Here is a 144,179-nt window from a genome sequence, read left to right as displayed (position 1 = left end):
ATCTCTTGAAGAGTCATTACTTCAGTATCAACAACAGTCTGTTCTGTGGTAGTAGGGGAACAGGTCATACATTTTCTTCCTCTCAATTTTAATTATTGTACCTTTTTTTAAACATCGCTGGAGAGATGCAGGGACTCTCATTACAACATATAAAAATCCAACAGGCATGGAAGTGTGGAAGAGTAATCAGAATCTCAATTACTCAATTATGTTACTATCAGATTTGGCACACTTTGAACTTTAGATAAGCCCAAGATGAATCTTAGAAAATTCTGAAGTTACAGTTTTAATTTAGCAGTATTTGTACACATTTTTGAAAGTACTGTTATCACTTTGAAATCTCCTTCTCCATCCTGTATTATAACCTTCTCTTGAAAGATACCTGCTTGACTATCCTGTAGAAGCGTTTCATCTTCAGCAATATTTTCTGCAGACTGACAAGTATTATCTTCATCTTTTGATTTTGCTCTCTGTTCTAACAGGTGTTGCTGTTTCCGTTGTTCTCTTTCTTTCAGAATAATCTAAAAAGGAAATATATATAAAAATCCCAAATCAATTCAATGTTATATAGATAACAGCAGTTTCTCTTACCAAGTGTTTACATACAGACCATTCATAAAGAAGTTCGGCACTATCATTCAAAGTTTTCCTAATTTGGGTTTTTTTAATTTGCGTATAAAAAGAAGGAAATATATTCCCTAAATCTACACAGAAAAGGACATTCTCCTTGATTAGTAGTGTATGGGTGGAGAAAATAATTACTAGCAATCAACCACAAGACCAGAACTAAAGTTAAAGCAATAAATTGCTTCAGTGCAGAGAAACAGGTGAAACACTGTCCCACTTTACCTTTCTTGTTCAGACTGTCAATTCGCAGCAATTCAGCTAAACACTAAGGTACACATAAATAAGTAAATAAATATCTGCACAGTCACTCTTCCCCCTTATTCCCCTGCTAAAAATCTTGAGTCAGTCTAATAGATCGCTGTCTCTGATTTTGCTGGTTGAAGAAAAAGAGAAGAAATTACCGTGGACAGCTAAGCCATACGGTACGCTGAGGGAAGCAAAGTAGGACACATACTGGATGCAAACATGCTACCGTAGATGAAAGCAATAATCATTTTCCTGAAACTCATCTTTCTCCTCTACTTTCACAGCTGCTAAGAAGCAGTTATTGTATATGACCACTAGTTTGTCTAATCTACCCCAAATTCGTAATTAATTACACCACAAAGTAAATTTATCTATTTGCATTTGTCAAAGATGAACAAAGAACAAAAATAAGCTCCCTACCATACTCAGAACACAGATAGTAGACAGACAAAGCAATCTTTGTCTTCTCAAACCTGCTTTGGAAAAATTGATAGCACCAAGACAGAACAGCCAGAAGACACCATAATTAGTATCACCCCACAAACTCTGTTATATATGTTGTTTACATTGTACAGTTCTCAAGTTCAATTAAGCAGCACAGAATGACCACTCAACTGCCTTCACTAGCCCTCTAAGAATTTTCCTAAACTAAAAAGTGACGTAGTGATGGAGTGGTAGCTCAAAATTCTCTGTATACAAGACATGACAGAAAGCAATGTGAATGGGCAAAAAGGAAAGATACAAGAGAAACTGCCAGGTGGATCTAATGCTAGTTGCTGCAGAATCAGCTGAAGTTCTGGCTTGGAAGAGCACAGAAACATTAAATACTACTTTGTTTGACCCATTCTCCCCAGTCCTACAAATAAGCATATCTTGTCCAAACCAAATAAGATTATTTCTTTGGATGTTCCCCTGCACCAATGATATGTGGACACTTTTGTAATGGCACTTCTTCAGCTATCAAGTGATTTAAGTGAGAAAATATATTTTGGGGGAATTTATATATGCTATTTAGCAAGACTCCCCCTCTTCTTCCCCACCCCTCCTTCTATTTTTTTAAAGCAAGGAAAGCTAAAAGTGAATTTAGAGAAGTGGATGGTGAGATGCCGATCTCCATACCAGAAGGTTTAACAGACTCATAGAGTAATACTGAAGTTATATTAACCTATATTGTACTATTTAAGGTAAAAATATGAGCACCTTTTTAAGAGGTGTTGGTCTCTTTGCTCTAGGGACTTCTCTCTGTTTCCCTTTCTTTACCAAAGGAGCGCTGGAATCCAAAGGGTTATGAGGCATCTTCCCTTGGCTTAATCGGTGACTTTTTGTGGCTGTAGCAGGTTCTTTAGAAAGCAATGGTATGGCACCACCAACTGAGATAAAAAAGAAGTCTGCATCAGACAACTATAACAAATACCTAAACTGAAATCCAATGCAAGCCTAGTGACTGGATTAGGACTAGCGTACACTTATTCAATTTGTGTTGTGTTGCTATTAAGAATATTTATAGGCAATCCTGTGTCATTAAACAATGCTATTTAATAAAGATATTCCTCCCAAAAGACTGACATGTCCTCTATTTTTATTATACAACTAGAATCACAAGCTCTGTCCCTGAACTCTCAAAAGCAGAGTTTGGCAAAACATTGCACTCCAAGCTACCTTCAGCACCATGCCGTGCTAGCTTGGTAAACCTTGAGGAATCTCCATGTTTCATGGTAATGACATTTCCTCCTCCACAGACTCTGTACTGCATTAATAAATGCTGAGTTACATTATTACAGATTTTAGATTTAATTGCTGTAAATAATCTGGAGCACTTACTCCTACCATTTGTTACACCTTAATGAAGTTGGATGAGGTTCATGGGTAATGACTAATGCAAAACCAAGTCTCTTTTGCTTAACCAGCATAGCTCTCAGGAGATGTCTGCTTTACTTGGATTTTTCAGAGAGTTTAGAGCACAGAAGCTTTAAATGACTGGGCAAGTCACTGAACCTGGACTTTCCAAACCATGGCCTCACACCCCAAAAACTACTTCCCTTTTCAACTCACCCAAAGCTTTCTGGCAGCTTGCCTTAGGACATCTTCATTTATTGCTTCCAAAGTATTTATACACTGATCCTCCAACACCACATGCAGTACTATTAGCATGAACAGTTTACCTCATAAAACTGCTACACTACAACCTTTCTTTTTTTGGCTCTGTGATAAAAAGGCAAATTGAGAACACTGCCAAGAACACTGTGCAGTATGTGAGCGTAGGTGGCTACAAGAATTGAAGCTGGATTTGAAGCAATATGTAAGTCCTACAGACACATGATTGCTTCCTTCACTGAGTACATCACCACTTCATTTCAAATTCATAGAGTTCTCTTGATCCTGAACTTCATGGCTTTAACAGTTTTGTGTTTGCACGATTGATGCATTTTCAAAATGTAAGCTGAAGTCAAATAATTACTGCTTTACTATGCTGTTCCATCCATATGTTATTTACCAAATGAAGTAGTAAGTGGAATGAACCAACTCTATCTGCAGTCACACTCCTTGCCCTTCTTGTTCATTGTGCTTCTCTTCTGGTTACAGAGGTCAGCACAATGACACTTCACAAACTAAAGTTACATTTTGGTACACAGCATTGAATGTGTGCACTGAATGTTAAAACATGAAGCTGAGGTAACATCTGCCTTACACTTCCAGGATACGAACAAGACATCAATTTATTTTCTGCAGCAGATTCAGACACAGGCAATTTAATATTAAATACAGGTATTGTGACCCATACCTTTGTGCTCCACCATCTACTTGGCAAACCATGCACTGTATAATTTTATATAAACAAAACTGATTAGCACTTCTGCACCATTGAGTTTGACTCACTCAAATGAAGAAAAAAGATATAAACTGCAGAAAAAGAACTTTAAAAAGCATCTTACAAGTTCTCTCAGTGAAGGGAAATCTCATCAATGCTTGGTATTTTGAGTCTTTTATTTAAAAGCTCAGCTATCATATTAAACATTGTGAGATAAATTTTCTTGTGATTAGCTCTCTTTCTGGAATAATTTTAAAGTAAATTCTTCACTGAAATAAGGAGAGAAATTTTATCATAATTAAATTTTAGCAATCATCATGTTTCCTTTTGCAAAAGATACTGCACTAACATAGCCAAGACTAAATGTTGACCAATAATGAAAAAGACACTGAGCTACTTGTTTGCTTCCTCGTTATGCATCCACAAGGTCTGAAAGATTTTCTCCATCACCCAAACCTAGCATTTTGTTAACAGCAATTACTTCACAATTAACAGGCATTGCAGAACTCATCTTTTGGCTTGGACTGATTGACTCTCATATAACTCCTGTGTTTGCAAAGGAGCTTTTTCACTCAAGTTAGAGCTCTAGGGCTTCTAGCATCAGAGGAACTTAAGAAAGCCTTTTTTACTGCATAGCCCCTTCCTGCAGGTTCACAACACAACAGTAACACACATATTTAAGACAAAGCAAAAACCTCCACAAACTTGAATATTTTCAAAGCTAAATTTCAATCACTTTTCATATTTTTAAGCTATTCTTTTACAAATCATTGTTCTGAAGATTTTTCTTTCCCCAAGCCTTCCTCCAAACAATTCAGGTTGCCATGCTTTTACTTTTGTTTTTTTTTTTTTTTTTTTTAAGAACCTTCATTTTCTCTTGTATCTTGTAAGCTGTGCTCCTGCCTACATATTCAGAGATCATTACAGATCAGAAATCAGGCTACATTTGACATGTTGAATACTTAAAAACAACTTTAGTTGAAAGAAAGGAAATTTAATCGTAACCAATACCTGAAAACACCACAGGTTTAGAAGACTGTTTTGTCTTCTCTGTCTGCTGCTTCTGCTCCAAGACTGCCAGCATGCCACCCAAATCCAACTGCACAGGAATTTGACTCTTCTTACCACTGCTCCTGGATGTTTCCTGAACAAGTTCATTACCAATTAGTAATACTTTCTGTTCCACCATGTAGACTGTATTTTGTATGGTGTGCAATGCACTCAACAGCTTCATCCATGACATTTATTTTTAACTTCATTCAATGAAAGTATTTTGATCTTTAAATGCACATCAACTTTACAGTGAAAAATAAAGAATCAGAACTAGTTCAAATAACTTTTGCATAACTACTGGGATAAAGCATAAAGTCTTTAATAAAGGAGGTGCTTTATGTCAGGTCCCCACTGTGGTCAGACTGTCACCTATTTTGAAAAAGAAAAAAGGCTTACCAGAATTGAAAGTTTTGTTAAAAGTACAGAAAAACCACTCTGTGAATATTCGAGGGTATGTGATTGCAATACACATATACCATTATCTTCAGTGCTCTTGCTAAAACTTTAATAAGAGGTCACCATCTTTAAGCACCTTCTCCTCATAAGCAGCAGTCTTTCTGTCTGCTTTGAAGAGAAGGCAAAAGCAGTGTCCCACATGTGGCACCACATTTAATGATTCAGAATATAAAAAGACTACAAATGAATAGTCTAGCAAGAGCTATGAAAGGACAAACTACAACAGCAGGACGTGCTAAGGAATGACTCATACATTTTGTACTTTTCGAAGCCTTATCCTGGAGGATCAATTCATTATAGCTTCTGTTACAATAGGGTTAAGGAATGTAACCTGCTCCTTCTGGTCCTAGGATCTCATCTTGCCTCTGAGCTCTGCCAGAGCTTACTCACCAACTTGGAGCTACTTACTGACCTTGCTGTTGCTCTGTATTTCACCTCCTTGATCTCCTTGCCCACTTGTCTTAATCTAGCAGAACCACTTTTAAGAGGTTCCCAACTCCTTAAGACAATGAGTGTGGACTGGATTTATGTCACGATCAAATAAGACAGGTGAAAGAAAAATTCCTGATATCTGAAACTCACAGACATTAATGAAAACCTAGCATTTTTCCCTAAACACTGTATCACAAACTGGGGGCTAGCAATTACTACCACCAAGTGCTTCTAATCAAGAGGATCTTGCCACTTATCTCAAAGTATGAATGACAGAGTACGAATACAATCGCAGATGTCCTTGGACTTACTCTTGTATTTAAATATGCTAATTTATTTTGTCATTTTGAGTTTAAACTTATTTTCAGACATGAATTCATTTACCTGCATTTTCTTTCTTTCCAATACAGAAGATGAAGCTTGCTTCCCTGACAGTCCCTCCACCTTGGGAGTTCCATCCAGTGTGGGAGACTGACTATCCCAAGGCTCTTCAGGAAGATGGATCTTTGAAATTTAGAGACAAAAGGTGACAAGGAGGAAGAGAAAATATTTTAAAGACACATGGAAAAGGGTAAGGTGGAGATGATATTAAATTCAAATGGAACATAGTGGGATTGAGTGCACTCCTCAGCAAGTTTGTGAATGACACCAAGCTGAGTAGTACCGTTGATACGCTTCAAGGAAGGGGTGCCATCCAGAGGGACCTAACACGCTTGAGGAGTGGCCTGGGTGAACCTCACGAAGTTCAACAAGGTCAAGTGCAAGGTTCTGGACCTCAGCCAGGGCAATCCCCAGCATCAGTACAGCCTGGGAGATGAAGGGATTGAGAGCAGCCTTGCAGAGAAAGATTTGGGGGTACTGGTGGATGAAAAAGTGGACATTAGCCAACAACGTGCACTTGCAGCCCAGAAAGCCGATTCTATCCTGGGCTGCATTAAAAAAAGTGTGGCCCTCAGGTTGAGGGAGGTGATTTTCCCCCTCTACTCTGCTCTCATGAGATGCCACCTGGCGTTCTGTGTGCACTTCTGGGGTCCCCAGCACAAGACAGACACGGACCTGCTGGAGGACCTCGTCCTGCTGGACGAGGCGCACAAAAATGGGCAGAGGGCTGGAGCACCTCTCCTATGATAAAAGGCAGAGAGAGTTGGGTTTTTCAGCCAGAAGAGAAGGCTCTGGAAAGACCTTATTGTGGCCTTCTAAAAGTGGGATCAGTTATTGGCTGCCATATTAATCAGACTCATTATTTCCTCCTTTTTTTCAGATTTGGAATTCAGAAACAGCAAGGCAGTTTCATCTTCAAATATTTGTTACAGAGGAGTATGAGTGGCTTAATGATCACATCTCTAGAACTTATGTAAGCTTTGAGAGGTTATGTCCCACTTACGCCTACAAAGCTAGAAGGTTTCTTCCATTTGAGGTGCAAGCCTGTACAGCGTTTTCTTTGTAACAAATCTGGTTTCAGCAATTACTGGTGCTGCTCCTTTCCCCTGTCAATGCAATTTACTGCCTCAAAGCAAATAAGGGGTTTGTTTTTTTGTGTTCGGGTTTGTTTTGTGGGTTTTTGGTGGTTGGTTTTTTGTTGTTGTTGTTGTTGTTTTGTGATTTTTTTTTAAGGTCACCAATATCCACAGTGAAACAAAACAAAGGACAAAAATTTCCAGCAGCAAAACTAGTTTCAAAGACACAGACACCTGGAATATCACCTTTATGTTACTTGCTTTGCAAGAACAATCATATTTCCAGTCCTGATTTGTTTGGGCTTCAATCCCATGTTGAATGGATTTTCAAATTAATCTTTGGGATTCATTTCACTTATGTAAAAAAAATAAATAGCTTGCATTTATAATTGATGTTAGACTCAAATTCTCACCCTTGCACAGACTGAGAACAAAGTGTTATGCTGTTCAGACGCCCATTTGTTTGTATGAACAAACAGCAGAGGCAGAAATTGAAAGAGTCTTACTATTATTTTTATGAAATGCAAAACTAAACCTGAACACTACCTGCAGGAAAATAAACTACATGAATAGAATTCCTTTCAGCTAACTTTGAGTGCCCACAACAGATGTGTCTATATCTGAATTAGCAGCCCAGAGTTTAGGTAGCAGTTCAGAGACCAAAAAGGTATCTCCTTTGGAACGATATGAATCTACTGAATACAGCAGGTAGCTTTTACTGTTTGCAGACTACCTAAGGAGATTGCCATGGGCAGAGCCCCACATCATAAGCACCGACATTTAGTCAAAAGAATTTCACCTTTAGTCTAATTTAAAACTTGTAGTCTTTTCCTGCTCATTTTCTTAACATTCACAAAGTATTGTAAGATTGCTTACTTCAGACCGCTTTCTGGAAGCAGGAGTAAATGATGATTTCTGAGTTCCTAGTCTGTTTTTCCTATCAGAAGCAGCTGCCAGATCAGGAAACTCCTCAGCATCCTAAACAAATAAATCAGAAGATAATTTTATAAGAACTGTCAAGTCCAGAGTTTTCCTACATTCAAACTATTTTCTCCCTGCTTATCAAACATTCATCACAATTTGTGTCACTGTACAAAAATTCAGAAGCAAAGTGCCATGCCACCAACTATAATCAGAACTGCAATGGCTGAGTCATCTATGCAGCAGCTATTTCAGGGCTGAAAGAGCTTACAAGAGAAATGCTTCCTAAAGCAGCTTGTTATGCTGTCAGCTGATACAAATAATTAGAGGTAAATGGCTCCTAAAGGAGCATTTTTCAGACCGTTTAACAACCTTGCAAACAACTTTCCTCTTCTTCCAGTACAATCCCCAGCTGTGCAATTCTGCCTTGAACATGTGAGTGGTGAAGAACAAAAAGGGCAGGCAGAAGGGTGTCCTGGTTTTGGCTTGGATGGAGCTAATTTTATTCCTACTAGCAAGATAGGGCTGCCTTTTGGATTTAGTATGAGAACAATGTTGATAATACACACTGATGTTTTAGCTGTTGCTAAGTAGTACGTACATTAGTCAAGGACTTTTCCAGCCTCCTGTGCTCAGACAGGTGCACAAGAAGCCAGGAGGGGGCACAGCCAGGACAGCTGACCCCAACTGGCCAAAGGGATATTCCATATCATAGGATGCCATGCTCAGTATATGAGCTGTGGGGAGTTGGCCAGGGGGCAGCAATCATGGCTCAGGGACTGGTGGTGTGTCAGTGGGCGGGTGGTGAGCACTTGCATCACTTGCTTTTTCCCCTGGGTTTCGCTTCTTTCTCTCGCTCATTGCTTTGCTTTTCATTATTATCATTATTATTTAAAAAACCCAACCTGTTCTTATGTCAATCCACAAGTTTTTTTACTTTTGCCCTTCTGATTCTCCTCCCTATCCCACTGGGGTGGGGGAGTCAGCAGGCAGCTGTGTGGTGTTTAGCTGCCTGCCAGGTTAAATGACAACAAAGGGTAATAACTCTCTACTACAGCATGGAAATAAACACGTAAATCACTCAAGTGATTACGTAGGCCTAGACACAAGAGTAGATTTTATTAGCAGGGGGTACGTTATCCAGACTCCAGATTAACTAAGTGCAGACAGGCTGGAGCTTGCTCTACACTGGTCACCTTATATCCACCACCTCAGTCACAATGATCCTGAACCACCAGCTTAGTTTTCATTCGATAGCTTCTCCTCCCACTTTGAGAAGCTTTTTTAGTTGTGATACAATACTACTGAACACACCACCACCACTTCTGCAGCCTGAAAGACTTCATTTAAACAGCCCAAGTTAGGAAGGTCTAGCATAAGGACAGACACGTCTCAAAAATATTTTTAAAGCAGCTTGGAAACATGCCAAAAGACAACTGCAAGAACAAGAAAAACACTTTACACAAACACTCTTCCAGCTTAGTGATTTCTTGAACCAGAGGTAGCACCTTTGCATTTAAATAGCTTTCACTAGAATAAATATTTATTTCAGTCTGTTCAATCACTTCTTGAATTCAAATTTCTATCATTTGCAACATCCTGTAGCAAAATGAATTGTTAAAATCTACCACTCAGTGTGACGTTTCACCTCCTTATATTTGCTCTTAACACATCACCTATAAGAACCAGAGGACATAAAATTAGGAGGAAGACCAAACAATTTCCTTTTTATCTCCTTGTCACTTCTGATTCCCACTTAGTGATCTATTTTGCAGACTAAGAAGTCCTAGTTTATTCAGTATTGCCTCCCACAGAAATTGCTTCATCTCTTTGATTATTTTTGGACCCTGTTGTCTATCTTCTTTTGTCCAAGTATGTATATCTTTTCAAGGAGCGGCAGAAACACAAGAAAACAAAATCCACACTGTACTTAGATTAGACACGTCCTGGATTTATGTATTGTCATAATCCATTTTCTTTTCTATTTTCCTAATAATTTCCATGCACATGTTTGCATGTTTGACCAGTACTGCCAGCACTGACCTGATTATCAGTAGCAGCGTCAATTTTTTTCCCCCTCAGGGAAAATACCTAGCTCAGGGCCTATCACTGTGTATGGAAAAACAGGATTACTTTTCCCCAAGTGGATCCACTTATGCTCATTAACAAGGTCTATAAATTATAAATGAGTGACTTTTATAAAAGGAATAAGCAATTCAATATATTGCTCCAGTGAGCTGCTTGGACATAGCAGAACTTTCTTAAATCTCCTGGGTGCCCAGAAGTTCTGTGTGTATTATCCTTTCATGCTCTTCTTATTTCAAGAGCATCACACAAGCGTCCCATCCATTTTTTGAACTCATGAGCATGTAAGTTCATGAGTCCAGCAAACCAGGAGGGTCTGAAAGCTGTCCCCCACTGCCACAACAGATGCTGCATTCACATAATGGATTTCAGTGCAATGCATGTATCCTGTCCCTTTCTATGACTTTTTTTTTTGTTTTGTCTTCAACAGTCCCAGTACCTTCCTACTATTTTCCATGATTCCTGCCATTCTTTTTCTGTTCAGATGTATGGTAGCATATAGCAAAAACAGGAGTGTTTTCATGAGGGAAAGAGCCTGCAGGTCTTTGTAATACAGAATTATTTATTAGAGAATTATGGGTAGAATCAAACAGTCATTTCTTGTGCTCTACGTGTTCAAGGACAATGAATCACACAACGAAAGCAACATGTAGCCACAGTTCTGCACATTTTAACATGGAACATGTGGAACAGAAACCATGCAGGAAGGCTTCTTTATGCTGTCATTTCACAGACTGAATGTTATGTACACTAGATCACACATATACATCAACACATGTACATAGCACAGCTGTACAGTATTGGGCTTTCAATGAGGCACTGCTAAACCATGGCTTATACAACAATTCTCTAATGTAGGAGAGTCTAAAGCCCTCACAATACTGACAGAAAGAAGTATCAAAATACTAATATGCATATTACAGCTATATGAATTTGAAGAAAACCTGGAATTAACAACCAGGAATGTAAGCAGTGACAACTGTGTTCCATACAGATTGCTTCCAAATCTAAGACGGGTAGAATTGTAATACCAATATCACACTCTAAAATTGTGGCACACAACAGTACCCAGTATATTCACCATCCCTTGGGCACTTCGCTTTCTGCAATAGTTACTACAGAATATTTTTAATTTAGGAAAATTGACTTTTATTGTCATATGTTAACATCCAGACTCTCATATGCATCATTCCAAATTTGAAGCTAAGTCTCTTCTGCACTCCTCTGTGCTCACCAAATACATGGTAAGTCAAACGGCACAACTGCTCCCTACCAGTAGCTTCTGAGAAACATATCAGATGAACCAACATCCTCTACAAATGGGATCTGAACTTAAATTTGTACAAAGCTCTGTTAACATCTGGTCTTCCAATACACTCACAATTCTTAAAAGAACAACTAAAGCCTCTTCACTGTACCTCAATCTTTGGTGGTTCCTGTACAGTACTAGATTCATCTTGAGGTTTCTCTACATCAGTGGGTGCCTTTGTTTTTTTCTTCTTTTTCTTCTTTTTCTTCTTCTTTTCTGACCCTTCATCAGGCTCAGTTTCACTAGCGTCATTTTTTGTTTCTGACTGCTGAAAAAAAAGCATGAAGCATGACCACTAGAAATTGATTTCTTTCAGTGCCACCTGCCAAAATAAATGCAGGTGACCACGCTTATATAACTAAAGGGTATCTTAATCAATACCAGCTCGGACATTAAGTGGACAAGGAAAATTCAAGATCTCTTAGAAATTCAGAGCTACTGCAGAAACTCTTCATTTGAAGCACACTGCATGGTCATCAGAACTTATTGGGACTACTTAGATTTCAACAGGAAATATCCACCCAAACAAGGCAGGAGTCCCATGTTTCATGTCTCATTCTGAGGGTCAGGAATTTGAAAGAAATCCAGCCTAGAAGTAATATATTCAAATCAGTTATTTTGGAAGTTTGTATTGCTGGAGTAGCACTGCCTTTTTGACACCTGGTTATTCTTTTCCACTACAGAAGAAAAATTCTAGTAAGGTCAAGGTAACTTTAAATTACTTCTTAAAAGCTGCATTAGAAGTGGACGCTGTACAAAGCCTAGTAAAAAAATAGCAATGTCGCACATCAAGAGACACACTCAAAGTGACAAATCAGTTTAAGCAGACAATTATCAAGTACCTTTGCTTCACTATCCTGCTTCCCTTTGCCGCTGGAAAGATTTTCAGATGCTGGTGATGACACAATTTTCTTTGGGGGCTGTGAAAGTACCTTGGCCCAAGACACGTGTGGCTGAGCAGAGCCATCTGCAGGTGTTTTAGGAAACGCTGCTGGAAAAAAGGTGAAATACAAAGATGTCTCAAAAATATTTCTCATAGATTCAAAAGAAAAAGGATTGGTAATGACTTAATGAAGGACTAGCAAATGCAGCAGACAGCCATATTCCTTCTGAGGAAGGACTGAAATAAGACACTCAGACATCTCATTTATCCAGAAAGCTTTCCAGAATTGTTACTCCCTACATTGTCCTGCACATTTGGCCCAATTAAATAATTGGAAATCTACACACAAATAAATAATCCCATGCTCATTTTCAAACCTATTTTACTTTAAAATAATTATCTTCTGCTATATGTATATAAAAAATTCCTTTAATATTTATCTGACTCATACAGCTTTCACATACAAGACCATGCCAGTACTTTCTACCTTCTAAAAACTTCCCAGTTTTACAGACATACATACCAGCTGAAAGACGTCCTAAGGTGCCTCCGCCTACAAGAATTTCACCACCGAGAGGTATCCGTGTTTTGAAAGAACTCACACTTAATTTTGTAAATATTCCTAACATACAGCAAATACAGAACAAAATCTAAATTTTTAAGAATGAGAAAAGCTTTCACTGAACAATCAAATAGCATAATGGGTCTACATGGCAAGGTTTGGGAAGCAGGGAGAGGCTGCAGGGGTGGCCTCTGTGAGAAGGTGGACACTGCCAGCCCCAGCCAGCTCCGAAACAGACCTACTGCCAGACACAGCTGAGCCCATCAGCAACGCCCGTGGTGCCTATGTGATTACATACTTAAGAAAGGGTAAAAAAACCCCACTGTACAGGAGTTATGAGAGGGAGGGGTAAGAAAAAATGCAAGAGAAACCACCCTGCAGACATAAAGTCAGTGAAGAAGGAGAGGGGGAAGGTGTTAGAGGTGCTGGAGCGGAGATTCTCCTGCAGCCCCTGGAGAGGGCTGTGGTGGAGCAGGCTGTCCCCTGCAGAGGAAGGACTGGCAGAGAGGAGCTATTATGAACTGACCACAACTCCCATCCCTGTGTAGCTCAAAGGAGTGAAGATGAGCCTGGGAAGAAGAGAGGGTCAGAGGAAAGTGGTTTTAGTTTTGTCTTTGTTTCTCACTATCCTACACTATTTTTAACTGGCAACAAGTTAATCTTCAGTAAGTTGAGTCCATTTTGCCCATGACTGGCAACTGGTGAGCAATCTCTTTATCCTTATCTTGATCTACAAGCTTTTTTATATTTTCTCCTCCTGTCCTGAAGAGGAAGGAGAGTGAGAGAGCAAGTGGGTGGGAGTCTGACTGTGGTCAACCGACCACAAACTGCTACTTTATTCTGGGGGACAGGAACTGAGGATAGTGGTTTCAGGGGAATATTTGTTTGGGGAAAAATTATTAGCAGATGACTTCAGAGTTTGTGGAATAACTTTATCTTTAGAGGGCCCTTTAAGGCACTTCAGCAGATTAACCTGCACTTTCTGAATCTTACTGAAGTCAGTGGGAAGATAAGGACCAAACTCTCCGCACTGGTGCGTGTCTGTGTATAAGCAGAAATCCAGTGAGAGTCACTTAGACAATCCAATGCATAACACATGTGACACCTCCAAGGCAGAGTCCTGATGAACAGAAACTTTTTTCACACAATTCTGGATTTAATTATTAATTTTAAATACTTACTTACTTGAAACCAGCCACTTGATAGTTTGTGGCAATTAAAAAAAAAAGTTCTGCATCCCCACAGCCAGACTACAGATAAACAAAAAAAAGGGGATATTTCAGCATCACAGTTCTCCACAGCTATCCTTTAACAGATGTGACAGAAATAACGTATGCCACAAAATTTTTTAGGTACATACTAGGCTCTAGACTGCCAGCTATATAAAACAAATCTGCTTATCAAGACTAATTAAATATTTACCTCACATTTATTCTTGAAAAAATCTGAAAATTACTCAGACCTCCAATACTCAATATGTGTTACCTTCTCTTCTCTTAAAGAAGATGGGAGGCAACTACAGCAATATTTGCTGTATCAATGAAGTAGAGAAGGTTGATAAACCCAGTTTTGATCTGCTGATGAAAATCTAAGCAAGAATGACCTATAAGTGGTCACATCACTTGAAAGAAACTGGTACAGCTTGTTTTGTCTAGCTTTTTTTTTTCTTTTGCAATGAGCTTGCTATTTGATTCCTTTTTTACTTTACACATCAATAACTCCTCAGAACACTTGAGTTTTCCAAACTGATGAGATGCAAGCAGTTAAAATACAGCAAAATCATTTGTCTGGAGCACTGTTGTGGTTCAGCCCCAGTCAGTAACTAAACACCACGCAGCAGCTTGCTCACTCCCCCAACACCTGTCAGATGGAGGAGAGAATTGGAAGAGCAAAAGCAAAAAAAAAAAAAAAAAAAATCAACTTGTGGGTTGATATAAGAACAGTTTAATAATTAAAATAAAATAATAATGATAATATTATGATAATAACAATAATAATATAATAAAAAGGAAAAGGCAAAAAGGAAAACCCCAAAACACAACCGATACAGCCGCTCACCACCCGCTGACCGACACTGCCCGTCCCTGAGCCACGACTGCTGCCTCCCTCCCCCAGCCAGCTCCTCCCATTTAACATACTGGGCATGATGTTACATGATATGGAATATCCCTCTGGACAGTTTGAATCTGCTGTCTTAGCTGTGACCCCTCCCCTTCCGGCTTCTTGTGCACCTGGCAGAGCACGGGAAGCTAGAAAACTCCTTGACTAGTCTAAGCACTACCCAGCAACAACTAAAACATTGGTGTGTTATCAACATTATTTTCATACTATTTCATATATTTCATACTATTCAAAGCACAGCACTACGCCAGCTGCAGTGAAGAAAACCGACTCTATCCCAGCTAAAACCATGACAAGCACTTACCTCTACCACCAAATGGAGAGGGAATTAAGCTGACTACTGTTTCATCTAAAGTTTTTGATGAAGCTTTGCTTTCCACAGAAGTATCTTCCTGTAAAGTAGACAGTCAGGTATCATAAAAATACGAATAAAACCACTGATCTAAACAGAGCTAAACATTAAAAACACCCATGAGTTAACAAAAATCCTCAACCCATAGACAGATAAAGGTGTAGGGAACTTTGTAGCCTGACTTTTTTTGCTGCTTAGTGGAACAATCATTTCAACCCTACAGCATTACAAAACACAACCAGATGCCTCTCCACTGCTGTACAAGCAAGATGATGCCTTCTCACTCTTTACAAAAGCATCCAAACAATGATTCTAAAAACAAACAAGAAAAAATTTTAACATTCCAAGTACATTAAAAGCAAAGTCCATCGCAAACTCAAACTAGCAAGTGACAGCAGAAAGGTCTTTTTTTCTTTTCATCATATGCAGTCTTCCACTGAGAGGCCCTGGAAATATTATACTGTTTGGATCCTTCAACATATTCGTCTTTAGTCACTGTTGAAAACTCTGATTCAATACATGTGATATACTGCTGAATGTGTCAGTATTGTATTTACTAACAAAAAGGGAACCAAGGAAATCAAGAAGAAGAGTAAAGTTAAATGTTTATGCCTTAACAGTATTTTTCCCTCCTAGTGGAATTCTGTTCCTTATTTTTACCCTTTAGCACAAAGCAGGTATGTACAATATTTCAGACTTTTTTTTTTAATCTGTTAAAACTGTTGGACAAGTGACTGCTTACCTATTATTTCCAGGCAAAAGAGAACAAGAAGCTGTTAAACCTCAGGAACGTATGTGCTCTGTATAGGCTAGCTAGGAGTCTAGACCATAGCAGTATCATTCTAAATTTTAACAGTATTTGGCTTTCCCCTATCTACTGGCAGCACATACAAGGAAAGAGTAGTGAGAAAAAGTAAAAGAGGAGACAGCAAGGACTGACACCACCATCTACAAGAAGAACGGTAAAACCTCTGGCTATGAAACTCCTTGCTTGCAAGGCACTTACACAGGTCTTAAACTACCACAATAAATGCAAAATACTTGCATTCAGAAATGCTAGAACTGTAGACAAGTTTTATTTTTATGAGTTCTGCAACACGAAAGCATCAGCTAACCTCTGTGTTCAACAAAAGAGACATCTGTGGTTGACTAAGGCACGTAATGTTACGTTCTGCTGAACATATTGGTCCACTTTTATGATGCACATTCAGTATCTCGCTGCTTCCCAAACTCTGTGACTTGTGGAAATCCAGAGCGGTAGCTTCAAATACGGGCACAGGAAGAGACTCTGTTTTTGGAGTTTGAGTTGACTTCTTGTTTGTAGTTTTACTGAACCTGTCTGGATAAAGCATGTAAAGTCTAAATAGTTAAACTTGCTTGTGATCATTTCTAGGTACGCTCTATAACCCACTAGTTGACATAACTACAGTAACTGTCACAAGAACTATTGCTACATGTCGCTCATTAAAAAAAACAACCTAGCAATTATAACCAACATACATACACAACACTGACTCAGGAAGGAACTCTGAATTCAGATACTTGCTTAGGAAATTTTTCATATCAGTTTACATAAATTTCTTCAATCATCTAAAGGACGTAAGTCACCATCCCTTGTCAAAAAGTCACACAGGATAGAAATCCTGTTCCTTAATTATTCTAGATCTAGAAACATGGTCAGAAACTGGAGGCAATAGCACAGTCAACCGTTTTATGTGTATTCAATGTATTTCTACCCAAACAGCACATTTGTACCTGGCTTCACGGAATCTCTGCTGCATGCGGAAGTCTGGAATGAAGTCCTGTTCACAATTCTGACAGAAGAGTCATCTCCATCGTGCCTTTTCTTGTCTGGCTTTTTCTCACCCTCTTTTGATCTCCTCTGCTGCAAGTATTTGTGACATATTTAGTTGATTTTACTTGACCTTTGTAAAGACATCAAGTTTGCCTTAACTTGAGTTACAGTCAACTACCTCTGCACCCGGAGCTTGACCATCAAGTTACCACAACATAAACAGTTAGTATAGCATAAAAACAAATAACCAATAAAAACAGGGTCAGCTAGAGATTTGTTATTTACATTGTCAACTATGCCATTTTTAGCATACATTATAGCCTGAGCAAGAGGGATTATTCCCTATGTATCTAGAAAACTGTACTTTGAGTTCTCATTAACCAGAGCATTTCCAATAGTTTAAAACTGTTTGGTCTTAAATTGTCCAGCCTGATTCTCTCAAACCGAGTTTCTTCTAGAACAGGGCTAAAATCTTAAAAGCATTCCAATCTTCTGACCAAACTACATATTATGGACAAAACTAGGCAAGACTGATGTGACAACATCCAAAACACTTGGGGCAGACAGAAAGTAATTAGAAAAGAATCACCTGTATGATCCCAGTAAAGCAAACACATTCACCCGTTCTGTGAAGTCTGAAAGCCCTGTGATTCTTGCAAGAAACAGTTTGGCAGAGCTGGGCTCAGGAATCAGTATGGCAGGCAAGGAACAAGCACCACCTTGCATCTAAGCAAAGTATACTGTATCAACCTAGGTAAGTGGCTTAACTCTTCCTGATTACAGGATTTTGGACTAAATAAAAGGACACCTGGCAGCAACACTATTTCTTGGGTGGAAGGACAAGCATTTCCTGACCTCCAAAGCTAAATTGTTAACGCTTTAGGAAATGTGATCAAGATAATGCAAAGCTGCAAAGATCAATCATTTCTCTTCAAGCTCACAAAAAGTGACAGGGAACAATGACAAGAACACTGTCAAACAGTTTACAGCTCAGCCCAACAAACACCACAGAACTCCTCCCAGAAGTTTTTTCATATCACCTCTGCAAACACCAAGCTGTTCACCTCTCCAGAGAGCTTCAGTGCCTAATTTTTCTCTCAGCAAAAAAACTACTGATTTTAGGTTTTTAGCCTTTGTATCTCACGTCTAGTAATGCATGCTTAGAACCTAATCTTACAACTTCCTCTACACCAGCTTGACCACAGTGAAGTTACCAGGCCTCTGCCTATGGAATAAGGTCCACCAGAAGGATGTGACTGGAGAACAGATTGCTTGAACCTGTTGAAAACTGCCACCTTACAAATCCAAGAGACACAATGTCTAACCACAGAGGAAAATGGGTTAATAACATACTTCATTCACACCCCCCACCCCACCCCGGTCTTTATATTTTGAGGAGTTTGTCTATTTTTTGTTTGAAAATATTACCCAAGTTTCAGTAAATTTATCCCCTAACAGGCACACAGAAAAAATGGCAGAAGATGTTTACTGAACATCTGTTTTACTTTTGATTGAAAAATAACATTTCTAATATGAACCTTTCTTCCCTCTCCATATCAACACAAGTTTCTACCCTTTTGTGGATTGTTTTCTACCTGTAGCAGGTCTTGGAAATCCTTCAAGAACAGAAGTGGTCTCGTCACTTCTCAGCCATGTAGCTGATTACAGCCACCACGTCTCTCCTAACTCAGGTTCATGGAAGCTGCCACTGGGCTTACAAAAAGTCCTTCCTCCCTTTCCCCCCAGGCCTAGTGAACAAAGGAAAGCATAGTTCACAAATGAATGGTCTTTTCTATCTTTTCCTCCAGATGCTGCTTTCTGAGGAAAAATAATTAAATTCCCTCATGTTCCAAAAATACTGCTTGAAAAACTCTATTAAATTTTAACTGTAGAATTCCATGAACTCTTTTCTAATCAAAGCTGGGCACATTACTACCATCCTCTTTAAATGCCAAAATGCCATTCATTATCACTACAAGAGCAAAGAGTGATTATTCACTTTACAAAATGAACAAAACATTTAGAAAGATCCATTTCAAATAAGAATTTAATTTTTAAAAAACATGTATTTGCTCACCTTTGAAAGATTCCTACTTTCTTGTCTGATTGGATACGTTCGCTCAGCAGATTTACTGACTATTCCTGAACCATTATAGTGTGTTGAGCTGTTAGAATGATATTTTGAGCCAGCTACTGGATATGGATTTGAAACAACATCAGGTGAGTAAGAGCAGCTGGAGTATTCACGGAAGGCAGGATCTCCCAGAACACTATGTGATGGACATTGAGAAAGAGATGAGAAGTCATCCCGGGGCAAATCTTCAGCGTATACTTGTTGCCTAGATAAACATATAATCTCTTGGCTGAAGAATTTGTTTAACAAGAAAGCTATATTTCAAAAGAAAACTATTCCATGATACTTCAATTAATTATTTACTCACTGCTATAGACTGTTTTAAAAATAATCAATTTTGTTTTGGGAAACCATGCAGTTTAAATGCTTTAAAATATGGATGTTTTCTGTTTCCACATTTCAAAGTTAGTCTGCTTTGCAGTTATAGTCCTCGTTTCTGTTTGAAGTTATCCAGATTCTTCGTGCTTATTTTTGGTAGGCTTTTCCTTTTGAAACAAACCAAAAGCACAGTACAACTACATGACATGCATTACATTTTTGACTGCAAAAATACAAACGTTAGAGTAAAACCTGCCCTAAAATGCCACAGTAACAATGTAGGAGTATAGCATCATATAGGGTATAAGACAGATATAAAATACAACACAGAATTATAAGATAATCAATAACTGACCTGCAATTGACCACCACAGCTTATGAAAACACAGCATGTCTGGGGCATGCCTTTTTCCTTCATATATATACTCAAAGGTCCTTTCTAATTTCCTCCTACACTTTGTACGGAAACTATATGCTGACATCCAAATTTGATTAGAGAAAATTAATTTATCTCCTTAAGAAAGCTGCATTTAGTTTTTAAAGCTGGTCACCATGAAGTGGCCAAGCTCTGAATCTTGGGTAAGTAATGAAAGACAGAGAAACCTTCCCACCAAAACAAGAGAGCTCATATAACACATTTCTTACTGCCTGCTGCAATTCTTATAGACTATAGTCAAAACAACCACCATCATTTATACACAGAGAAGAATAGCAAAAACTGAGGGTCAAAAAAAATAGCTATGGCTCAGTTGAACAAGGCAAAACGTTAATCAGAATATTGCTGCTGTCTGATTGGTTTGTTTTTGTTTTTTTTTTTAATGCCCACTGATTTAATGCTAATGCTGTGTTTTCCACAATGCATAGGTCAGGCCATACTCACCTCAACATTAAATTCCTATTACAAATGAAAAGGAGTTGAAAATACTGAGATTTCCTGTAGGAGAAATCGAAGGCCCAGAAAGAACGTGTTCACTAAGGGTCTAACTGAACTTGTTAGGATGCACCAATAGCTTCACAGTAATTGCAAAATTAATCCAATGCTTAGAGTTCTGAGAAGCAACTAGAGTACAACCTAACATCACAAGATTCTTACAAGACTGGACTACATCCTGTCCTACTACACAGGCTTTTTCTTCTAGCTTGCTCTGGGGTTAACAATATTTCTGTAAGTCTACCATGAATGGATTTTTTTGTCAGGCCTTATTAGAAAAAAACCTTTTAGAAACCTGTAGCATTCTTACTAAACCTGCCCTTCTGGGGATGCACAGGTTGTGCAGAGGAGATCCAGGAGGAGCCCCGTACCTTATTTAAATGTTTTTCAGCACGAGAAACCTTCTTGGAGGTTCTTTCTCTTCCTTTTATATTACTATATTTACCCTAGCCTTGCAATAACTCAATCATTCTTTCACCGAAGGACTGGATTGAGCTCCTTCCAAAGCACCAATGAGCCAGATCCAGCATCAGAGACCCACAAATCCCCCTTAATGCTCTGTAAGAATACAGGCCCTTGGGAGCAAGAGACAAGGTACCAGATATATGCCCAACGAACATAAATGCAAAACCCTAAATCATTAAGACAACGCCCAAGCGTTTCTACAGTTAGAATATTAATGTATTAGAGCTTTGACTTCATAAGAGTATTCAATGTCCAAAACAGGAAGGTTGAAATCCCCCAAGAAATAAGATTCAGAAAATATACATACTTATCCAAAGATGGTTCCTGAACAAATGGGTAGCATGTAGTTAAGTACCTAGGAAACACACATGCTTCTGAGGGTTCTGACCATGCCACAGTTACCGCCACATGTTTTGGAACAAATGGTTTGACCTCTGCTGACAACTTGATGCCCTGAGAAACAAAAGGTTTTTTGGCTACATGCATTTGGAGATTAATGTCATCAGTGAAAAGTACTTATCCCTGTGAGCTTAACTGTCATAGGAAAATGTTAGTTTACTCTCTTCTAACAAAACATGCAAAACAATAAAGCTCACCAAAGGGAAATGGAGGAAAAGGGAGAAACAAAAGCAAGGAATTCTAAGAAAAATGTGACTGCTCTGCAAAGCTATTTGCTTTAATACCCACACTTATGAAATACTCACAAAGGTCAGCTACGGAAAAGAAAGAGGCTTGCTTAACACAAGATGCAGTAAATGCTAACATACAAATTCTTACTTCAGATTTGAGCAATATAAGCTAAAACTCAATACTCACAAAGGTCAGTTATGGGAGGGACCAAGGCTTACTTCACAAAAGATGCAGTAAACACTATTATATGAATTCTTACTTTATATGTCAACGATATAAGCTAAAGCACATAACAAATACATACTGGCACTACTGTAAGAATGAACTCTGGAAGTATGTGACAATAACGGCTCTGCATACACCTGTATTTTAAGGTAATCTGCCTGAAATGAATACTTAATCAGACAGCCTTATCGCTTCTGGCACAACACAAATCTATTGAGTTTTCCATTTGTTCTGAATTACCATCAACTTAAACTGGATACGTATATATGGAAGGACATTGAAACGCGACTCAGTATTTATTGCTGTTGCAGTGTTACACTGCTTTGCTCACTCTAATGCCTGCCACAAGTCACTCTTACAGCTGATTGTGTGTTTTGGGGTAACTGATATGCTATGTGAAAACTGGAATTTTTTTCACTTGCCAAAGGCAATTTGATTGGCTAAATAACACACATGGCTTTTAAAAATATTTGAACGGTAATTTCAACGCTTGAGCATATAAACTGGACTCTCTGCATCCTACAGTAGCTCAGCATTCACTTCTATCATAAACATTTGACAAGCTCTGACAGCCTAAAGTAAATTACAAGTAACAGCAAACTCTCCCGTTTCTGAATCTACCAGGCAGATCCAAATATACAATGAACGTCCACTGTAACAGCGGCAAATGAAAGGTGAAATTTGCAGAGTTAAGTACGCTATTTGGGAGGTAAATAAAGCACAACAGTATTGAACAATTATTGGGAGTGCAGTGCTCTCTCAGCACGTAGCGTATGCCGGGAAGCAACCACCGCTGCGGGGTGATCGCTGACGCCGAGGACCCCGCGCCTGGCCGGGAAGCGCCGCCCGCCGCCCCTGAGGTGCCCGGCCCGCCCCGCGGCGGGACCTCCGCTCCCGGGCTCCGCGCTTCGGCTGCCCGGGGGCAACGCCCGGGCCCCGCCGCGCGTCCCGGGGAGATCCCCGTCCCCCGGGGCTCCCCGCCCCAGCCGCGGCCGAGGCCGAGGCCTGGCTCCAGGCGCGGGCGGTGGGGGCGGCTCGCTGACGGCGGCTCCGCACCCCCGTTACGCAACGGGCCGGGAGGAGCCGCGGAGGGAGCGGGGAGCTGCCGCGAGGAGCCGCCGCCCTTACCTGGCTGCCTCGGCCCGAGCCCAGCCGCCTCTCCGCGGACATGGCCGGAGCGAGCCGCCGTCCACTCCCCGCCAGCCCGGCCTCGGCGCGGCGGCGCGCCCTTATGGCGTCACGGCCGAGGATGGGGGGCGGTGGCTCGCCGATCCCGCCCGGCGGCGCGAGGCGGGGCGGGGCCGAGACCCCCCGCAGCCCCCGGGGCAGCCGCGCGGGGAGGGGGTGGTTTGCAGCGCGGTGACGCCACCCGCGGCCGTGAGCTGGGATGACGTGCCAGCTGCGTCACGGAATGCGCCGAGAGCAGCTCCGGCCGAGGGAGGTTGGTCCTACGGTGAGGTGCGGCTGATCGCTGTCCCCCGGAGAACGGACAGCGGGGCGCAGCGGCGGGCACTCTCAGGCAACGCATCGGCAGAGAGTCTTTGTAAGGACTGGCAGCGGCAGGGGGACGCCAAGAAAACAACACCCGAGGCTCCGGTGCTAAAGCCCTGGGGAAAAGCGTGGCTCAGGCGCAGCTCAGCGAGATTCGTCCCGACAGTTGTTCTGGTGCGGTGCCTGCTGGCACTTGGAGAGCCCCACTCCGAAGGGTAAGGCTGTTGAGCCACACCTCGGCCCTGGTGGCCCATTACAGCCCATCTGACCCCCACCCAGATAGACATCTCCAGCAGCTTCAGAGGAAGGATCACAAGGGTGACCTTCCTCACCAAATTTGGCAGCTTACTTACTTGTCCATCATCTTGACCTCAATCACATTACACAGGGAGAGCATGTACTTCATCAGTTAAGGTACATGTTGGCCTTCCACATCGTCCACAGCTCTAACACTTGCATTTGATGTGAACCAGACACAACCGCTAGTACTACACACAGTCATTCAAACACCATGCACCCTGAAGCACCTGTTAAAAAAACCTGATTGTATGGCTGTTTGTGCAGGGTCCCAGGATGCCACAGTGACCATTTTAATGCCACTTATTACCCTGGAACCTGTCAGATCAAGTCCACGCAGCAGGTCACCTTTGCTAGCACACAGCTTCCTAATAAAGTACTGATCAGTCGCTGTATGAGCCCTGACCCTTTATATGGTGAGGAAATGAGTTCATGCTGTCGAACAGCCAGCAGCTGCTTTTGTTGGACAAAAAGCATTCACTTTGACATTTCTAGTACCCTGGTTCCAGCTGGCATAGAGTTAATTTTCTCCCCACTAGCTGCTGTAAGGCTGTGTTTTGGATTTAGGATGCAAATAATGCTGACAGCTCACTGCTGTTGCTCAGCAGTGCTTACGCTAGTTAAGGACATTTCCAGCCTCCTGTGCTCTGCCAGGGTCAGAAGCCAGGAGGGGGCACAGCCAGGACAGCTGACCCCAAGTGGCCAAAAGGATATCCCACACACTATGAACTGTGTATAAACTGGGGGGAGTGGGAAGGGGGGCCCACCCTTGTTGCTCAGGCACTGGTGGGCTATCAGTGGGCACATGATGAGCAGTTGCATCACTTGTTTTTCCTGAGTTTTGCTTCTCTTTTTATTGCTTTCCTTTTCATTACTATTTATTGTTTTATTTCAATCATTAAACTGTTCTTGTCTCAGCATGTGAACTTTCTTGCTTTTACCCTTCCACTTCTGTCCCCCTTCCCATCAGGGAAGATTGGAGGTGCACAGGCAGCTGTGTGGTACTTGGCTGGGGTGAAACCACAACACCTACACAGCATATGAGCTAGCTTCCCAGAAAAAAAAAAAACCAGATGCAAGACAGGATGTGCAGGCTAAAAACCCAGACTAAGAAGTTTGGTAGTACTGGTTTATTTTTCTGCAGCAGAGTAGATCAAACAAGCATAAAGATATCTATGAAATACAAAGTACTACTTAAAACCTTAGGAGTTCATACCAAGTCATCATTTAAAATTCCAACTTCAGAGGGACCCACAAGAATCAAGTCCAGCTCCCAGCTCTGCACAGGGCATCCTCAAAGTTAGACGTTATTGCCCACAGCAGTGTCTTCTGCAACACCAAGAGGTCTGCAGCCACAGCCACTTCCCCTGGAACCTTATTCCAGTGCCTGACCACCCGCCTCAGCAAATAACTTTTTCCTACTATCCAATCTGGACTTCGCCTGATGCAGCACTAAGCCACTCCCCCGCATACCTAACACCTCATGAGAAGTAGGATGACAAGCAGCCATTGCAGAATAACTAATCCCATTATAACCAACATCAGCTACAGGGTCCCATAATTAGAGCATTTCAGACACCAGCCTTAGTATTACTTATTGCTGCCAGCTCCTCTTTTCAGAGTGCCTGCAGTTCCCAGTTCAAATCTGGGTTAGGAACTTTGGCCTGTAGAGCAAAATAATACTTGCAGATAAAGAAAACAGGTTCACTGAGTATTTTTTCTGAAGTAGGTACTTTTAACATGTTAGACGATGAATATTTGACTGGTGAATGAGCACTCTAGACATTTAGGTGTTATGAAACATTAAAAATAGAGTTTACTTCTTTATACCTACTACTAAACAGGTGAGCCACTGGATCTGAACATGCTCCACTTCAGCAGAAAAGCTGAGTGCAAAATTGAAGGAACCCTGTGTTACAAGCAATCATCTACTGCGAACATGCAATACTTACACCTTAATAGCACTTACATTAACAGTAAAGAAGATAACTTCATCAACTCTTTGAACACTATAGCAGCCTACTTGGAATTGCATTTGACTGGGCTTTTTGCTGTGAATAATACAGCTCATGCACAGGTACAGATGTATGTTTTGTACATTTTAAAGTATTCACTGAATACTACCAACATATATACAGTTATATAGATAGTTACAGAAGATTTAGGAGTAGATTTATAGACATTCATTTCTGCTCATTCTTTGCAAGAGGTCTTCTGAAGAGAAGAATATGCGGTTCTGCGGAAATAAAATTAAACAAAGCATCAGTCTGTCACCTAAGTCTTGGTTACAGGGATTTCTTCCCTTTAAGAAGCTGTTGACAATAGCTGAAGCTTGCTGTCAAATAATAAACAGATTAAGAAGTCCAAAAATATGGCCCCACATGTAGTATTTACAGACCAACTTTACAGTAAACTTAAAACAGTCAGACAGGTGCTTTTGAGATTTTTATACCAAATGCTGGCAGTATCATAAATGTAAGATAGTTACAGCAAGGAAGCACAGGAAAAAATACAGGGTATTTTTAGTTAATATCAGTGCTAATTCTGTCTCTATAGCAGGCTGTTTCATGAGCTTTGTTACTGTAACTTGGACTAACAAACTGCTGATTCTCTCCGTGTTAGGTACAAAGCATCAACAAAAGCCACTTCAGTTAATACAACCAGTTCAAGTTACTTTTGATCCAACCTAACTGTAAACTCCTCCAGAAAAGCCCAAAGTACAAAAGTGCCCTGGTAAGGGAAACACTGGGAGGTTACGCTAATTTCTTCACCTGTTTCTTCAGAGACTTTGAACTCCACACTGCTGCAAGTTATCCATTACTTTTTACTAATAGTAAAAAGTTTTAGTTACCTTTTAGTCAGGCTTGTCAATGGCAAGTTACCTTTAATGGCTGTTTTCAGTATATCCTAGTTGGTGGAGTTGATTTCATACCCCATTAAACTGAAAGACTCATTTTAAGTGCTGCTTTTAGTAGGCTGTACAGCTAGAGTTCCAACTATACTGTAGACTCTTCAGAGCATTAATACAGGACCTTACTTATGTCAGCATCTATTAAGTTTTTGTACAAGAAGTACACCTGTCAGCTTTATGATTTAACAATATGCTGCTACATAAAGTTTGGTTCAGTCACTGAGATACTAAAGTTATTCAAGAGCTGCTTCCATAGGCACAGGTAGGAACAGCTTCCAGTCGGGCATGTTTCATCTACTGACAGACCCCACATACCTAGGACAAGGCTCACATTTTCCAGTTTCTGGGAACAAAGTGTGAAGGTTTAAGCTAAAGGCTGTTACACTACCTTCGTTGCCAAATGGCTAAAATAGCAAGGGGCTAAAGAGTAGCCTAAACATTCAGTAGTGGATTCCAGATGAAATCCACAGCAGGAGCATTATGCACTATCCATTTCAGCTGTGCACCAGGCAGTTGATACCTTAGAGTCCTTTGCCCATCTAATTCTGTTCAGATGTGCTTACCTGGCTCATGGATCATGTAGTGAACCCAGCCAAGACTTTGCTGAACACCAAGTCGTCTCCACTCCTCTTCAGACATTAGATGGGATTTTGGCACTTGTTTTGAAAGTTCTCGTGGCAGCATCACGTGCCTGCAGGGGTTCAGTTATTAAATACATGCTATGCACACTAATGCCTGTGTACGGTAGCAAGCTTGCACACATAGATGCTGAAAGACAGCAAGTTCAGTTAGGAACAGCAGCATTCCCTATAAAGGAGCCTAGGGTGCTGACTGATACCACTAGTTTGATTACGAACCATCTGCCCCAGAATTCAGTTTTAAATTTACTTTGTCTACTAAACGTATCTGTAATGCAACAGTACATTGGAATGGGCAACCTACTTCCTAGAAGAGAATCACACTGCTTGTATAGAAGTATGCATTCCTGGCAATTGGCCGTCATATCAGCTATTTGAAAAATAGGTACTTTGGACTTTTATAATGATTGCTGAAGTCACTCTTGTCCGTATTTTGCTTTTTTGTAACCAACAATGTATTTTCCACAGAGACTACAGTACTGGTTTATAAAGACAGAACACTAACACCACTTCAGAACCTGATGTGTCAGCTGAGGAGAAACATACAGCCTGCCCTCCACATCTGGAAGTTCCTTGATCACTTAATAAAAACCAAATCATTCATTTTTGTGAGATCGTAAGAGTCAGTGGCTAAGAGGGGCACTCAGGTCTCTACACAGAGAAAAAACCCCAATTTGTAGGAATGCTTTTACAGAAGCCTGGAGGACTGAACTTCAACTCTATCAGTTACAATCCAGAACTGACCGGTGGTATAGCAGAGCTTTGAAAACTAGCCCAGAGACCACTACCTCGAAGGCTTTACAAACCACACTTGTTAGTACTACGTTTTGAAGTGGCCTTACGAACTGCATTCAAAGGTGATGTGTTAATCAAAATGCATGCTTCATCCACATTCAGAGCTTGATCTGAGACAGCACAAGACGTTACTCTTCGCTGTGCAGAAGATTCTGAAACACAAGTGCTTGAGCTCCCTAGCTCAGTTTCTTACAGCACCTGGGCCGGCGAGGCAGCAGAGCCCCGCGGCCCCTAGGCGCAAGTCCGCCCCCTCCCCGCCCCATGGCGGGAGTCGCCGCCGCCCCGCTAGCGCCACCAGCCGGGCGGATGGGGTCGGACGCCCCCAAGGCCACCTCAGCCGGGGCCGAGCGCTGCCCAAGCCCGGCTCTGCCCCGGCCGCTGCTCCGGGAAGGAGCAGCAGGCTTTGTTCCCCACCTCCATCCCTTTCTTCGGCGCCCTGCACTACCCCCCACCCCTTCTCTGCCCTCCCCTCCCCTCCCCCCAGATGGTCGAAAGGTCGGCAAAAAACCCACCCTGAGGGGAGACGAAGCACGGACCTCATCTCCCCGCAGGCCCCTGGAAGGCAGGGCCACGCTCACTGTCACCGCCGACAGAACTCGCTCCCTGAAGGAGCCGCACCGGGAGAGGCGCCTGCCCCAGCCACCCCACTCTGAAAAACCCCCTTCTCAACGGCTTTACCCGATCCTCCTCCGCCCTCCCGCAGCCCCGTACCTGTACTCGTATTGCTCGTCAAAGTACTTGTCGGAGTAGTAGATCTGCTTGTGGGCCATGACGGGCGGCGGCAGCGGCGACAGGAGCAGCAATAACAAGCGGCAAAGGACAGCTCCCCTCACGGACCTCTCAGCGGACTAACGCCCGCTTCCGCGCCCCGCTCCGTTTGAATCTAACAGCTCAACTCTCATTGGCGTTGCCGGGCCGGCCAATAGCGTGCCGCACCACCTCTCGCGCCGTGCCGGCGCGTGACTGCAGCGCCGGCTTCCCACCAGCCCCCGGAAGTTGGGAGAGGGGCGGGGAGGAGGGCGGGCCTGAGGCGCTGGGGTGCGGTGATTGCTCAGCCAGCGCCGAGGCTCGGCCGGTTCCAGCAGTTTCTAGAGGGTACGGGGCGGGGCGGTTAGTGGGCGTTGCCTTCCCCCAGCGCCATCTTTGGGGGGGCGGGGGTGTGTGAGTTACCTGGCGGTGGTAATGGTCCGAGGGGCGCTAGGGGCTGTGGTTGCGCCTGTCCCAGGGCTTGCTGGTGCTAGCCAGTGGGAGGGACCCGTCTCCGGCCTCTTAATAAAGCCTCAGGTTTAAATTGAATATATGCCATGCTTTGGTGCCACTTCTTTACCGCATGCCTGGGGGTCTGGGAAGGTTTTGTGAACTCACGGGATGCTGGGCTATGCCATGTCACAAATAAGGCTCCTCCGCTGACCTGAAAGGCCATAGCGTCTGTAATACTTTGCGTGCTCCTTGCTCAGCGTGCAAACAATAAACGTGGAGGTGCAGGTGCGTTCAGAGCTGTGTGGGGTCTGTGGACAGGATTTCTTTTTAAAGGCATTCTTACCCAGCAAAATCGCACAGTAAATACTTGGTAAAAAACGTAAGTAGCAAGTGGGCAGGATTTGGTAAAAGGCACTGCAGTTCTTAAGATGCGAATGTTATTTCTGGCACCAGGTTTTTTCATTAGGTAAATACTGAATCCTGTGCTAAGCCACTAACCTCCAGTGGCAATTCTTGTGTGTAGCTGCCCTGTGAGATGAGATGGGCTTAGTGGGCATGTTGCCAGAAAGAGTGACCTCACTGTTGCTTCCTTGCAGTTCTGTGTCTGCTGCCTACAGCATGCTGCTGCCTCTTCTCCGTGTTGGGCCTCTGGAGTAAAAGACAACTTGTTCAATTCTCTGCTTTCATGGTGTTACAGCACACTGTGCAGATGCAGGTATTGTGTGTGATCATGTAATACGTCTGTCTGAAAACTCTTCTGGTGGGAAAAAAAAAAAGACATCATATGAGGCACAAGTGCTGGCACACGTGCATGGATAGGGATCATTGTTTTCAGCAGTCTGGTTTCTATTGGTACTACAGCCCGATGTCTTAAATGCTAAATTTCAAACCAATCTCATGCCTTGTAACCATTAAAAGGAGAGTTTATCATAATCCAGCAGTAATATTTTTCTCTTCACTGGACTGCATCTTAGGGCATGTTCACAGTCATTTACAGGTGAAATGAAGTCAGTGTCTTTGTGCTGGTGTAGTTAAAGGTGTGAAAGGCCTTTCATTAACAAAGATCCTCAGCAGGAATGTCAATTCAGTATAATCATATGCCATGTTGAGGACAAACCACCTGCAAGTTTTCTAAGGTGTTGGATTGTTCAAAATGGGATGTGGGTTTTTTTAGCTTAGTTTCAGGCAGCGCAACTGTTAGTTTTGAATACTTAAGGCAGAGAGTACACAGTAATTTCTGTTAGGAATGGTGGTGTTATGTAATCATGAAAAAAAAACATCAAACCACCATAACAAAGAGGTTCTACTGGGCAGAAGGGGTTTCATTTATGTGCCTTCTTTTTAAGCTCTAAGTTTATCTCATGAATACTGAACATCAGAGAAAATGAATCTTTGAGTTGACCTAGAAGTGAAAGCCTGTAGACCCTTTAAAGCAACTTTTCCTTCTATTGCAAATACTCAAAATTATACCAAATCATAATTTTGAAGAAGATTCTTAAGCAGTTACGCATCCAGTTTTCTCTGCAATCCCTCAAATTATTTTGAAAATTCTCATTCCTCAGGACTGAACAACTGCATTTTTCAGACAACTCGTAAAGCTAATAAAACTAACATACTGGTTTTAGTAATCCAGGGTTAGGACATCTTATTTAGTACCGGAGTGCTATTTTAACTTCTTCTTTCATAATTTCTTTCCCCTGGCAAGACTTAAAAACATTGGTGAATGGTAAGTAATGCAACAGTACCAGAAATTTGTTAAGTTCCACTATTAATTTGATATCTTTTTCACTAAATGGAAACCTTAATGTTAGGACTATAATTTGTAAAATTACTGAAATAAAGTAATAAGCTTCTTAAATGGTTAAGCTTGATAATAATTTCCAGGTACCTGAATGACAAGAAACACATCAGGAGTAGTCATTACAGATTCACCAAGGTGAAGTCACACTTGACCAACTCGTTAAACTTCTGTGATGACACGGCATGGCAGAGCCAGGACAAGACCACTGGTCATTGTCTGCCTAGACTTCAGTAAGGCTTTTGACACTGTATCCTGTAACATCTTCACAGAGAAGCTATGGATGTGTGGGCTGGATGGGCAGGCGGTGAGGTGAGTGGCCAGGCCCAGAGGGTGGTGATCAGTGGCACAGAGTCTAGTTGGAGGCTGGTCACTAGCGGCGCATCCCAGGGGTCAGTGCTGAGTCTGATCCTGTTCAACATCTGCGTTAATGATCTGCACAACAGGGCAGAGTGTATACCTTCAGCAAGTTTGAAGATGACACAAAATTGGGAGGACTGGCTGATACACCAGAGGGTTGTGCTGCCAGGTGAATGGGCTGCAGAAGTGGGCTGAGAGGAACTTCATGAAGTTGAACTAGGGGAAGTGCAAAGGCCTGCACCTGGGGAGGAACAACCACAGACACCAGCACATGGTGGGCACCACCCACTTGGAGATTGGTTTGTCAGAAAAGGACCTAGGAGTCCTGGTGGACACCAAGATGAATGTGAGCCAGCACTGTGCCCTTGCAGCAAAGGTTAGTGGTATCCTGGGCTGCGTTAGGAGGAGTGTTGCCAGTAGGTAGAGCGAGGTGATCCTTCCCCTCCGCTCAGCACAGGTGAGGCCACTGCTGGAGAGCTGTGCCCAGTTTTGGGCTCCCCAGCACAAGAGAAATATGGAGCTACTGGAGGGTAGTCCAGTGAAGGGCTACAAAGGTGATGAAGGGACTGGAGTATCTCTCCTGTGAGGGAACACTGAGAGAGCTGGCACTGTTCAGCCTCAAGAAGAGGAGGCTCAGGGGGGACCTGTATCAATGTATGTGAAAATCTGAAGGGAGGGTGCAAAGAAGACAGAGCCAGGCTCTTGCCAGTGTTGCCCAGTAACAGGACCAGAGGGAACTGGCAGAAACTGAAGCACGGGAGGTTCCTCCCAAACATCAGGAAACACTTTCTTGCTGTGAGGATGACAGGGCGCTGGCACAGGTTGCCCAGACAGATGCTGGAGTCTCCATCCTTGGAGATCTTCCAGAGCCATCTAGACATGGTCCTGGTCAACGGGCCCTAGGTGACCCCACCTGAGGAGGGATGCCAAACCAAATGACCTCCAGAGTTCGCTGCAACCGCAGCCACATTATGTGAAACAGGACTCTTCAGCATTTTCTTCAGCATATTGTTATACACAAAGGCTGTGACAGTCACACCATGGAGAAGGGAATAAACTGTTCAGTCTGGAGAGAATAAAAATGCTTGAACTTGGTCAAGGCAGTTTTGGGGTAGACCTTGGGAAACTTTTCATACCAGTACCTAATTTAATTATCTAGAACATTTTAGGAAAAAATACATCTGCAGAAATGTTTTAGGTCCAGCAGATCCTGTCTCTGATCAGTGGTTTCTCTAAGGCCTGCTTTCTGTGGTTGTATCAGTTACATCTTCCTTCCGTAACTTTTGCCAGTATTGAGCTGTAGAATTAAAGTTATTTTTTTTCTCCAGTGCTCTCTAATGACCTTTTAATTTGAATTGTCATACATTTTCATATTGAAATAAATTAGTTCCTGGAATTAGGATTATTAGGTTGTGGGTCCAGATCCTGACTCTGAAGCTTCTGAACCAGGCCAGAAGTGAATGAAACCACAAATACCTACATTTATTAAAGGAAAAGCTGCTGACTAGCTCTTAACCATACACTGGTGGCTCAGCATGGTGAAAGCATGTATCAAAGTGTGTATCAAAGAAGTTTGTCATAGTGCAGGCTTGAAAGGGTTCTGCGTAGCCTTGGGGGCATAGGTCTGTTGGGAGAAACACATGAGCTGCTCAGCTGGAAAGCGTGCTCATGCTCGAAGTGCTGTCCAGTTAGCTATTGCTACTGAAATGCAAGGTAAAATGGGAAAAGCATGAAGAGAATATTCTTGAGCTTCTCGGTCTTCTGTAGCTGTTATGCAGGCGTGTGTAATTTTGAGCAGCAGTAATCAGTTCTGTGTGAGAACAGCATCACTAGTCAGCATAGAGCCCCTTCAGGACTAAAGATGGACTATGAAGATGGGATTTTTGGATAATTGCCTACATCTAGGCAGGAGCAGATTTAAATCCCCTGTGTAACCTGTTGCTTCTGACCAAAGACACCCACAGAGTTGTGCAGACTATGATAAATAAAAATCTGTGATAATGAAGAGCTCACATACACCTAACTCTTGCATACACAGAATTCCGTATGTAAGCTATGGTGGATAAAAATATTTTCCTTGCTTTTTGACAGAAGGGGAAGATGCAAAGCTTCCCATCTGTGGTGTGCGTAGCAGTTTCTGATTATAATTCTCTACATCTTTTTCTGTTCAGTTCTATGAGATATTTGAAAAAATTGTTACATGTACCTCTACTGCAGTTCTGTTTTCAAACATGTCCTTATAAAACACTAATGTCAGATAATTGAATGTATTTTCCTGAATTGAGCAGCAAGATCACAGTCAAAGAACCTTTTGTACTGTGTTCATGAGTCATAATCACATACAGAGTTAATAATTTGTGAATAATTTGAGTGTGAATCACATTGATAACATATATTGATGATCCATTATCTGTGCTTTTATTTTTTTAATGTTTCCTGTGGAAGCAAGGCTTAAACAATTGTTCTCTCCCTTGTTTTGATCCTCAATTAGCTTTTGAATGTTTTGGCTGGTCAAACTTAACACAAATGTTGATAAATAAGTTATTGCAGGTTTTATGATAGCAGGTGGCCAGACAGAGCAGAAGTGCTTTCATGGGGGATGACCTTTCAGTTAAACTCATACCTCACTAGACACCAAAGAATCTACATGGGAAAAAAGACTTTCTATAATTCCTCAGCGCTAAACATCCTTCAGCCTTTGATACGCATAGCTTCTGAGACAGTAATCATGGACAACTGCGAGTCAGTAGAAAATCAGTCTCATTTAGTTCTGATATACAGTAAACTAACTTTTATGTGGCTCTGATTTTATTTCTGGTTTTGTATTTGCTTAGTATTTAACAATCCCAGTAATCCTCAAAGCAGTGATCCTACAGACTTAATCACACTACTCAGGTGTGTAATATTAACAGTATTTGTCTTTGCAGACTTGATTTTCAGAATTAGTTTACCTCAGTTTAGATACTTAAATTTGGATTTATTGCCTTACTCAATTTGAAAAATGTTTTCATAAGCATGGAGTTGTTTGTGTGCTAATTAACCTAACCTCAGTTAATGAAGAAAATGGATTATATTTATTTTGGTTTTCAGTTCACACAAAAATGTGAACCAGGACTTGCAGAGACTAAAGAATGTTTTGACTATGTTTTGAAGGTTTAGCTGTCTGTAAATAAGCTAGTGTAAATGTTGACAATAATCTGGCTGAATTACTGAGGATTTCCACCTGAGAGAGGGTAAATTGGCTTGGGAAATACAGCCAGTTATGATGCATGCTCCTTCTAGTACCTGTGCTGGCTCAAAAATTACATTTTGGAGGTGTTCTTGAGTAAGTGACTCGCAAGTCATAGAAGAGCCCAGCTTGCAGGGTAGGGGCAGAGATAGAAGATGTCTGCGATCCATTCAGATCCTTGCAGAGCTTGGAGGCTGGTGTTGATCTGTGTCATTTCATTGAGATTTAATTCTCTCTAACTCTCTATGGATTTTCCTGTGAAAGGAGTGATCAGAATCTTGTCTAAAGACTACAGCTCAGATCTGAAAAGGAGCTACAGTGAAGTATTCCCATGTTAAACAAAATCAATAATGCTGAATTTAGCAGATGATGATTTCCATAGCAACCAATGCTCATATAACAAATTCAGGATGATACCGTATAATGACTGGAGAATTGAGCACAAGAAGATGCTGTCAAATGAGGCACAATCCTCCTCATATTTTCCCTGTAGGCTGTGCAACATGGCAGTATCTCAAAGTGGACCAGTGGCAAAAAATCTGCAGTGGAATCTCAGAGGTCGTCAGTTGCAGGATATTTTTGACACAGTGGTTAAACAGTTTGAGTAAAAGTTTTATTTAAAATTTAAAATGTCAGTGTTAGACCTGAGAAAAGGTTCTTTTAGCCAAACGTATTTCTGCAGCTTTCTGAAATGGATGCCTTCCATAATGGAAGACTGTAAGAGTCAGAGAAGTACGTGCTGATATGTTCCCAGATTACCCTAGACTGTAGGGATTACTGATGAGCGTTTTTTTTTGCAATAACAGGCCTTGGTGGATTTTTGTTTCATGAATTTTCCCGTCATCTTTGGGCCAAACATCCTGTCTCCACAGTATCTTGTTGCAAAGAGTTCCATGGCTGAACAAGTTCCTTTATGAGAACAAGCATCTTTTGTTTATGCTAAATCTGCCACATCCTGGGTTTTGTATTGGAAGAGCGTGTGAATGATTCATTCATTGACCCAGGTGTTTGTAGTTTCCAGAGGTAGGATTTATATACTGGAGGATTATAGGCTAGGTTTTTGAGTTTGAGCCCAATGCATAGTTTTTTTTTCTCCCCTCCCCTTGGGTGAATATTCAGCTATGACTTCTGTGAAGTTACTCAAATGTTTAAAATGAATCACTTGTAAGTTTTGTACATACACAGGAGGGAAAGCAAATGTATGTGAGCTGAAAACACATCCGTTTGCAAGTATTCTAAAGTCTTTTAATAGGTTGCTACAAAATGTTGTTTAATTAAAGCAGTAGAAGATGGCTGAATTCAAATGAAATTGAATAGAAACTGAATAAACCACATATATGCAAATAGGTTTTTTTTATGCTTGCTATAACAATGTAAGGTTTAAAATAGCCACTGGAGGGCTCACTGATTTCACTTTAAATAACAAGCTGTTCTTTGAAAGCCAGTACTTGTAGTTTTTGGCTAAAATTATATTAATTGCTGTACTAACTGTTTGAAGAATACTGGATGGTAACAGAATTTTTGCAGATAATGGGCAGAGAGCAGTTACATTTTCATCTCAAAGAATCAACGCTCTTGTGATTAATACCTGTGTCACGGTGTGGGAACATTTACAAAGGTTTGGAAGGTAGGAGGATTTAAATGTCATAGAATAAACATAAAGGACCAGATTTCCCACCCCCTTACCATAAAAATCTAAAAAGTCATCCTGTCAGGCAGCAGGGTTTCCCTGTTTTGAGGAGCCACCCACACATCTGACAGTTTTCCCCTCCCTCCACTGTTCTGCAGGTGACACCAAGGCCTCAGCAATGAGTCAGGCCCAGGGCTGTGACCTTTCTGGACTAGTTGATAGAGCTGGGATCAAATGCAACGTATTTCATTGGTGTCAGTTTCTCCTGGCATTTTGAATCAAGTCTTTCTTTCATTGCAGTTAAACAAAACTTAGTTTTCACAAACTTTGGGAACAATGAATTCTGCTTATGTATTTTAACCTTTTTTTTTTTCACTTTGTCCTTTTTTTAGTAATCTTTCTTGGATATGTAGATTATCGTCATATCCCTGATAGAATAAATGCAGCTAAACAGCTTATATTCAGTGTTGCCATCTTGCTTGAGTTCACAGCACTATTTACCACACTTCTGTGGGATAAACATGTGCTGAACAAAATACACTACCTGGAGTGATTTTGCCAGTCATATGTGGGGTTATATTGTTCTTTCTGCTTCTGTGAGTATGTAGTATCCCAGAACTTCACTAAATCTGTTGCCTTATTTAATGGAAACTCATCTGATTTGTTGTTTTCCAGTTCTGCTTATTTCCAAATATTTCCCTTGCACTACATAGCTATTTGAATTTCTTCCCATGATTTTGAATGGTGCATTTTGCAAGCTCATTCTATCTTTTTTTGTCCCTGCTTTTATGTCTCAACCTCAGTGTTGCTGGTGACTCCTTTCTTTATTTTAGATACTAGAACAGTTGTCTGTTGGCAGGAGATACACAGAACTTTGAATTTGTCTTGGCAGGTAAACATAATTTTTTGTTCACAATTAACTATACATATTTTTAGTTTCTTAGTGCTTAACCCACATTTTCCTAACAATCAAGTTTACAGTCATTCATCTAAATTAAAATATCCACCAGTTAAACTCTCCCTACATTCTTCAAACTCATCTGTGCATTGCATTTGCCCCACTCTTGTTCACAGGGTCATGTTGTAAATCCAATAGAAAAATAACTTCTTCGGATTACTTCACATAAAACTGGTGTATGTTGGAAATCTGCTCAGTTTGAAACCTTGTTCTTTTTTCCAGTTGTATCCCTATACCTAGTGAAAGGGATTGCCTCTGCCCTGAACTAGTCCAATTGCAAGAATGTAGAAGAGCAAACCTTTTTTCAGTTACCCGTAGAATATCCTTGACTGAAGTCTTGCTTGGCCATACTTGAATCTTACATTATTACATACACGCATATACAGATTTACCTTTTAAAAAAATAAAAAGTTCAGCAAATTGTGGAAGAGAAACAGAGGCAAACTGATTCAGCTGGCTTCATGGGTATTAAAACCTAATGCCTTTTCTTGTTTTTAGCAGCACATCAGCAGTGTTGTCATGGATACTGAGCCAGGTCCTGTTTTGCCAGCTTGCAGATGTGCTAAAAATGGGATTTTCCCTTCCCACCTGTTAACCGTTCTTATGGACTTGATTGATGGTTCACAGAAATCATTGAAAAGTCTTTGGTCATCTCAGCAGACTTTGGACTAGGATGTAAGTGAACAACAGAATGCAAGCAAATGTTCTGTTTCATAATAGTTGTCAGATATTTTTGATGTCTTGTTCCACTGTTGAAAAGTAGATACATGTTACAAGCTTTTTACTGTGCTGGAACACACCAAACTTGAAACTTCTGCAGGCTTGGTATCGTAACACCGGTGCTGCATCTTGCTATTCCTCCCATGGTATCCTATCGTTGCAATAGAGGCATACAGGCTCAAACTATTAGGTCTTGGGGCTACCTTTTTGGAAAATTATTTTTTAAAACTTTTATCTTGGGGCATAACCTTTGTATCAGAGGTCCAAAATGTGGATCAGACCTGGAAATTGTTGTCTTATATTGTTGTATCTTTTGATACTTTCAGCTCAGTGTAAGTGCCCTGGAGGCATGGCCCCACTCTGGGTGGAGCTGGCTGCCGGGACCAGGGCCAGCACAAAGCCAGTACAGCCCAGAACAGCCCCTTCCCACTGCTGATGGGAAGAGGCTCCCAGGCAGTGCTGTGGGGAGGCCATGCCAGGGTTAACCCCAGCCTGCAGGATCTGCTTGCTGCCTGGTCCAGCCTGAGCTACAGTCACCACTGTGTCACCAGCATGCCTGTGCCTGGGCAGGGGCCCTGCACCCACTGGCTGTGTTATCACATGGGGCTGCCAGCGGTCCTTCCCTTAGGGAGCTGTTGATCCTTGCTTTTCCACAACACTAAGATTTTTCAGATGTCTCCTAAAACTGTCATGTCTGTAATACCTCCTTTTTTGTCTTTTGCTTTAACTTCAAACCCCGCCAATACTATGCGCCAGCTTACAGAGGGAGCTGGCAGGATTTCAGTTTCCCATCTCCCCAAAATGCTTTTCAGCTCACCTGCCTTTGCAGCACAGCACTGCTGATCCTTACTCACTGGTTCTGTTCACCCTACCTCCTGTACAACACAAATCTGGAGTCTGTGTGACTCTTCCTGTCATTAGCCTCAGGCCAGAGGTTGTATGATGCACTGTATCTCAAAATATTGCTGGTAGCTGAGATTTTATTAATTTTCTCTCTCTCTCTTTCTCTTCTTTTGTGTGTGAAATTCCCTGAACTTACTGTGGGCCATGCTAATTTGAATCTTAGATGAAACAGTAAAGGCTATGGAAGACACTAGCTTCATTCTTTGTGAAGACAGAAAAACATTGTTAATTCATCTGTTTACGTGCATTCTGGAATGGGGTGTCTGGTAACATAACCACTGCAGAGCCAGCATCTGGCAGGGGGAGGAGTAAGCTTGGTTCACGTTTTTGACTGAGTCTGCACTGTGGCACTCTACATACATCTGTGCCTGTGGGACTCACCTGCGTAGGCTTTCTGTCCCTTGTACTCACAGACCAAGGACTAGCCAAAGTGTGCCACACCGTATTTCCTGTGGGAACTATGGTGGGTGGTGGAAATGGCTGTGGCCACATCTTTACTGGAGTGTAATATGTGAGACACAGTTGTTACACTCATCCAAGCCTGGTCAGAGCTACGCCTTTCAGCCTCCTCAGCTCAGACAACTTGCCTTATGAATTTGTATATTAAGACTATTGCTGGGTCTTTGGTATGTGTAGCTTTCCAACAGAGTATAATTTTAGTATCAAATCCTACAGCTGTCTTTAGAAAGGACTGGGATAAATATTATCACTGCTTTTGGTTTGCAACTGCAGTATGATAAGGATATAAATCTGGAACAGTAGTGTTTAAAAAAAGGCAAAAAAATGCATAAAACTTTGAGAAAGTACTTGGGTTTTAGACTTACAGATCTGTTTTGGGAAGGTACCAGAATCAAAACTGGGAGTGAGGAGGGTGTGTTTCAGGATACCAGGTAAGCCAATTGTTACCTGAGAGAGAGTTGCAGATTTTGTTGTTCAGTGTTATAAAAATCATTATGCTTTGGGTAGACGGTGTTATACTTGGAGTTTGGCTGTTGGCAGATAGAAAACATCGCATGCTGGAAGAAATGGATTTCAAAGACCTTCTGTTGTCAAGTCTAGCATTTTGTACGTATAAATAATGGCAAAACAAACCTGAAATTAGTCCCAATCTTTGGAAAAAATTCGGATGACACTGGTCCATTATTACCACTATATATGATTATCATATGTGGGGCGGGTTTGCAACAGAAAGAAGATTAAATAGTAAAAGGTAAATTTAGACTCATTATCCAGCCTGAAAGCAAGTGATGGAGTTCTTTCTCCATAGGCTCCAGTTGGCAGAAAAACACAGCGTGGATCTAGATATGTATTTGTTCTTGTCAGATAAAAGGCTGCGTAAGGGATGAATGCACTAGCTTGATCGTGCTCTGTTTTCTCCTGTTTGATAATAGCTACAATCTGTGCTGCTGCAAGGGAGACCTCAGTGAAGATAGGGCTAGTTTGATTTTTAAGGGCACAAGAGCAGTCTGAACTTAATATAGCTGGTCATCTAGGTCTCTTTGGTGACAGAGGTGGACTGTTATAAAGACAAAGTTTGTGCTCTGAATCTTCCTGTAAAAGAATCTTGTACTGACTGGAAAGGAGGCATAGGCAGATGAGCCCATTGTCCCTCAAAGTTAGGGCTTACGCTTATTACTTGCCTTTTAATGGCATTGATCATTGACATCAATATTTGGATGCTGAGTAGTGAGGTTTAGACTTAAAAACTGCCAGTTCACACTTTGTGAGCACTTGAAGCATATTTTAAACAGCAAAATGTGTTGCATCTGTGAAATACCAAATTGTCTTTTATTAGAGACAGTTTTTCCACTGTCTGTGTATATATTTTTTTAATGTAAAATATATATAAATAACAAATCTATGAACTCTCCTAAAATAGTATCTCTGGAGTGTTTTTCTGACACTATTGTACACTTTTGTATGTCTTAGTTATGCCTGAGAAGTCTGAAAACTTTCTTCAGTATGTCTTCTAGCATAGCAAGCGTTACCATGGTACCTTGTAACATTTTTCCAATCAGCAGATGGAGCCACAAGGGAAAAAAAAAATTGAGTGAAGAATTTTGGAATGGAATAATGCTAAAATAAAGTTGTTATAAAAATGCTCCATATGATTGATGATAAATTAAAGCAAACAGTCCTGTAATGTATCATCTGTTAGTTAAACATGTGCTCTCATTTATCTGATCTGTACATTACCAAAGTCAATTACTGTAAATTAGTAACAGCTAGTGATAGCCTTTACTTAACTGGAAGCTGCATCCCCTTATTTAAGCCCTCACCCTAATATTTGAAAGCTGGAAAAAATGAACCTTCAGAATGTTTAATATTGTACTTTCTTAAAAGGTGAAATTAGAATAGAGCCATCAGACTGAACATGGCAACCAGGAATGTGGTGATTTAAGATTTTCATAGAGTTGGTTTGTCAGTGCACTTAGCTCCTTTCTGGAGTTGGAGGTGGGGTGCAAGAGGTAAAAGATCTTCCTGAAGGATTTTAAGTGGCAGCAAGGCTTCTCACCAATCCATTGAAGGCTGATAGAGATGCTTAAACAAATCAATAGTTTACCCAAATTTTCCAAAGCACATATTCTTCATGACTGCCAAAATACATCACTTTGCCCTGTTTCAGAGTGCCTTTCCAAGTGTGGGTTTTGTGATGTTTCCAGGAGATATGCTAGGTAGTGAGGCTTTAAATATGTTTAAATATGTTGCTTTTTTTAATATAGTCAATCATATGATTGAACTTTTATAACTACAACATGCTTGTTGGAGACATACTGCTTTGTCGGTATGGAATGCTTTGTATGCTCCAGTTTCAAATTGTCACAGGATAAGGATGTGTTTTGCACCAACTGTTGTTCAAGATGAAAATTTTTTAGATGCAAATATATGAATTGCAATATGGATCATACAATACAGTAACCAAGTGCTGAATTTACTCTGGCACTTAAAAGAACAAGAGGAGAAGTTAGTAAGAGAATCAAATTATTTTTGTCCTTTTGTTTGCTTCACTTTTATGGTGACCAAAATAAAGACAGGAGGGAAGAGTCTGAAGCTCAGTCTAAAATCAGCAGTTCTTCAAATGTATTTTGGATCCATCAGAATTCTTCTTGCTGCATGAAGCAGAAGAGGGTGGGTATTTTGCAACACTACAAATGTAACTGCTAAGTGTACCTCAGATTTTAACTTGGAAAAACAATAGCTTGACCCTTACTTTCCTTGGTGATTTGTCTGACATTAAGGTGCTGTTGCATTGGCTATTAATACTGTATCTCTTCTGTGAATGAACAGAGAATTTCAGTATTCAGGGTGACATCTTTGGAAACATTAAATGCATATACAAGCACATGCATATACAATGGCAGAACATAATTAGAGCTGAGAGTTTGACAGTAATTCGTACAAAATTACAATACTTTTCACTGTGCAGAAGGCAAAACTAAATGAAATGGATGTTGTTAGCATCTGGTAAGCATGATCAAAGGTTTTTTTGAGATGGTTTGAATTTCATATTTATGGTACGCTGTGTGAGATCTATAGCTGTGACTGATTGCGCTCTACCATTTAATTGTTGCATCTCTGTCTGCCCCATTTGTAACTGAACATTATGGAGGATGCCCCTTTCTGCAGCTCCAAAATATGAGGGGGGAGGAGGTCAAGTTCCTTTTAGTCATTCAACCAGGAGTGCTGCAGTGCAATCATACATGCAACCACATGCTCAAGACCTATTACTCCAGAAAGCAACTTTCTTATATTTTCCTAATGCAGATAATTGCCATGCACAGAATATGTTCCTTGAATTCAGTTCTCCTCCTCCATTTAAGATTAGGAAAAACATAACTTTAGTTCTGTTCCTGCAGATACTCTCGTCACCTTCTTGCTCCTGTTAAACCCCGTACTGAGTCTTAACTGCTGGCTTTCCTGCATGCATGCATGTCATATTGGCACACACATTCCCTTGTGTTTAAAGAAGATTGATGATTTGAGGCAGCATAGGTGTGGGTTACTGGCATAAATCCTTGCATTTTTCTACTTCTCCATGAATTTCTATAAGTGGTGCACTAAAGAGTGTGTACGCATCATAGGGGTGAATAAGAATATGTTAATTTCTCAGTCTATAGGCCAGAATATGTATTTACTCACTCACTGCTTTCCATGCATCACAGGTACCCTTTCAGGATGGTTTAGTTCTACGAGAAGCCCCCTGTTCTATGAGATTTTTTTGTACTGTAAAGTTTATATTGTTTTTTTTTTCTGTTTTCATGCAGCATTTTCTGTAATGGTGTTATGGTCCATGGCATATGTCACTGAAATTTGAATAGAGAAGATGGTGATAATTAGGAAGATAATGGTAGCAGGGTCCCAGTTTGGTTTTAAATTAATTTAGAGATTCTGATTTGCTGAGTTTAAAACAAGCCTTCTGAAGCAAATATCCTGGTTTCAGCTGGGATAAAGTTAATTTTCTTCATACTGGTTGGTATGGTGCTGTGTTTCGGGTTCAGTATGAGAATAATGTTGGTAACACACTGATGTTTTAGGTGTTGCTGAGCAGTGTTTACACTAGTCAAGGACTTTCCAGTCTCCCACGCTCTGCCAGGTGGACAAAAAGCCAGGAGGGGAGGGGGCACAGCCAGGACAGCTGACCCCAACTACCAAAGGGATCTTCCATACTATACATGGCATACCATGCTCAGTATATGAGCTGTATGGAGTTGGCCAGGGGGCAGCGATTATGGCTTGGGAACGGGCTGGGCATTGCTCGGCAGGAGGTGAGCAGTTGTATTGTGCATCACTTGCTTTGTATATTATTACTATTATTACTATTATTATTACTACTACTACTACTACTACTACTACTTTGCTTTATTTTATTGCAATTATTAAACTGTTCTTACCTCAACCCACGAGTTTCCTCGGTTTTACTCTTCAATTCTCTCCCTCATCCCACCAAGGCAGGGAGAGAGTGAGCGGCTGGGTGGTGCTTAGTTGCTGGCTGGGGTTAAACCATGAAAGCAAATGAGACCAATTCCTGCAATCTTGCACTATTTTGCATCATTGTTGATTAATGGTTTCCACTGGACTTAACTTGTTCTTTAAAAATGTTATGAATGAGAGAAGCCTGTATTTGCTTGCTTCTGATCTTCGTCTTTCTACAAAGAAAATTCTGTCCTGGTGAATAGTGAGTAGTGAAAGATTTAATGGGAGAACGGAAATATTCAATTTTATACTTGCATGAAATATTTTTTTCATTAATTTGTTCACCTCCAAAAGGTTTGTTGTCTTCTCACAATGCAAGTAAGAAAATACAATACCTTTTCTGAAATGTTTATAAAGTAGTATCTGTATACATCTGCAATAGATTCCAATAAATGTTGTGGGGCCTTGCACAGTTAAAAAGGTCTCCTGCAAGACTTACTGTGGAGTTGCTTCTCAGATTCTCACAGGATGTAATAAAGAAGGAGAGGTTGCATGACTTTTTTTCCAAATAAAATCTAGTATATCACATACATGGCAGGTTCTTTAATATACAAAGTAAATACCTGGTGTCTTTTACGTATGGTGTTCTTAGAAGGCAGAAACTGGTAATGAGGAAGGCTCTGTAGGTAGATTTTCTGAGCAGCTATGATGGTGTGTAGACCTGAAGCTGTATAAATATGGTTTTGGCCCAGGAGATAAGCTGGCTTTTTTTTCTGAAACCTTTTTATTTTTAATAAATGTGTTGTAACTTAGCAATCAGAGGATAATTATATCTAAAGATGTTTAAAATTCAACTAGGTTTGGATTTGTTGGTTGGGGTTTTTTTCACATTTGCCTGATTCTATTTTTGTAGTTGCACTCCATGTTTTTGCCTTTATTTAGTCAACTATATTTGGCTCAGAAAATGTGTCATTACATTATATACACTGACTAGATAGCTTCCTGTAGTCATATTTTTAAATTGTAGATGGTTGAAATGGAAAAGGCAATCAATGCCCTTATTTTTCCTATTACCATTTTCCAAGACTTGCTGTATCACCCTGTAAAATTGTCTAACTGTAACTGTCAAAAGTTCTTTGTCAGAGATCTTGCTTTTTGGGTTAAAATTGATGGATGATGATACCTTCCCAGGCTTCTTCTTGCTAAATAACACGCTGGGCAGAGCAGAGGTTTTGACTGTGAGAACAGAAGATCCTTGAACGCCATTCAAAGTGTTTGGGAGTTATGGGTATTTTTAAAGTATGCTAAGCCATTATGTGGACAAACAGCTCACCCACCTGTAGTTATCAAAAAACCCCAACTCTGTTGTGCTAGTCTCCTAGAGAATAGATTATTACTTATTTGCCACCTGAGGAAACAGGAGGAAAAAATAGGAAGAATCATCTCTCTTAAATTACACTAAATATGGAAGAAATGGTGATTATAAGGCCACTGAGTTGAAACAGGAGGAAAAAGGGGGAAGAATCATCTCTTTAAAATGATACTAAATATGGAAGAAATGGTGATTATAAGGCCACTGAGTTGTTTTTCACAGAAACAGCTAATGAGAAGATTGAATTAGGGGAGAGAAATATACAGCTCATTTAATGATTAAATGGAATTTGTTTGTTCCAAATGCTGTTCAAACATTTGAACTGCTAATATGCAGATAGTTCAGTCTGAATTACTGAGCAGGCATCCACTAAATGTAATTCAGCTGCAGTAAGATCAAATCAGCCCTCTACCACTGACTATCTCTTTCCATAGCCTAGAGAGAGAGTTTAGGATGACTAGGTTTCTAACTTAAGCCCCTTCACTAAGTGTCTAAAAGTGGGTGCGTTGAAAATCATAGAATCATAGAATCATTAAGGTTGGAAAAGACCTCTAGGATTATCAAGTCCAACAGTCAACCCAACACTACCATGTCTCCTAAACCATGCCCTGAAGTGCCACGCCTACATGTCTTTTAAATACCTCCAGAGATGGTGACTCCACCACCTCTCTGGGCAGCCTGTTCTAATGCCTGACCACTCTTTCAGTGAAGAAATTGTTCCTAATATCCAATCTAAACCTCCCCTGGTGTGGCTTGAAGCCATTTCCTCTTGTTTTGTTGCTAGTGACCTGGGAGAAGAGACTAACACTCACCTCGCTACAACCTCCTTTCAGGTAGTTGTAGAGAGCGATATGGTCTCTCTCTCTCCCTCAGCCTCCTCTTTGCCGAACTAAACAATCCCAGTTCCCTCAACCTCTCCTCATAAGACCTGCTCTCTAGATCCTTCACCAGCTTCGTTACCCTTCTCTGGACACGCTCCAGCAACTCAATGTCCTTCTTGTAGTGAGGGGCCCAAAACTGAACACAATATTCAAGGTGCGGCCTCACCAGTGCCAAGTACAGGGGCACAATCTTTTCCCTACTCCTGCTGGCCACACTATTCCTGACACAAGCCAGGATGCTGTTGGCCTTCTTGGCCACCTGAGCGCACTGCTGGCTCATGTTCAGCTGGCTGTCAACCAAGACCCCCAGTCCTTCTCCATCGGCAAGATTGCGAGTCGCTCCTCCCCAAGCCTGTAGTGTTGCATGGGTTGTTGTGACCCAAGTGTAGGACCCAGTACTTGGCATTGTTAAACCTCATACAATTGGCCTCAGCCCATCCATCCAGCCTGTCCAGGTTGTGGAGCCTTCCTACCCTTGAGCAGATCAACACTCCCACCCAATTTGGTGTCATTGCAAACTTACTGAGGGTTCACTCGATGCCCTCATCCAGATCGTAGGTAAAGATACTAAACAGGACTGGCCCCAACACCGAGCCCTGGGGAACACTGCTTGTGACCGGCTGTTGACTGGATTTAGCTCCGTTCACCACAACTCTCTGTGCTTGGCTATCCAGCCGGTTTTTTACCCAGCGAAGCGTACACCCATCCAAGCCATGAGCTGCTGTTTTCTCTAGGAGGATGCTGTGGGAGACGGCATCACAGGCTTTATTAAAGTCCACAGCGTTTCCCTCATCCACTAGGCAGGTCATGTGGTCACAGAAGGAGATCAGGTTGGTCAGGCAGGACCTGCCTTTCACGAAGCCCTGCTGGCTGGGCCTTATCCCCTGGTTGTCCTGCACTTGCCTGGTGAGCACACTCAAGATGTATTGCACCATAACTTTCCCTGGTATCAAGGTCAGACTGACAGGCCAGTGGTTCCCTGGATCCTCCCGGCCCTTTTTGTAGGTGGGCGTCACATTGGCAGTCATCGGGGACCAACCCTGTTAACCAGGACTGCTGGTAGATGAGGGAGAGTGGCTTAGTGAGGTCCTCTGCCAGCTCCCTCAGTACTCTTGGGTGGATCCCATCTGGTCCCATAGACTTGTGAGTGTCCAGGTGGAGCAGCAGGTCATAAACTGCTTCCTCCTGGATTATGTGGGGTTTATTCTGTGATCCATCCGTGCCTGCCAGCTCCAGGGCTGAATACCCTGGAATAACTAATCTGACTGTTAAAGACTGAGGCAAAGCAGGCATTTAGTACCTCAGCCTTTTCCTCATCCTCAGCTGCAATGTTCCCCTCTGCGCCCGATAGAGGATGGAGATTTTCTTTGATTCTCTTTTGTTGTTAATATATTTGTAAAAACATTTTTTGTTATCCCTTACAACAGTGGCCAGGTTGGGTTGTAGCTGAGCTTTTGCTTGCCTTATTTTCTCCCTGCAAGACCTAATGAGGTCTCTGTACTCTTCTTGTGTTACCTAAGGGACATGCCACTCAATGACAAAACTATCTTTGAACCTGGAAACTCCCACCTGCAATCTGTATATTAATGTGTCAGAAACGTGCTATATATGGGTGGGAAAAAAACAGTTGCGCTGTTTGTGGTCACGTTGCATTTCTGCTGAGATACAATAATTATACTTGAGATGGCTTTCTGTGGCTATTTTAAACACATTGAATTCTCATTGACATATCTGAACTTCCCAAGCAAATATCCATTGATCTCATTCATCACCTTTATTTGTTGCTCTGAAAAGGCTTGTTTGTGCTGGTCTATCTCTTACTATCTAGGAATTAATTTTTCACAAACATCACAAATGGCAATCATGAATTATAAAAGCTACCTGATCTTAGCCAGCTTTTTAAAATTTAAAATCTTTTTATCTTCCTTTTTTTCAGCTATGCCACTAACATTGAGAGAATATCCTCTTTTCCATAAAATATACGATCAAAAATCTGGCTCCCAACAGTGTCAGGAGTGCCCTTTTCCCAAGTCAGTAACCTCTTTTGGGCTAAGCTGTGAACGGAACCTATCACAGATATGATTAGCATTTTATGACCTGGACATAATAAATGGAGAGTTAGTCTTGTGTTGCTTTTCCATTCCAGTTAATAATTTTGCAATTTTGAAAGAGTAGAGGGAGGTTAATACTATAATCTATATTAACATTGGGAAAACTATTTTCTCCCAAGTAATGTCACACAGTTGTTAACATAACACAAATGTGACCTTGCCTAGGAGCTTGGTAATCTTGGATCCCAACATTAATAATGTTTAATTATATAATTTATCACTATGTTGATGAATTTCATTCAAAATGTAATGCAAATGTTTTACAACGCTGGTAACCATTAGTACTACATCACTGGGACGTAGGACAATTTTATGTTCTTTTGATTAATTGTATCTCATGTTGTCCTATTGCAGCAATACATTTTTGTACTAAGGATTCAGTGACGAGGATGACCAATGAAGAGCACAAAGGGCAAACTTCGCCATTTTCAGTTTGCTGTTTCAAATTCTCTGCAGTGTTCTCCTTAGCTTTCATGCAGGTGGAGGAGGAGTGACCTGTTATCCAAACTTTCATGCTGATTCCTAATTCTGTGTCTGATAGCAGTGCTTTTGAAAAGACCGTTCTCATCTATGAGAGCTTTTTCACACTCTCTGAGTATAGCTGTAGGATTTTTACTTTGTTGTGTGTTATGAATTTTCCAATAAATGTTCTAATGCTTTGTTGCAGTTTACAAGCAGGGAACTATTCCTTTTTAAGCAACAAATACTAACAAAGAATATACTGCGCTTTTTTTTGACAAACAGTCATTGAGAATATTTTCAAGTATATGTTAAGAAACCCAGTTGCCCTTTCCAGGGCAAAACCCCTGCTTTTCTTTGAGAACTTCTGTATTTTTTAGTTTACCAATTATGTGTAAATTAAACTTGTCCTATTACAGCCATTAATGTATTTTCAAATTTCTGCAGAGTCTCTTGCTAAATTATTCTTCAGTTTTTCTTCAGATACGTTTCTGGTCAGATTTTTTTTTCTTCTTCCTTCTGCTTTCATCTTCTTGACTGCCTTTCTATGATTATTCTGTTCTCCTGCTCTTAAACTGTGAGGACCTTCATTCTTTTTCGCATGTGCTTCCATTTTTTCTGCAGAAACATCATTTCATGGTCATTCCAAGGAAGGATATTTAAATAACAAGGTTTCTAGTTTTTAAATCTCCTTTGGTTCTTTTTCAGTTTCTCTTTTGGTTTGTGATAAGAAACTAATTAATTATCCTCATTCCTGTATGCTTTAACTCTGTGGACAGTGGTTTTGGATGACTTTTGTCTTTCATGTCAAAATAAAATGAGTTTTTATTCTGATAACATTTCAAACACACAAATTTGTCATTAGGGAATTCTTCAGCTTTCAAGCCTTCTACAGGATCATTATTTTTCATGATAAATGAGAGTTAAAATCTTCATCAGTTCTGCCTATGCTTGGTTATGAGATACGAAGCTGTAACATCTGCTACTAAGAATGATGTAACTGATCTGGTATTTAAAAATGCTGGAGTGAGTAGGTAGTTGTGGGAGATGATATGAAGACTTTTAGCAGGTGCCTTGCTTTCTAATAACGATGGACCTTAGTATGGGATTACAGAAACATGACTTTTTATTGTTCCTTGGTTGATTTTTTTCACTAGAGTCTTGTTTGAGTTTAATCTTTTGCATGTGGTATACAAATATTCAAGCAAGTAAACAGTTACACTTAAAAGAGTAGTTAACAGGCATATGAGGTATCAAGCCAAAGATAGAATTCGCAGTGAGTAAACATAGGACAGAAATAGGAATGTGAAGGCGAAGGAATCTATTTTGGAGCAAGGAGTTGTTCTTGTGCTTTAAAAACCCTCGGGAACACATAACAGGTTTTTTTGAGCTTGGCAGCTAAGATTGTTTTGCTGTAGATTTTACACGTTTCAATGTTCACCTTACTGAAATATTTTGTTTCAGAAGTTTTGTACCATAGATACTACAATGCATCACATTTGTTTTGCTTTGCCAATTAGTGAATACTTTTGTTTGTTGTTTTTTATGGGTTTGTTTTTTTCATCTGGAAGTGATCATTAACAATACGTGGGAGATCTAAGCTGAAGAGAAAGTGAAAATGTAATTTCACTTTAAAGCTAACATTTGCTATCTTTGTTGAACCCAAAGAAAAAATTCTACAAGACACAGTACTCTTGTGTTGTTCCAGCATTAGTCATAAGAGCTGTAGCGTCAACCAAAGGCTGCGTATACACCTACAGGGTAGCATTTTGCTCCTGTGTGCTGATACCTTTCAAGTCCTCTCCCCGTTGCCTCGAATGCAGTTCAATTCAGCACTGGGTGCTGCAGTCTTCTATTGTGGTGCAGGTCACGTAGCAGTGAATGAACAAGATTGCATGAATAATGTGCTTTTTATTCAGCGATTGGATAAAAATGAATGCCCTCAACACCTACGTACATCCAATCTCCACCACTTCCTGTGTGCTTATTCTTCCTGAGGCTTTAATTATTTATCCTTGGAGAGAATTTGACAGTTACAAGTAGTCACGACTCAGCAGGTTAACCCTACAAACACCAGAGCCGACCTCCATATCAAGTACACTCGCATGTCTCATGGAATCAAATGTTGATTTTGAAGTGATGTAACTCCCTATTAACAGAAGATTGGCATCCCTAAATACTACATGTTTTTAAAACTAACACTGTCTTTAATGAAATTAAAATTGCTCTAATATCCTTGCTAATTCCAACAGGTATTCTTTAAAGACTGAAAAGTGTGAAGTGCTCTAAAAACTGACATTGGCATTCTGCAATGAAAATGCATTTTCAGGAGAGAAAGGTCAAGTAATGGGGAAAGCAACATTAGTTAACAAGCCAAAATATGTGCATAGTTGCCCATCATACAGCTTTGCATAGTGATGAGAAAAAAACTGAATTACATAAGATGTCTGCTCATTTTGCTATTTGGTCTTCATAAAATGTGTTCAAATTATAGCAAAACTATGCCTAGCAGGAGTCAGTATATCAATACACATTAAGAGAAAAAGAGCCTTAGAAATAAACTGCTTCTTTATATAGGTTATAGAAAGAGAAAGGGAGGGAGAGTGTGTGTGTGTGTATATATGTGTATAAATATATAGACATTTTGTCTAATTGATCTGAGTGCAAGAAGATCATCGGAGAAACAGTAAAATGGTTTTTCATGTGGACATTTTGTTTATTAAAAAATCTGTTATGTGGCTGCATTTTAGAAGCCAGTGCTAGAAAGGCCAATATTAGACTTCATTGCTGCATCTCGTTTTTGCTAAGTATGTTGTCTCCCCTGCCCTCCACTCTCCCTGACAATAGTGCTCTGCAGAGGCGCAGGATTTTCTTCATTCTTCATTTAGGGAGGGCTTCCACGCTTGTATATCAAAATCAGAAGTAACTGCAGAATATTGTTACTCCTGGGGTCCATAATCAGGGTCCAGAATAGCACAGAGAAATTTGTGTATGTTTTTAGCTGTAGATTTTACCCTTGCTTTCTGAATAATGTTACTGTATTATCTGGCTGGACTGCATGAATCATTAAGCTGCATAATGTAGGAGTATGCCCAGCACTGGTAGCTACTAATGGATTGATTTAAGCCTTAAGAGTTACCTAGAAAATCTGCACCTGATACAGACCTTATTTATCTCCCCATGCTACAAGCAAACTTGAAAGTGTAATGTGAGGTGGTTTTGTTTTGTGCTTATGCTTACAAACAGTAAACAATTGGGTGACTGATTACAGTAGCAATTTACTCAGACTTGTGACAGCATCTCCAAATTTTTAGTAAACGCTAGGTATTTTCCTTGAAAGTAACACAGTGGTCCAGTGAAGAATTAATTCACAGAAGACATGTTCCCTGTATTATGCAAAAGATTAGAGTAGATATTAACAGTGGCGCCTTTTTACCTTTTGTTCTAGGAATTGTTAACTGTAAATATTAGGGTTAAGCTTATTTGAAGCCTGTTGGTAAACTGAAGATTGCATAGTGTGATCTTCAGTGCCATTGAAATCAATGTCCAACTGATCAGCTGGACTACTGTTTGAGATTTGCCAAAATACTGAGGAATCCTGAGTTTTGTTTTCTGATCAGTGATAGTAATCAAGAATGCGATGAGATGGATTTTGACAGATGAACTGAACTGGTTCTAATTGCTTTAGTTCATGGATCTTGGCAAACTCAGATTTTAAATTCTTGAGCATTAGCATGAGAGATATTAATTGAGATAACCATAATAGGAACAAGTGTATAGAAGAACAATCATGTGCTGAGGTCTGTCAAGTGATTCTTTTAAGCCTTTATGACAGGTTTATCCCAGTCTGCAGAAAGACAAGGGTGAAGGGTAGGTTGATGTATTTTGTGAGATAGATTAAGGGCATATGAACAATCTCAGGATTTTGGAGAAAGGAGAACGTAATCTGAAGCTCCAAATTTAACATCAGAAAATCATTCTTTCTCCTAAATGTATACAATGCTCTATGGCTTAATACAAAGTCTTTTCACTCCAGTACAATGACAGCAAAACAACTCCTGATAACCATGTTGATTATATTGCCAATGTCTTCAACATTCTCTGTGAAGTTTTGCAATACTGGTAGTATCTCTGATAATCATAGAGTCATAGAATGGTTTGAGTTGGAAGAGACCTTAAAGATCATCTAGTTCCAACCCCATGCCATAGGCCAGGACACCTTCCACTAGATCAGGTTGCTCAAAGCCCCATCCAGCCTGGCCTTGAACACTTCAGGGATGGGGCAGCTACAACTCTCTGGGCAACCTGTTCCAGTGCTTCACCACCCTCATTGTAAAGAATTCCTTCCTTATATCTAATCTAAATCTACCGTCTTTCAGTTTAAATCCATTACCCCTTGTCCTATCGCTACATGCCCTTGTAAAAAGTCTCTCTCTGGCTTTCTTGTAGTCCCCCTTCAGGTACTGGAAGGCCACAATAAGGTCTCCCTGCAACCCTCTTTTCTCCAGGCTGAACAACCCCAGCTTTCTCAGCCTGTGTTCTTAGGAGAGGCTCCAGCCCTGGGATCATTTTTGTGGCCCTCGTCTGGACCCTTTCCAACAGTTCCATGTGCTTCTTGTACATAGGGCTCCAGAGCTGGATGCAGGACTCCAGGTGGGGTCTCACCAGAGCACAGTAGAGGGGCAGAATCACCTCGCTCGACCTGCTGACCACACTTCTTTTGATGCAGCCCAGGATATGGTTGGCTTTCTGGGCTGGGAGTGCACATTGCCGGCTCATGTTGAGCTTCTCATCAACAAGCACCCCCATAATATGTAAGGCTTATTTATTAAAAGCATTAGATTTTAAGGAATGGGGGCTAATGCTATGGTGCCTTCCGTTATGGAGGCATGGGTAGAATTTTGCCTTTTCCCCTCCCTGCTTATTCCATGAATGTGTTGTTACTAAACATCTTTGAAACCTCCCCTTCTTCGTACTTTTCGGCTTAATTTGGTCAGTGGTTTCATTAACTGTTGATAGACCAATGGTAACACAGATAGAATTACAGAGTTACTGAGCAGTTAACAGCAGTAACCAAGGGCTGAAACCAGGCTAAGAGAGTCATGAATTTGATAGTCACTGTGTACAAGTAAAGGACGCTTTTATCCTGGTTTCCTAGCAACTAAGTTTAATTTACTTTGACCAAAGTTCTATTGAAAACAAACAAATTAATGATGGTTTAGAAAATAAATAGCTTTATCAGAGGCACTTAGCAGCCTTTAAAGAATAATTTCACATTGGTGAAGTTCACTGAACTCTCCGGTGATGCCAAATGAATATTCTGCTGGTTCAACCCACTGTTTGTTTGTTAATAAGATTCTGGGCATCTGCTGTACTGTGAAGTTTCAAATTTTATTATATTGAAGTAAAAAATAATTGATTAAAGGGAAAATTCATTATGGGGAGTGGAAAAATGCTTCTTTCTTTTGACTGTTACTATCCATGTCATGAAGAATTGACATGGTTTTTTTTAGTCATCCTTTTGATCTGTTTGCCAGTTCATAGCTACAAGATACTTTTGTGGATATAATTAAAAATTATAGAAAGATGAGCTATGTGATCCTCCCTACACTGCTCATGCTTCATGCTTCTGTTCATTGTGCATTGCCTCTCCTTGCAGAACATATCCATCCTTTTTCTGAAGTGATGGAAACATATTTCTGCTGCAAAGGACCCCCTCAAGGCTGAGGAAGGTGGTTTATCTATTGGTGACATTTTATAGACTGCTTTCTTTCAAAAGCACGAAAAGCTGAAGCGGCAATTGAGATAGGTTTGCTGGTTGGTGTAGTATGCTTCTGAACAGATGAGACAGGCAGGCAGGACATTGCTGCCCTCTTAAATAGGATTAACCTGTGGCCTTATTTTCTGATGGCCCACACTCACTTCTTGCTGCCATAACATGGCCTTGCAGAGACTTAGATACAAGCTTTTCATTCTCCTTATTCCCTCTTTTAGGTGTGATTTTCAGATCGATGATTTAGCTGGCCATAGATGCTAATGCTCTAGAGAGAGTTAATGTGCTCTGTAGAAAGGAAAAGCTCCTTCCAGCTTCTTTGCATCTTGGACAGCAGAGGGCAGGTGTTAGTTTTGTGTGACTGAAAGTTTACTGTGTGGAATGGCTTTGTGTGTACACATGATGAAAAAGTCTGCATGCTAGAAAGAGTTACAAAGATGTTAAGTATAATTTATGGGTTTTTGTGCATATAGGAGATTTTTTTCTAGCAGAATATTCCTTTGCTTTTTCTTAAAAAAACCCTTTTGTTTTGGCCAAAAATATTAAAATTAAAATGGTATTTACAAGGTAAGAAAAGGTGTCAGTCCATGAACATTACCATCTACACACACATCACTATACTGAAACCTTCTAATATTTTCCATTTCTCTCATTTGTCTGTCGTCATGGTGGTCTGTGTGAACATTCACATTGATATTTGAGTCACTGCACAGGAGACAGATGTGTATATTTATTCAGATACAAAATTTTGTGCAGTAGACTTATTTTGGCATTAACTATTGAGTTTTTAGTTTAATTGTGCTTAAAGATTTTTTAGCCACATGGCAATCCTAATGCTTGTATCTAAACAACAGATTTCTGCCAGTTTAGATATGCTGGTCAGGCATATGTTGGTGAGGTGCTGTGCAAAAGCAGGCTCTTAGTATTTGCACAATGTTATGTGCAAAACCATGTTGTCATTGGTAGTTTCTTGCACTTGGGTAGACTAGTGGCTTTAGTAGGACAAAGCACTGCCGTGACATTGTTTTGGTAGTCCTAGAGAGATAAAGTGCTGCTAGTCATATTAAAATAAAATATTAGTTTAAGGGTAATTGCGGTTCATGGTGGTCAGTAATAGCTGTTAGAGAAGACACTTAACAGGTTGCTTCAGTGGCACATAATAATTTCATAACAGTATAGGTCCTTATTCTTTCCTATCCCAGTCAGAGTGAATAATAACAGCAGACAATCGACATTTCTACAATGCTAGCATGTTGACTGTAATGATAGTGTTCAGTTAGTCTTGCAGATGTGCTGTCACTTAAACTTCTGGTACTACCTGGAGGTAACAGCACTACTGTTGGAGCAGGTAGTAAGGTTGATTGTTTTCAGTGCCACTTAGTCAGGTTTTTCCGTCTGCTTTACTTATTGTTGTTACAGGTCTTCTCAGGCCGCGTGGTGACTTCAGTGTCTGTTTCGCCTTTCTCTCTTCTGGAACTGGGAGCTGGAGTCAGTGTCTCTGCCAGTGGCATTTCTCTTCCACCTCTTTGTCCTGGCACCAGTGCTTCGCTGAAGCCCAGTTGTCAGTGGGCACCTTACAGCTCTGGAGTTGGTCTACTGATGCAGGCATTTCTCAACTGACCCTCATAGCTGACCATTTTCTGCCATTCTGGGATAGCTCCTCTGACATTGATATCCATCAAATGGCTGTGCTTGGCCAGTGGACTTCAGTTTCTGCTTGTCTATTGAAGCTCTGGCCAAGTTTTTGGCTCCAGCCTCTCTGCTGTACATCCTTGCTGTATGTTTTTGTTGTTACCAAAATCTGGTCCTAGCTCATGTGCAGCTTCCAGCCTTTCTCAGCCTTAACTGTACTGAAGCTTCTCAAGGGCTTGTCATGCTCAAGCAAATGAAACAGATTTTCTGAGGGTACCTAGAGAAAGTCACTATATGCTTTTGTTATAGCAAAGAAATACACTGTTGCTGTGGATGACAGTAGAGCACCACACACACCTCTCTCTCTCCATTCCTCTGCCGCTCTAAACATTTGTTAAACTTGGGGTCCTTTTCAGAGTGAAGAATGCTCACCTCCTTTCTGGTGTGCTTCAATGCAGTAGTCTGACTCAAGTGTAAGGAAGGCAAGCAACATAGCCAAGAAAATAATACATCCTTAATACACGCATGCATGTATGCATGCCTGCGCACATAGACATGTGCACGTGTCTGCAGATGCCTCTTCCGCGTGACTGTACCCAGAACGAAGTTAACCATCACTTCAGGTCAAATAACAGGCAGCATTAGCGTAAACAGGTACAGTGACTCACACCAGCAATTCGTACAAATAATGCAGAAGTACCCCACATTCTGAATTCACGGGGATGAGTGCTGCTGCGAATAACCCTCCATTGGCGCTGTTATCCACTGCTGCAGAATTGCCAGAATTCTTTCAGTACAAGCACTGATTGGTAATGGCTTTGCTATAAATACAGCACGGCACGTAACTCTTTGTTTGCCAAGAAAATCTGTATGGTTTGGTGGCACAAGTTAGTGGGTTGTGTTTCAGTGTGAAGTTGATGCAAGTGTGTATTAGGCATTTGTCCTGGCCTACACAATTGATATATTTCCTCTCCCTTCTCACAGTCCATGACTGCTTATTCCCACCCTTGCTCTGCCTTCTGTCGAATTTGTTTTGTGAATCAGAGTCTAGAACTGATCTGGTTGAAAAAACCAACCATTTTTTCTGTGTTTTCCTTCAGCCAGATGCCACAGCGTGCATTGTGAGGCAACACAGCAGAGGTGATGCAGTCAGTGCCAGGAGGGTGAGAGCAGGCTGAACGGCTCTGCAACTGTCACCAATCTCTACACATACTGCCAGGATTTTGGTCCGATGTGAAACGTAAGACAAAGATGGCCATTTATACTCTGTTGTTTTTTGGTTCTTATAGTTTTGATTATACCCTTTTAATTAGGGGAGGGGGAACATATGGATTTGGGGAAATCTGATATTTTTAATGGGCTGCTGTCTGCTCAGAGAAGGTACAATTAACCCTGCCTGATGCCAAAAGCTACAAAAAAGAGCATTGTGCATTTCTCCACATCATCCTTTCAATTGCTGCTCTTCTTGCCAGTATTTAGCTATCCTAATAGAGTAGGTACTGGATTATAAATCTTCTCATGGTGGTAAAACACATATTTGTATGTATACTGTATATGTAATAAATTATTATTTACATTTCTATAAAAATAAACATACTTTTTGAATGGCAACCAATGAAATATCATTCATTTTAATAACAAATACCTCACAGAGGCTTTTCAACATTTTAATCAGCTCACCTAAGAATTCTTGTAAAAAAATTCAGAAACAATTAAAATTCCCGGACTTGCATTTGGATTGGTAAACCTGAAATAAAATTCTACTTCTATTGAAATCAACAGGAAACTCCTGAAGTCAGAAATTCATATACAATTTTTTTAAAGCAACTTTGCAAACCATTTCTAGGAAAATACAGTATAAACAGAATAAAAAGAACGTGCCAAAAAAACCCCACCAGAAACCACCAGAACAGAAACAGACACCTTATTACAAAGTAGAAAAAAGAACAACTGAATTATTAAATGCATCTCATGAATAAGAACCAAAAAGACAGTGGGTTAACAAATAAGTAATTGGCTGGCACCCCATCAAAGGAAGACAGCAGAAAGAGTTCTTGCATAATTTGGCAGTGAACTACGTTGCTATTTACTTTCTCCTCCGAATCTCCAATTTTTCTGATTGTTTAAAATAAAAATACTTGGAGACCCTTGGATGTTAATGCATATATACTCAGAAGAACTGTCATTTCCATCAGTATGAGTGCATCATAGGACCAGAGAGAAGGTTATGGGCCCCTTATTACATTATTCACAACACAGTACAGTTTGTCAACCATGTGATAGTTTATGGACACAGAAGAAAACAGGACTGGGAGGTATTTCTTTGGGCAGGAGAGTCCCTGTCCAGGGTGATGCCCTAGCTAGAGTGTGGTTCCTGGTGCAGGCTTCTGGCAGTAGCTGGGGACAGAGAAAAAGACGAAGAACAGCTACAAAGGTCTTGTGGCAGGTGCAGGCAGCCACACAGACTTGGCTGAGCTTTAGGTAGTACTTGGAAAATACAGCCCTATTACACTGCTGCTACTTCTCTTTCTCACCTCAGGGGCCGGCTTAGAGAAAGGAAGAATTTAATGTAAAGATCTCGGTTTTTGTAAGAGCAGGTCCCATGTTACAAAGTTGATTTAGTGCTGGTCTGCAGATTTTAATGCACTACCCTGTCTGATCCTGCCTTGGAGAAGCTTACTGTCGTGTTCAGATTTGGGTATTAGCTCAGATCCATCTTTACTCTGAACCTTTATAGTATGTTGACTTTTAACAATAGGCCCCCAGGAACCACTAATGGAGCAGGAGGAGTTACAAGTTTAATTTTCTTCCAAATATTTCATGTCATATTTCAAAGGTTGAAAGTGTCTTAAGACAAAATTGTTTCAGTATTTTTAAGTAACAGAAAAAGCATCCTCCTTGTTTAGGGTCAGCTTCTGGCTCGAAACATAAGCATCCCCACAGAAATCTGTAGGCAGGTTTCAGACCTTAATTTTACAGTCCACTGATATAAATTAAGTCAGAAGTTAGTAATTAATTATTAATGATCACTGATTTTGAACAGTAATACTTCCAACAATGTGGTTTTCCAGAGAAATAACTTGCAAAGCCACAGATAATGCTCCCATTTACTGGCACAGCCCACCCTTAGCAATAAGGTTGCCACGGAAACAGTGAAACTCTGATCGGGTGAGAGAGAAGGGGCGAGAATGAAAGGGAGATGGGGGCAATTTACAGCAGCTTTTTGTTGAAATAAATCAACTGGAATTTGTTAAAATAGGTTTTTTGTTTGGTTGGTTGGTTGCGTTTTTTTTTGCTAGGGAAGAACCACAGCCTTTGCCTCCAGGTCTTGGGGTTTTTTTTGTTTGTGTTTGGGTTTTTTTTTTTTTTTTGCATAGGACAGAAAGCTGAGATCTGACTCAAACACCCAGTATGATAAAAATATCTAAGTGTTGTGAGCTCAGTCTACATTTTTTTCCTGCAGAATGTTTTGAAGTAGAGGTATGTAGTCATGGCTCTTTGTAATGACACTGATGGAAACTTCAGTGCCTTTGAATATTTCTGTCAGCTATGTGATGAGTCTTCCTTGAAATCGCAGGAGCACGTAACTGTGCTCTGTGTGCAGGTATATCAGATACTCAGAGAAAGACAGAATATGATGTTAAGTATGGACAAACAGAATAGATGAATCAAAATTAATTAGAAACATTTTTTTAATTAAAATAGCAGCATACCTCCTTAAGAAGGTTAGATCATAACTCTCTCTGGCTTGTCTTGATGTTATCTTGCTTGTCTGTAACTACATAATTGGAGGTTGTCTCACATAAATAGAGCTGGATTAGGCTGATTAACACATGGATAAGAGATTTCTGGTGTATATCTAGCTGGTGCAAAGTAAGCTGGTATTTCCCTTCTCAGTTAGCTAATCAAGAGAAGAAATGTCCCCACAGGATATTAGAAACCTTTGTACTATTGAAATGCTATCTTTTCATGTGAGGAATCAAGCATTTGTGATTTACTAAAGCAGGCCATTAACCCTTGTGTCCATCAGATTAGATGGAATACCACCCTACTTGCTGATGGCTTAATGCTGCATCATAGTAACATTGTTTAGGGTTTATTGGAAAGAGGAATGTCAACTACGACAGCTACATTTTGTGTGCTGCAACTAAAACTCATAGCAACATCTGTATTTAAGTTTGTCTGACATATTCACGGTTTCTTATGACTTAGGGAACCTATATTCAGTTTGGATTATTTTTTTCAGAAGTCATTGTCTTTCTCAAGCTCATTTTTTAAAATTCAGTTTAGTCCAGAAGCAATTTTACTGCCACTGGGCAGAAGCTGTTGAAATGCAAATAGTCTTTCAGCAGAATTTAACAGTTTCTAGCACTTGTTTGTATAGAGTACATATTTAACCACAGTCTGCATCTTTTCGCTGAATCTGATTATATGAGTAATATTTCTCTAAATATGGGTCACTGAAAGTCACCTTTTTTGCATTCAGGAGAGTTTCTTACTACAGGCCATGGAACATAGCAGTTGGTCTGCCTGTGCTTCCTCATTATGGTGATCACACCATCTTACCCACTTTACCTTGTGTATTGACAATGCCTCCTACCTTTGCATCTGCAGCAATTTAAATCCTTTTAAACCTCATCCTAACAATGGAAACCAAAATGTAGTTTCTCCCCTTTCCTCCCTCTAATCTTGCTCCCCAGTATCTTTTTTTTTCCTGTACCCTTTGCTGTTAATAAAATTTGCTTCTGAAATACGGGCTGCAGAAGCAGTTAAGATACAGAAAGAAAAGAGGTAGCAGCTAAGGATGAGCCCCTGACAGCCACTTGGAGGGGGAAAAGAAGAAATAGTCACACGAGACACAGACTGTGTCAGGGTGAGAGGATCCATGAGAAAACAGCACTGAAAAAACAATGGAGAAAAAAGTAAAAAAAAAAAGGAATGGTCAGATATGCCAAAAATACCAGTAGTTCATAAGAAATACTGTACTTCATCAGAAGCAGTGTACACCCCCTCACTGTGTATGTATTGCTAGGATTAGTTATTATTTTGCATTTATCAACATTGAATGTCCACCTATGATTTTATTACTGAGTCAGCAATGAACTCATTGTTCCACAGCTATTTGTTACTCATGGTGGCAGTGCCTGGCTCATATCCTGCAAAAAGAAAAGAAAAAGGCTTGTTTTCAACTTGGATCCATTTTACTAGCTGACCTAGTACAGGTGCAGATAGAGAGATTAGAGAGAAGTGGGGGTTTGAATGTCTTGCTGTCAGTAGTGCTATGATAATAGTAGTAACAAGCTCATCTAAGGCTAGCATGGTATAGTCAGGTGTGCAAGCTACTGGCATGTTGTTGGAAATGCCAAGGTTATTATAATGATCTGGCAATAGCTAGAATTAACTAGATCCTCATTTAATTGCAGTTTACACCTATAACAAGGTCTCCTAATTTCATTCATTATTTCCTGGAGTTGGATTTGAACCTGTTGCCTGTAGGGCAAAATTATCTACCTTTTCTAGTCCCAAGAATTATAAAAGGCAAGGTTTTAAAATGTTCAGTTCTCCCAGTTTAGGGCCAGATGGTAAAGGAGACCAGTTCCCAATCAGACACTGAAATGAGCACCAGAGTTCAAGCACTGGGTAATTCAGTGGCTACTACTCCTCTTCAACATCTAATGTCAGATTTCCGGGAGAGCACAACATCCATCGGATGTCTTGGTTGCGTTTCTGTGCCCAGTGAAGCTGTGTCAGAAATTAGTCCCTTTGCTGGTGCTCTGGAAAGCTTTTATCCTCTAGCTTTCCCTCTGCCTCTCTTCCAGTGAACTGATGATCATACTGCTTTTAAATGCCTACTCTGCAAATAGGGTAAATAAGTATATGCATTTTTTTCAAGCAGGTTTGGTTTTTTGGTTTTTGTTTTGTTTTGGTTTTTTTAGTCAGAGGTCTCTGAAGGCAGACCTGCAAAATCTGTGAATCTGCTGGTGCACATAGAGAGCAGTCAAACATCAGATGAAATGTGCACATTCATGTTCCTATCCTGGATGTAAATGAACCGGCTGAATGAACACGTCGGGGAGGAATCCAGACCTGACTCCCTGGTTTTCCTCACCTGCCACCCCTGTGGACACCCCATGTGTTTCTCCGGCAACACCCTCCCTTCCACAGGGGCTTTGGGACCCACCCTCGTCTGCTCAGACTCCAGCTTCATTTTCTGGTGTTGCTGCAAAAAAGGTGCCGCCTGTGCTCGAAATGGGATCTTCCACTATTTAGCAAGGCTTTGCTGAATGAGTCATCAAAGCCGGCTGGTATTGGCTGGGCTGGTGAGCACCCAAGGGATTGCCTGGCAGAGGCTGCGAGGCCTCACTTCATTCACAGAAATGTGGGGATGCTAGCCAGCCCTTTCATTCACACGCACAGAATCTCATTCACATTTTGCAGTTTCGCTAGCCGCTTCTAATGAAGAGAGCCATTTGGGAGCAATAGGGTTTTCTGGGCAGTAGAGACACGTAAAAATAGGCTTTGGTGTGTATATTTGCTGTTGCTATGCTAGGAGGATGAAGAGAGGAGTGAATGCTGTGTGGATGCTGTAGCAGGTTCGCAGTGTGGTGATGAAAGGCTATTCCGCAGATCACTAGAAACCTGCTTTTACACTGACTAGGACATTGCCGTTACTCATCACTGCTGGGATAAGAGGTGCTGACTTAATTTAATGTGTCATGAATATACTAATGAAATACCTGTATTTGAGCTGGCTGTTTCACTGTATTTGCACTTTGTATACTGCAGCCTTTAGTCATGGGAGAGGGAAGGAATTCCATAGGATTTTTCCTTTAAATTGTGCTGCAGTTAGTAATTTGTTTAAAAAATAACTCTGCACTACGCAACTTCTCTGGTCTGAATTTGTTTATAATGCAGTGTATTGTCCTACATCCAAAAGATGTTTTGCAAAGAAGGTCAATTTATAGAAAAGAGCCATATGGCTTGTGATGCACATTGTGTATTACAATGCTGTACACATTTTGTATTTTTCAAAAAAACATAGGAGAAATGAAATATCTGTTTTCTGCATGTTTTGCTACTTCTCAGATCAAGTGTTTGTGGCTGACATTTATGTCTAATAAGACCTGGTGCATTTTTTTATTTTTCACTGCAGGGTGTCAGTTTGCTGCTATGTGGACTTTTGAATATTCTTTTAGGTTTTTTTCATTTTTCAGAATTAAACCAAACATTCCAGTGAATCAGAGATCGTCTCCATGTTTTTCTTCAGAATGAATATCAGTGGTGAAAGAAAAGACATCTGTTAAGCCTGTTGTTGGATATCAGAAAAATACTTTTTCTTCACACATAGGTACTTTATGTAATTCCTGCATTAAAATAGGAGGTTGTTGTGGAGTAACAGGGGAGAAGGATTTCCTTCTCTGTCAAAAATCGGATGTAACAGTTTCTGTGAGAGGTAGCATTGACACAAAGGCACTTGTAAAGTCTGTTAGGCTGCTTTTGTGGAAGAAAATGTGTATATTCTTTAGTTCTGATGTCTGTTTTTAAAATATTTGTGTGCTTAAAGGTATTCTGAACACCTTGAAGGTGTCTGTTTTGCTGGGGGGGGTGGGAAGGAGGCTATGTATGTGCAAATATTATCCAGGTATTTGCTATCTAATTGTGACTTCTTTATAGATTCACAAATATGTGAGGTGGAAGAACATTTAAGCAGAAGAATAAAGTGTGGTGTTCCATAAAGGCTGTTAATTCAATTTTAAAGGTAATTGCCTTTGGTACCAAAACGGTGGTGATGGGGGGGGGGGGGGGGGAGGGGGGGAGGAATTAAAGGTTGGAAGGAAATATCTGTTTGAGAAGATAGGAAAAGGAAATTTGAGAATTGATTGGTGCTAGTGTGCTGTAAGTGGGTGGATGGTTTTTTTTTTTTCTTTTTTTTTTTTTTTGCTACAGGAAGTGATTTGCAGTGTTCACTGAGCCTTTTGTTGAAAAGGGTCCTTCTCATTTGTGTGAGTCATGCTTTTGCTGTGAGCGAGTTGGCAGCTCTAAGCAGGACTGGGATCTCTGTCATAGAAAACTGTTACTTCACCCAACCTTAACGGGGAACCATAAGAAATTTCTTAAAAATATATATTTTTTTGTTCTTCCTTTTACTCTTTTCTTTTTTACCCCAAAATCTAGTTATCCATCCATGTTGTTATGAATCGCCTGCTATGTTAGCACAGGCATCTCCTGTGTTGGCATCAGATTTGCCAGAACATATGCAGGAAACCAGATAGAAGGGCATGCTTCAACGTACCAAGTATAACCGCTTCAGGAATGATTCGGTGACATCAGTTGATGATCTTATTCACAATTTGTCCATGAACAGCAAGGTCTCAGCAGTTGCTACGACTTCAACAGCACCTTCGTACCTGGTCTCGCCAGAGGTTCTCCGCAAGGACCAAGAAGATGGACCCACCACCCTGTGTACCCTCATCCATAAAGTGTCCCACTTGAAACTCTCTCACACGGGCAGTCTTTTGGGTATCAAAAACCTCTCCTCTGCAGTAAAGGAGCTTGCTGTCTCCAAGTTGCAGGGAAGCTCGAGTGCTTCTAGCTCAGCAGCAGGGGCTTCAGACAACACATGTAACCTTGTCTCTGCCACTTCGTGTTCTCAGCAGGACGTGAGCAAGATGAGTATGGGGAAAAAAACACGGTCAGAGGAAATGCATCCGGGAGGTGAAGACTGGAATCAAAGTAGCAGCTTTGTCAATAAACCCTCTCGAGGATGGCTGCACTCGAGTGAGAAGATCCTGGGACCTGGTGTGACATACATTGTGAAGGTTGGTCTGATTTCTTCCATTCTATGTTTTTTATCAATGAAAAATTTGCTGCTGGTTTTGATGACAGGCTAGACATGCTGAAAGGATCTCTATTTCTCTATTCCTTTTTTTTGTGCATAATGCATGGTATGTAAATGCAGGAAGGCAGGGTTGGGAAGCTGTGTTAATTTGTTAAATTAGAGCAAACCTGCAAATAGGTTCTTTGTCAGTTAATGTTCTACAGCTGTGTAAAAATACTGTTCCTAAGCTAAAAGCTGGTTTTCTTACTTTCTGTTTTGGGTTTTTTTCCCTTCTTCTGAATTTAGGTTTTCAGTGTTATCTAGCATACTGTGTATATCTTGGATACATAGGCTTTCAGTATGTCTGGTGCAATATACATCAGGAAAGAAAGACTCCTTGATGTGTGAAGAACTGTTAATCTTGCATGATATTTCAGTTTGAAAATATCTCTAAGGACGCGTGTGTTTTTAAAGTGAAATTATGTTTGAAACCTTAGAACAGCAAGGCACAGAGCACAATTCTTATCATGTTCCACAAATAGAAATACTGTTGTGGGTTGAGCAGGAAAATGCAGCTTGTTTTACATAATGAGAATTCAGCCACCTTAAATGTTATTGCTCTTTTCAGTTCATTGATACAGCATGTCAAGAGCAGAGAATCCTAAGTTTACAGGGTAATATTTCCATCTTTGAAACTATTTGGAAATGACATGTTAAAGTAGAGCCTTTGAGAGAAGGATAAATGCAATGTTTTTGTTGTCAGGTAAGATTCTGGTTACACCTTCCAGCACTGTGTGCAGAAAGTATAAAAATAATGTTATTGTCCAGAAGTAGTTCTTCAGTCACCATGTTTTATTTGCCAAGTGGCTTTTGTATCTTGAGTGTTAAACTGTTTTGTAGCAGAGTATTAATAAGATTACAGGTCGATTTTCAATCTCATCTTATTTGGGGTATAAAAGTCACAGTGTGACTTTATATCTGGATGCTTTAAAACTGAGTGATAGCCTTGTTGCTTAACTCTCACCAGTTTTTCTCAAGTCTCATTATCAAAAGCAGAGTGCATGTTTAACAGTTGGAGCAGTAGGAAGCAATTTTCATTTCTTTCTGTTAGTGATGATGGTAGATTTTGCAAGTGATGGTAGATTGAGTAAGTTGGCCAATTCAGAGCACTATTGAAATTGTACTGTCTTTTTTATTACTCTGAAATTTACTGGAACTACAAAAGAGTCAGTGCTACCTTTCAGAACACAAACTGCTGCTCTGTTGCTGTTCGAGAAGTGTCTTGATAAAAATAACCCACTGATGCTGGATATAGTGGTGTTGAGACCCTGTCGTTCTTTTGGATGGAAATATCCTGGTTAATGGAAGGTCATTTACCATTTTCCCATTAGCTCAGGGAACTCAGCTATTTTATTTTTTATTTTGCTTGGGATATTGTAAGTAGGCAGTTAATGACTGTGAGAATTCACTGCTGCTGTTTGTTTTACCTGAAGTGATCATTACGAAGCAGAACAAATACAGTATTCGTTTTCTTAATTTTTTCAGTGGTTGACCTTCTGTATGCTAGAGGAAGCTGATATCCCTGAATTGAAAAGAGAATTAAAATTACATACAAGTGGACTTACATTTAAAGTTAATAATTAACCCATATCTAACACTGATAGTAGAACAAATACTTTAATTAGCACAGCTGGTACCAAATACATGAAAGTGTGTTTATACACATTATGTACATTAGAATTTTCAAAATAAATCATTAGCACCATACAACTTACATTTTAGGTGTTTGTTAATGTCATTAAAATGTATGAAATCTAGATTATTGTTTCTATTAAAAAATAGGGTGATGTCTCTAACTTCATGCTCTCTGGCATGTAAAGTCACAGAACAGTGCTCTAAATGTTAAAAAAAAAAAGGTTAAAAATAAATATCAAAATCAGTGGTTAATGAATGAATGAAAATAAACCAGTCCTGGTTAGTTCATAATTTGCCTGTTCATTAAGTATCTCAGAATTTTCCTCAGCAACTGCAGATAAGAATAGAAGTGCAGTTCCCACATCATTAAACATTGTTAGTTCTCAGGGCTTTTATGCATTCAGACCATCAAATCAATACATAGATAATGTACACTGAAGGGAAACATTCCTTGGATACCTCATGGCTATATTGACTATCTGGGGGACTCGTACCATGTTTAATTAGTACCATATGCCTTGCAGAAAATTCCATATGCCATTAGTTAAATGAGACAAAATTAGATTTGTTTTTAACCAGCTAAGCTTTTATGATTTTTTTTTGTGTAAATGTGCACTGGGTTACTATTTTCTCATTAATCCAGATTAAAAACTTGAAAATTGCTTATGGGACAGGGTAAATTGTAACTACTGGGCAGTTTGATAACTCACATTGGAATCATCTGAAGTAAGAGGCACAAAGTTCCTATGTGCAATGTATGACAAATCTGTAACTTTGCTGCTGTCCCCACACTTTCACGTATTACCTGTTTTTTCAAACGGGCAGTGAAACTCTGATGCTTAAAAATGGCTGTAGGATTATGGTAAACAAGAACTGTGTTCTGATCTTCATGGTCTGCTGCAATTGAATTATTTTTACCCATAAAAAACTGGCACTTTTAAAATTTTTTTTCCCTGTGGATTTCATGTTGCATTTTTAAATATCATTTGAATGTGAAAATTTTCACAAAAATGAAAAAAATATTTTTGAATTGAATTAGACAGTGACCATAATAGCCCTATTAGGAGACATAAAGTGGCGAGGTACTGATATTTTACTTAACACTACTGCTGAACAGTTTAACAAATTATGGCTTAATAAAAAACAAACAAACAAACAAAAAAACCCCACGGTTTGCTGTGATGAAAGTCATTGATGAGCTCACTGTTTTCCCCATAGAGGGACTGATTACTACAGGGAGTGATTATAAATGTTCATGTTGTCAGAAAAACAAATACATATAATAAAAAGTGTAAAATTGTGTAATGAAACAGTGGTTAAATGTTTAAATGAAATCTGTTTGTTTCCAATGATACATGTCTACTGATAAGTTTAATTGAGTAATGGCATAGATGTTTTGGGTTTTGTTACATTTAATTAAAAGCATGATCAACAGTCAAGAGGCAAATGTATGTCTGACTTTAGGTAACTCATGACTGGGTTTTGTAACAAGTGTTGATGAGCTTAAAATGCTGTTTCTCAGCAGTTGAAAACTAAATAAACCCAAAATACTGTAGCATAATTTTATAACCCTATATACAGAATATCTGGAAGAGCTGAGAAGCCGTAAAACCAAGACAGTGGTATATATAGAACAGACCTGGGTAAATCTAGTGTTAAAACACAGATACAAAGATAGTATCTGAGAGGTAGGAATGAAAAAGGACTCCATCTAAAAGAAGCACCACAAGTGAGGCAAATAATATTTCAGTGAAAAGCATATTAAATTGTTAATATTGTAGCACAGTATCTAAAGAGTATAATCCTAACTAAAGTTATTTCTTTAACATTTTAACACTTTCATGTCCTGGGAGGCGATAATGGCCATTTACATCTGATGAGGAAAATAGACATCTTTTGAGAAGCTTTTCAAACACATCACCAAGTTAAAGCTTCAGTTCTATAAACATTTCTGCATATTCTCACTGAAACAACTGAGGCTATTCCTACATACGGAAAGTTAAATATGTGCTTAAAGACAAACTGAATTGCTGTGTTGCATGCTCTTATTGCATCCTTTTCTTCTGTGCTATAGTTTCCCTCCAGTGTATATGCAGATATGCAGATTTAGATACGTATATGTGATTTTAGCCGACCTCTGCAACTAGACACAGAATTTACAAAATTACTTTTCTTTTTAGTGGCTAACCCAGACTGTGAAGCACAGCCTTAAGTGGAGCTAACATGGTGGAAACTGCAACATGTGTGGCCTTCCCATAGAAGTCTTCAGGGCTCTTTGGAAGAATGTGTCTCTTTTTTTTCTTTCTGCTCCAACCAGAATTGATTTGCTGCTGGTTTGAAGTAGGAGCAAGAATACCTATGCTTCATGGTGTTGTGGTGGTACTCTTTGCTCACCTGTTCAAAAGGTATCTAGCGTAGCCTGTAAGAAAAAACAGAAGAGGGTTTCTGCTTCCTTCTTATTCCTTAAAATAGACATAAAGTCAAAGTTACAGCCTATTTGTTAAAGAAAAAGAATATTAACATTACAGCAAGACTTTTTAGCTTCTCTTTCTGGTTGATGATAAGTTTATCTTCCTTCTTTTTAGAAAAATTTTTGCAAGGTTTTCTTGTTTCTTTTGTTTTGTGTGGGGTTTTTTTTGTGAAAAATAGATTTCAATTCTGCTTCTCTCAGTCAAGTTGCAGTAGTATTAACGGTTAATCACTGATAGTTTGCCATGGCCCGAATAAAAACATACTCAGTAGGATTTTGTGGATGTGATTCTAATAATAAGGAACACAGTCCCAAGGCATCCTGTCTGTAATGAGGTTTACATATTTAAGAAGTGGGTTGTGTGTTTCAACCATATGGTGATAATAGGACTGAATACTGATCCTCTAATTCAGAGTCTGCTATCCTCAAGCCAGCTACCCAAAGAGTGTTAGCCAGAGCTTAAAGACTTAGAAAACTAGCTTGTCATCGTGGAGTTTAAAGCTGTGTGCATGCAGGTTAGGGGAGAGAGAAGTAAGGGACAAAGACAGCATTGGTTTTACCAATTAATCCCTCCTAGTATGCCATATTCCTTTCCTATCAGTTAGCATCCTTCATGTTCTCTTTCACTGTTATTTGGGCTACGAAAGAATGACATTGATGCCTGTTGCTATGTCAAAAACCTCTTTTTTGAGCTCCATGGATCTGAAACACTGTGGGTCTGTTGTACAGCCCACTGATATGAAAAGAGAGTTTCTTACAGAAATTAAATCAGATCCTATGAGCAAAAATCATACCGCAGAGTCTTTAATTATGATATTATTCTAATTACATGAATCAAGTATTATTACTGTACATTTGTACACTGTTCTTAGAAAGCAAAGCATGTAATGATTTTGGTGCTGAAGGATTCAACTCAACGTGAATGTCTGGTCTGCAGTACATTTGGAGCGTTGCAAAACGCCTTGGAATCTTTGGTGTAATTTCCATAGGTAGGGTTATTTAATGAGTGACACAGTTTAGGCACTATTAATGTTGATTTGAAGAGTTAAACTTAGAACTGTATTTTTTTAAAGCAAAAATTACACAGTCTTGCTAGTTATTTACAGTTTCAAGATCCACAAATGAATTTAGCTGGTCTGTTTAGGAGGTAAAACTGCATTGTCAGAATTCCTTCTATGTTTTTCCTTGGAAATAAGGTTGTTGGTTTCTTTACTTGTCTTCAAATAATGGTTGCAATAAGAATACTCTGTGCCCAATGTAAATATCTGCTGCTACAAACGTAAAGAAAACACGCAGATGAACCAAAATCTTCAGAGAAAGCCCATGCCTTTCTTTCGAAAGGCTGGAGACAAGGCACTGCTTTGTCCCAGTGACAGGGCACTGCTTTGTCCCCTAGCCACATAACCCATTGAGGAACCTTGCCTCTGTTAACACACTAGATGTACTTGTGCTGGAGCCTGGCTTCATTTTATAGTAGAAAGTTGAGGTGAAAGCATAGAGTATAAATATTAAATTTTCCTGTTTTATGCAATGGGAAAAGTGCTATCTGCCCTGGGATAGTGCCAGAGACAGCCAGCCTTCCCAGCTACTGACACTCAGGGTGATTTACTCCCCTAAGCAATGAAACAAATTCCATAGTTACAGACGAAGAGGGGTTCAGTATTGCTTCTCTGCAGTTCTACATAGTCATGCAATATTCATATTTCATTTGCTTCTATACATTTATGATAAAATGCAGTGCATCTCTACCATTGGCTGCTCCAGGCAGGTCTGAGGCGGAGCCTGTCCGTTTGAGTTGTGATGGGAATAATGATGGGACTTGGGGCAAGCACATTTCCAGTCATCATTTGTTTTCAGAGGGAGACTGGGCACAATTTAATAAGGGTAATCTAGAATGTTTGTTTAATAAGTAAGTGGTAGATATTCCTCTAGATTTTTCAAATAAGTTTTTCATAGCACCAGGAAAGATTTCAGTCTCAAAAGGTTGACTCAGACAATCCAAGTCACAGCTAAAAGTTTAAAGACTGAAAAAATCCCTTTGAAATTAGACAGGAATGGCAAGCAAAAAGATAAAAGGTAAAAACAAACAGGGTATAGGGAGACACAAAGATAATAATGTGAGGTAAACAGAAAAAGCCGTCTAGGCCTTTTTTCCACAGCACCATCACATTATATTAGCTGATACAGGGATTTTTGTCTGGTTTTGTTATCTCAACAAATCCTGAATTTAGAGACGTAAGTTGACCAAATACCTTAACTAATGACAAGACTGAAAGAGAGGTATTTTATCTTAACATATTATCTTAACTCACTCAGCATCATTCCCATTCTTCTGGATATGTTGTTGTACTAACACACCTTTATTTCAATTTTGGGGTCTTATTAGCATAGGAATTATATGAGGCAGTGCATGTCTCATTGGACGCCAGCATCCTGACTGACATTTGACACTGCATACCTCTGATGAAGTAATTGTCAGAAACAGAATTGTCTCTTTCTTACAGACAAGCTGCTTTAATTAACCACAAGACATTTTAAAAGTTCCCTTAACTTACTGAGAAATTAAAATGTTTCAGGAACACCACCTTTGCCACCAAATGTAGGGACATGTTTTGTAACCACATGTTGAGTGCAGATGCTACAGGGTCATTCATTTTTACTTACTTTTTTCCTGAAGTCTGAGCAGGAATGAAAAGGCCAGGTGCATAAATTGTGCAGAGCCTGCTTCTGAAAGGAAATAATTAAGTGTGAAGCTGCACTGCAAACACCACAATAAACTGTTAAAAACATATCAGCAAAGTGTTTCAAATCTACCCAAAACCTTTTCTTGGGTCGGAGACAGAAACTATGAAAGCAGTTGCCTGTATGGTCCTGTTCCTAGGTGACTGTTATCCTTAACAACACTCAGTCATGATAAAAATCTTCAGAATTAATGAGCTTTACAAGGGCCTGATATGAAATCAAGCTGCGCTGGCAGATGCATTGAACCTGTTTCTCTTACAGCACTTCAGCAGCGTTAAGAAGGCAATGAAGTCTGGCTCACTCCACTGTAGGATTAATAATAATAATAATGATGATGATAATAATACCTAGCTCCTATGGAACACTCATTGTTAATAGATCCTCATGCTCTACAAAGTGATGTTTGTTTACAAGCTTTAACACAAAGCACTATTAAATGCAAAGTACCAAGCTTTTGATTTTACTGAAGAGAAAATAAAGATGTAGAGGATTTAAGTCAATTGCTTGAGGACGTCCAGGAAGTTATTGACAGAGGTGAGACTTACACAATACCTAATTGCAGTGCTCTTCCACCAGACCCAGCTGTTCTGTAAAGTTGCTAGAGTGAAGATCTGCTGAAAAGGTCTCTAGCTGGCTACGCAGGATAGGCAAATCAGGAAATACCTTTCAGTTTGCAAACTGAGCACATTTATGACAGAAGTTAGAGTAGAAATTTTGAAGAGACAGAAAGACAGCTTTTCCCAGGTCAGCAGATGCTACCTTTGAATCATGGTTTTCTGTGATACACTTGTAGTAGTTGTCAGAGGTGGTCACCCAGGACACAGTGCATGCCACAGCAGACAGGGAGATTCCCTATGAAACGCGTACCTAAACACGTTTTGTAAAAAACAATAAATTGTTTATAAGCTCAAAGTTCATACGATGTATGGATGTTCTGTAGGGTCAGAGTTGTGGAGAATACCCTGGACACAGTGGGATACAAGATATGTTTTGTTCATGTAGAGACTTAGTCTGGTATATGTTGTGAGCTTGAAATGAGCAATATTTATGAATGTATTTTTTAGATCAGTGTTATGAATTGCGATTCAGGTAGCTCAGTGATAGGCAGAAAGAGTAGTGAGTTATGTGAGAGGCATCTGAAGAAGTAGAATTGATGTGCAGCCTGTAGAGTTAGGTGCAGCAGACTTTTCAAGTTGAAACAAGATTGAGACTACTTAAAATACTGTTATTTATGTAGTGTAGTTTACCCTGGATTTGAGTGTCACATTACCATTCATTCGGTACAGCAACAGTCGCATTGGATAAACAGCCTGCACATAAAGCAGGCCCACTCACGAAGAGAAAACTTAAAATACTGATGGTTGAAGATGTATCCTTCTGTCATTTTGAGCCTTTTGTAAATTAATTTTGTAGTCATAAAGTAAGCAGAAAGCACTAAGTAAATAGAAACATTACGTGAACCCTCAGGGAGGTAGAAAAGCAGGGCTGCTCAGTGCTGGGGCACAAACTGGGAGCTGCAGGTGTCCATCCTGAGCTGACACTGGCCTTGGGGCTTTTGGGCAGAGTGTGTGGGGAGGTGTCCCAAGGCAGGCTGTTCAGGGCCATTAGGGCCTGATGGTGCTCCCGGCCCCACAGAGCTGCTCTGCTGGGATCCTTCCTGGCCTCTATGCTGCAAGAAGACCTTTTAGAGAATTTTTTTCATGCTTTAAATTCAACCTGGGACATCTCTTGGATTATTCCTCTGTTCTACACGTTGGAGGTCATCTTTTGGGCACCCTTATTGTGAACACAAGTAACTATAGCTTAAGCGTAAGAAAGCTGAAGGTTGATAAAGATTCAGGAAAAAAATGTGTTTTAATTGCTGGACTCTTGTGATGAAGATCAGAGGTACATGCAGCATATATATAAATATAAAAAAAGGAATCCCTCTCCCTCCCTCTATGTTTTGGATTTTCAGTTTTAACTGAAGTCACACCTCCACAAGTACAATTTTGAAAGCATAGCCATATAGCATCACAGATACTTAGCATAGGTTTATGTTCGGTATAGTAGAAAAGCACCTGTTAGGTCTTCCATCTTTTGGGTCTGTGCTTTAATAATACTCCTCATCAAGCAGTTCTACTTAATGACTGAGGTAGTATAAATACTTCGATAACTAGATATATTTACATGTCCGTATGTACAGTTTCAAACGTCTAATGATTTTCAACTATTGAAGCATAATGTTTTGGTTGCAGAAGCTTTTGCATGTTTGTGTTAAAGGAATTCTGGTGCAGAACATAAGCTGCTAGAACTAATCTGCATGGTGCTTTAAAGGGAAATATATCTTAGTGGATATTCAAGGTAGCAAGCAAAACAGTCTGGAAATTGTTCACTGAATTAAAGTATGCAACTGTGAAAATGAAACAATTCACCTGTAATACTGCAGTGCATACTCTAAATGGTTCACACTGATTAATAACACGCTGCAGTAAGTGCATTTGCCCTGTATTATATATTTTTAAAATTAAACCTGAAAACTATCGAACTAAAGTTTTTCTCAAATGTAGCCTTTTTTAAAGAAAACTTTTGACACATACAAAAAATTGAGGAATAATGTGGAATGTGTTTACATTTAAAGTAATAGAATAAATTGTTGCCCAATGTGTGCATTTCTGGTTTGAGTATTTCTGAGTTTTTGCGTGCAAAAACATATACCTGTAAAATAATAATATAAGGAATACTGTACATACAAAGCTACCAATACAGGATTTTTGTGGAATCTTGTGAAAGCCTAGCCCATTTAGCATCTGTACTGCGTGAATATTATTGAGCATGATGTTGGCAATCTTATTTCGTCCACATACGAGTAAGGAATAAGAAAAAGGTATTTTCTTTGAAGATGTGTTGTTTTCAACCCCATTTGAGTTGGAGATTAGAAGATAGTCAGAAGCAAAATTTGCTTCCCAGTGGTATCTTTCCCCTTACTAGCAAGAAATGAGACCTTAGAGTTGACTTAAGAAATTGCTTTTCAAGATAAGATAAAATATATTCTTCTTCCCCTAGCTGAATCCTTGGCCTTTGTTATTTTTTTAAGGGGTTCTGAATCATTACCGTATGATTGGATTGTGAGATGCTGCCAGAATGCTTTCACAGGGGACAAATGTAAACCCACTATTAATATCTACTGAGAATTGGAGGTGTATCTGAAATAGAATGGATTCTTCTTTGGGAGGTTTATGAGATAAACTTTTTAATTGTTTTCTTGCTGTTAAGATGTTGCATATTTTCATGTTGTGTTGAGATTTCTACAACTACTCCTGTCTGCAACTCTGGTACAAAAAAAAAGTAGAAATGAATCTGGTTTATTCTAGTAAAATCAAGTGAAAATACATTCTATCAACAGAGGGAAACTCTATTCTGAGATATGGTGAAAATATTGCACATTGTTGCACAGCTTTTCTTCAGGTATCTCCTTTCCCCAGCAACTGGTAAAAGTCACGCAGAATCTTCATCATGCTTCAGAGTTGTGTTAACAGACGTGGAAAGTATTGCTTAGTATTGTTCTACCTTCTGTCCTTCGGTCCTGATATTGGTGGCACAAAATTATTTTTTTTTATTGCAAATGCTGTGCTCTCTCTGTGCCTTGTTGTTAACAAGATTTTGAGGCATTCAGCAGATGTCCATATCTTCTCCAAGGCATCTTTGTTTATATGAGCCCCTAACAACTGAAGACGGACTTCGTAGGCTTTCTGATCTCTGTGGGGAAAAAAAAGAATAACCTAGTCCCAGTTTTTTCAGAGTTGGCAAATCATGATATCTTTTTATATAAAATCATATTTGTCAGTTTATTAATAGATATGCACAGCTGCCCACTGAAACTTTAAAGCTTATAAATATTTATATACTGCATTTCAGAAATAATAAAAAATCAGTGGTTTTTTAGACTTAAGGACTCTTGATAAGCATTCTTAATAACAGCGGCACTGTATATTTGTGCATGCTTGAAGTCAATATATAGGATTTCAAGGTCTGTGTATAAATAAAAAATACATGCATGTATATAATATATAGAAATAAGAGTAGGTTTATGTAAATAAGAACTATTTTTTGTTGTGTTAAGGTGGATTGATCCTTTTTTATCATTTAAGCAATTCAGTGCAAGATGGACATGAAATACAAGAATGTAGCTGCCTTTCTTTGAAGAAGTTTCACAGCCTTTCAGTGTTAATTAGTCAATACTAGGCACTTTGTTTTATAGTTGATCCCAGAATCCCTCTGGAAGTCAGTCTCGCTTTACTTATGACTGAAAGCCTGTATGAAAATCTTCAGGAAATTCACTGTAAAAGGCTTTACATGATTAAAGCTAGACGTCTAGCAAATGTGCAGTGACTCACAGTCATGCAGTGAAAATTTTAAAACGTGACCTTTCTTTTTATTATTTTGTACTCCGGATGCTAAACAAACACTGTTTCTGTTTAGTGCAGTGAATCAAAATATATCAAGGCACAGACATACAGAGAAAGTATTATTTCCCTGCAGCCTCTTATGAAAATGTTTTATAACTGTACTGTGATAATTAAATCAAGAGCTTATGAAGGTTACTGCTTTTACTAAAATAGTTTAATAGCGTAATTTTAGCAGCATTGCTGAAAATCCAAGAACTCGGTTCAAAGAACAAAATAGACAAGCAATACATCGTGAACATCGTAAGTTGCCAAAATAGCATTGAAGTATACTAAAAATAATGTGTTAATTAATGAACCAAAGTATATACATCATAGAAGTAACCCTGGGAGGTACTGATCTCGTGCACAAAGTATGTGTGTTTGCCTCCTAAATCCCTTCATTATCACAGTTGTACACATGTGAGCCTTGTGTTCAAACAAGATAAGGCAGTTTGTTGAAAGAGTAGGCTAGCATTCACCAGTGCAGAATTGTTAAAGTCTGAATATAAAGGGATGTTTGAAATATTTTTATACTACAGAAGGCAGTTATTGTACAACAGGAAACAGGAAAGAGCTAGGTGTTGGCCAAAATTGGAGGTATTCTTGGGAGAACTGTAATCCCTTCTCACGCATTGAGGAAGGGAACCACCTATTTCCAAGAGAAATGCAAACCTATTGACAGTCATATCCATCATCGTTTGTACCAGTTCAGAAGCTCAGTTGGTTTACTTGTCTTGTGGAGCAATTTGTGATGATAAATTCACAGCCTAAGGGTCAAGGCTTATTTGTAGTTGAACCCTGAAGATGACTTCTTTTTAGATTTTCCGTTCCATTTCCATTCAATCAATCCTGACTTAGAGTTTTCTGTCTGGATTAGAACATGCATTCTTTAATGAGAAAAAACCCTTTGGAGGAAATATTGATTCACTGTAAAGCTCTATACATGATAACTTCCTGGTATAAAAATTACCAACTGCAGAAGTATGAAAGCACAGAAGAGTGCCTTTCTGTTTTTCACAACAGCATATGTTTATGACACATTTTTTGTGTTAGATTCTGACAATGTCTAAATATAGGACCTTTTCCTCATTCAGAACGAGGCTGCCAGTGTTTCTTTCATGCAGGATTGCAGCTCCCCTGAGCAGGAGTGCCATTGTGCAAATACTGGGGAAACGCGGGGCAGAGGTACAGAGCTCTGCATTCACTGGTAGAGCACAGTTATCAGGTACACTCAGAGATCTGCCTCTTCAAGTAGTCCCCAAGATGTCCCCCAAAGGGAGGGACAGGCAGGAGACTACGGCATGGCTGGGAGAATAACACTCGTGTTAGGTAAGATCTCAGTATCGTGTTACTTGATAGCTAAGCAGAGCATTTAAAGGCAAATATTTATATCCCAAACTACCAGAGAAACTGAAATCTCTAGCAGCTGACTTAAAGCTCTGTGTCTACTGCTCATACAAATTTATTTCTCTCTGAATATCCAGTCTTGCTTCTGCCCACAGCTTTTTCTAATATTGTAACTCACCCTACATTAGAAATGTCACAGAACTAATCTTCCATTCCATCCTTCTGCTTAAAATATCTATGTATGCTGACATAAATCTGAACTGTTGTGTGCATGTGAGACCTTCCGACCACACTGCCATCTGCTCAGTCGATGGTAGCCAGTGTTTGCCAAAGGCTGCCTTGTCTGCCTGGTGAGAGGTTTGCATTATCAGCAACACCCACGGTGAAAGGGTGACCCTCAGATTTCTGTGGTGCCAGAGTTTGGCTGGGATGTTTGCCACGGTGATGGCAGGCCAGCATACAGCGGTTCTTCACCTACCAGGAAGAGGTTTGCCTGAGGTTTGGCAAGCACCATCTTAACACTGGGCAGCTGTTAAGGTAAAAAAAAAAACAAACAACAAAACAACAGCAAAAAAAAAAAGAAGAAAGTTTATTGCACATTAGAGTGCAGGTCTTCAGGAAATGCTACTTTTTTTTTGTAATAGAGGGAAGTGCCTCCCTTTACTGCTACTTTTTGTTCTGGTTTGGCTCCAGAAGTAGCTCCTGTGCTCCAGTGGGCTAGCTGACCGTTGAGTCCAGAAAGATCTTCTGAGCTCCCATCAGGATGTATGTCCCGGTCAGGTCACTAAGCCACATCCTTAGGCCAATGGCTAGCATCATATGTATGAAGTCCCTTTATATATTCACTCTTTTTCAGTATGAATGCAGTAACTCTATATGGAAAAGATTTCAAGTGTAAATTCAGCCTTAGGAGCTTCCCACAGTCTTCAGTCCTCGTAACTGTTCATGGCATTGGCTCACATCCTGCCTCTTGTCTGCTGTACTGATGGAATATGCACAATGGCTTCAGTCTTTGCTATGTAGAGATGTCTTCAGAGTACCCCTCCTTTTAAGGCAATCCTTTCATTCAATGTGAATTAAAACCATAGGGTGCCTCCATATTTAGCCTGACCAAATGAACCTTTTGCCCTTTTTGAAATGGTTTGAAAGTGTTTCTGGTAACTGGTGAGAGGATTTATGCTTTTCAAGCTGCTGTATAAACACATCAAATTTTAAATCATTACTATTAGAAACAAAATTTTATAAAAACTTATGTTAGTGCTGTAAATACTGGTCAGTGTTACCTGTTGTTAAAGACTAAGTGTTATTAGCAAATTATTGCAGTTAAAGGTAACTGTGCTTAAGAGGATAGCTCCTGAAGAAGCTTGCTAGGTTTGTGGGTAACATGCAATGCATTCCCACTGTTATTTAGCACCCTCTTCTTCTTTCCTTTTCATTTTGCTGTACTAATGGGAGAATCTAGGTGAAGAAGAACTCGGGAAGGTCAAATTCCTGTGCCTGGGACTTTTGTTGTGCTCAGGATGAGGAGCCACTGTTTCATGTTAAAAAGAGGATTCCCACACCTACCTGGATGCAGAGCCATGCTTCCAGACATTCTCTGCCCTCCTCACAAATCCGATGAGCTAGCCTGGTACAGGGGTGTGCACACTATGTCAAATTCAAAGGGTGCAGAACTACTGGGGAGGAGGCTTTATGTCCTCCTTATATAGGCTGTGTGAGTTAGGATGGAAGATTTGTCTACAAAAATGCCAAGCAGTTACCTTTCCTCCTGAAGATGTGGAAGAAAAGGTCCTTCTGCCATGTGCCAATGTCTTTACAGCCTTCAGTGGAAGTGCTTTACCACAGAGTAAGGCATTTTGCTATGGGTAACTGAAAGGATAATTATGCATTTTGAATTCTAGGTATAACTCTGTGCCCAGTTTATCTTAAAAAATAGGAAGGACTGTATTGTTCCTGTATTTCTTCAGACAGACTTTTGTCAATGACTTCTGCCTCTGTTAGTGGATGGATACTATGAAGTACCCGGCAGACTGGTAACTGCCAATCAGAGGCTGGTTTTATGGACCGGCGAGGGTTTTGTATTGCCAGGTGTGCCTGAAGTATTTAAGAAAAATTTATTTTTATAACTTTTTTTTCAACATAAAAATTTAGTGTTTTAATGAATTTATAATGCTCCTAAGATGCCACTGTCTACACAGATTAATAAACTTACTGCTTCAGGATACTATGTAATTTAATCAAATACATATAACTACACTATGATCTCCTTATGAAGTAAAGAAACAAATGTATGTTGTGATAAGCTATATTCTCTTTTTGTGATCTCTTCCTGATGATTAGCTGAATTAGTAATTTGTGATGCATGTCTCAATCAAATTAGTAAGGTATGCAAGGTAGAAAATGTTCAGTTGAAGCACAATTAGGAAAATTAAGTAGTATTGTGGCACGTATTATTTTTCTTTTTACTTAGTTTATTTTATTACAGGGAGCACCTTCTGATTACAGTTGCTTGGTTTTGTTTTGGTTTGTTTTGGTTTTTTTTATTTTCACTTCATTTGTTTAGAAAGTGGGTATTGTAAAGTCAGTTAAGCTGGGAAATTCATCTAAATGATAGCAAAAGGATTCAGGTTTACTGTTCCTTATTAATTTGCTAAAGAGAAAAAATAATTTTGCAGGCTACTTCTCATTATCAGTCCTGTACTCTCTGGCTATGACCTGTGTTGCTTTTGTGGTTTTTTTCTTCTCCTTTTTGTGCATCAATATGGATATTAAAAATCCTTACTGGGCCCCCAGTTACATGTGGAGAAACTTATCCTGAAATCTGGTTCTGGGCTGTTACTACTTTTGTATTTTGCCCTGCTTGTTAGGGTGTGTCTAGGCTTGAATCTTTGTATGATTTAGGGTAGATTGCAAACTTGAAAGTCAGAGTATTGTGGAACATGGTGGAGCTCTTATTCTCATTTTGTAAGCCCCTTTGGCTCTTAATGATGATATCTGAAATTAGAATGAACTGTCATTTTGATGCATAAATAAATGCCTGTTGCAATAGAAGCAACATAATGTGAATTTGAAATAAAAGGTCTTATTTTTAAATACGGGAGTCCTCAGCTGGAATTAACACGCACTAGTCAATTCATACTAACTACTTATTTACTTTCATGGCATACTTTAATTCTTTGACTAATAAAAATAAAATGCAACAAAAAAAGCCTGCAGAAAAACGCAACCAACCCTCCCCAAAAAAGGAATCATGAAAATGTAGACATATGATTTGAGATACACATGAGGAACAGATATGGTAAGTAAGAAGATACTCACTTTTGCATAGTTGCCAAGTAAAAGCACAGCCTAAGCCTGTGGGTGAGACACTTGCAGTGAATTGATGAGCTTATTACAGGGTACCTTATAATATGTTTCAGAGATTTTTATTTTCAAAAATTAGATCTGCGTACACCACCAAGAACCCCGGGAATCTGAATCTATTTTTTGAGTCCCCAGGCTGCAGCTATATAACTTTAGCACAGATTTCAGAAACATCAGTATTTGAAGGCACTGGCTAATTTTTGTCTAACAATGCAAGTGCTGTTTGCTGATGTAACCTTGTTATCTCTTACATAGCCTGCACGAGGCTCTGTGTGTTGCAGGTACAATCTGCAATGTTGTGAACCACTCAGATTTGATGATAGTCATCTGGTTACACAGATTAAAACCAGTCTATCTTATTTTACTAAGAATATCCATGCAGTTTTGGTGAGCTTATGATACTCCAGTAGTTCAGACTCAGAGATTAGGAGTCCTTATTTTGTTTGAGGGTGGGTGATAGGCAGATCTTCACGCTACCCATGTTCTGGGCAGACACTTAGCTGCTGTTAGACGTGCGTATCCCATTCAAGCATTTGTCACTCTTAGGTTGGCCTGCCGCAGTGCTGTATGGGGATACATCTTGTGACGTTTTTACAAAAATATTTCTTGCTGTTGTTACTACTAGCTTCTGAGTCAAACAATGAAAAATTTCTTCCAGTAACTTGGTGTTTTGAATGAGCTTGTTAGGAAACACTGAACAAGGTTGTTCATGTTCATGGAGCAAAATGAATCTCCTCATTTGCCTTTTCTCTTCACTCCAAGCTCATGAATGCACTCAGCACTCCTGTGTTGAACTGTGTGTTTCTGACAAATGTTGGGGGAACTCAATACCCTTTCTTACACAGGGTACAGTAAAAAATTATAGTTGTTAGGAATTTTCTGACTGCATCATAGAGAAGGCAGAGGTACTTTAGGGAATATGGAAGAAATCTTCACCTACGGGACAAACCAGAAACCTGGGATGTATGGCCTTCTCTTATATTTACCTGGAAAAAATGTAACCAGTAAGGATGCTGGAACCTCATGCAATGAGAGGGGTATGGTCCCAGGAGTATGTGGCACTCTGCTTTTAGATTTACATCAGCTTCTGCAAGGTGCTGTTTAGCATGCAGAGTACTAGTTATGAATATAAAACCTCTGAATGGGAAGGTATTCATTCATATGAAAGACGCTTTCCTCGGGGCATAGTGCCATTCAATGAAGGTACACAAGCTGGGAACTCATTCAGATACCAGAGAGTAAACAGAAGGCAGAATGTTATCTGAGAGAGCTTGCAACTGCTAGTCCCAAATCTTAATACTTGAAGGTGGGCTGCATCTCGGTATATTTGTTTCCTGAGCAATGAGAGGGAGGATGCTAGTGGGAGCTCATAAATATCACAGTGCTCAGTAGCTGATTGGTTAGAATATACATTAAGTGCTGGCTGAAGAGGAGTTTTTTTTTAGAAGTAGACTGTTTTATAACTATGTTTTAAATGTTTCATGGAATGCCTAAAGCAAAAGATAGCATTTCTTTTTAATCAGGTTATTTATTTGTTGAAATAAATGAATAATTTATTTACTTGCTATCTTGGTTGTATGTCTCCTTTCTGTGGATCCTTGTCAGGATGTACTTCAAATGGATATTTTTAGAGAGCAGTGTTGGTCTTGGGGAATAATTGAAGCATAGCAGTAGGTGAGTTATATGTCCCTGTAGTTGGCCTTTGGACCTTTTGAATGTCAGTTATTATAGTAATTTTGTTACTTGAAAACATGCCGTGGTGATTAAGTGTTCACATCTTTTATCCCAGAAAATCAGTTGCCATCTTTGCCTTGATCAGTCAGGAATACTGCAAGCCTTACTATGTCGTGTTCAGCTGTCTCCATGCTATACATAAAACAAGCACAGGGTAATTTTTCCATCTGACCTTCCTTCAGTCTGGTTTTGTCTCTACTTTTGTTAATGCAGATCAGGTGGTATGACTCAAAGGAGTCTAAATGCACGCCTTCGAAATATGTTTATGGGTATTTGTCTAATTATTTGTGTGTTTATTTTAATGGTGACTTGTGTGCACATGTGTTTGTGTATTTATTTGCACGCCTGCATGTACTTGTCAAACTGCCTTCTAGAGTTTGCTTCTAAAATGTTGGTTCTGAAAATTGTACAATTACTTCACTTTAAAAGACTTGTGGCAAATATAGATAAGTGAAGGAACAAGTGCAATCCAAGAGTGTGTTAGTAACAAGCGGTCCAAATGAGCAGGTTTATGAAATAATGAAAACCAAGTATCTCAGTAACAAAAAATCACGAGGATCCCTTTGAATAATTATAGCATTTATAGCATATATAATTATAAAAGTATCTCATATGAAACTAATATTTGGGAAAATTTGTCTATAAATCATCTTGAACTAAAGCAAAACGACACAAAAAGAGTACAGAAAACATAGAATCATAGAATTATTTAGGTTGCAAGGACCTTTAAGATTATTGAATCCAACCATTAACCTAACACTGCCAAGTCCACCACTAGATCATGTCCCTCAGTGCCACATCTACTTGCCTTTTAAATACCTCCAAGGATGGCAATTCAACCACTTCCCGCTGCAGCCTGTTCCAATGCTCGATAATGCTTTTAGTGAAGCAATTTTTCCTAATATCCAATCTAAACTTCCCCTGGTGCAACTTGAGGCCATTTCTTCTTGTCCTATAGCTTGTTACTTGGGAGAAGAGACCTTTCATTCTGTATATTGGCATAAGTTAACTGACTTCAGCTGATTATCTCAACTGATGTTTAATGAACTTCATCTCCAGGCAAATCAATTCACCTTCTGAGATACTTAAAAATAGAGTTAATGGCTTAACTTCCTGCATCAGAGCATGAAAATGTTGTTCTGGATGCTTTAAGTACTCAGGCAGAAGTATATGTAAGAAAGGAATCTACTTGTAATAAGATACAAGGGTTACCTAATTTGCACTGACAGAGGAGCATTCACAATCTAAACAGCTTGAGAGTATGGCCCTTAGCTTGAAAGCTCCATGTGGCAGGATCTCTGTAGACAAGACATTTTCCATGAGGATTTTACAAGCTTTTCAAAAAACGTAAGATTGCAGGAGATTTATAAAAAATTTTAGGAAATGGATCTTGAAACAACCCTTCCCAGAAACTGTGGGCTATTATAATCCAAGTTTGAGCAATTTAATGAAATGAGTCACTTCATTTTATTCAGTGTTGTAATGGATTCATAACATTTGATAGCAATAAATTAAATAATAATGGTCATGTGAAAATGAACTAGAGACTCCCTCAGCTTGTAAACAGTTTGTGACATATGTATTTCTATAAAAAATGCATTGCTGAAGTTCTAGATAGTATAGTTAATGATGTAGTAATTCTCTAATTAACGGATCATTTTTTCAGTATAAATAAAAATCCCAAACAGATACAAAATGGTGGCCTCACTTGGTATTTTTGCACCAGTTTCATACCCAAATAGATTGCATTATACTGCAAATAGATATATGAATGGATATAAAACTGATATAAAAGCTGATATAAAAACACAGTACTGGAACAACATTATCAGGCTCATTATGTAAAGACTGATCCCTGTTTCCTTGGCTTTCTAAAGTCAGGTGTGTGGTTGAGTACCTAGCCTACATGCAAAGATACTGCCATGGGATATGCCAGTCGTGAATTGATTTGTGCAAAGCTACTATACAAATATCTGAATAGAGCTGTAGCTGCATGTAGACTTCAGCACGTGCAAATTATGCCCACTTTTGCAAGCAAGTCTGGAAGATTCACCTGAGTTTTTCTCACTCCTGTGATAGATACTGTTATATTTAAACATATTTTCTGATGGTAATCCCTCTTTTTCATAGAGATGCAGTGCAGAAATCTGGCTCAATGAGTCTCGTCTTTTCCTAATATTAGCTAGCCTTTATGTCATTCCTCTCTTGAATGACCCTGCTGAAGCCATCTCCCAGCACAGGTTATTAGTATATTTTGTTAGCATTTTTTATTCTAGTGTCAGTAGTGAAAATATTAAATCCCATCTATCCTTGAGCTAGTTATTAAGGAATCCTCTTTGGATTGCTGGTGCTCTTTTCTGCTTTCCCTGCTACATTGTACCTTTTTTTTGTACTAATGAGGCTTAGTTCTTTCCCTCTTAAATAAGATTTTCCTACTAACCAGTGCTAGATTAATTTGCTTTACCACACTTCCTTTTCCATTAATATTATTTTTCCTTTGGCTAGCTTTGTATCTAAAATGAAACAATTAAGGTAGAGGAAAATTAAAAAGCACATCAACACATTATGAACTAGGTGTATTACAGTGATTAGATTAAATGTAAAAAGACATGTTGAACCGAACTTGAGACTTAAATGAAATAAAATGTTCATGGAAGAAAACTGTGACATACAAGAACATAATCATAAAAACCTACCATACACATAGGATAAATCGAATGTAAAAATAAGAATTGTACAATGCCTTTTAATGATTAGCTTAATTTTCTCGCAGAACTCAAGTATAATTATAATACATTTTCCAACTGGTTCTTTTTCCTTACAGTACTTGGGGTGTATAGAAGTCTTACGCTCAATGAGATCTCTTGACTTCAATACTAGAACACAGATTGCAAGGTAAGACTTTGTAAAAGTATGTTTTTAAAGTAACTTCTAAATTGTGTCCCCAAGGTGGAAAGGCCAGGAAGATGGCAAAACATGTAGTAAATAATTTTTAGATACTCTGAGTCAACTTTTTAGTCTTCCTTTTACAGGTAAATCTCTCACCTGGTATTAGTATAGCTCCAACAAGATTTACAGGATATTTTCTTTCTGGTCTTTTGATATGCCAAGAACTGCTGTAGAAAATTTTTGCCTGTTTCTTATGCCAAATAAAGCACTTACCTGGTTACTAATTTCATTACATTTAAGCAAGTGAGAATTAGAATATGCTTAAAATATACATTGCATTTGTCAAATTAGTCTAGGGAGCTGATTTGGAGCTCCATGTTTATAGTTTTCATAGTAATTTCTTCTGAAAAGATGTCAGATTACAAATTGGCTGTAAAAAGGATATAAATGAAAACATATCACCACAGTGATACCAGAGACAAATGAAAGAATGTTGTCTTTTCCAGACTGTATGTAAGAAACAATAAGCTTGTATCAGGTCTTATTACAATTCTTCTAAACCTGTCACAGTGTTTTTGTAAGAGCGGTACATAAGTACAGCGCTGTCTTAAGAAGTGTCCATAAATAATTTTTTTTTCTAGAAGACTATTTTCTGAGAACTATAGGAAGTAGTGTTTTGCAGGCATTTTCACTCAAAAAGCTGAGGTCATTGATTTCAGAGGACTGTAACACTGACATCTTCTAGCAACTGGAGACCCCATTTTCAAATTCTGGCATTGAAATAATGAAGTAATCCTTTCCAAATGAACACATATAAAGTGATATGACTGGATTCAGTGCTTGAATTTCACCTCTTTGAGGTGTCTTGCAGTTGCTGATAGTCTACCATAGACCATTTGTCATACCTAGGCAGCTTAATTATTTGTTCTATTAAATGAGAAAAAGTACTTATTTTTAGGCTTGGATGCTGATTGAACGCTCTATATACATTGACTTTGAGTTACACTTGCATACAGCAGCTTTGAATTGGACCCTGTGAAAATGTTGATCATTAATTTGTCAAGATACTGTGTTGATAAGGGGTGTAAAAACACAAGGACACTCAGCTGATGGAATTCTGATTTTCAGGCAATGTAGTCTGTGGAGGCATTTGAGAATTTTGCTACTCTATTTTTTTGAACTCATTGTGCACATTTCTATGATATTTGCGGCAGTGACCTTTTAAAATGATTTCATGTCTAAGCAGACTTGTAGTTCCAATGCAGGTGGCACATCTGTGTTTACCACTTGGAAGTTATATGATACTGGCTTGTGAAACAGTTGTGATAGTTATTGGTTTTGTATTCTATACCTGAATGTGAATGGAATTTGACTGTATTTTTCTGCAGAGTCTCTCTCACTCTATATCTTCACTAGCATAGTCTGCCATTAATACTTAAGCATATTTACTGATCTAAAGCAGTATGGTCTGCACAAAAAAAAGTATCTTTGTCTTATAGTTCTTTCAATGCAAAAATGATTTTGGCTTTTACTGTGAAACAGACCTGGAATTATAATTTTTTTCTGTGGAAGTTATAGCATATTTGACTACATGGTGGGCATTTTTGTGGCTCATCTTCCTCTGACCACTTCTAAAGCACAGGATATTTCTTCAAGCAGGAGACTATATCTTCCTGTTTTGCTTGTTATTTTGCATTTGCAGTTTTCTGTTTGTCATAAAACAATGAAGACTTACTAACTCATCATTCTGATCCTGTAGTTCCTGATCTAAAACTTTTTTGAAAGCAGTTTTGAAAGTTTTTTGAAAACTCCTTTTGAAAGGAATTTTTAGATGACTTTTGAATGGGGATCTAACATCTTAGTCTGCATTTCATTAATTCATCTGGCTCTAGAAATCCCCATGCCATGTCTTAAGTTTTACATACCCAGAGGAAGCAGACTGTGCCATGCTTTGTCATGTAGCATTTCACATACAAGCCTAGTCTTTATTAAGAGAATATTATTAAGGAATTATTAAAATTCACATTTGTTGGTTAACTCACTCATGTGCCCTAAGAAACATAACGTAGGCCTCAAGATATGTACTGAATTAATAAGGCGGCTGTTCTGATATTACAGGCACCAATTTCCTCTTAAGACGACACCTGGCACCAAATGGTCTGTGCAGCCCCTTGATCACAAATAAAATAAAAGTAGCTGAAAGTTACATTTATGTCTACTATGTCATATATTTATATTTAGGTATGTCGATTGCTGATTTCTCTGCAGCCTGGCACCAGTAGGAAAACTGTCCTTGTAACCTGATGGCTTGTGGTGGAGTGTGACTGAGGCTTGAGTCTGTAGATCTAGTAGTGTTAGCTGTGATTCCTCCAGCTGAGGAACCTAGATCCATACCTGCAGTAAAAGCTCTTCTGTGTGTGGGACTGTGTAAACTTCTCTGTGCTGTTTCTGATAACTGGAGAAAGAGATGTCAAGGCAGCTCTGATCCCTTTCTGACCCATAACTTCATAAATTTATCCTACTGCATACGTCACACCTGTTTAACCTGTTATTTTTTTCCAAGACCATGCAAAACCAGACAGGGAAGAAGGTGTTCCACTGTGGGCCACTATGACTTCCGATAATATGCAGTATTTACTAAATACAATTAAAAAAACGGTTAGAAAAGATGAGCCAAGTTACCTGATTCAGTGTGGAAGTCTGGATGCATCTCTTCCTAACGAGCACACATCATGCTTGACACATACAAAGCATTTACTCCCTTTCTAGCACTGCCTCACATCCCTGTCCCTGCCTGTTTTCTTACCCTTGCTTTTCCTCTATGTTGCAGAGATCAAACATAGGAAGTCAGTGATTAGGATCCTACATTTGCCTTTTTTCTGTCTTCTGGTTATTGCATATATCACTTTATGTCTCTGCTAGCCTTGAGGAGGAACAAGACCCCAAAGTAAGACGAGCAGCACCAAACCCTAGAAGAAAAAATTCTTCTGTGGCTCAGTCATGGGAGGGTGAGAAGTGTAGTCTCTGGCTCTGCTGCAAATATTGGGTGTTATTTTGGAGAAACTTTAGCCCCAGTCATATACAGTTGTGTGATTAAATGAATTAGTGCTTGTGAAGGGCACTGAAATTGTTGGGTGAACATTTAGAAATTACTTAAAAATTGGGCTAAGATTTCCAGTTATCAAGTGAATTAGACACCTGTTTTGAATAAGAAGTTAATGGGAGAAGGTTGATCTGAATGGCTTTGAAAATCCCAGCTGTTACAATTAATAATTAGGAAAGCATATACATCAGTGTATATGCATGCACCAGTCTGACAAATGAACTGTGACTTCAACTCTACGAACTGGATTGAAATCCGACTGTAAAGAGTTTGGCCAGTGGTCTTTCCTTCCTTGCCACAGTCATGTGAAAAATCAACCTGTGCCATCTAACGCTGTTGTACCTGGCCTGTGACTTGTTTTTGTTTTGCTTTTTCATAAAATGTTAAAACTTGCAGTAATACATTTATCTTTATGTGAAAGCAGTGAGCAAGCACTTTCACTTGTCATACTCTATCAGCTCTTAACAACCTTGCTGGTGCCTGACAAAAGGTATTGTTATCCTAATTTTGGATCTGATTTGAGGAAAAATGAACAGCTATGTACAACTTATAACAGATTTTTCCCATTATCATTATGCATATGAAGTCTCCAGATTCTTTCACTACGGGAGAAATAGGAGAACTAGAGTAGGTTTAATCAGTTGTATTGTATTTATTCTTTTGTGTAATGAATGTAATGTCGTGTGAATTCTTGAGCAAATAAATGGATGCGCAAGCCAAGGGTCAGCATAATGATAAATAAAAGCCAGCATCATTAATTATCCAGTGATAATTCTTGTAACACATGTAAAGTCAAGATGACTTTCTTGGCCAGCAAGATGAACAGAAGCATATAATTTTCAACATAGCAGAGGAACAGGAGGACTAGCAGGCAAGAGCTACTACTGAGCTAACTGCAGGTGGCGAGTGGTCCTAAGTTCATCTGAAACCTACCATCATCGTCACAGAAAGGGGCCACTCTTAAGCTTGTGTGGCCAGGCCCTTTGTGCCCTCAGGCTGTTTATAAAAAAAAAAAAAATCAGGTAAAATTCTTTTGCAACATGTGCAGTGTTTGCAGTTCATATAATATGTTTGTATGCTTATTGTTAAATCTGTTATAGTGTAATGAGTCCTCACTACTGTGTTGTATGCATGAGTGTGGTTATGCACTGGATTAAGTTAAAGTAATGATGCATGCACTGTCATACAGCAGTGTCTGGACTACAAGGCTGCATGTTCATTGGTATCAAATTGAATGCAATCAGTCTACTGCATGCGGCTTCAGAAAGTCACACCTCCCCATGCTCAGCAAAACGTTACACTGCATGTTGTGTTAATAGCAAGTAGATCAGAGGACGGAAATACTTTGTATCAGCAGTGGACCCGAATCCAAACTCTGATCCCAGTCCTCTCCATTAATCTGTTGGGCTAGACAATTTGAAAGCGATTCCACTCCAGATTTGGGGCCTGAACTTTATTAATCATGAAAACCAAACCTATTTATGCCGATATCCCAAGCTTCTGGAGGGGAGATGACGGAAATCCAGATTTTAGAGCTGGGTTTGAGTCCAATGCTAAACAATATGAACAATGTTCTCTTGATGTAGTGTTTCTTTCAACCATATTTGTATTCTTTGCAGAAATTCACTGGTAGCAAACATCACTGAAAAAAGGATGGAAGACATTGAAAAGGAAGAATGTTTACCCTGTGATTTTTGAAGGTGGATAGGTAACGTGTTGTCTGCAGTGAATTCTGTATTCAATCTCCTCCTTAACATGCTCTCTTTCTCGGAAGGTGAGTGTGGTTCACCCCTGCTTTCTGCTACAGGGACTTTGGATGTGGGGTAGTCCTTAGGGGATGGTGCTTAGGGAACGGCAGAACAGGCATACCCTCACTGCAGTCTGGATACACAGCTGTATGCAGGAAGGATTGTGACGGAGAATCCTCTTTCCTTGTGCACGGTTACTTCAGGGGAAAGCTCTGGGAAGCGCAGGGTGCTGACTACTGCTCACCTGCCTCACCAGGAAGCAGGATTCCCAAAAGTGGATGGGGACATCCTTATAATTCATACAGCACACCTCTAAGTGGGGCAATGACAGTGAGAGTGCCTGATAGTGTCAGAGAATAATTTATATTTTGCTAGTTCAGCTGTCATTAGCACAGAAATTAGTTAGAATAAATAAGGTTTTGTATGCTTAACATTGAAATCTTTTGGTTTTGATGTAGTATTAGTGGGGAAAATGTTAGCTAGTATTCGGATTAATTTTTCTAATGTATGGTAATGCAAAGCCTGAGTGAGAGTAATTAATTGCGCCTCGCCCATTCCACTTGCCTTTGTGAGAAAGCAAAGAGCCTCTCAGGGGATGGCAAAGGTGGAGAATTGAATGCTAAATGGTCAGGGAAGCAGTTATGGGTATAGCTGTACCCTCAGTTTTCAGACGGCTGATGACTCTACCTCATTCTGCAGAAGCAGAAGGACTGAGGCAGAGTGGTCTTAACAAGTTTTAAATGCAAATTGCAATGCAAAGTTAACAAATGCCTAGCACCTTGGAAACAGAGGCACTCTCAAGTTCTGCTAATAGCAGCTAGCAGCTTGATTACACAGAGAAACAAAGGCATAAGGAATTTTGGGTGTCTTTCATATGACATGTCCAGTTGCACCAGACAGTTCATCACCACTGGAAGGTCCTTTTTGGCAAATACAGCTTGTATATTTATAAAATGTCGTATATCTTATGTGGTTATTCAAGAGGGCAGTGTTAGAACTTTAACCCTCTAATAAAACTGAGGTTTTGGAATATATCTATCTCCAAAGTCCTGCTTTGGACATGAAGTCAATTAGGGGTTAGAGAGAAATATTCATTAGACTAAATTTTTTCATTTTATTTTTGTAAGGTTTCCTATGCCTTTCTTTGAAATACTTGCTATGGGCTACTTTTTGAGAGAGAAGATACTATAGTAAATGACCTGAGGCTGGGTCCAGTTTGGAGGTTACTATGATCCTGATTTAGCAACAGAAGACCATTTTAGTTTCACTTTCTCCATCACCCTGACCACTACTAGAATAAAGAGCTAGAGACCAGGCTGAGTAGAAAAAAGCCTGAAAGTCACAAAAGAAATTAAAGGATTGGAGCTATGTAACAGATCTAAATGTCCAAGTACATTTTTCTTCAGCCTTTTGCTATCATTGACCTTGTTCTCAGCAGAGGGACGGTTGTACAGAAGGAAGGCTTTCGTAGCCATGCTTTCAAAACATCAAGGTGTTGTATACCTGCAGTTCATGTTCATAAAAGTTGCAACCAATATTTTAAGAGGCTTCCTCTTTGAAAAGTACCCCAGATTTTGGACCAAGATTGTCAGAGTCTAAATAACCGTTAATTGCATATATATATGACTGTGCTCTCAGCAGTGGACGAGCAGTTTTATGCCTCTCTGGCATTGCCTGTTTGTGGCATACATTTGCTGTAGCTATAAGGAAGAAGTGGATGTGTTTGCTCCAGTTTTGCTAAGCACAAAGCTGACCGTGTGCGCATGCAGAGTGAAGAGATATATCTCAATAAGGTATGCCACTGGATAAACAGTTTCACTCTATATTTCTAAAAATAAGGCCATTGTTCTGAACTACTGTATTAGAAGAAGTAACCAAGATCAGGTAGGCTTCTTTGTTACTGATGAACGAAACAGAGTTTCTGAAACTTACTGGCATGTTATAAAAGAAGGTACAGATTGTACTGAAATTGCCTCAAATATTCCTTAAAGTTAGATCGTCTATAAATACTGAGAACAGAGCTGTCATTGAGCATACCAATGGATAAAAGGTTTCTTCAGCAGTAAAAGCAAAAGGGTCCTCTCAAGTGCATTGACTTCTGTTAGCAGATTGATGTCTCACACTGAAGATGCAGGAGCTTAAGAATAACAGCCATTGGATAGATTGCGTGCTGCTTACCTAATAGCATGTGGTACTCTATGTCTTACAGTTGCCAAAGCCTACCCTGTTACTGTATAAAGTTTATTCAATAAACCAAAAATGAAGTCGGCCAGCTTCCTTTCATTTTCTGCTTGTAGATTTTCTACATGTGAAAAAACTCTGTTTCAAGAAAAACGGAGGAGCTGAGGGGAAGAAAAGGAGGCGGCGTCATCTCCTTGCTCTACGAGTGACAACAGCTTGAGTGCCACGTCTGCCGATGTCGCCTTATTCCACAAACCTTTTCTTCCAGGCTTTCCATCACTTGTGCGGTCAGGATAGGCTTCGCTTTGGTCAGGCTGATGTGGCAAACGGCATCACTTGGTCTCTGCGCTGCTTTCGGGGGGGGCTCCCCCACAGGGGTACTCCCTGTGCGGTACTCTGAATTCGTGGCAGTAGGCGCATCGACACCACACAGTTAGCCTCCCCTTTCTCTCCATACTCTCTGTTCTGTTTTTCTTAGCTGCTTCTCCAGCCTTACATCTTCCAGACATGGTCAATTTGCCAGTTGGCATTTAAAGTTCTGTAAACAGAAATATACTGCTTTAGTCTTCAGAGCTCGTGACTGTCCCCTGTGCTACTTCAGACAGCACACTCTCATCCTGCCTGTTTTGCAAATGAACAAATAATATTTCAATTATTAAATGATTTTTTAAAATGTATTTTTGGTCTCCATTTTTTTCTTTTTCAGAAGCAAGTTATTTTTGTATTTGATATAGACTCTGTTTCTCCTCAGCAAATACTGGTACAACACTTGGTAACTATTTTTAAATTATTAAAATAATTGTCAGGAATACAATGCTATTAAGAAATAACTGAGAGCCCTCTGTACAATTCTCCTAGACATGTCATGCTTTCTTTTAAATAGTCCATCTTCTGACGTCTGTTTTTTCAACTGATGAAGCCCTATGCTTTGGAGGTGACAAAGATAAACTTGGGAACTATAGGATACTAGAAGATATTAACATGAGGATATTGGTAGGTTTTATGTCTTGTCGTACAAAACACTTCAAACTAAAAACTAGGTACAGTTTCTTGTCTCAATATTTGAGATGGCTATATTTTTTCCAGATATGTTGAGAAAATCTTTGCAGTTTGTATGTGCTTGTCATTTCCCTGAAATATGAGTTCCAGAATTGTTTTTTAATCAATTAAATTGTATTAATTAAAAACAGCAACAACAAAACCTAGCATCACAGCCAAAAAACAATCATTGAAACCACAAGAAGGGAGGTTTTTTTCATGTGATGGTGTTTCATAGAGGAACAGATTTGAGCTTCCTGAGTGGGCTACTTTATATAACAGTCAGAGTAAAATATGACTAAAGCTATGAAAAATATCAGGGCATTAGCCTTTTTAATGGAACAAAATGGCAATGTAAAATGTCCTTTTTTCTGTCTCAGAGAGATGTCAAGTCACTTTAAAGCAGAATAGGTCAGCCTTGGAAAATGCATTTGGTAATTTTTCACTGGATACATTTGCGTGCTGAAATTATGTTCAAAATACACAACAAGTTTTGTGCCAAGAAAATGACTCCACAGTATGACCATCTGCAAAGCAAAAAATACTCTTGGACAGATTTGGAACTCAGCATGTGGTCCCTACTGCAGACAGCGCAGTAGCTAATTTTACAAGAGATCAAGATAACTCTACACTGGTATTTATCTGAGCCTAGCTAATGAAACAGCATGTGGCTTAGAAAGGTGTAATGTGTGTCTGTGTTGAATAACTTCCGTACTGGAAAGAAAGCAAATGTAGTCACATCCAACTTTTCCAAACTCTCTGCAACTGTTTAGCCATGGAGATAGTCCAGAACTTCTGCTTTTGCCTTCCTTAGATAAGCGTTTGCATGCACAAGTCAGGTAACAGCACTCTCAGCCTAGCAGCAATATCTGTTTCTGGGCTTCATTTGTGGCTCAGGTGTTTGTGCTGTAGAGACATTTACAAATTTGGTTTGCTGCAAAAAAAAAAAAAAAAAAAGAGCTTCTGTCTGCCCTGTGCTGCCTGGCAATGCAAGGTAGAAAGAAGTCTTCAGGATGTCTTTTCCACATCACCAGGCTATCTGTATAAAGACCCCCCAAAAAGGATCTAGAACATTCCTAACAGAGAGATCCAGGAACCTTCCCCTGGAAAAAGTGCGTATCAGTGCAGGGGCAGATATTCAGCCATCCTTTTTCTTCCTGTTGTCATAAGATACTTCTTTAAAGACTCCTTAAGTCCCAGGTGGGAAAAGTACTGTCTTTTGGTACACGTACACAGAGTTGCTGCCAGGCTGCTCGACCTTGCCCTAGCAGATTTCCTCTGTGGACAACTTTTCTGAAGTTCCCAGCATTTTCACCAAAAGCATTGTTAACTTAAATGCTGCGGTTGCCTGAGTACCTTTAGTATTCACAGCATTTCAAAAACTGAGGTTAAAAGAATTGTCAAATTCAAGTTCAGACATCCTGCCTCATCTGATGTGTATTTCAACAAGCTGTCATTTTTCTCAGGTCCTTTCTCCTGCTTCCAGTCTTCCTGCAGACTTTGGGAACGCCGAGTTTGGTAAAACCAAGATATTTTACCGAAAGGAAGACAGGTGGTTGGAAAATGTATAGTGCTTTGTTACTGAGTGAGGGGATGTATATCCTCACTTTTTAGCTGCTTAGTGCTTTCCCTGCTCTGCTGAGGCAGGGAGTACCAACAGTAGCCAAGGCTGCCTTGTCAACCTCAGCCCTGGGCTTCAGCCTCTTCAGCGGGTGTATTTCCTCTCCTACACTCAAGTGGCAGTTTTGATCAACAAGGTCCTTGAGTTAGATGGGTCTATTGAGTAACATGCTTTATATCTGATTATCAGGAGCTGGCAGGCAGAGGAGGTAGTAGCAAAAACCACTACAAATCCCAGCCATGCACCAGAAAAATAACAAGCTTGTAAACATTTTCTGTCAGGTGCGGTGGCCTGAAAATTCCCGTTTCTTCCTACCTGCTCCATGTTGCTGCTAGAGAGAGATGGTGGAGACAATTAGGAAGAGAAAGGAAGTTACAGGCAAATTTATCCTTGAAGCACAGTTCATATCTCTGAAAGACAAATGCTTTTTGTGAGAGGCAAAATGTATGAGGGATCTCAATGTGCTAACCAGACCACTGGAGGAAACAAAAAGGATGATGCCTCTGTGTCAGCGACTTGCAGCCAAAATGCCTGGGAAGCAAGAGCCATGGCTCTGAAAGACAGCAGTGGGTTGGGGTCAACCACAGGACTTAGACTTCACATCCATTGCTTCCAAAGGATTTGGTTCAGAGCAAGAAAAAGATGGGAAACCACAAGTTTTAACTCAGTATCAAGGCTGAGGGAATGCCTCTGTATAACATCACGTCTGTTTGCTTTACCTGATTCAAAGAAAAGCATTTTTGGTGGAGAAGAAAATTTCTTTTTCCTGATTACATTTTCAGGAGTAACCTATGTCTCAGTATCATGATGATCGGTGTGTGTAGTGCTTGCTGTGCTACATTTCTAAAATGCATCAGGGCTGCTCTTTTAAGCCAACAGATTTTTACTTGCTCTCTAAGAAAAGTTAGTAGCTACTCTAACTAAAACACTTGTTTGGAGTCAAAGAAGCACTGTGGCAAATGTGGGAACAAAATACAAGTGCTGAGCTATGAAATGGAGTGTGTTTGTAGCTGTGATGGTCTGAAGGCATATGCAAGGCAGGGTTTGTAGTGAGGGGCAATTTTATTAGATGAGTACATATAGTCAGAAAAAGCAAAAGACAAGCTGTGGAGCAAACAAGATCTCCTCTGGACCTAAAGAAAGGATTGTGTGCCTGAAAGCTGGTTTACTATTTCTTTCTATAAACCTCACATTTCTTCAGAATGACAGGAGTTTAAACCTGCTGCAAGGCCTATTCCACCCCTAGAACCACCCACCCTCAAAAACTAATAAATTCATGCGACTCTTTCAGGTGATTTGTACTTTGGATGGGGTCCTAGGTGAAAGCACCCAAGGCACAGCTATGTAGTGATTACTGATTGCAACCAGATATTTCTGTGACACTTTCTGAGCCATTATATGTTGAATACTGATACGTATATGACATTCTTTCCTGACTCAGTTGTTGATCCTGTGCATTCGCCTAATGCATGGTTGAAATATCATCCTGCACATAGCATAAAATTAAATAATTTATGTTTTTATCAAGGTGATGTTTCAAGGTTTTGATTATTTTGACTGTTCTTTAGCTCATTTAGTTCATTGTCTCCCATTCTGTATTTTTTCTTTTGCATAAAATATGTGTTATGCACATGTTTTTAGGTCTCAATATAATGTGCTGTTAGCCTCAATCCATATTTAAAACCATTAAACAAGGCTTGGAGTCAGCTTTACTCATCCCTGTGCAACTGTTCTGTCTTACAGTATCAACGGGACAGGTCTATCACAGCATTGTAACTAATGGTCACAGGAAGGTCCCTGTGTGCATGGGAGAAAATTCTACATACTAACCAGATTGACTATTCAGATAATAAGTTGTTAAATACTGAGAGGATCTGTAAGATTTTTTTGTAGCAGTATGACTTCAAGAGTTTTTGTAGTTACTCTCCTATGAGAGAGTATGAATTCAAATCCATTTTCAACATGGTTCCTTTCATTCAACCTGAGTGCGATGGGAAGAATAAAGTAATATTAGGAAATCGTAGCAAAATGTTAATGGCAGTGATTTTGCTTGCAATGTAAGTACAGGCCACAGATAAATTATTCAGGTCATATTCAACAAATACAAATTAAAATTTCATTCATCACCTGTATTGTATACAACATGCATGTTACCAGGAATATTTTAAGGTACTGATATTATCGGAAGCCAGGTGGATTTGTTCTGACTGGAAAAGTGCATAGTATAGTAGTGAGAAAAATGATAGTTACTACCCCTCACATTACAAGAAAGGTTTAAAAAAACGGTGTAAAGCAATGTTGATTAAAGACACATCTTACGATCAGATTCCTCTTGGCTTAATAAGGTACAAAAATAAGACCTGGAGGAAGGTATTAAGACAAATATTCTAATTTAAGGTGAGAAAAGGTCTTTTTAATAGTGCAATAAAACATTTTTAATCTTTGTTATTCTGAAGATGCTCTTCTTTACACTAACGTTGACTATTTACTGTCTTCTCTTTCACACTGAAGTCGTCTAAATTTGAATGGCACCTGTTTTAGCCTTGAGAAGAGAGCTAACTGACCAACTAACTATCCTCACTTGTGAACAGAAATACAGTCTGAAGCATTGCTCTCCCAGTGCTTTTTCAAGTATAATGAAGAAACCCACACATTCATTTGCCATAAGGCTTTTTTCTGTCTCTTCAGGGAAGCAATCAGTCGTGTTTGTGAAGCCGTGCCTGGTGCCAAAGGAGCCTTCAAGAAACGAAAGGTATTTTTCTTTTCTTGTAGTGCAGTTGACTGTATTTTCTTAGTTCAACACAGAGGAGATGAGGCACAGCAGGTAGGTGACTTTAAAGCAGCTTTGAGAATTGCAGATCATTAATCATTTAAAGTATTGGCTGCTTTCACCCACTGTATGTTGCGTCTTGCCCTTTTGGTCAGGATCAGCTTTTATAGACATCTAGAAGTATAAGTACATCTAGGAAAAAGATTGTACCTTGCCTTTATGTTCCTTATGTTCTTTATGTTCTTTCTTTTCTTTCTTTTGTAGATTGCAAGTGGAAGGCTTAAACAAACAAAAAGGGATGCCTTTTCATAAAATGCATGAGTAAATTGTGGAAATAGGTGCTGGAAGCTATTGCAGAGGCCAAAAATATACATAGTTTTGAAGGGGCTTAGATCTGTTCTTGAAGCATAGCTCTACTGGTGACAATGAATTTGGAAATCACTGATTTCTGGAAATGGAGAGGACATACCAGGTGATCCTCTGGTCCCTGTGCTCTTTACATAAACACCTGTAGCTGGTGCTTAATGGCCAGCACTGGCAGCAGGTCCAGTGGGCGTTGGCCTGACATGGTTATTACCATGCTTTTATTCTTATTTGTGTGGTAGGAGTTAGGATCTGCAGGCAAGGCATGGAGGAATCCTCAGCTTGGCTCCTGCACTCCTGGCTCTTCTTGGGGACTGCTAGCAAAGCTGGGATTTAATCCTAATTCTAAGGGAAGGAACACAGAAAGCAATAAATTATAGCCCTTGTGTCTGTTGCTGGGCACAGGAAGAGAAAGGGCAGGTAAAAGAAAAGGTCTGCCTGCTTCCTCAGCTTGTCCACCATCTAGGCAGAATCTCAGCAGAAAGGAATGGGATGAAATGCCACTCGTTTGCAATGGAGAATCTTCCCCTGGTAAAATAGGCATATGTGAAAAAACATGTCACAGTGTAATTGGAAATTGTCTCAGAAATTAAGGTTGCTGTTCCTCGCTTCCCCCCCAGATTTATCTCATTGGCATTGAGATTGGTTAGCTGTCTTTTGCTTTCAAACCTGAAAGTAAAGAGGAAAATATCTTTTTCCTTGAAAAGCAAAATGACACAAAATACCATTGGAAAAGGAGGTTAAACAAAGTCCCAAGTGCCTTGTGAGACACCTTGCTGTATTACAGGTTTTACAAGCAATGTTGTTTATCAGTTATTGAAAAGAAATAATGTTTTTTAAGTAAGTCTAATGGCTGAGAAGAAAATTTGCTCAGTAATAGAATTTCAGATATTTGTTAAAGACAAATTTCTTCTGCCAGTCTGTACTTTCATCATGTTTTTGCCACAGGTGGCTTATCAATTTGGTTAAGGTGACATGTGGTTCTTGAGACCAAGTTTTCACACTTTACCCACACTGTGGCCATGTGATCCTTAGGCATGAGCTAGGGATCATGAGGGTTTAAGGAAAGAAGAGAAACATGAATACTCACAAGGGCTTGTTTTAAAGAGAAGTTAATGAAATACTAGGTCTGTATCAATACAAAGTTGAAGTCGCGCAGTGCAAATGTTACATACGAACAGTATGTAGATAATGTATCTTTAATCAATGAAACAGAAGGAAAAGAAGCTAAAAATGAAAATATGTAAGCTTTCAGGAGTAAAGAAGCATCCTGCTAGGGACAAAACTTTCCAAGCTTGCAGGCAGCTTAGGACAAATGCAAATACAGTGGCAGAAGAACACTGCCTCCAGTCACAGCTTTGCTTTTACATCTTAATGACCAGCATAAATATTCACCAGTGCAAGTACAGCAAGTGAAAGAACTTGGTCTGCTGTTGCTGGGCAGCCTTATTTTGTACAGGCCGTGGTTACCTGAATGAGGCTGCTGTTCTCATGCAGCTGTGTGGTTCCCTGTAGCTGTCAAAGGTGAGAAGTTTGTAAATTTTGCTTTGGCAGCATAACTTGTATTGCTACAAAACCTTCTAAGATACAGTGAAAGGCCTACAAAAGTTATCAATATTATTACATCCCTTTTATTACATTCCCACACTTTGTACTTATTCTCTGAGTTATAAGTAATCTTTAGCTGCGTGCTGTACCCCAGCATACAGAGGTTTTAGTTTTAGCCTATGTCTGGGCTTTTACCTACTGCTAAGAAGTCTACAGGCATAATGATGCTATGTATCCCTTTTTGTGAGCATCCCTTCAGTGTCACTGTAGTCCCATTTTCCACGTGGGAAACAGGTAGAACAGTCAGTAGATGCAGAGCAAAAACCAGATTTCTTTTCAGGAGCTGAATTGTTTTTACAGAATAAGAATACACCATTTTAAGATACTGATTTAAGGCATTAATCTTAGTCTGCTCACTTGGTCCCTTGGTGAAGATGATACTTTGCAATCTCACAATCCCCTTATTTTGTTAGGTCAAGAGTGGATGATGATGATGATGATGATTATTTTTGTTGTTGTTGTTGTAGTAGTAGTAGTAGTAGTAGTAGTAGAAATGAGAAATTATCTCCAGTGGAAAACAGCTGTTGCAATGAAATGATTTTGGAAAAGTCAGCAACGTTTTAGAAACCTTTAAGATTACAGCTAACCCTGCATACAATGAAGGTCATCCCACATAAACAGAGAACAAAAATGTCCTTTTTTTTCCCGCCCCCCTCACAGCCACCAAGCAAAGTTCTTTCTAGCATCTTGGGAAAGAGCAACCTTCAGTTTGCAGGAATGAGCATAATGCTGAATATCTCCACCACCAGCTTAAACCTAATGACTCCTGATACAAAACAGGTGAGTGTAACTGCCATATTTATTTGGGAGGCTTTTGATGAACAGCCTACTTGCACAATTATTTGCTGTCTGCCAAAATACTCAGTTGCTAAAAATTATTATTCCTCAATAATGTCAATAAAATGAATGAAAACAATACAAAGCACAGTAGGAGTCGTAGTTTATTCCAGTATTCAACACAGCTTTGATGAATTATTTTCTTCTTGCCATGTTTCAGGTAGCTCGGTTTCGCTCTTAAAAGACCTGCAACATGAAACGGTATTTTCTGATTGTGGGAGTTTTTGTTGGGTACAATTACAAACTTTCAGAGTGTTAAAAGGGATGCATTTGGAGTAAGTGACTAAAGAACTGAATGCGCATCCCCAATTTTGTTGTCATTCTTCCCATTTAGAGCCTTAAAGGGCAATCTATTCCTGAGGCGCTGCTAAAAATACAGCCTCAGGGATTTTGCAGTGCAGTGAAATGTCAGTATTTTAGAGAGACAAGGCAGCCTTTTTCAAACAGCCCATTTCTTCTTCATTGTGCTGAAGGTACAGACAGACTTTGGGGAATCACTGCAGTGGATTGTGAATGATGTATGAGATGAGAAAAAATCCTTTCTCAGGGTATATATAAAGAGAAAGGAGGCAGGCATGCGTAGTCACTGCTGTGCTATTTGCTGTGAGCCACATACTGCGTTAGGGCATGCAACTTTCTGCCCAGATACAGCTAGAGAGAAAAAAAAATCCTGCTGTCCTTAGGAGCCTAAGGATTAAAGAATAAGAAAGAATACATACATTGTCTATTAAAAAGCTTTCTGTTTATTATTATGTTTTCATTGATTTATCTTCATTCTTATCCTTATTTAGAAAACATCATCATCTTCTGCAGTGAGCACTGAGACTGTGGGAGCTGCGTTATGGCTGGTTGCAGTAGTTTGGAGCCTTATTATGGAATATACACAGCAGTGCTTTTCATAACGACAGTTGCGCCCAGTCAGAAGCATAGGAACTTGTTGTTATTTAGATCTCCTAAAAAAGTGCCAAACGCTGAAAGTTGCTTTGTGTTCAGCTGACGTCAGGGTAGAAATGGAGTTAAACTGATTTATCCCAGGGAAGAATCCTCCCCAGATATTTTGCCTTTTTTCTGGGTTGACCAAACTTTATCTTTCTCTCACATCATTCTTTTTGAGATGGACTTGGTCTGGGTGCTGCAGGCCTGGGAAATGTCTGGTTTCTCAGAGATCCTCAGTCTGGCTGTGGTCTCCCTTGTTTCTTTTTTGTGCCAAGTGTTTGATTTCAAAATAAGCATGGCCCGGCAGCTTTGCTTTTGGGGCCCCACCCAGGATGATGGCTGTAATAGCCTCTTTTTCCCAGAGGAGCTGGAAGCAAAGAAAAGACAAGGCAGTGGTTTTGGCCCTTGGGGTAGCAGGAAAGCAATTGCACGTATCCCTGCGCAACAGTTTTGTGAACATGTTAGGCAGGGATGAGTGGAAGTTGGTTTGTTTTGTTTATTTGTTTAAAATGCAGATCTGGGAAGACTGTAATGTTTCTAAACTGTGTACTGATATTAGTGAGTCATTTTATTTTAAGCAACACAAGGCACTGGTAACTCGCTATGCCTTGTTTCAGTATTTTCATATCTGGGGGGTGGGGGTTGGGGTGGAAATACCCCTGCCTCAAACTAAACTAAACTGTTTAGCTGTGGAATGAAAAAAAAAAAAAAAGTCTGACTTGAACTGATGGTTTCAAGCACTTTTCAGTATTCATAAAATTTGGAAAAATAGGTTGTGAGGCAATCTGAAATAATTTTTGGTTTTTATAATGCTGAACTAAAATATCAGGTTATTTGCACAATTCAAGATAGTGACAATATTACATGTGTAACAAATCTTCACTAGTTTATTGTTAGGATCACAAGAGAAGGATACCCTCACTGCTGAGTAGGGGAACGGTGGTTCATCACTGAACATTTAAAAATTAACCACATCTTCAGAAGCTGCTGTGGGACAAACAGGAGTATTGAAAATGAAGCACTCTTTACTTGAAAGAAGCACTACAGATAGTTGTCAACTCTCTCTGATGTGGTGAAGCAGCAAGATCCAGAGAAACTCTTGTCAGGCTTTTTTCCTTCCAGGGAAGATAATTGCCAGTTCAGGTCTTTAAGCTGCAGGATGGGAAGAAAGCCCACAGAATATCTTTTTAGCATAACTTTTTTTCCAAAATGTTTTTCTAAAGTATGTTGTACCCTCTCAAAAGTAACCAGTTAAGATCCAAATGCTCTGAGGCACAAAATAAGGTGCCTGTCTATACCAGACAAATTCCTTGGCACGGACTCAAATCATCAAGTGAAATTTTGTTTCAAATGACCTTTTCTTTCTTGGTTGTTACATTATTTCATTATTAAAAGACTTTATAAGTTAAATCTCAGAATAGCAATGGAGCATAGTTGTTCTTCTTGTATTAGAGGTCCGTGACAATTTGTCTCTCATGAGAGAAATATCGTATTAGTTCAAATTGTACATAAGCAAAATGAATTTCAAATGCCCTGGGGTATGCCTGAGATTTTGTCCGCAATGCTACATTGCAGCTAGATTCAAAATTCTGTTTGCATGTTGCAAACATGGTGGTGTTTGAAACATAAAATGACACAGTAGGCATTGGAAGCAATGTTAGGATCCTTAGCTGGTGTGTGGATAGGCATGATTTCATTGATTTCACCAGAGTGGCATCAGCAGAAAAGTATTGTGATGAATAGGACCCTTTGCTCCATTCATCACTATCTGTAATAAAGAAAGTGAGCTTTAGCAGATTAAAATTTCTCCAAAGATACTGTTTGACAGATCTATATGATTTACTAGAGTTCTGAGCACATATAGCAATTTTGCCATGTCCTCCTAGGTTTTAAAGAACACCAGAATAGATACGTTCATCCTTAAGTTTGTTTATGTTATCATGCTACTCTTTGCACTCCTTGTAGGTGAAATGCAGAGGTCGTTTTGATCTTGGTTTTGGATTTTCACCTCCGTGCAAACCAAAACAGAAATCAAAAGGGTAAACTGTAAGAAAACCTACTGACTCACGCTTGTTCTTTCTGACCCATACAGATCATAGCAAATCACCATATGCAATCTATTTCCTTTGCATCTGGAGGTGATCCGGTAAGCATTTCTTTAAAGCTTTCCCCCACATAGATATTGCTTTATGAGGACTGTGTGACAAAATTTATTGCATAGCTTACTGAAAGAAAAATATAACCACAATAGCTCCTGTTTCTTGTTTCATAAATCATTCTTGATTGTTGCCATCAAACTCTTTTTGAGGGAAATGACTGACAAGCAGTCATAAATCCTTCTATTTGAATGACTGAAACAAAAATTATCGAAGGACTGTGGGCATTCATATAATAACTGATAAGCAGGGCTCTGCTTTTCAGAGTAATGTAGTATAGTCATATGGGTATCGTGAATTTTTGTCCTGAGTTTCATTTTATACTTTTTACAGTAATAGACTATGTTGCAGTTATATTTATAGCAAGGCATGCATTTATTTTTTTTTTTCCTCATCTTTAAGTGTACATTGACGAGACTGTGCTAAATACTGCCTTCAGGTATGTTCACTACACTCATGCAGCTTGAAGACAGCCTTTCAGGAAAAGCCGGATACTTCTTTCTAGTTTTGCAAAGCTTTCAGATACACATGCATATTTGGTTCAGTTAGATCAAAGGGCAGACTCCTGCTTGTTGCACTTTTCTCTGTTTTTATAAACAGTCCATCCGAAGATGTATGAAATGTGCTTTAAAAGTATTTGTCACCCAGGAAGCAATGGGAGAATTATAAAACAGGGACATTGCTAACCTCTTACCTTAGAGGTTTGAAAGCTTTTAAACCTAGATTAGTTGAATGAGTCTGCCTTTTCCTCCATCATTATCTGTCATTTATCAGTCATGTACTACAGGTAAGGCAATTTCTAGCCTGGTTTGTGAGTTAAGTCCCTCATTTCAACTCTTGTTAAGTTGAAGATCCTTGGCACTTTCTCTGTTCATTTCCCAATCCTCAGAAAACATAAGGGCAGCTCCAGTCTTTGTATAGCTCTGCTGAGCTCAGTTCAGTTCCAGAAGGGAAAAGGACACCATGTCATAATAATTTGGGGAACAAAAAATGGATCAGCAGAAGCTTTGAAATACAACAGATTGCAATGGATGCTGTAAATGAACAATTCCTGAAGTGGGCAGAGGAGTGATTAGCACAGTTTCCTGCCTCCGTAAGAAGATTCTTTGCTCCCCATCTGCCATCCCAGATGCTAAGTCCTGGAAACACCATTGCACACTGCCCACTGATAGAGGGATTTACCAGGAAAGAGAAGAGGAGCAGCAGTAGAGATTGGATTTGGAGTAAACAAGCTTTTCCAAATGTTTTAGAGAGAGAAAAATCATGCTACTGAGTCAGTGAGCTACCAGAGAAATCAAATTGCATGGTGTAAGGGAGCTTGCAAGAGTCAGTGAAATTGTAAAGTTGTGTTCCCAATAAGACCACTGCATGGTGATCTCATTCTGGGGGTGGAGAGGGTATGTATGAGTATCTACTGACGCTCTACAGGCTTGTCTCTGTGGACTAGTATCTGGCACAACTTTAAATCAAAAGCTTGTTCATAAAGCTGGTGATTCCTTTGTCCTGCATGCGCATGGAAGAACACAAGATGCAAGGACGTGATTTAAGTCACAGCTTTATTAAGCCATCTGAGGGTCATCCAGACATAACTTTCATCAGCCCTTAATGATTTCCACTTGGTGGAGGACTGCCACCACCAAACTGTATCCCCCAAATGCAGTTGGGCTCCAGTCCATAAGCTCATCTCTTCATATGAGATTTAAAATAGATGGAGAAAAGCCATACTGATATAGGAACCCAGATCTGTGCCCATGTTTCTTCAAGAAATACTTCCCTTACTCTGAATTTTGAAGTTTGGTTTATTCAGAAGCAAGACTGCCTCCACTTCTCACCCCATCCACTTTTCTGCTCTGGATATCTGCCACACATTTGCGCCAGCAATTAGCTTTGCAACTTTCCTCCCACTCCCTAAGCATTAATTACCTTCATCATTCAAAATATATCCACTGGAGAAGTGTTCCACAGTCTTGGAGAACAGTTTCAGTACCATATATATTCTTGCAATATTCCCCTTTGCAATGAGTCAGACAGTTTCTGGCTGTGTCAGTACATGGGAGTTTAAAAATGTCTCCACCAAATCCTTTTACACACCATTTCCGAATAATTTTTTGTTCACTTCCAAGACTGTGTTCTGGATCTGCTTTAGCTCTCTTCAGCCCCTCCTTATGATACACTAAACATTTTTTCTTCCCTGGTCATTTCAGGTGCCTGTTTCCAGGCCAAGACATCTATTTTTGGAGATGCCTGCTGAAATTTCAGAGAGGTGGATCTCATAGCGTCTATTAAGGCAGGTCTCTCAGAGGTCCCTGAAGGCAGTAGTTTTTCAGTTTCAGCCCTGCCACCAAATTTTAACACCGCAATGCTGTTTCTTTGAGGCGAAAATTATAGGTCATTCACACTTGTCTTCAGTCCTTGAATGTCAGGGACCACTTTGCTGCATCAGCCCAGCCCTATGTAGCCTTTTGATGGGAGTCTTCTAGTTTAGTCATTGTGAAATGTGCCCACCTTAAGTCCTTAATTGTTTGTCATAGACAGCCTGAATCTGAGAGCTTTAGATGAAATAAAGAGTAGGTGGTTCCAGTCTCTCACACCCACACTAGCTATGAGATAGGTCTACGATTTACTCAGGCATAAATGTATCCATTAGGTATGTCTGCACTAGTAAATAAAATGATCTGTGGCCTGTTTTCTATCCCCAAAATTAAACAACACAGTGCAATTTGCGTCCACACATTCACTGTCTTGCCTCACAGTGATCTCTTGGGATGAACGTGCCAGACCTCGGAGAGCTTTAGGGCATGGCATGGCAAACATGCAGAGCCAGGCAAGGGAGATCAGCAGCAATTCAACAGTATGGACAACTGTGGGACAATTCTCAGGCCTTTATCTTGGCTCTGGTTTTATTTGCTACTATAGACATCAGCAGTTTTCTTGTCTGCTTACTTGTTGATATGCATCATTACTTCCACTCAAGTCATTGCCCAGACACTATGTCACTGGGTGCTTAAGAAATTACTGGACAAAATGCTAGGGCTATTCTTCTCTGCTCTGCTTTTTTTACAAAACGACCTCATTACTGCTGTTTCTGAGTGCCTTCCAATAGTGCATTAAGTGATATGGCTACACATCTGTCACCAGAGCCATGAATGTGCTTCATCATTTCCCTTGCCCTCTCCTTAGGAAGGAAAATGTGTATATGTGCAGCACAGTGAGTTGTTTTGGGAGGGAGGTGGTGGTGTGTGCTTGCACTAGATAAAGATAAGCTAAAGTAGTCTACCTTTTCACTGAAGGTTGATGTTTGTTATGACATTAGATCTCGACATTATTGTCGATGGTCTTGATCAGTCCCCTAAAAAGGCTTTGGGTAGATTTATGCAGCCAGTTCTACTGTATCCTGTATATACCTCAGTTAGGTTTAGCTATACCTGACTAGCCAGCTTGTCAGGAAATAGCAGATCTAGCCAGGACTTCCTGATCACAGCAAGGATATATGGCATTTTCTAGATGTGCCAGCAGGCCTTGTGTTTCCCAGAACCACTGGCCTTTCTGTTTCATCTGCACAATGATAAAAGTCTGCACCGCTTGTGCATAGGAGTGTGAGGGTGGCAGGACAGCAGGCAAAAAATCCCCAAAGATGTCAGCCTGCTCTTGCCAGAAAATGCACCTGGCTTGTGGCAATGGGGATGGCTGGAAGCAGCCCGAGGGCTGGGGGAGAGCATCCTGGGAGACTGCTTGTCACAGCCAAGCAGTGGCTGAGCACCTCTGTGCCATATGGCATTGTAGTCAGCAAAGTAAACACACCTGCTTGTCACACATGAATAAACGCCACCGCTCAGTATTTCTGGGGAGCAGGGCTGTCACTCCCACTCTTTCTGCCACAGAACCAGTTGATTATTCATGTTCTGAACAAAAAAATCTCTGGGTAGCTTGAAGATGAGTACTTGTAATTCCACTCCTTTCTAAATGAGTCCTGATCCAAATCCTACTAAATTTGTTTAATTGATTTTCAAAGGCCTTGGAAGACATTTTTAGGTTCTGCTTGCATAGATCACACTCTGGAGAAAGCAAAGTGGTGGGATCAGTACCAAAACCCATAAACGTTTTTATGGGGTTTAAGTAGTGTATAACTGTAGAGCAAAACATGTCATCTGAGGCGCTACCCATAGGAATAGGCACACTCTGGACTGTGATCTTTTGCTATGATCAGTGCAAAGATTTTTGCATTCATTGTAGATATCTTAATTTTTTGACAGGACACAACTGACTATGTTGCATATGTAGCTAAGGATCCTGTTAATCGGAGAGGTAAGTTAGAAATATCTATTTGGCACCTTTTTCCTTTGAGAAACATGAATTATTCATGGTTTAAATCAGTTGACTTTTCTTCCCCTCAGAAAAAAAATAAATGCAGCCTAATAAAAAGATTGCCTTTGACAGAGTAATGGAAAGATTGTGTAGCAATAAGAAACAGCTCTGCATAAGTTGGTTCTCAAACTTGGAACGGGTCTTGCCTGTAGTTCATCTCCAGATATCACTTGGATTTTCTTCATCTCTTAAATCTCTTCATCTCTTAAATCTCTTCATCTCTTAAATCACTTGGCTGCGTGAGCTTCTATGCAATAGCTAACTCTTACCTACACCAATCACTGTGCAAGAACTAAGCAGTCCTCTGATTAAGTCCTCCGATGAGGTGGCTGAATCTGTTAGGTCTTCTCAGTGCATGCCTAATTCTTCCTGGCAGAATCAGATTCTTTACCAAATAGTGAGCTTTCGAGCCAGCTTGATGGCGGCTGTAATCCTCTTTCTCAGTGAAGTTTTATTCAAGGTTGTATTGCTTTATGAGTGATCAGTCAGGAATAGGGAACCTCTTGTTGATTGTCTTTAAAGATTAAGAACCAGTTCAGAATCTCAAAAATAAAAGTAAATTATAAAAAGTGTAAATTGCAGTCTGAAATAATAGGTACAGAAAGCATTCCTGCTTGTAATGCAGAAAGCATCACTAGGTCCTAATGCTAGATACAAAGTATTGTATAATGTACCTGAGAATGTGTTTATTATTCATAGATTCATAGAAAAAAAAAAAAAGACTAGCTCCAAAAAAAGACTCAAGCACTTCCAAAAGGATTTCTGCAGAATTCAGACACTTTAACTCCAAGATGCCAACCCTGCAAACCCTGAGCTGCCACCTTACCATGGACACAACTAATTGAATAGCTTCTGTATTTTGTCACCTTTAGTGGTCTTAGATACCGCAATCATCTGTTGTGTCCATATGCAGAGATGTCCAGACTTGCAAGTGTTAGCTCATAAATAAGATCTGCACTAAACATACTAATAAGCTGAATATTAGTGAAACACCTAGAATACTTATGGGGATTGAGAGGTAGGGAGATAGTCCAGTTCTTTGCCATGCTGGTTATGTTCCAATGTGATGTCTCCCTCATTAGAAAGGCTCCGGCATCAGACTGTAGGGAGTATGGTGCAAAGCTGCTCTCCACCCCACCTGCTTTCACAGTACCCTTCTGCTAAACCGGAGGCTGATTTAGCCGTACTGAGAGATCTTGGTGGCAATGTAGTGGACCAACATCACAGACCAGATGTTTGTACTGTAGGGCTTGGAGGAGCCCTGTGCTCTGTTTTCTGTTCCTGTGTATTTTACATAAAAAACTGTTTCATGCACTATGTTCCTTATGCCTAAGTTGAACATGTTTAGCCTTAGCTTCCTGTCACTGTTCCTTGCTGAGCTAGTCTATCCTAGATCAAGGAGTCATCTAAGCACCTGGCATTGTCTTCCTGTGGTGTATTTAGTTCAAGTAATTTCTCAGTTTTCTTTAAGAAAAGTTTGACAGAGTGAGCTCCATAGGTCTCCAGCTGCAGTGCACATCCTCCATCCTTCAGATAATTTCTGTTTCTCCTTGTATTTTTCTGTGTTGTTTTTAAAAGGTAGATGATGCCTGTTTTTGTTCGGTGTAATCTAGTATTAGTGCCAGCAATCTATAACAGAGGCTGCACCTTCTTATTCTTACTTGCTTTTGTCCTTGTCATTAGCCTGTTTGTCATAAGCCCTTTTTGCTGCAATTATTTCACGCTGTGATCTTTAAGCCTCTGTGTTACATCTTTCCATGGGAGCTTTCCCCAGTTGTGTGTGTACTTCAGTGGTTTGCAGACCAGTTACTTTGTGTGTGACTGGTATTAAAACATGTTTTTTTAAAGTCTAGTTTGTCAAGGGATCTGGATTGAGCTGCTTCACCATCTCTGGCTATTCTGTCAGTCTTTGTGTTATCTGCAAATTACTTTAGAAGTGAGTTCAAATTTACTTCTGTATCTGGTGAAAATGTTACTGCTGCTGTTACTGACAGTAGCATTGATGCTGTAGTATAGCTTTCACTTGTATATTAGACTCATTTCTTCCCAAGGAGGGAAAACCTATCTTCATGCTTTAAATTCTGGATCCAGCAAGATAAAGGCTGTCCATCTTCTGCTGTAACATTCAAAAGAAATCATCTCTGTGTGAGCCAAACCTTCTCATCCTTTTACAAGAAGAACATCTCCTACCTGCTGAAAGTCCATTCACGTATCCAAGGAAACAGGTTACTCATTATGTCACCTACTGAAACTACTTAATGACTCATGCTTCATTTCAGCTCCAGACAGGTTTAGCAGTGAGCAGTGTAGCCTCTTTACATCCCCACTTCAGTTATAGATTGCAAAAATTATAGCTTGCTTTGGCCTAACTACTTTCAGTCCACGTTCATGGAGATAAGTCTGTACCTTCTCTGCAGGCTGATTGTTCGTTGCTGCCAGCAGCAGCGCAGAGGGGTAAACAGCAAATATCCTGCTTCTAGCCAGGGATGACTACCTCTGTCTTTGAACACATGGCGGTCCTGTTTTTGGCTGCCGAATCTACTTTCAACATGCAGCTAAGGACATTTCCCCTAAATCAGGTATTGCCTCAGCATGCTGGTCGACACAGCAGATGCTGTAAGATGAGAGGAGAACATCACTGGGTATATTTAGCAGGGAGCACTGTGGCTGGTACCGTCTTATGCTGCGTGAGGTGCTGCTACTGCTGAGGGAGAGACAGCTTGGTGCGCTGGTCATTCCATACGTGCAAAACTGCAGGTTTCTTGGCCCTTTATTCTGGCCTCTTCAGAAGTCCGTCCAGCAGATTAGCCTCTGAGAAGTCACTACTAAACCTCCTTAGTCTCCCTATATTGCTTTAACTAAAATGATGTCACACAAATGTCATAAGCAGCCCTTATTTGTAGGACATTGCCATCCGAAGCACTTGATTCCACTGAACTGGACACTAAGCATATACTAAAATGCAGGTTTTTTTTCACCTGAAGAATTTATATTTGGGTTATTAAAGCAATCCAGGGCGATTGGAATTAGTAACTTTGAACAAGGTCCCACTGTACTGCGGCAGGGCTTGGAAAAGAACCAGAGTTTCAAATCCAGTCCAGGCGCTAGCCAGTAGACCATGTGTTTGTCCAACACTGAATATAGAAAATGAACTTGCCTGGGCTTTTGTGAATATCACCAAGGTGTTGTTCATTCAGTTTTTTAGCTTGCAGCTCTTAACACCCATCTACCTTCCTGCAGCGTCAGGTGAAATCTTCACAAGTTCACCTGTTTATGTTGTCACATAAGATGATACCTCCAAGCCACGCTGATCTAAAACCAGAATGGATTTTCCTGCTTGGACAGCTGGTAAAGGTTTCTCAGTGTCCCATAGGAACAGAGCTTGTGTTGCCAGCCTCCTTCCTTACTGCCTCTGCTACAGTGGGTTCAGAGAGGTGGCACATGGGGGAGTGCTGGAGTTAACCAGCATCCTGGCTCTGTGCTCCCCAGTGATCCTGCGGTTTGCTGAGAGTGCCTCCATGCAGACAGGCAGGAAAAGGTACCAGCCCTCTCTATTACTGGAATGAGATCAGGGCCTGAGATCTAGGAAGTATCCTCATTACTGCTTCTCCCAGCCTGTAATTTGGGAAATTCTGGAAACTCAAAGGAATTGAACAGCTTGCAAACTTGGGGTGACTAGGCATAAAACTGAAGTGGGGACAAAATTGAGGAAAGCAAAGAAAGCTTTTTTTGTTGTTACCATCTACTAATATTTTTATATTCTCAACTTAAAGCTCGGAATTCTCATATAATCTCTTGCATTCAGGTAATAACAAGTGAAATTTTATGAGATTTCCTGTCTTTATGGACTTGTTAAAATTGTTAAACTGATTTATGGTCTTGCCTATTGCAGTTACACACCAGAGCAATTTTATTTAACCTTTAAAGAGACCCCATTTCCTGAAATTCCCTGTGCCAGAATTGGGTTTTATTGAAATGTGCACACCATGAATAGGGCAACTATGCCTGACATGTAGGTGTTTTGTCATAGGTTGTGCCTCCCACCATAACATAAACAATGATTTGCATATGCATGTGGCAAATCTTTTTCATTTAGCTTGTCATATACTGGAATGCTGTGATGGCCTGGCCCAGGATGTCATCAGCACCATAGGGCAAGCGTTTGAGCTTCGATTCAAGCAATACTTGCGATGCCCCAGTAAGATACCTACCTTCCATGATAGGTGAGTACGATTGCAGAAGACTGCTAAAGGAAAATTTTTAGTTTTGTATTTACTTAATAAAATGTGCTGTGGACAAAGTTGCTGGAGACAAACAGGATTTAAATACTATTGGAGTTTCACTTTTTCTGATATTAGCCAGGGTGACATTTTTAGGAGTGTGATGTATTGTACAGAGGTTTTGATAGCATTGTTCTCTGGAAGATACAAAATCTGCCTGCTTGTGTATGTTTAAATGGCTGGGATGTAGCATTCTGTTTTCTCTGGAGTGCTGTGTTTTTGACATGGATTCTATATTTTTGCTAACATTAGTGTAAATCCCAGTGACCTGGTACCCTGTATAATCTCCTATATCAGAGTAAAAGGAGTGTATGGTGAAAATAAAATGCTGCTATCCTAATCCGGAAGCATGCTATACTCATTTTAGACTTGTGTAAATGACTGCTAAATGTAGACTGAAACCACAGATCTGATCTCTTAACTTCATGAAGTTCTTCCAGGTTTGGTAGAGCAGCCATAATTTAAGACAAAGTTTTAGGGCTTAGTCAATCAATCAAGAAATAATATCACAAACACTATTGTAAGGTTAAATAAAATTGTTTGTTAATGCTGTTTATAGTGCTTTTTTAAAGCTAAGTAAAAGCATCCTTTACTCAGCATAAAAAAATTCATCCATTGCAAAGGATGTTTAGATCAACTTTGTCCAAACAGAGAGGGTCTGCTGCATGCTTCCTGGTAGCTGAATTGTCAAAATAATATGCAGCAGTGATCCCCTAACAGGCAGTCTTAACATGCTGCAAGTGTCTGTAAGTGCTTTACAAACGAGGGGCAAAATAAAGCACTCACTTTCTTACAGGATGCAGAGTTTCGATGAGCCTTGGATGGAGGAAGACACCGAGGCAACAGAACATCCGTATTACAACAACATCCCAAACAAAATGCCCCCCCCCGGTGGCTTCATTGATGCCAGGCTCAAAGCAAGACTTCCCACTGCTGCAGATATAGCTCAGGTCAGTGCAATTGCACCTCTGCCCTCCTGCTGATGGATCCAAAATATTTTAAAAATGTCTATTTTAAGATAGATACATTGGGATCATTTATAGCTCATGGCCCTTCATGTGTGGCCAGTTGCCTTTTGAATGGGCATTGAAGATCCAGGGGGGCAACAAATTCGGCAGGGTCAGAACAAACAAAAGAAGGTGAGCTCATGGTGTTAAAAGATTACACAGGTTCAAGGAGGAGAAATCCACTGAGGGATACTACATTTGTAGAAAACATGTCCGCTTCAGAGAGTACCAGTGCACGCTAACTGGGAAGGTTTTGATGCAGAGCTGTTATAACAATCTAGTCCAGTCATTACTAACAGTTCATTATGTTAATAACTCAAGCTGCGATCAGTCAGTATTCAGCCAGGTTCCTAGGTAGGTTTTCCACCTCGTGTCTGAACTGAGGTCCGCTTGGATATTTCTACCAGCATGCTGTTGGAATTTCGGCTGCAGGATCAATGTAGCCACCTAAGAGGAGTTTTCAGATCTAGCACAACTCTACTTAAATCCAGAGGGGCTTTATCTGTAGACAACATCCTTCCTTCAGTGCCTGAGTGTGTCCCCTGATACCATACCAATGTGCGTCTTTCAGCTCACGGTTTGCAGGGTGCTGGGAGTGTCTTCTGGTCCTGGGTGTGTTTCTGTGGAATGCTTTTCCCAGGCACAGTTTGTCAGGGCTTGCTGTGTAAAGACAAATGTGCTGGAGGAGATGATGCATCATTTGGGATTGCGGGGGTTAATAAAAGCAGGAAGCAGGGAAGTTTACATGAAGGTCACTGGTAATATCTTACTCCTACACAAATGCATTTGTGAGATATATATTCTGACACCATGATGAATTGGAAATGAAGAGTGGGAGTACACAGAATACAGCCAAGGAAATTGTCAGAGCCACTCATAATATATCTGAGCATTTTAAAGGTAATTGAAAATTTCTTTGCACATGTGTCCATTCTAGGCTGCAGCAGGAGTGGGAGGAGAGCAAACCTATTACCAGAGTCGTCACTTAGGAGACAAATTCAATGAAGACTGGCATCACGGGCCTGTTAAGCAAGGTGAGTTTTAGCTGTAATACTGCAGGAGGTCTTGGGTGGGAAAAGCATGTGAAAGTCTGATGCCTCAAAGTCTTACGGTAATGAACTGCACTTTGTTGATAGATGCCCTTTGTCCGAATTTTAGTGTTGATATCAATGAAAAGCATTTGGTAATTACCTCTGGATAAATTTTTGAATGCACACCTTCATAAATCTTATCTTCTGCAGAGCGGTTCATAAATGGAGTTGCCCCAAACCTTCAGCCATCTAGCTTGCGACGTCTTAAAACCTCACGGTATTTAAAGACAGGCTGCATGGTCTGTTTTGAAAATCTGACCCATTAGACTATGCAAGACAGAGTTTCCAAAAGAAGAGCCTAAAGTCAGAAGCTTTTTTAAAATGAGGAGCAACGCATGTGTTTGCACATGATCTCTGCTCTACGAATAACAATTAATGCATATTGTTCTTATTGTTGTTGACCATGAATTTTAACAAATCACATCAAAACATGTATGTGAAATTTCACCCCTTCCACCTTTATGTGACAGCTTTACTGTGTTTCTGGGGACACTTTCTTTTCAAATGCCAGAATATGCTCTCTGTTATTAATCGCAGATTTGAGGATTTTATTCCATTTTATTCAGACTCCCGAACTGAATATCAATTTTGAAACTGACAGTCTTTATTTCCAAAATTTTCCTTTCCTCCTGAATAATAGCCCCCCCAAAACACTCACTGAAACACATTTCCTAATCCATTCATCAACTTTTTATTGTACTAGATCCTGCAGTAATTTACTTTACATCTCCCATTCCAGGGAATTTTAGACCTGAGGTGATAGGGTGTGATGTTATTTGGTCATTATAAGAACACTGTTCTATCAATTACAAAAAGAAGAAAACAAGTCTTGAATTTTCTAGGATCTCTGGATATTTGTAGTATGCTGGAAGGGAAATCACAAGTCACCCCAACAGCAGAGATGCCAACGTACGTAAACACCCAGCACATAAATATAGAAGCTCTATCAGCACTTCAGGCAGATGCTGAAAGTACCTTCAGTGGAACAGCAGATGATACCAAAGAGAGCAGCCCAGGAAAGGATCTGTTCGACATGAGTGAGTTCCCTTCCTATTCACTCCCTTTCTAACAAGTGGCCCAGTATGTTTATGCATTAGTTCTGTATAAAAATAACTCCAAAATTCTCCAATTTTAGTGTTCCTGGTGGAGTTAAAGTGAATTTTAGAATTCATGGTGGTTTCATATCTGACTGAATTAAAGTAAGGGAGGCCGAAGGTTTGAAGCTAGCTTGTATTTTATCTCAGTTAAGCTGAGTTGCACTCTCTGTTATCCTCAGCATCACAGGCAACTGCGTCAGGAGGAAAATAAATCAGGAGGCTTGCCATGCAGGAAAGTGAAGGAGTGAATGGCTGGAGAATTAACTTCAGCCTGTCCTGTGAATATGCTCCTAGGAAGGCAACATATACTACAAAAACCTTGTGCAACAAGGAAGCTGGGGCAGAAATTAAAAGGCTGAGTTACCCCTTGCTCTGGATAAGCCTACCCTCCTGTCTAGTTATCTTCTCCCACTTTGAAGGCAGCGTTTCCAAAATCAGAAGCATAGCCATAGCCATAAAACAATGGTTTAAGCTTAGGTCATAACTTGATGGTGGTGCTACCGGTATACATTGTTTTCAGACTTGAAGAGATACTTAACACGATATATGGGGAAAGCAGTTTGATGCACAGAAAATTTTCTTTGTTTTTCTACTCTTCCTACCTCCAGTCAATTGGTGACATGTGATTTATTTAATTCAGTCTATATAATTAAGAGGCAGTGAGACAAAGAAGTTGGTGCCTGTATGTTATTTGTAAAATAACATATCTACATTTCTGTTATCTCAGTATACCTAAAACTGTCTTTCTGGCATTTTTTTGCTGAGATATGGCTCTATTTCCACAGCTTGGGGAAATTTTAGATTGAAAGAAAGGGTGAGGGAAGAAAGTTGAGGGAGTAGCTACCTGTGAATATAGATTTGCAATGAGAAAATTCTGCTATCTGAAATCAGGGATATTAACCTTGATCTCTAACATGTTGTACCCTTAAAACATGCGCATGCTTACCTCTATTCTCTGCACATTCTTTTCCTAAAAATAGGGAAAACTAATTTCTCATCTTCCAGCCTTCATTAATCTTAACCATTGGATCACTGGGGAAAAGTAGTATAAGAAAATGTGTCAACTAGCCCTAGGTTAGTGGTTTGTCCAGCTAAGCATGCTGGGCTTTGTGCAGACTGCAATGTAGTGAAGGCATATATAAGCTGGTTATAAGAATTAGCTGAGGTATCAACAAGCTGCGACGGCACAGTATTTACTCTGTTTTTCTGCGCTCAATTAACCTCTCTGTGGCCCCATGCAAACATGGCTATGTACTCTTTGCATCTGAGCAGTCTATTTAGAACCGGTGTATTTCTTCATGGTACTGTTCTGCCAATGTCCTTTAGTACTTCTCATGGTTATAGAACAATATCTCTTTTTAATATGTACTAGTTGGCCAGATGAATGTCTTGCAAGGGAAAGTAGCTTCTGATAGGTCAGTACAGCATATAACAAAGCATGCACTGACCTATTTACTATTTCTGTAAGACTGTTGGGATCTGTAATGACACATCTTTCCATTCTACTCTACAGAAAGTAACACTGAGGTGAGGATTTAGCGGTGGTTTAAAAGATGCTTCCCCGAGGCTCATTTCAGCTAGGTAAATCATAGTAAAGGTGTTAGCCCGTGTCTATGTTGCAAAATCCTCTTGCTGGCTGGAGACTAGTGGTAGGCTGAGTGGTAAGGGTGACTGATCCCTTCTAGACATACCCTTGGGCTGGAGACTCAGTAATGGGTAATTTTTAAATGAATATGTTGCTTGAAGAGGGACCAGATATGAGCATAATGACATTGGGTACCCATATTGTGCAATTTATTTGAGATGAAACTGTCTGGTGCACCTGGCAAGAGAAAAGGAGAGCTCTGCCCTGTACCAGGGCATAAAAATGCAACTGTTGACAATTGCCATTACTGAAATAAAATCACTACCTTACAAAAGCTCCTCCCAAGGTTTGCTCTGATTTTTATCAGCATTTTAATGTGTATAACATATATTTTTAACATATTATACTCCCTGGTCTTAATATAATCCATAAATCAGTAGGCCCAGCAGTATATCTTTCCTCAGTTTTTCATAAAGGTAAAGGGAAGTGGCTGTAACACAAAATAAATCCAGTTAAAAATTACTAGAATATCACCATTTTGTAACATGATTTACCTCTGAATGATCTTGCCCTTGTTTCTGTTTCCATAACCAGAACCATTTGAAGACGCCCTCAAGAACCAAACATCTGCAGCTGCATTAAACAAATCCACCTCCACTGGATGCAGCAGTCCTCTTTTATCCAGAGCAGCTGACTGGACTGTAGCCGAAGAGCTGAGTACAGAGCCGTGGTATCAAGGAGAGATGAGCAGGAAAGAAGCAGAACAGCTGTTAAAAAAATGTGGAGACTTCCTCGTGAGGAAGAGTACCACGAATCCTGGCTCCTACGTGCTGACAGGCATGCACAATGGACAAGCCAAGCATCTTCTTTTGGTGGACCCAGAAGGAACTGTAAGTGCTGACTCCTCAGTAATACAGGAGGTTTCTGACTCCACACATTTACTCTAAACGTGTTTAATCTTGTTTACAGCTTATTCACACCTGATCATCAGTATAGCCTCATGTCTCTAATATGCCATCATATCTGCATGATTTCTGCACATTGCAGGGAGCCGTAGGGACCCAATTCCCCTGCAAAGTCACGCTTTGGCCACTGCAGTACAGTCTTAGTCACAAATGCAGCTAAGCCACTTCTTTATCCTTCCTGCTGAGAAGCTGCTGGTGGCTGTGCAAGTTCGGTCAGCCTGTGTGCTAGCAATTTCTATGTGACATCTCTGCCAGCAGGGTACGGACCAGGCCCTCTGTGTTTTCCTGCATGTAAACCCACGAGAAAACTGGGCTAAACCTACTCCACCTCTTTGCTGCACAGGGTCTCTCTTAGCCGACAAAGGGACCCTCCCAGCAGCCGGATGGAGAGGGCAAGGAAGCTCCAGTTTTCTGCAGCTGTCTTGCCCTGCACCTGGGGATGCTTAGTCTCGTCTGAGAGAATGAAAACTTTGCCACGCACTTTGTTCTTGGCTCCCGGTAGCTGAGAGCGGCCAACTGCCCTTCCTCTGTAAAGGGAAACTGTAGCTGACAACCCCCAAAGTAAATGAGAAACCCCTACCAAGGAGCTGGTTGGCCTGTTGGGCATCTGTTTCAGCTGAGAAACCTGCAGCGGGCCAGCCGAAGCGTGCCGGTCCTGCAGGGTCCGTTACGCTGCGATGAGGAATGGCCGTGGTACTTGTTGTAATGACATTGGCCACATGAGGGCACTCAAAGAATGGTTTTGCACTCTCCAGGCGCCAACTCCCTAGTCCTGGGCTTGACCAGGACACCAGCCTGGGGAGCTGGCCCTACGCCTCTTGGCGGGCGGCTTCCTTCGCTATACTTTTGACAGCAGTTTTGGAGACCCTGCAGCGGGGGCCTCCTAATTCTCCCTTCAACATAAACCTACAAATAGCTGCTACGGGCTACTGCAAGGAAAATACTGTTGCGTGGTGTGGCAAGTGCAGGCATGCTCTGTCCTACCTGGAGCTCTGCCGCTCCGATGAATGGCATGGAGTACTCAGGCTCTGTGATGTCTCCCAGGTCATTTTCCTTCTGTAGACAAGGGACAGAGGCCCTCGATTTCTGCACTTCCTCTAAGAGTAGCCGTAATTTGCTGACCTCTGTGCAAAAGGAACTCTGCTTATTCTCTGCACCTCTCCCCTCCCTCAGCCTACCTGTGGTGTGCTGTCACGGCCCAAATGACTCTGAAGCTCCTCGCTCACGAGGCACCACTTGACAACAACAGCTTTTCTGTGGCTGTATTTACATTAGCTGTGCTGTCTATATGATTTGTGGGATCCTGACACAGTTCCTGAGCAGCCCTATTTGCGACTTGTCAGAGCAGAGAATTGTCAATAAAATGCCAGTGTGTGGCCGGCCACAGCAGCACGCCGGTGGCTTGCCTTTCTTCCGCGTGACCTTGGCATGATTATTTGTAAAAACCGATTCACACAAAGGCTGCCTGAAAATTAATTTCACACAAAAATTACCCAGTGACACACTACAGCTCTTAAGGGTGTGTTTTCAGAGCAGAGTTAACTGTTCTGGTCCCCACTATACAAAAAAGATGTGGACAGGCTGGAAGGGGTCCAGAGAAGGGCCACCAAGAAGATCAATGGACTGGAAGCCTGTCATACGGGGATAGGCTGGGAGAGCTGGGTTTGTTCAGCCTTGAGAAAAGGAGGCTCAGAGGGGGTCTCATCACCATGTACCAGTACTTAAGGGGTAGCTGCAAAGAAGACGGAGACTTCCTTTTTACACAGAGTCACATGGAGAGGACGAGGGGGAATGGACACAAGTTGCTCTTGGGGAGATTCCGACTGGACACCAGAGGGAAATTTTTCACAGTGAGGATGGTCAACCATTAGAATAATCTCCCCAGGGAAGTGGTTGACTCAGCCTTCAAGATTTGGCTGGACAGGGTGCTGGGCCATCTTACCTAGACTGTGCTCCTCCTAGAAAGGTTGGACTAGATGATCCCTGAGGTCCCTCCCAACCTGAGATTCTCTGATTCTGCTCTCATCCAGCTGACAAAAAAAAAAATCTCTAGTTCAGGTAAAGTATGCTTAAAATGGAGGACTGCAAGATTTTTTGCTGGATGTAGAATTAGGGCTTGAACTCTGATGATGGCAGAGCACACCACTTATGGTGAGAAGAACTCCCAGCTGAGTTGAATGGACTGAAAAATGTGTTAATCTGAATATAGATAAGTAAATTACTCCTGTTTTAAAGATATAATTTAATTTTGAAAATATAGCTTTGAATAAATACAGAAAGTGATGTTTCAAAGCAATATGTTTCAGAAATTGGGAGAACCTGTTGGTTTTCTTCAGTGGCAGAGCTACAGGCGGATGAAACAGACAGCATCATTTGCCATCAAAGTTGTTTGTTTCTTTTTTCACACTGTGACATCCTCTGCTAAGTTTCTAGCAGTTTTGCCAGAACTGTGTGCCCACCACAGCATAAGTTGGCTTTGGAAAGTTTTAAAAAAAGTTGTTCCCTCTTTCTGTGAAGGAAAGTTCACAGAAAATAGATGACATGCCTCACTTTGGAGCAGTGTTCACTGGCTTTTCCCGGAGGCAGTGCAGAGCCATCCCAATACAAATTTTTACTGCAGCATGACATTCGCATGAGCAGACCTCTGCTCTGCCTATGGAAGCTGTATGCTTAACTCATTTTAAACATCAGAAGGAAATTTTTTTGTGAAGCTGTGGTTAAATAATTAAAAATTGTTTCATAATATAGATTAGTTTTTGGCCTGTCTTGATTTTTTACTTTTTTACCTTGCAATATCAGTTTCCTCTTATGACAGTTTAGCTTCACAACCAGCCTTAGCAGGATGCTGGTGCAGAGGGCTGGTAAATGGGCTAGAAAAATCACATTCCCTGCCCAGAAGTGTTTCCATTTCAAAGGCACAGGTGTGTACCATGCAGCATGAGACAAACCTGAGTCAAGTGCACATGGTGGCTGCATTGCTTTCGGGAAAGGGAATTTTGAAGCAACTGAAGAAGTAGTTCATTGTTAAGGGAAGCACAAAGATGCTGAGGCACATGGAGAAGAGTTGGTTTCTGGCATCTCTGGATTGAAAGCCCTTCCTAACAGAAAAGATGAAAGCACTTAAAAAAAAAAAGCAGCAGGTTTCTTGAAGAAGAAACTTTGATCTAAAAATCTGATTTACAGTGAAACAAAACGTACATGAAGATTTCAAGCTGACCTATTCAGAAAGAGTAATGGTAGTAGACTGGCCCATAGTTAGCATGCAAAATATCTGTTTGGAGAAAATAGATGGAGTAAGAGACAAAACAGAAGCAAAACTCCAGAAATACCAGATTTCCACTGATTTTGACGGGAGAGGGATCAGTCTCTAAAACTTAATTATTTCATTTTATTCTTATAGAATATTAGTGCAAAGCTAAGGAAAAAAGTATTTTGCTCTTTAATCTATCTTCTTGCATCCTTTTTCTGAAGGTTCGTACAAAAGATCGTGTCTTTGACAGCATAAGTCATCTCATCAATCATCATCTCGAGAATAATTTGCCAATAGTTTCTTCTGGGAGTGAACTCTGCCTGCAGCAGCCTGCTGAGAGGAAACACTGACTCCAGATAACTGGTTTAGTTTTTGTAATTTGCAAGCTATAACTGGTGGAAATTGCAGATCTGAGAAAATGTGTACATAAAAAAAAAAAAGCATATTCACATAAATTTCACTAGTATGTTTTCTTTAGGTTTAAGAAGCCCCATTTCACACAGTACACTTGAAAATTCTCAACGCTTTATGTAGAATGAAGACACAGCAGAAGGCTTTCTTAAAAAGTAATTTCAATAAGATTGTTCAGATTCTCTAATGTGAATATTGATAGTGTATATATACACATTATATATATAAATACAGTATATATTTATATTTTTCAACTCAGTCTGTTGACAGTATAGAATCATCTTCTGTGCCATGTGTTTTTACCAGAAGAAAAATGCCAATTGTGATTGTTCAGATAAAAACAGAATTCAGCAGTCTCAATTCCTTGAGAAAATGAATATTGGGAATCTTATTTCTGATTTTACCTAAGAAGCACAACTATGGGGATTACAGGTGGATTATGCTGGTTAACCATGGAAGGAGTCAGAATTCAGCAGCTAGTATTCCAACTCGGAAATTTAGCATACAGTGATTTTTAAAAGCTTTATTTGATGTCACTGATATCAAAAGCATTTTATCTTTCTGATGTCAAGTTTGAATTCTTATATGATGCTACTCAAAACATTTGTATCTTGCTTTAACAATGATTTGGTGTGATCTTTCTGTGTATGAGGTGTGCACATTTGATTTTTCTAACAATAACACAATAATATTCTGTAACTTTAATTTATTAATTTGAGTGCTAAGGTAGTTCTCTGCTTATGGTGAAGCTCTAGGTGTCCTTGACTACCAGTCTCCAATGAGATGTTACATACCTATTAGGCAAGTTCAAATAACTTGTTTTTAATATGTTTCATGCAAGATGTACATGGTTGGTCAAAGACACATTTGAAAAATCTTTTCTTCTTATAAACAGTGAAAACTATCATAACTCTGTGGTCAGTTTTGCAAATGACATAATTTGCATTTACCTACCAAAGCATAACTTGACTCTGGCCTTCAACAAGTGACAGGTATTGCAAATATACTGCTTTTCTCTCAATATCAAGTTGAAAAATAGACTAAAGATGCAGTTCTGGCAGAAATGTCCTTGGCTTTTCATACTGGGAAATGTTGTAAGGAAAGTTTGTACTATTAAAATGCATGCACTACATGAAGTTAGTTTCCTATTTTATGAGGCTTATCAAGAGCCAAATTCAATAGACACAGTTCCTGTAAAGGCAAGGTTTGTGCCACAGTCAGGATTTAGCCTTCAGCATTCCAAGGTCTTCTGAGGCACCAATCTTTCAAATCAAACCTTCAGACTTGATTCATAACGGCCAAGAATCAGCAGGATAAGTCTAAGTTAAGCACCTGCCTACTCTGAAGTAGTCAATACTTAAATCTACTTAAAATTAGATTCGGTTCTAAGAATTTACTGAGTTTAGAAATTTGTCAAATTACAACCAAACTGACTGAAGGGATTCACTTACAATCCATTCAGATTGGATATTATATTAACATTCTGAAATAACTTTCTTATACCTTCTGCTTGGAAATATGTTTAAGTTGCAGCTTGGGAAGTTTGGTATTGGTTGGTCTCAAGAATGAAAGTGATTGAGGCACCTAAGACTAATCATGTGATTCATGCAATAAAAATACACTTGATTCTGTAATCAAGACATTCAGAAGCCAAACTAAGACATTAGTGAACCAAATGCTTCTGCTTAATTTTATTTCAGAGAGTTATTAGTTGATATTTCTAGGTCTGGGTGGGACGTGAGAGCAAAGAAAAGGAATTAAATGCTTCATTGCAGCCCAAATTAATATGTTATTGAGGTTGGTGGAGTTCTTAAGGGGTTGTCCTTTTACCAGGTTGGAAATTGCAGGGGAAGGTGAGGAGAATCTTATATCTCGAAGCAGTATCCATCAAAATTATTGTATGTAAGAGCATCCATGTCTCACCATATTCCAGTTTGGTGGGCCTCAGCTGCCACCTTTTTGTCATATATAACACTTGCCGTTCCATGCTCCCACCTTCCTACAGCCATGTCCTGAAAAGTTTTTAGTGTGATATCACTAAAAGAAGGCTTCTTTTGTACTTCAAATGTTGTATTTCACTTCAGTAAGAGCCAGGTGCCTAACTCCCTTAGGTGCCTTCAAAAATCCCACCTGCTGCTTATGTCTGTTTTGGATTCCTAAATATCCTGTCAGTGTATGCCTGGAAAAATGTGACAAGATATGGGAGTATGAATGAAGTCACTAAACATACACTAAAATAAGAATCTAAAATTTTTTCACCATTGTCCTAGCTGTAGCTTTAAGAACTTAGCATCCACTTAGCTGCATGTTTTGAAAATTGAAGGGTGGCAAGGAGACACAAAATGAAACAACTTGACAGAAATATTAAATTCCCCAGACTGCACGTCACAAACTCTGCATCCAGGAAAATGTGGCTATTTTAAGCTGCCTTGTCAGCACCGCCATTTTGCCCAGCTCAACATGCCCATTGATGATGCAAAGGTTACACATAGCTTGATAATAGATGCTCTTTGGTCCTAGGCAGTGTTAGTGCCTTTGGGCTGCAACATGCCCTGCTGCCACAATGGGCCAGGAGATCCTGTCTGGCCAGGTGTGATGATCCAGAGGATTTTCTAAGTCACTGGGAACAAAATGATCTCAAAGGTGTCCAGAAGGAAGGGCGGGGGGGGGCAATCAATGCTCCTTTTGTGGATTCTGCCACTGCCTTTTGTCACCGTCACTCTGGTAGGTTTGGCTTTCCCCTGTATGAAAATGGTATAAAAACTATATAGCCATTTGAACAGCAGTTCCAAACCTGTTGTTAGAGTCAAAGACCATTTCACACTGAGCCCAACAAGAGTGAATTGAACCTGCTAGCGAGGCAGGGCTTGTTTCTGTGAGGAGCCACCGCTGCCATCAATTTAAGACATGTAGAAATTATGAGATGGGCTCAAATGCTGTGTGATTGGCTGAAAACCAGACAGCTGACAGCATAATAATTTGAGCCTTTTAATGGTTGCTTTTGATTTTGAGTCCACTCACCTTTAGTTTTATTCTCATTTATGCTATCTCAAGTGCTCAACGCTTTATGGTGATAATTCAGTACCATGACTTCAAGAACTTGGATTTTACTGAAAGAACAAATTTACTAGACTCAATCGAAATCACTGAGATAAGACAATATTATGGTATCCTTTGATATTTTCCAAGGGGGTAGCTGAGAAGTCAGAACTGAAACTCTAAATGTCCTGCAAGACTGTCTGTGTTGATTTTGGGTCCTACCTCATTACCAGTTTTGATTCTGGTTGTGTTGCAACTGTGTGGACTACGGGCAATGAAAATGCATATGATTTCTTTAAAAAAAGACCTTTAAAAAGTGAGCCAAATGCTTCTAATTAATTTTATTGTATATCTAGAGTAATTATTGGGATAATAAAATTTTCCAGTGAGGCTGGCAGTGATAGATTGGACATCGAGGTACCGTCATATTCCCAAACTTTTAGTTATTTCAGATGCTTCGGAAGCAATGGAACCTCAAAGATAGAAAATGTGATTTGAAATCTGAATTGCCTTCTGACTTCAGTGGGAGTTTGCTCACTGTGAGGACTCCTAGGTTCCCTTCCCTAATTCAAGAAGAGGATGTTCAAATTGGCCATGCCGGGATGGGGACCATAGGAGGAGATGCAATTTCCATGGCTTACTGCCTGCCTCCCTACCCAGGGCTTTGCACACATGGTGAGGAGAGAAGGTTATACAGTAGCTTCCCTCCAATTCTCATCTTACAGGGTTCGCAATGGGAGAGAACGCCAGTTCTGCCAGAATCCTCTCTGCCACACATGTTCAACACAAGCTTGAACAACGGACATAGTTCTGGGACCAGGATTTGGGTGCTAGATGTGCACTGTCATGGGAGGAGAACCTGCCAGCACTAGATTTTCTATATCTGGGTTCATTCTTTTTCTCCTCTGTGGAAAAATATGCTCACATTTCATATCATCATGGTCCCCAGGCATCATGCTGTGCAGTAAGATGAGGAGAATTTATAACATTTATACCACAGTGTGATTGCTGTCGGCACATCAAGTGCCAGATGCCAGCTACAATAGAACTGATGCATATTTAGATATTTGTAAGTAGCAAATCCTCCATTTGAAAAGTAGCAGAGTTTTGCAGCCTCCGGGAAATTTATAGCTCTAAAGGAGAAATTTGGAACTCGTGAATGTTCTGACAACAGATTAAAAATCCTGCTTTCAAGCCTTTGTTCTTAGCATCCAATGTCTAGCTGAAGTAAGTGGCAGAACCAAGAATTTATATTAAGTAAACCATATTTGGACAAACAGAGTCTAAGCTGAAGTAACAGACACACTTCCCTTTTTATCCTCCAGACATTTTCAAAATATGCCTGCATAAAATCCAAATCCAGATTTACCTTAGTGTACTGTCAAAAATACGTTGATTTGCGTGGCCTTTTTGGCCAAAACTAGGGTTGCACTCTCCAGAAACCAATGCTTGCTCAAAGCTGTCAGGATATGGGCAAATTCCTAGTAAAAGTTGTGTGCCCAGATGTACTTACTCTACTCACTCGCACACAGCGTCCATGGGCCTTGCTCACATCTGCATTGGATGCAGCTGGAAGGAGGGTAGGCCTGTGGACATAAAATTTGCCTGCAGTTAAACAAAGGCTTGGATAGGGAGTGAAAAGCTGACTCAGGAGAGAAAACTCCAGGGATAAGACATGTGAAGCCTGGAAACACAAGCCAATAGGCATACAAGCCACTAATGAGAGCTGTTGCCAAACTATAATCATGCTAATTGGTCAGTAGGGTTAAAGCAGAACCTCTGGGGAGGGAAACTGCACAATATTCAGGCAATGCCTACGTCTCATCTCTTTTTGAGACATTTATGTTCGTAAGCCCTGATCTGTTCCTCTGCATCCTCCAACATAAGCATCTTGTATGGCTTCCATTGAGAAAAAGCAGGGCTTTTGTGTTTTTTTGTCTCAGTAAAGGGGGATAAGGTTTCACAGCTACACATTTCTAGGGAAAGCACCATATAGGGGAAAAACTAAAGAAAAGGTGTTTGACAACAGAACGGGCTGTAGAAATGAAAGGAAGAAAGAAGCTAAAGCTGTGTGACTCGTTCTGCTACCCCACTTTGTGGGAGGCAGCACTGATGACTCAGAAAAGGAAGGTAGCCTCAGATTTAGAGATTAAGATGCAGATATACATGTTATGTAGCTATCATGAAGGTCAAACAACATACAGGTCAAATAACAGCTTTTTCCAGCAGTCCTCCTTTTTCTTCCATGGGGCAAAAACCACCAAACACACCCAGAAAAATATTCACTCAAAATAAGGGAAATTTTTTATTAAATGAAGAATGTAAAGATTATAATTGGTATATATTTGTGTCCTTTGTGGCTGGATTGGTGTGATAACTGCTTCTCAGTAAAGTCCTGCAGAATTAAACCGCAAAAGAAGCCAAGTTTCTTCTTTTTAGGTAGACGTTTTTCTTTGCATTGTGTGGGCAGCAACAATGAAACAAAAAAGTTACTATTTTGCTGTAAAAGGGAGTTTGACTGTACATTTGTTATTAATATTTATTACTTTTGGAAACATTTTTAACTGAGAATTGCAGGAAAAATGATGTATGTGGAAATATTGTGATCATTTATATTCCCAACGACTTTTGTGAATCTCAAGTTTTTGCCTGTCTGCTGATTGTGGTATTCTGGTTAACAGAGGCAAATTATGTCTCTGAGGAAGTCCTTGAGCAATGGAATTTGGAATATAAGTGTCATGCAACTGTTTTCTGATTATTCAGTTTGTATATGATTACCAAAGTAATAAAATAATGAGCACTACTATCAAATCGAAATGCATGTGAAGTGGGCTTGAGTCTGTTCTTCTATGCCCAGGTTCCCTAATGGCCTAGTTTGGGTTTCGGGGTTTTTTTTATTTATTTATCTGAAGCGATACCTGTTTTGTAGCATAATAAATTGAATATTAATAAGTCAATGAACTACTCATCTCAGTAGAAAGAGAGACGAAAAATGTCTGAGGACCAAACTGCACATGAGGAGTTCAACCTCAGTCACACTGACTTTACACCAGAGGGGCTCCACTTATTTTGACAGAGGCAACACTGATTTCCACTGGTTCATTTTCGACAAATACCTTTTTCACGATGCAAGTAATTGCTCATACAGGCCCTCTTTCTGGGCCAGATGATGTCTTCTTCTGCAAAGGAAGCTTTCCTGCTTGGCACACTGAATAGGTGAGGGTAGCCAAGGGTAGCTAAATCCATGGCCTTTCTGCGGAGCGTGACTGCAAGGACAAGGTCCATGCAAGAGCAGCTCTTTAGTGTACCACGGAGAGGAGAAAGGCTCCATGTCAGAGAGATGCTTAACTGGGCTGATGTTCCCCAAATCCTTGTCTTCCACTGCCTGAGTGCCTCCTTGCAAAGGCCCTTCCCTCTTATCCACTTGGACAAAAGCTGAGCCCAGAGATACCCTGGGAAGTTACATTGTTCTTGGGGAGAAGAAATGCAGCTCTGAAGGCAGCTTGGGCACCGGCATGCCTCTGCACGCCTCTGCACTGTGCCTCCAGCCCGCTGAAGGCAGCATGGGCACCAGCATGCCTTTGCGTGCCTCTGCACAGTGCCTCCAGACCACTTCAGGTGCCAGGAGCCCTCAATGGTGGCCAAGCAGAAACCCCTGATCAATGCTGTTGTGCCTGCCCCTATAAGTTTTGCCATGAGAAGGGGGTGTCCCCAGGCCTGGAGCAGCTGTGGGGTCCACAGCTCCCAGCAAAGCTGAAGGGCTGAGCGGTGCCCTTGGTTGTGTTGATGGGCTAAATAGCAGTACCCAGGGCAGATGCCAGCACAGCTCTGCTCAGCAGGGGTGGACTGGCTGCTCTCACTATCCCAGCTTTTTGGCACTTGCCACTCTATGCACAGGTGTGTTTTCCATTTCCTCAGTAGACCAGTTGGAAATGACAAACCTTGTAGGCAGCTCAACACCTTAACTACAATTGCTCATTGCAAAATGTGCCTTTCCAAGGCTCTAATGCTGCTGGAGCAGACTGCCCTCTGAGCAGGGATGCCAAGGGACTGAATCTGCTCCCAGGAAAGCAGGGGCAAAGCCTTCCTCTGACTCCGGGGGCGGCAAAGGCAGAGCCGACCGCCTTTGGCTGCACAGAGTTCCCACAGGTACTGCTTTCAGGCACAGCACCCAGAACTTAAATGCTTGTCTTCCATAGAAAGCCAAAACCTTTTCTACAACTCTGAAAAATGACTGCTACACAACAAACTTTGGTTCAAAGGTTTGAGATTTAATTAAAAGTTTTCAAAATGTTTGTGGTACCTAATGAGTTGAAAATATTCTGTAAAACTGTTGGCAATAAAAGATTCTTGGAAAGCATCTTGTGAAAGATTTTTTTTTCTCCTTAGGTAGTTTGATTTGCATTTCTTTTGTAGTCCAGAACCAAAATAAATATTACAATTCCTGAAATAATATGAAGGAAATGTTACTCTCCTTTGTAACTTTTGCTCCATATAAAACCAGTTGGGAAAGGGAGACTTGATTCAGTTTCTTGTATGCTTTAATCAGCCTAGATGACAAAAAGTTTGGATTCTGTGATGCATTTTAAGGAATTTTCTAATATTTTAGGGTGAAAAAAGCTATTCTCCATCTTTTCCAGCTTCAGGGATAGGACATCTTCCTGGTTGTTTACAGTCCACTGCTGTTAACCCCTTAACCTCTTCTACGTTAAAATTTTGCTCTGGAATCTTCCAGAATCTGTGCTTTACCAGTGGGATGTACCCACTGGTAACTGTATCCACAACAGTTTTTTTCTCTTCAATTATAAGTACTTTGTAAATTATATTATCAGTGTTACATGTGAACCAATGAATCTTACGAGCCTGCTTCAAGTACAGCAGGGTAGTGAACTGACAAAATATCCCCACAGCTCCAAAATAAGAGAAGGAAATCAAAATAGAGTGAAAGGTTTTTGTACTGACACACAATCACATGGTCTCCAACAGAGGAGTTGCTTGCATTATTTGTACCTCCCATCAACTCTGCCAATAGCTAAGGCTAGAATCCAGATATTAAAACTCACTTTTATGTGCATGTTCTTGGACTTTGGCTATTAAAAATACTATTTTTTTTTTTCACCTAAACAATGATAATCATGTAACATTCTTGACATGAGACTTGGTGTGGGGTCAGCCACAATGTTTTCTCAAACCGTTGTGTTACTAAGGCCTTTCTGCTCTACAATAGCAAGGAATGCTGCCACGTGCCACCACCTCATGAACTAACATTTAGAAGTATACAAATAGTTTAGCTGTCAGTTTCCAAAGACACAACTTCAAGGGAGAACTTCCACAATGAAAATACAGCCAAATAGCACTGTAAGATCTAAAAACCTAAGCAAGCCACGGCAATGCAATGTCACCAGTTCTACTTCTCACAAAGCCACAGAGCTGCTGACCCAGCCTGTATTTACAGTTCATGTAGTTATATCATGCTTAGTTTAGCTTAGCTTTTTCTTCTTCTCTAAGTGCACTGCTTCTTAACATTTTTGGTAGAAATTATTTTGTGTTTACTACTCTCTTTCACAGTTTTTTCGTTCAAATACAGGTTTTCTTTGTTCTTATACTACTCTAACAGCATAAAACATTTACAAGCAGACTGTTAACTTGTAAAAGATAATCACAATGCAAACCTCTACATTTTAAAGGCTCTTGCTACACACATTACACAACTTACACACTTGTACATAACTTGGGAAGAGTCTAATGCTGCTGCTTTAAATGATTAAGACCGGAGCAAAACTAAGGATCAGCTCTTTCAGGCTGTGTATTAAAAAAGCCTCGATTACATCTGATTGTGCATAAGGCAAGGTGTGGTTTGACACATTAAACACAAAACTCTGAGAGAGCCAATAAAGTTAGATGCTTATATTCTTACTAAAGGACAATGGGAACTAATCTCAGAATTTCCCATCAACCTCCACTGAAGACTTGAGCCATGAAGTACTACTGACGGAAGTACCACAGGCCACTTCCACGAGGACTTGAAAACAGGTGATTATGAAGTCTTAACTGCTCTAGGTCTCAGGGAATCCCCCTGATGTTGAACGCCATCTGGTACTGAGGCTGATAAGACAGTAATGAACCATAAAGTTGCTTTCATACAGGTTTCTCTGGAACAGCCTCTCAAAAGATTAAGTCTGGGGCTCCAGGAAAGTTGGAAGGTCTTCCAAAATAAACAGGCTTTCATTCCAGATCCAAGACAGGGTCAGGTATAAATGGAGATATGCCCTTCAGCATGATCCTGTTGTACCGCATCTTCCCTCTTGTATCTGCAAAAGTGCCCGAAGACAGTAGGAGTGTAGGGTCCCATTGCCAGAAAATGGGATCTTGTTCCACCGGCTAGACTTCTTCCCAGAGAGAATGTCTAACACAATCCCATGCTGTGGTAGTGCCTGGAGAGAAAAGAAGCAGCTCCACAGGGACCCGTTTGTGGTTCATTGCTTTCTGAAATGATACGTCTCTGTTTCAGAACTGAAGAATCTCAGCTTAGGTAGTGCATTCACAATATACACAGGTTTACATAGTTTGACATACATTTTTAAATACACTGGAAATAGTAAGTAAAAATATAGGCATTGAAACAGTATATACACTTGATACACGTGTATTGTTGGGTCACATTTTAACTACTTTAAATAGGAAACGTATATAGCCTCTCTCCATGGTTATTTACTACTGCTTGTTTAAAATAAGTTGTGAAATGTCACAGTGACAACTGTTATGTTGTCTTTGTCTAAACCTGAAAAGTTTCAATAACAGTGGAAAAACCAAAAACACTTCATTGCTATGACATTTTAAAGTTCCTGTCAGTTAAAAGCTACTACTTCATATATTTTCAAATATCCCCATTGAAACACACCTATCTATTTGTATAATTTGTCACCTTACACTGTATACTGCAATACAATGTTTACCATATTGTAAACTTTTACCAAACAATGACTTTTTAATAAGGAATTGTACAAATATACAGCTATTTATACCACATACATATAAGGCCATTAACATAATAGCAAGATACGTATAGAGAACTATAATCACCAGCATACGTAATGAGCTTTTCTGCCAGGCAGCGACGATTGGGCTCATTTTCTGATTGTCAGCAGTGTTTAGTGAATGCTGAATTTTCTAACAGGTTCTCTTGATGTCTTGCAAGATCAGGCAGTGCCAAATGCAGCCTCATCATGCAGTGCCATCAGGGTGCACAATGTTATTAGATGTGCATGGACTCTGTCCTGGCTGTTGGATAGCATGAAAGGTTTTTTTTCTGAATCAGGTGTGTTACTGAACAAACACCCAAAGAAATGATTGTTGATAAATAAGTCTTCAAAGTTAAATAAGTGGTTAGTGTTTTCCCCGTGACTTAAGTGCACGAATGCTCAAACTACACTTGCAGTTTAAATCTAGAAGCCACAGAAAGGTACTTGTCTCGAGGAGTCCTTTACTTACAGAAGTTTCCATTGTGAAACGAAGATTCATTTTTCTCAACAATACATGAGGGAACATTCATCGGTGGGAAATCTTCCTTTGGCTTCTGGGTATTGCTGCTGCTGGATTTACTTCGACTGTGATCTGGCGTGGGCTGAATAGGCAAAGATCTGGCTACCCTGGATTTCACCAGGCAGCCACAAACAAGGCGAAAGAAAGCCCGACGCATTTCCTTACTGGCAAGAGTGTAGATGATGGGGTTCACTGCAGAGTTGATGACTGCCAGAGCAATAAACCAGTTGGCTTTGTACAAGATAGAGCACTCCTTGACTCTGCAGGCCACGTCGATGAGGAACAGGATGAACAGCGGAGACCAACAGGCAATGAAGACACTAACAACGATCACGACAGTCCTAAGGAGCGCCATGGACCGCTCCGAGTTATTGTGGTTAGTGACATTACGACTGCTGGACTTCACCAGTATGTAGATACGGGCATAAAGGATGACAATGGCAACCAAAATGGCGATGAAGATACTAATGCAGAACACAACATACTTCTTGGAGTACAGAGGCAAAATAGTTGAGCAATCTGGTAAGTTGTTTCTACAGTTCCAGCCAAGGATGGGTAAGGCACCCAAGGAAATCGAAATAAGCCAGCATGTACCAATGAGAAGGAACACTCTGTATTTTTTATTTGCATCATAGGGTCTCATTTTAATCATGGTCAAATGCCGCTCAATAGCTATTGCTAGTAAGCTGAAAGTGGAGGCTCCCAGGGCAACAAACATACTGCCTTCCCTAATGAACCAGATTGTGGAAGACAAGCTCAGAGTTTTCTTCCCAGACATAAGAATGTTTACTTTGTAAACAATCCCAGCTAAAAGATCACACAGAGCTAGATTGCCAATAAAAAAGTACATGCGGTTGTGAAATTTGTTGTTTTTCCATATGGCAATCAATACCATCAAGTTTTCCAGGACTATGAAACTACACAGGATCAGAAATGAAATAGTGGGCCAGTCTATGCTATCAGTTGCCTTTTCCCTTAAAACAAGCTTTCCTGTGTAATTATAATGCAAGACGATCTGCGAGTCCATCTCTTCATTTCCTTGAGGACCGGCAAGAGCATCAGGTGGCTTAGTAACTGCTGCCATCATTTGTTTGCTGATGCTGGACTTTTCTTCTTTAGTATCACGAGAATTTAGTTCCGACAATTTTCCACAAGAGGGAGATCAAGCCACGTTCCTCCAAGCACTCCTCTTGGCAGGCGGTGGGTATCCCCAGCTCCAGCAAGCCTTGCATACCAATTCGGGAGAGTGGCTCACAAACCAGGCTCTGAAAATAAAAACAACAAATGCAACATAAATCTCACTGTCTTCCCACATCACCCACCGCCCATGTGGGTGCTCAAGCTGCAACATACACCCAAGAGCCCAGAGGGATGCTGACTATGATGGGGGACCAAGGTCTAGTATTGCTGCACGCTTATCAAGGTAGCTGTGGATAAGTCGTCAGTCATGCTCTGCACAGCTCTGCTCCAGAAATATGAGGGCAATGTGGAGAACTGCTCATAGGCGTTTCCCCCTACAAAATTTTCATGCTGAAAAGAATGCAGAGGACTGGTGAGAGGATTAGCAAATGGTCCCACAAGCCCCAGTGTGCACAGTAACCAGCTTACTCCTTCTCAAAAAGACCTAAGTGTGCATGGCACTACCAAAACACTACCCAACTACCGTTGCCTGAGCAGCAGCAGGGCAAACTCACTCCTTTCTAAACTTGCCTCTGTTCCCCATGCAGACCTAAGGTAGCAAAGTTGGTGACGGGGGTGAGCAAGTTGGTATCAAGTCTTGATGTCAGCGTGCATGTTGCCTAGCATAACTTCCCACCCTTAATGGTACAAAATTATGCTATTTACAATTAAGGAGATGCTCTGAAACCAGTCATCATAAAACCAATCATAGTTCCCATTCAAATTAGTTGTATTTCTGCTACTCTTTTAAAAATAAACATAGCAAGGCACGCCTTTGTAAGTATCACTTTTCTTTATGGTTCACTTTATTTTCCTTGGCATGTACATACAAGACATACATTTAATGTTGGTTTTTTTTTTTTAATAAAAAACAGTTATACCAACTGTAATTGCCCTTCTCAATTTACTTCTGTTTTTGTTTAAGTTATGACTTAGATTAACTGCAACGTCTTCCCATGGACTTCGATAGGTTGCTTTTTTGCAGCAGATCCTCCTGGCTGTCTTTTTTCAATTGCCATACATAAATATTGGAAGTGATCTGTACAGCTTTGTAAAAATATCAGAAGATGTCAGAAGCACTTACTGTTTTACCAGAAATGTTATAGTTTAGTTGCTGCATACTCCAATGAGAATCAGTGCTCATGCCCCAAATATATATATTGAGGATGAACAGATAGCCAGTATTTCAGCTTGGTAACCAAACCAGGGTGGGGATGAGGAGAGAACTGGTTCCATCTGAATTAAATTTTTAATTTTTTTCTGGGAAAGGTAATAAAATAAAAAGTTGTGCTGGACGGGAGGACACTTTTCATTGGCCCAAAATGAAATAGCTTAGTTTAGGGAACTCGTTAAGAGCTAGAATGCCCGACCTTACCATTTATTTACTCAAGGGTCATGAGCATTTTCCCAAATACATGAAAGGCATTTTCAAAGGGTGGGTATCAAGGGAGGACACTGAGATCTGAACCTCTGCTAGAGACCACCACACCAACAGTTTTCAACCTGCAGCCTGTACATCCAAAGGAATATCTGATTTAGTCTGAGTAATAGAGTAGGCTTACTGTCAACAGGCTTAGGTATAATATAGAAGTGTCTGTACTCCTGTTGGAAAATAGCAGCCTTCCAGTACTTAAAGGGAGTGTAGTGATGGGAATGAGGGGTAACGGTTTTAATCTGAAGGAGAGTAGATTTAGATTAGATGTTACGAAGAATTACTTTACTGTGAGGGTAGTGAGACATTGGAACAGGTTGCCCAGAGAAGTTTTGGGTACCCCCTCCCTGGAAGTGTTCAAGGCTGGGCTGGATGAGGCTTTGAGCAACCTGGTCTAGTGGAAGATGTCCCTGCCCATGGCAGGGGGGTTGGAACTAGATGATCTTTAAGGTCTCTTCCAACCCAAACCATGCTATGATTCTATGATTCTATATATGGGTTTCTTAAGATCACAAAAACATGTCAGCCACTGCTGTTCCAGCACTCTTTTTTAGGCACTTGAAAAATGGGAGATGCATTTTCAAATGACTTCTGGAAGAGGGGAGGAGCAAACCACATCCCAGATGAATGTAAAGGAATTTAAAGGATGACCCACCCTCCCTGTTCCTGGGTTCCCTCCTTCAGAAAAGTAATCTGACAAAAGCCTACAGTGAATTGACTTGAATTCTTCAGTGCATTCAGGAAGTTTTAAAATTTAAAATTTTTTTCTAAGAAAATAATTCACTATTTACCCCATTATTATTATTATTTCCCCATTCTAGTTCTTAGGTCCAAAGTACTTTGGTGAAGATACCCGCTGGGAGAGATATATTATCCAAGAAACACAGTTGTTGCTTGGTGTCCTCAGTCTTTTTTAACCTGAAGATGATGGCAACCATCTCATTCATTTCCCAGGAGCAGAACCGGGCCCTTGAGCTGTTGACCTCTTTTCTGAAGCATAATAACAGTGAAGCTCTTCAACAGAACAACTTCACCTCAGCTAAGGTTCAATCTAATTGTAATTCAGTTACAATCGGCACAATGTTATCACAGAAACTACCACAGTCTTCCATTGTATTGGCTTATAACAAAATGCCACTGTGTCCATCTGAATTGCAAGTGCTCTCCACTATAAAATAAACAATTACATTTGACTAAAAAAGTATTTGTTAATGGTAGCTCAACTAGCAATACTCACCAGACTGGCTGATGGCTGCCTGAGAGAATCATATTCATAACATTTAAGAGCACCATGTACAACAAAATAAATGTTTCTGTAAGTCTTTTCCAAACAGAGTTACCATACTGGTCTATCAAATGACAAATATATCTCTCTCTGTGAAGAAAATTATATGCCAGACTCAGGACTTTATCAGCCACAACTCAGCAGCTGTAAACTGTCATGACTCTACTGAAGGCAATGGTGCTATACCAGTTCCCCTGGCTGAAGGCATGGACGATACACTGAATCAGCAGAAATCATACAGGGTCTTTTCCATTGTTCGTAATTGCTTCTCTTAAAGTTATTACAGCACACTTAGTATCAAAAAAAGTAAATCTTTGCCTTTGACAGGCTAGTGGCAAGGCAATGGAGGCTGTAACACTGTTACTTGCCAGGACTCTCACAGAACAAGTATCACTCACAAGCCACTTGAAAGTTAATATAATGTAATAAATAAAAATTTATTCTCTTCTGGCAGCAACATCTCCTGGTAGAATCTTTCTGCCACACTACTTTTTTGTTTTCCTCCTGCTTTGTAGCCAGTAACTCAGAAAGCACAATCACTTTTTAACAGTTAGAAGAATTAAAGTTGGTGGTATATTATAATACCAAGGCAGCAGCAGCCGGGTCCAGGATATCCGTGTCACTGCGTCCTGACAGCTCTGCAACTCACTCCTCAAAACATCTTTTTCCCAGCGGCATACAGAGGACTAGCCACTAGCTGCAAAGTACAGAACTCAGCTAGAAATATTAAAAAAAAAGGATGTGAAGAGCCTGTCTGTGGCATGTTGTATGTTGAGTATTGCCTTGGTTAGGTACCTCAATACCCCAGGCTCTGGATGGAAATCAGTTTTATTTCCTCTACAGCAAACTGGAGGATCCCTATGGCTGCACCACCATGTACCACTAGAAAGATAAACCTATTGACAGTGCAGGGGCAATCTGGCTATACTTTCTCACAGATGTGGTGGCCAGCACAGCGTTTGCTAAATTACTCAGATATAGGCAGTGGTACAATGTCAAGAACCACAGTCACGTGGAGGACAATTCAGTCACTTCCTTCAGCTATTTGGCTGACCTTTGTCCCCTCTGCTCTAAGGACAGAGGGAGCAGTTGGGGGTCAGCAGCAACACCATCACTTGCCCCTCCTGGGAAATCTCCCTGCCCACCACCATGCTTTGGGGTCTCCACAGCTGTTAGTGTGCTCTCCTGCAGAGGTCAAGGATCCTAGCAGGGTTGAGCACCCTTCCAGATTGGTGCAGGGGCTCTCCACTGTGGCTCACATCTCTACGGTCCACCAGCGTCTATACGGTCCCTGTGCCATGAAAAGGGCAATTGTGGCAGGCCATGACCCCTCAATCTGCCATCTGGCAAGGCACAGCTCCAGTGCCCTCCTCAGCCCCACCGCGCAGTGGTACAGACAGAGACTCAGAGCTGTACCTCCAACCAGCTCTCCAAAGATAATGCCCTGGGTAAGCAGTTGGAGTTAACTTGCAGTTTTCCTCTGGGAACGTACAATTCCCAGTGCCAGAAGGCAACAGGGAGGTGGTGGTAATGGGATGCCAAAGCCCTTCAGCAACCATCCCCAGTACATCTCCACTCTTGGCTCCCAGCAGGCACTGTGGTAGGAGTCCCACAGGGAGCTGAGGGCTTTTACCATCTCATGAGTCACTGGGTACTTTTCAGCTGGAAGAATAAGAAATTTCTCTTTTCAAAACCATGAGCCAAACAGCTCTCAATTTTCATGATATCCTGAAAGCAACAAGTGAGAATAGGAGTTAACATTCTACTACTGACTTTTGCCTACACAAGAACATATGATGCTATGCATTCAGTACACTCACTGTAATTCAGCTGGAATCGTATTTCCCTGCCTTCCAAACATCCATGAACAGATTTGCTCACAAAGACCGGACCCCCATTCACCACCACCACACACTTTTCGGTTCTCCTCTCTCTTCCACACACAGCCATATGCTTTGGCCACCATTCCCAATTTTAAGAAAGCTAAAGGGAAAGTCAAGAATGCATCTCTGAAGCCAAATTTTTCTAAATTTTATTTATTTTTAAAGCCTTTCCAGATGAAAAGTAAACACGTGGAATTCAGCAGGCACACCCTGGCAGTGTTAAACTTAAGAAAAGGCTTTTGAGAACAGCAGCATGTTTCAATACACATTTCCACTCTGAAATTTAAGCTGTGCTAGCTGCGAAAGAAGTTTAGACAACAAACATCTGCTGCAGAACAATGTCTTGGGTAACTCAAATAAACTTTTAAGAGATTTTGGTTTTTTTGAAGTGAATGTGCTGGCAGCTTACAGCCTCAGAAAAGCCTTTAATAAACGGTTATTTTTCTTGGCTTCTGGATTTTAGGCATCCGTTCGTGTTTTGTAATTCCGAGTAGCACACGTGCATATCTCACACAGGAGCTCCCGGCTGCTTTAATTCTTGCACGTTAAAGGCAGGCACACTGACTTCTTCCCCTCGCCGGCTCCCAGCGCTCCCGACGATTCCCCCCGCTCCAAACCCCAGTATTCCGTTCGCAAATTTGCACTACTGCAGTTTTTTTCGGGCGAACAAACATCTATGCCTGAGCCACCCAAGAACATCCCCGACGTGTCCGCGGTGTGACCGTCCCAGACGGGAAACCATTACTGTACTCACAGGACCGGGCTCTACGCGACCCGCCGCCGCTCCCTGCCTGTCGCTACGCCTCTACGTGACATCCTGAAGGAACCGCCTGCACGGTGGCTTCCTCGCCCCGACGACGGCCGGCGGGGCAGGCGGAGCGGGGCCGTCCCCTCCCGGCGCGGCGGGCCGGCGCACCTCGCCCTCCGCCGGCCGAACCGGCGGCCCGGACGGGCGGGCTGCGGGGGGGTGGCAGCGCTGTCCCGGAGGGAGGAGAGGCGAACTGTACCTGCTGCGTCCCCGCCGCCTCCCCACGATGCTCTGCGCCCGCCGCATCCGACCTCGCCGGCTGCGCGGCGCCGCTCGGCCCCCGGGGCTGCGCTGGGCCGGGCCGGGCGGGGCTGGGATGGCCCCGGACCTGCCCCGCCGCCGCCGCCGCCGCTGCCCGCAGCCGCCCCCCACCGGGCACCCCCGCCCCACCGCCTGACCTCCCCTCCAGCCCTTTCTCTGCCCCCACCTCCGCCCCGCGTCCGTCCCCCCGCCCCGGCTCTTGCCTCCGGCACGACGCTCCCACGCCGCCGTCGTCCTCCCCGGTCCGGCTTCGCCTCCCCGCTCCGCCGATCCTTCAATGTCCCCGGCCCGCCCCGCTTCACCCCCCGCCCCTTCGCCCCTCACCACCCACTCGTGCTCCGTGGCCCGGGGGTGGGTACCCCTGCGGGTCTGGCTGCTGCCGTCGGGGCACGGCCGCGGGGGGAAGCGCCAGGAGTTACGGGCAGCCAGGGGTGAAATGTGAGACGGCAGAGCCCGCCGCCGAGTATTTGTAACGTCCATAAAAATGCGGGGGGTGGGGGTGGGGTGGGGGTGGGGAGGAGGGTAGGAGGAGGGGGAGGAAATTCTGGGTAGTCCTTACTCAGCTCGGGCTATTAGGACACTTAAGCGAGGTTCACCTCTCCGGCATCAGCCCCTCTGTTTTACTGCGTCTATCAATGCGATCTTCAGAGAGCTTGAGAGAGGTGACACAGGGTGAAGCATTCAGAAACTCTGAGCAAAAATACGGCTGGTTTGACCTGAGCTGCCAATTACAGCATGTTCTCAGTAAGATACCTCTTGTCAGAGTTATTGACCGGATAATAGCAACTCAAGGATAGCGATAGGCACGCAGATTGCTTCAGTGACAGGAGCAGCCCTTTGGAAAAGAAGTTGAAGCCTGGATCCTACAACCATCTGATTGAAACTTACTTGTAAGATGCCTGTGGGTGCAGCAATGCTTTCTGTCAGAAAGGGATATAATGAGCTGGCAAACAGGAACACTCCAACAGCCTTGCTAAGCTCAGGCAGGCATGTAGGGTTGCCTAGTTGTCTCGCTGCAATCAGTGTTTTTCTTGGGAGCCTCCTGTCTGGAGCTGAGCATCGTCACACTGGGACTCATGCCATGGGCTCGGCTGTTGGGTTGCCTGTGCTGCCACTTGGTAGGGAAGAAAAGTCCTGAAAGAAAGCAGAACTAGGCTTATAGCCAGAAGTTCAAGCTGATGTAGCAGAACAAACAGTGTGTTTCTGTGATTGCTTTTTATCTGCTGAAGATGAGTAATAAAAGTCTTCTGGTTTAAGACCTTGATAGGAAATTAGGACTACACAGGGCAAAATGCTGGTAAAATCCCTGTGAAGCTGATGGACTGAAGGGTTACAGGCCCACTTAGCTATGGTTAGGGCTCTACTGCAACATGTGGTGGTCCTGGCCTTGTCTCCTTGTCCTGCCATCATGTGTGCTGTGTGAAAGCTGCCCTCTTCTGTGGAAGGGAACAGGAGTGGAAAACTTCCATGCCACGTAAAAGCTCATACTGCTTTTTAGCAAAGGGGAGCCTGGGTCTGTAAGTTGGTGCTCTCCCATGGCACGGGAAAGCCTTGTACAACAGTTCCACAGCAAACCACCCCAGGAAGCTCTGTAGCCCTCCTGGCAGCTGCTTGCCACTTGTTGGCAAGGTTCTTGGAGAGCAGACTTCTTTTTAGTAAGCAGCTTCTGGCCTTGCTCTGTGGTCTGCTGTTATTCCTTGTCCTTTTCCCTATATCCTTCTTTTTTCTTTACTACCTTTTAACTACTTGGAGAGGGAAGCAAGAAGAAATAGTCATTCTGATCAGACTATAGTAGATGAGGGGAAAGATAGGGCCATCAGAAAGATTTTTTTGACAATGGTGCCAGGAGGTGGCAAACTGTGCCCTGCTGCCTGTGCTGCGTTTGATTTACCTTCCTCAGCTGGGCTTGCCACCACACCATAGAAGCAGCCTGCAGCAAGGCCCCACTACAGCGCAAAGAAATTGCCCTCCTCTGCAGAGGACCTCACATGGGAAATGATGGTGCAGGTCAGATGTTATTTTTGACTGAGACCTTTGATGGTGGTGTCTGATACAGCGGTGGTGTCTGAAAGCCCTTCTTCTGCTGCAAAGCACCTTGAGCAATGCAGTCCCACCAGTGAGCGTGGGATCCCATGCCCCAGCTCTCCTCACCATCATGGCAAACAGACCTCAGCTATGACTGTGCCAGAGGGGTGTCTGTGCCAGAGAGGTGTCTGTCTGGTTTCTCACAGCTGCCTCAGCCCCTGTGGTTGCAGTGGCTGCTGATGCCACTGGTGGAGGCAGGCGGCAGGACAAAGCAGTGCAAGCTGGAGGAGGCACCCAGGAGCAAAGTGCGGTAGAGAGTTCCTGCACAGAGGCTGCCAAGGATTTGCTTGGGGTGGCATCTCAGGCCAAAGCAGCCATTGGTAATAACCTTTGGGGAGCTCAGCCTGTTCGGCAATAGCTGATAAAATCCATTGCTGAACATTTTGCAACAGCCTGTGAGACACACATACTGTACTCTGTGTTCCACGAAGCTCTCGACCTTGTTGTAGTACTCTTAAAAGAAATTATATTTTTGTGGGGTACAAAGATTAATAACCAAGATAGAATGTAAATGACAGGAACAATGATCAATTTTCATAGCAACAGGAAGTTAAAAGATTAATTTCTTGGGGATGAGGAGTGTGTTCTGCCCTGGAAATTCATGAGTGAGTGGGCAAACAGTATGAACAACGGGAGAGCAGCATTTGCTGATGTATTGGGTGTACTTGACAGTGAAACTAAAACTGAGGATAAGGAGTTGCTGAGACCTGAAGGTCCTGAGTGACCTGCTGATAATGGTGCATTCATTTCCATGCTGCTAAGTGAAACACAGGAAAAACAATGCTAATGATGCATGCACAAATATATGTGGAGTGTTAACACTCAGAATAGAGGTCTTTGTGGGTAGTTCTTCAAAAATATCCCACATTTATTAACTGTCAAAGAGAAACCGAATGCTAGGAATGATTAAGAATGGAAAACATGGTTAAGCTCTTCAGCACTGCACCTTGAGTACCATGGTTGCTGCCGGTTGCTTCACCTCCTCATGAGTGCAGTAAAACACAAAAGGGCACAAAAGGCGACAGAACGATTATAGAAGTTGTCCCTGCAGGGAAAATGCAAGTTGGCTAGGTCTAATCAATGGTCTGAGGAAAGACGAAAACCACAACAAACCAAGACAGAATAGTTTAAAACAAAAGGAAACAAATTTCTGTCAGTGTACAATTGAATTGTGGAACATGTTGCTGCAGGAGAGAAAGGGAGAAGTGGTTAAAGTAACCACATAGAGTAAAGGCCCATCAATGGCTGTTGAACGCAGCAAGGGGGCAGGGCACATCTTGAAGGCTGGGGGATGCAAGCAGGGGCAGGAGGTGCCCTGCATGCTTCTAGCTCCAAAGTTAGCACGGGCCGAATCCCGTCCAGGGCCTTTCCTCCTGTGCTGCAAAAAGGCATAGTCTTGGCTAAGAGGACAAGCCGTGGCACAGGTAACAGCATGATTATTGTTGACTTATGCAGGTATTGAAAAAAGGGGAGTTTTCTGTAGGGGATTTACGCTGGGTATGGCAGAGGAAGAGTCATCAGAGTGACTTGGAGAGAGGTAGCTCAGCTAAAGCCACAGACTCAGAAAACGACCTAGTGGAGTTATCCAAATGGTCCTGGGCATCACAGCACACTGCGATAGCCCATGACTTTGATTTTATGTCATGTGTATTACATGAAGAATAACTGATCAGAAAGATTTTTTTTTTCATTTCTATATGTGGCATTTGATCCAATGAATGCAGTGAAAGATGGATACCATTGATATACATGGGTTTTCAGCACACGCTTAGCAGTTAAAAAAGTGGTTAAAGTTACTTCTGTTTACGGATAGATGAAATATATAAATAGGCAATAAAAGCTGAAGTTATCCTCAGATGAAAGATATTATGGTTTCTGTACAGACAAAACAGATCATATTTCAAGATTAATATTATCCTTCTCATGTAGTAATTACAATTATGTCCTTGAAGAATCTCCTTTTTCTGTTAATGGGCATGATAAAATTTTGGTAATTTCTGTCTATCAAGATTAAAAAATCATTCATTAAATGTTTTATTAATGCCTTAGTTACAATTTCCTCATTTTGACATTCATCCGATGCTTTACAGGTCTGTCACTGATTTACTTTCCTGGAGTTCCTGAAGGAACGCTCCATCATTTGGAAAATAGGTAATTTATTTTTTGACTGTCTTGGTATGTAAACGAAACAGAAGCAGGGCAATTTTAAAATTACAATTCAAAACAGTATGACATTTATCTGATTATATTATAACATATTTTAGCACTCTATTTTTCTACTGCTGCTGAGCTATCTTTTTTATATTAACGAGGTGTCCTGTGCATTATGTCTAGGTGACAAAGTGCTGCAAAATGTTTTTGTTTGTAACACCATTTCTGTGCTTATTTTTATGCCTCCAAATTGGTTTTAAGCCAAGACTGAAGGCAATACTGTTTAATTCAGACATTATTTAAAGAGAAAAATATTTAATTAATATTTTGATTCAGAGTAAATGAAAATAAAAGCAACAGAAAAAGAAACATTTCTTTGGCATGCTGTTGAACCATGATCTGCAGTGATCAAGAAAAAATTGGTTACTACCTCAAAGAAGTCATCTGTCAATCACTGTTAAGTATAAGCAGAGAGGATTTTTGAAACTTCAAAAGTTATTACTTTTTTGCACATCTTCATGCACTTGTATGTCATGGCTATGTATTTGCTGAATTCTTTTGACTTCCTCTGTTTTAAAGATACGTGTTCTCCTTTCTTCAGGGGCAGTAGAGCTGACACATGAAGTCTATAAATCCACCGCAGGAATGACTGAGGCCCAAATCTTACAGATCCTGTTACCTCAACTTTTCTAACATTTTGTCAGTGTTGTTTGCATCGCAGCATCTCATAATGT

At 40.5% G+C, this 144,179-nt stretch overlaps 4 protein-coding genes across 15 annotated transcripts in view; 1 reads left to right on the top strand and 3 right to left on the bottom strand.

Annotated features, from left to right (window-relative positions):
- The window catches only part of SECISBP2 (SECIS binding protein 2), a 29,437-nt gene extending 6,388 nt beyond the window's left edge, over window positions 1-23,049 (bottom strand). Inside the window, exons 1-13 of one of the 7 annotated variants that reach the window (XM_064438683.1) lie at window positions 22,940-23,049; window positions 21,264-21,409; window positions 19,186-19,447; window positions 17,069-17,198; window positions 16,429-16,652; window positions 15,266-15,353; window positions 12,238-12,386; window positions 11,505-11,663; window positions 7,957-8,058; window positions 6,008-6,127; window positions 4,694-4,826; window positions 2,074-2,243; window positions 383-521 (exon numbers count right to left, since the gene is read on the bottom strand). In XM_064438683.1, coding sequence (XP_064294753.1) covers window positions 383-521; window positions 2,074-2,243; window positions 4,694-4,826; window positions 6,008-6,127; window positions 7,957-8,058; window positions 11,505-11,663; window positions 12,238-12,386; window positions 15,266-15,353; window positions 16,429-16,652; window positions 17,069-17,198; window positions 19,186-19,447; window positions 21,264-21,409; window positions 22,940-22,981 — 1,864 coding nt within the window. In that variant the 5' untranslated portion in view covers window positions 22,982-23,049. The remainder of the gene's footprint in view (window positions 1-382; window positions 522-2,073; window positions 2,244-4,693; window positions 4,827-6,007; window positions 6,128-7,956; window positions 8,059-11,504; window positions 11,664-12,237; window positions 12,387-15,265; window positions 15,354-16,428; window positions 16,653-17,068; window positions 17,199-19,185; window positions 19,448-21,263; window positions 21,410-22,939) is intronic. The other 6 variants (XM_064438684.1, XM_064438686.1, XM_064438687.1 and 3 more) reach the window with 6 other exon arrangements.
- A 1,665-nt stretch (window positions 23,050-24,714) lies between these two features.
- On the bottom strand, window positions 24,715-28,867 carry CKS2 (CDC28 protein kinase regulatory subunit 2). Its single transcript, XM_064439213.1, has 3 exons — window positions 28,655-28,867; window positions 27,074-27,201; window positions 24,715-25,835 (listed from the first exon to the last, which is right to left on the bottom strand). Exons 1-3 carry the CDS (start codon window positions 28,711-28,713, stop codon window positions 25,783-25,785), a joined length of 240 nt encoding a protein of 79 aa, XP_064295283.1. The 5' UTR covers window positions 28,714-28,867; the 3' UTR covers window positions 24,715-25,782.
- Window positions 28,868-63,699: 34,832 nt separating this feature from the next.
- Window positions 63,700-127,640, top strand: SHC3 (SHC adaptor protein 3). The gene is made up of 12 exons (XM_009505297.2): window positions 63,700-64,702; window positions 85,304-85,374; window positions 97,748-97,811; window positions 100,461-100,580; window positions 103,666-103,719; window positions 107,983-108,034; window positions 112,191-112,317; window positions 113,171-113,324; window positions 114,319-114,415; window positions 115,315-115,509; window positions 117,749-118,044; window positions 121,591-127,640. The coding sequence occupies exons 1-12, from the start codon at window positions 64,163-64,165 to the stop codon at window positions 121,717-121,719; spliced, it is 1,899 nt and encodes a 632-aa protein (XP_009503592.1). The 5' UTR covers window positions 63,700-64,162; the 3' UTR covers window positions 121,720-127,640.
- Window positions 127,641-129,069: 1,429 nt separating this feature from the next.
- On the bottom strand, window positions 129,070-140,230 carry S1PR3 (sphingosine-1-phosphate receptor 3). 6 transcript variants are annotated; one of them, XM_064439211.1, is made up of 2 exons: window positions 140,098-140,230; window positions 129,070-133,626 (listed from the first exon to the last, which is right to left on the bottom strand). In XM_064439211.1, the coding sequence occupies exon 2, from the start codon at window positions 133,446-133,448 to the stop codon at window positions 132,303-132,305; it is 1,146 nt and encodes a 381-aa protein (XP_064295281.1). In that variant the 5' UTR covers window positions 133,449-133,626; window positions 140,098-140,230; the 3' UTR covers window positions 129,070-132,302. The 6 variants fall into 6 exon arrangements, with proteins under 6 accessions (XP_064295281.1, XP_064295278.1, XP_064295277.1 ...); XM_064439208.1 differs by lacking the exon at window positions 140,098-140,230 and adding an exon at window positions 139,541-139,651; XM_064439207.1 differs by lacking the exon at window positions 140,098-140,230 and adding an exon at window positions 139,413-139,521.
- Between the last annotated feature and the right edge of the window lie 3,949 nt (window positions 140,231-144,179).

The sequence above is a fragment of the Phalacrocorax carbo genome, chromosome Z, assembly GCF_963921805.1.
Source record: "Phalacrocorax carbo chromosome Z, bPhaCar2.1, whole genome shotgun sequence".
Classification (NCBI taxonomy): domain Eukaryota; kingdom Metazoa; phylum Chordata; class Aves; order Suliformes; family Phalacrocoracidae; genus Phalacrocorax; species Phalacrocorax carbo.
Note: the sequence above shows the minus strand (reverse complement) of the source record. Positions and strands in the feature narration are given on the sequence as shown.

What these genes read in the sequence shown, in the direction of transcription:
- CKS2 (XM_064439213.1), bottom strand. Translation starts at nt 28,713, where the DNA reads ATGGCCCACAAGCAGATCTACTACTCCGACAAGTACTTTGACGAGCAA. An exon ending in GACGAGCAATACGAGTACAG is followed by an intron (nt 27,202 to 28,654) that starts GTACGGGGCTGC and finishes GAACCCCTGCAG; the next exon opens with GCACGTGATGCTGCCACGAG. An exon ending in CTACATGATCCATGAGCCAG is followed by an intron (nt 25,836 to 27,073) that starts GTAAGCACATCT and finishes TTATTTCCGCAG; the next exon opens with AACCGCATATTCTTCTCTTC.
- SHC3 (XM_009505297.2), top strand. Translation starts at nt 64,163, where the DNA reads ATGCTTCAACGTACCAAGTATAACCGCTTCAGGAATGATTCGGTGACA. An exon ending in GAGCCTTCAAGAAACGAAAG is followed by an intron (nt 97,812 to 100,460) that starts GTATTTTTCTTT and finishes CCCCCCTCACAG; the next exon opens with CCACCAAGCAAAGTTCTTTC. An exon ending in AAAGGATCTGTTCGACATGA is followed by an intron (nt 115,510 to 117,748) that starts GTGAGTTCCCTT and finishes TTCCATAACCAG; the next exon opens with AACCATTTGAAGACGCCCTC.
- S1PR3 (XM_064439211.1), bottom strand. Translation starts at nt 133,448, where the DNA reads ATGATGGCAGCAGTTACTAAGCCACCTGATGCTCTTGCCGGTCCTCAA.